This window comes from Balaenoptera musculus, chromosome 10 (assembly GCF_009873245.2).
Source record: "Balaenoptera musculus isolate JJ_BM4_2016_0621 chromosome 10, mBalMus1.pri.v3, whole genome shotgun sequence".
Taxonomy (NCBI): Eukaryota; Metazoa; Chordata; class Mammalia; order Artiodactyla; family Balaenopteridae; genus Balaenoptera; species Balaenoptera musculus.
The window spans coordinates 8,395,438-8,539,616 of NC_045794.1; the positions used below are offsets into that span (position 1 = coordinate 8,395,438).

A 144,179-nucleotide genomic window follows, 5' to 3' on the forward strand; every position below is an offset into this window, starting at 1 on the left:
TGCGGATCAAATGTCTTATGGACCGAATGTGTTATGGACATTTTGGATAGGACCAAATGTCCTGTAAGGGGGAATTCTGCCAGCTACTGAGTATATTCTAATTGTGCATTCCAAAAATGAAAAATAACCACAGAAAGGGTTTGGGGACACAGTGGGCCCACTGTGAGATGGACCTAAACTAAAACTCCATTGGTCACCGAACCTCCATAAGCTCTTACTCTGCCTGGTGGGCCACAGTGATATTTTGGGTCTCCTGGAATTAGTATAGGTTCAGAGCATTTCCTGAAAGGTCTGACTCTTTCCTTTTCTGAAATGCACAGTGACCCTAGTAGACTAGCCGATTTAGGACCTGCCAGTCTAGAAGCCCTGGTTTCCGGAGTGGGAACAATTTCCCCAGGCAGCACAGAGAGAATCTCGTTCACGTGTACGCTATGGCTACTACTCTGCACTTCTTATGCCAGGAGCCCAGCAGGAAAGAAAATGAGTCACAGTCCTGACGGGGCTAATTAAACCTGATTATCAGGAGAATGTAGGGCTGCTGCATAAGAGGGAAAGTGAAGCACGTGTTTGGCCCCAAGCTGACCCACTAGGATATCTCTTGATAGTCCCCTGTGAAATTTTGACAGCTAATAGGTAAGAAATGGTATTTTGTAGCCAGGGGCTTAGAGCCCTTAGTGATGAGTACCTTGATCACCCTACCAGGTAAAACATCTAGTCTAGGTGAGGGTGTTGTCAAGGGTGCATGGAACTGGAATGGTGGTGGAGTAGGAAGGTGATGGATATTAGCTACAACTTCAAGACAAACTGTAATGACGGGGAGTGTGGTTTGTCCCACTAATCTTTTGTGAGTTTCACCAGGAAGAGACTGAATAGAATACTGGAGGGGCTGGGCAGGGAACATTTATATACTAACCAAGCAGATCAAACAGTGTGAGAGTAGATTGCAGCAGATGCTTTGGTTTGCTGCCCAGATACTCCTGTCAGGACTGATGTACTCACTTCCCAAGCTACTGGGAATGTTAGCAACTGAATTCTCTCTGCTGAGTCTTTTTCTGGGAATTGCTCTCTGCCAAAGGGAGTCACCCCTCTCAGGGACAGCCTGCATCAAATGACTAGACAAGGTGACAAGTTGGGGGTAATAAAGGTCCAGCCTTCTGGCCTCAAGATGTGCAACTTTGAAGGATCAGCCTAGCTCCAGAGTTCCCCATAGGATTAGCTGAGGCCTCAGTGGCAACTGAGTTGTATGGATGAACTTTTCTCTTTATCCAATGTTGCTTCCCTCACCCTCTAAGCTGTTACTCACAAGGGCATTTACCATTAAAGCTTCTACACAGAAATCCCAGAGTTTTAGAGTCTATTTCCTAAGGAGTCTTACATATTAAAAAAAAACTAAAGTGATTATTTTCTTGATCCACTTTATATTTTTTAAGGGAATAAAAACATTTTGTCACATTATGACTCTGGTTGCTTCCTTTTTACTTAACTTTTATTGTACTCACTCTTACTTATTCATTATCCATCCATTCAACGAATGAGCATGCTCTAATTGCAGAAACTATTATGCCTAAGATTATACAATAAATAGTTTACTTGTGGTTTTTCGTGTGGCATGTAAGGAGGTTGGAAATTATCACTCCCATCCACGTAACAAGTAAAAAACCTAAAAGTAAACAACCCTTCTTAGATGCATCAGAGAACTGAGGTCACAGGGCAAACCACTGTGCCATAAATCGAAGAGACAGACAAGTAGAAACGGAGAATCACAGCTTCCTAGAGCAGAGGCCTAGGAGTAGAAAAATCCACAAGAGCTGGTACCAGAGCAGGAAAACCTAAACTTTAATTGACAAACTTATGATAAGGAGATTAGGGAAGGTTCTGCAAAGATAATGACAGCCCACCCAAACAACATCGATGAATAGAGTAAGTTCTGTCAATCAAAGAGTTTCAAAAACACAATTTCTGGGCTTCCCTGGTGGCGCAGTGGTTGAGAATCTGCCTGCCGATGCAGGGGACACGGGTTCGAGCCCTGGTCTGGGAAGATTCCACATGCCACGGAGCGACTAGGCCCGTGAGCCACAATTACTGAGCCTGCGCATCTGGAGCCTGTGCTCCGCAACAAGAGAGGCCGCAACAGTGAGAGGCCCGCGCACCGCGATGAAGAGTGGCCCCCGCTCGCCGCAACTGGAGAAAGCCCTCGCACAGAAACGAAGACCCAACGCAGCCATAAATAAATAAATAAATAAAATTAAAAAAAAAAACCCACAATTTCTGCATGGGATATATTCTTCAACAAATACAGTACCATTAAAAATATTCCCTCTCCCTTCTGAATTCTTTGTCAGGCAGTTTGGATATCTCCACTTCTTTAGGGTTGGTTACTGATGCTTTATTTTGTTCCTTTGGTGGTGTCATTTTTCCCTGATTCCTTGATCCTTGTAGCCTTGTGTTGATGTCTGCACATACGATGAATTAGTCCTCTCTTCCACACTTTGTAGACTGGCTCTGGCAAGGAAAGCCCTTTACCATTTAGCCCTGCCAGAGATTCTGGGAGGTCCTGGTGCCAGAATCCACAGACATGCAGGCCTGGAACCTGGGTCCAGGGGCAGTTTGGCCTAGTGCCTGGATCAATAGGCACTGGCCTAATTATTGGGTAGACTTGGAGCCTGGTTCTATGGAGGTGGGTCTGCAGCCTCAGTCTATTGGGGTGGTTCTGGAGGATGGGTCAACAGGGGCTGGCCAGGTGCCGGGGTCTGCAGGGACTAATTTGGTGCTAGGGTGGATCTAGAGCCTGAGTCTGTGGCAACAAGCCTAGAGCCCGGGTCCATGGGTTCTGGATTGGAACGGGGCTGGCCCAGCACCAGAGTTCACTGAGGCAGGCCGGGTGCCAGCGTTCATGACAAAGACAGATGTTCATTGCACTCTCTTTACCAGGTGGTGCTGCATTTCATGGGCTTGGGGAGGCATGATGCAAGTAAAGTGAAACTGTCCTTCTTACTCTCATCAGTGTGTCCTTTCTTATTTCTGTGTTCCACCTGTTGCTGTAATCTCTCCCCTGGATTCCACTGCTCTTGTGAAGGTGTTTCATATGTGAATGGTTGTCAAATCAGTGTTTCTGTGAGGGATGAGGACCCTCCTATTCCATCTTACTGATGACTCTTCCTCAATTAATCTCTTAAGGAAAGATTTTTCCTAAAATAGTTTAAGTTCACAGGTCTTGTACTTTAGACACCTGTCATAGATTGACCAGTACCGGCATGAAGCTGGAACTCAATATTGCTTCCTATATTGTTTCTCTTTCTGTCGTTACTTATCTCAAATAACAATAGGTCTCTGTTATGCTTCGCATCTACTAAGTGCCAAATGGCCTTAAAATGAAATACTCATGAGTTCTGAGAACATTTTTTTTAATATGATTGTATAATGAAATTAGCAATTGAATTATAAGCTGTTATCACGATATTCTATAAAACATTCACTGGTGTTCTCTGGTGAGGGATACATTTTCTCAATATTCTGTTTCTTTCTTAGTGGAAAAAGGCCCAGTTTCAGCTGTTGAAGATTGATCGTATGTTCCAAATGCTAACCCTTTCCTTTGGCTGGATCAGAAGAGAATAAGAAAGATAAATGAAGATATTTTGGTAGTTTTTTGGATACTTTAGTCTTTTCACATGTCTGAGGGTTTGTTTTGATAGAGAAGTTCATACTGAATTACACAGTGTATCATCATACTTTTGGAACTTTAAACTTCTTAGAGAGGAGCTTCAAGATGGCAGAGGAGTAAGATGCGGAGATCACCTTCCTCCCCACAAATACATCAGAAATACATCTACACGTGGAACTGCTCCTACAGAACACCTACTGAACGCTGGCAGAAGACCTCAGACCTCCCAAAAGGCAAGAAACTCCCCACGTACCTGGGTAGGGCAAAAGAAAAGAGAAAAAACAGAGACAAAAGAATAGGGACGGGACCCGCACCAGTGGGAGGGAGCCGTGAAGGAGGAAAGGTGTCCACACACTAGGAGCCCCTTCGCGGGCGGAGACTGTGGGTGGCGGAGGGGGGAAGCTTCGGGGCCACGGAGGAGAGCGCAGCCACAGGGGTGCGGAGGGCAAAGCGGAGAGATTCCCGCACGGAGGCTCTACGCCGAGCAGCACTCACCAGCCCGAGAGGCTTGTCTGCTCACCCGCCGGGGCGGGCGGGGCTGGGAGCTGAGGCTCGGGCTTCGGTCGGATCCCAGGGAGAGGACTGGGGTTGGCGGCGTGAACACAGCCTGAAGGGGTTAGCGCACCACAGCTAGCCGGGAGGGAGTCCAGGAAAAAGTCTGGACCTACCAGAGAGGCAAGAGACCATTGTTTCCGGGTGCGCGAGGAGAGGGGATTCAGAGCGCCGCCTAAACGAGCTCCAGAGATGGGCGCGAGCCGCAGCTATCAGCGCGGACCCCAGAGACGGGCATGAGACGCTAAGGCTGCTGCTGCCGCCCCCAAGAAGCCTGTGTGCGAGCACAGGTCACTCTCCACACCGCCCCGCCCGGGAGCCAGTGCAGCCCGCCACGGCCAGGCTCCCGCGATCCGGAGACAACTTCCCCGGGAGAACGCACGGTGCGCCTCGGGCTGGTGCAACGTCACGACGCCTCTGCCGCCGCAGGCTCGCCCCGCCTCCTCCGTGCCCCTCCCTCCCCCGGCCTGAGTGAGCCAGAGCCCCCGAAGCAGCTGCTCTTTTAACCCCGTCCTGTCTGGGCGGGAACAGACGCCCTCAGGCGACCTACACGCAGAGGCGGGTCCAAATCCAAAGCTGAAACCCAGGAGCTGTTCGAACAAAGAAGAGAAATGGAAATCTCTCCCAGCAGCCTCAGGAGCAGCGGATTAAAGCTCCACAGTCAACTTGATGTACCTGCATCTGTTGAATACCTGAATACACAACGAATCATCCCAAATTGAGGAGTGGACTTTGGGAGCAACGATATATATATATATATATATATATATATATATTTTTTTTTTTTTTTTCCCTTTTTCTCTTTTTGTGAGTGTGTATGTGTATGCTTCTGTGTGTGATTTTGTCTGTATAGCTTTGCTTTTACCATTTGTCCTAGGGTTCTGTCTGTCTTTTTTTTTCTGTAGTATAGTTTTTACCATTTGTTATCATTGGTCGATTTGTTTTTTGGTTTTGTTGCTCTCTTCTTTATTTTTTTTATTACTTAAAAAAATTTTTTTAATAATTACTTTTTATTTTTTATTTTAATAACTTTATTTTATTTTATCTTCTTCTTTCTTTCTTTCTTTTTCTTCCTTTTATTCTGAGCCATGTGGATGACAGGCTCTTGGTTCTCCAGCCAGGCATCAGGGCTGTGCCTCTGAGGTGGGAGACCCAAGTTCAGTACATTGGTCCACAAGAGGCCTCCCAGCTCCACGTAATATCAAACGGCGAAAATCTCCCAGAGAACTCCATCTCAACGCCAAGACCCAGCTCCACTCAACGACCAGCAAGCTACAGTGCTGGACACCCTATGCCAAACAACTAGCAAGACAGGAACACAGCCCCATCCATTAGCAGAGAGGCTGCCTAAAATCATAATGAGGCCACAGAAACCCCAAAACACACCACCAGACATGGACCTGCCCACCAGAAAGACAAGATCCAGCCTCATCCACCAGAACACAGGCACTAGTCCCCTCCACCAGGAAGCCTACACAACCCACTGAACCAAGTGCATATGTAACAACAAAGCAAGAAAACTCTTTTATTTGAGAGAGAGAGAGGAAAGTCAGTGAAATGAGTCTGAGATTGAATAAGAGGACCATAGAACAGCTATTCCTGTAGGTTCCCAATGAGTTCAATACTGAATAACAAGAACATCCGATCAGAAGGCATCAGACGATGAGGTGGAGACTGTCTGTGAAGCAGATTTATTCACCTGTTGCCTGATGGTTTAAGTACACAGTCACTATTTAATCTGTTTTGGGCTCGAATAGTGTAGCTCTTTCCTTCCTCACATCAGCTTATTCACAAGTCCGTTACTTCCTGGTGAATTTGAAGGAAGCATATTAATCCAAATCTTCAATCTTCACTAATGCAGCTGTCTTCTCACAAATCCAAGAAATTTCAGCACTGCAGCGGGAAATATAAATATTCCCTCTTTGAAAATAAGCACAGCCTTTGGATCCATTGACCTGGGCATATTCGTTAGTACTAAATCTGAAAAATAATCAATTTTAAATTAACTACAAATGTCATATTTGAAACTGATCACAATTCAGCGTTCTCAGGTCCCCTGACAACCAAATATCATACGTCTGAATGCGGAGAGACTTCTACGGCCACCACCCATCAAAATCCCTAAAGCTGGCATATCTGAGTTTTTTTATTTCAAATTAATCATGATCTCAGATAGAATTATTTAAGAAGGAAACTTAACTTTGGGGTTGAGAATATTTATTCTCTCCATTAACATGGTAGAAACTACCCAATGCAGATTATATTAAAAGTACTAGAATTTCTTTACTCTGGAACTTTCTGAAGAAAAACAGAAAAATAAAATCACATTCTGTGTAAAAATGTATTACGTCTTACTATGCACAAATATAATTTTGTATATGTTTATACATATGGAGGACGTGAAAAGAGAATAAGAGATTAAGAGAGAAAAATGAATGACTTCATAGATGTGTTTCTGCTATCGGCTCCTCGTTCCTCTGCTAAAGAATGGATGATAGGGCTTCCCTGGTGGCGCAGTGGTTGAGAATCTGCCTGTCAATGCAGGGGACACGGGTTCGAGCCCTGGTCTGGGAAGATCCCACATGCCGCGGAGCAACTGGGCCCGTGAGCCACAATTACTGAGCCTGCGCGTCTGGAGCCTGTGCCCCACAACGAGAGGCCACGATAGTGAGAGGCCCGCGCACCGCGATGAAGAGTGGCCCCCGCTTGCCACAACTAGAGAAAGCCCTTGCACAGAAACGAAGACCCAACGCAGCCATAAATAAATAAATAAAATAATAATTAAAAAAAAAAAAAGAATGGATGATAATTCTTAAGTAATGTCATCAGAAAATTATGCTCATCATGTCTAAATCTTCTGTGTTCCCCAGACTGCTTTTATTCAAATGATTCAAATGTTCTGCGTTACACTGCAATACTCTTTCCTTGCTTCAGGGCTGGGCTTACTACTAGATCTTACTCATAGTGTAGGCACTTTTATTTAATCTCTCTACAACAATTTTTTTAATCTATAAAATGGGAATATAACAATGTTTTTATCATAGGGATAATATTTTAAAATACTTTAAACTAGTAAGTATTACTTGTGTCTGTTAAATAAAGAAATAATTTTACTTATTTATTTATTTTAAATAATTGACTTCTTTATTTTATTCTATTTTTTGGCTGCGCAACATGTGGGATCTTAGTTCCCTGACCAGGGATTGAACCCCTGCCCCCTGCAGTGGAAGTGTGGAGTCCTAACCACTAGACTGCCAGGGAAGTCCCAAGAAATAAATTTAAACTAATAGAGTTCAGTGTCCTGCCATGAATTTATCTCATGCATGAAACGAGTTACTCCTCCTTTCCATCTCTATTAGTGAAGCTCTCTTTTCTTTGTAGGTTGTACTCTTTTTTTAATCTAGATTTACAATTCTTACAATTAACATTTATTTTCTTCGTATTTCATTTCTTCGTATCCTTAGCTTTTTTATTTCCCCAATAGTTAGAGACTTACAAGGATGGAGAGGGGCTAGAACCATCCTCCCATAGCCATCTTCTGCCAGATGGGTCCCATGATAATCCCAACCAGAAGAAAGGAAACTTGGGTAATGGCTGTGACTTCAGAAAATCCTGAAAGAGAAAACAGGAAAAATGTTCCGTGAGAGCCACATTCCAGTTTGTAGGAGTAAGAGAGATGGGAACATTCATCAAATTCGTGTATTAATTCTTATTCAAGATGTACTGAATTCCTACCATGTGAGTCAGAAATTCCATTTATTTCCTTTCCAGTATATGGATAATTTCTATAACCAGGGAAGGAGATTCAACCAGACCTTTTCCTCCAGGCTATCTATCTTCACCAGCGTGGAGTTCTTATCCTTGCAGCTTTTTCTACTGTTAGGCCAGGTTTTCTCCTCATTTGTCGCAAAATAATAGCAGCTGTTTTGGTACCATTGCCAGGTCTTAGGACAAGGATTACATTTGTGGTCTGAAAAAGAAATTACACCCAATAGCACAAACTACACAACTTTGGAGCGGCTAGGGACTGGAAAGTAAATCATGTAATTTGACAATAGAGCCTCAGAGCCAGCACCCTGAAAACATACTGCTTTAGGAGCCTCTGAAATGAAGTCACATTATAAGTCAAAATGAAGATAATGCATTGGGACAATGGTGATTGAAATACTCTTTTCAGGGCTCAGTCTTCTGGCTTCAGAATTACCAGCTATACTTTTAACTTCTTATAACAACAGGATCACCTAAAAACAGTTCACAAAATGAGGGGCTGAAGTATCCAGATTGGTATCATTCCAAGGTGCTTCCCAAATTCACCTCTGTGTTTTCAAAAAAAATAAAGGATTTCGTATCTTCCCTTGTCTTCTGTAAATTTAGTGCAGCATCATTAGAAGTCATTGGTAACACACTCTCATATTCCGAGGTGGTGCACGTAATCAGCCTTAGCCAGAGCAACAGATTTGACCTGACTGGTCAGCAGGTCCTGATTACCTGAAGCGTGAATGATTAGCTCTTGGCAGAGTTTGATGGCCATCTGTCTCTGCCTCTTCAATAGACTGGAGATCTGTGACTTGAGAAATTCCTTCTCCATGGGAAAGTTCCTGTAGTTGCGCAGCTGCTGGGATAAGTTATCCTGCTGTTGGTGGATGATTTTCTGAAGTTGACTCAGTTTCTCTGAATCTGAGTTAATTTCATTAGATGTCTGCAAAACTCCAAGAAAGAACAGGGGACAAACTCATATATCCTTCCATTCTTATTATAGCCATAGATAATTCTCTTAACATAGAAATATTGCTTGGATTGTTTAATATTTATTAGTAATTCCTAATAATCCAGGTATCATGGAAGAAACACACCTGATGCCTTTCTATTCCAAATTGTGTAGAGCTTATGCTTATAATTTTACTTATATTTTTAATTATGATTGTACTTGTATTAAAATAATAAATTAATAGTTACATATGTCTGAAAGTTCATCTAAGGTAGTGCCAGTCATTTTGTCATTCATAGTGGTGGATTTTTTTTTTCTTTTTGGAGTTGATTAATGTAATTGTTGTTTTAATAGGAACAGAATCCTTTGGGGCCACGGGTATCTCAAAGCATGGTCTGCATATTATCTGCGTCAGAATCACCTAGGATATTTGTTGTTTGTTTTTTTTTTTTAAAAAAAGTAGATTTTAATGCCACACTAGACCATTTTTGGTCCTGAATTCATAAAATCTGAATTTTTAATAAGCACTTCAACTGATTCACCAGCACAATAAACTTAATAACCATTGCACTAAAAGTACTATAGGGAAAAAAAAATGTTCACCCTTGTATGGTGAACCAATGAATATATATTGTTGCATCTTCATTCATTCATTTAAATATACATATTGTAGATCAACTGCTAATCCTCATAATGATTGGCTACTGAATATCTGTTACTGCTGCTAGAACATCATATTTCTTTCCACAAAAGCAAGCTACATCATTAGCCTCTATTTATAGGTCCAAATAAGTATAACTAAATTCCAATTATCCTTGAGATGAAAAGAAATGAAAGTAGCAAAGGAGGTGTTATTATTCAGCAAATAAACTTCCTTGGTACCAGTTCCCTGAAAGTGAATGCTGTGTCAACTCACCTACTCTGTACCTCATATACTTAACAGCATTCTACAAAATGTGTGTTCTCAGGACATTTTCCCACAAACTTTCTATTTACTGAGTAAGATATTATAAGGCAACTCTTCCTCCTTGTTTGTATCTTTTTTTTTCCTTCATAGCAGTCAAGCTGTAGCTGCTGTTTAGAAGTTTTTTCTACCCTAGAAAGGTCTTGGGTGAGAAGATTAAGCCAGTCTTGAACTAAGTCTTAGAGGTAAATGAAATGTCATGCCCTTCTTTGAATCCACTTCCCTCAACTCCCTGTTTCTCAGCATTGGAATAATAAGTGGATGTGTGTCTAGGCAGACAAGAGCCTCCTTATTCCAATCAATAACTTGAGAAATAAAAGTTGTCTTCATAGTCCAGTCAAGTTTATCAAACAAAAACCATGTATTTTGGGCAAAATCCTCCTAAGAATGAAGTATGTCCCTTGCAGGTTTATCTTGGAGACATGGAGAATGAGAGGGATAGGAGGTGCAGAAAATATTAGAGGATTCGGAATGCTAGCACCTATCATATAATCTAACCTGAATTTATATAGTTTACAGCTATGTTTCCTAACCACCTTTCTTGGGTTTGATGCAAGCACACTTACACATAATCCCCAAGGTCACCAGCCCAATCAGCAGCATCAGACAAAGAGTGAGCAGACCCAGGGCAGCCTGATGCCATATGGGGGATGGAGCTGGATACCCTGAAAAAAGCCAGCAGAGGGATTAGCAAACAGAACTGCCTTGTGATTGTCACACTTTGAGTTGATTATTTCTCCTACTTAGCAAGCTTCCAGATATTAAAATTTCTCTCTTGCTTCTTCAATACCCCTATTTAGAAAATACCTAAAATGATGCACCGTAAGGGCCCCACCATAGTTCTCCTCCATATTTTTTCTTCACCATCCTCTGTTCCTTTAAGAGTCTCCTAATTTTTAGGTTTTTGCTTTACATCACCACACACCTTTCTTCTTCAGGATTACTGAATCCATGTATGAGATGTTGTGGTAACTTGTTCTCTGGTTGATCCTGACAATGGGAGAGACCCCAAGTTTTTGAGATTGCAAACCTCCATAAGGCAGATGTTTTGTGAATTCTGTTTTCATCTATTATGTATTCTAGTTTTCACCTAGTAGATAATGAATTAATACTGAATGAAAGAATGAATGAATAGGCAACCTAATCTGCCAACAGCAGAACAGACCAGAAAGCCAGACGATAGCTCTTCAGTATTTAGCATCTTACATATATATATGTGTATGTGTGTGTATATACATGGTATGTGTACATATATATATGATTTTTATACTTGCCTCACCTTCCTATTCCCTAATTCTGGATCTAGTGGCATCTAGCTCAGTGTCTCAGATAGATTAATACAATCTCCTGATTAATACAATCTCCCTGCCAATGCACCACGTCCACAACTGCCTTTTTCTCAAGGATTAGATTTTTAAAAACAAAACAAAACAAAGATGTATAACCACCTTTACCAGACACACGCAAAGTCTATTCCCATCCTCTTTTTGGATATCATCCCCCCAAACCACATACACACATATACACACGTGCTTAAAATAAAAATCAAACTAAAGAGCCGGAGAACGTTTTAGACGATTCAGGACAACAAACTGTCCTAAACTGTCAACAGATTCTTGAAGGTAAGGGATGTTGTCTGATACATTAAATTGGATTCCTGACCATAGAGACAGATATTTCTTCCAGTTTGATACAAGGGACTGAGTGGAAGAAAAGAACTGAGTCTCAACTCTACCACATAAGAGTTGCATGAACTTGGTTAAATTATTTAATGTCTTTCAGCTCAGTTTTCTCATTAATACACTGGAGAAAGTACTATTATTCCATTTCCTTCATAGTTATGTTTTGATAAAGACATGGTATAATGTATATAAAATACTATACAGATATTAATATTGATTCAACATGACTAATTATACTGGGAATTTCAACCTACCTTTAAAAAGTTTCTAAATACTTATAAGACAGAAACCAGCTCTTATCTCTTTCTGACTCATCCTCCAGTTTTTCTCTTCAGTTATTTATACCTTCAGAAAGAAAAATTCCCTCCACCTTCTCTCTTTTAGAAGGCTCCAAACTGGCTTCTAGAAGGATATGCCCCTTGGCATCTCTCACAAGGTATAAATATCAAGGACTACAGTTATAAAAAGAAATCTCTTAGCTCCCAAACTCAATCTCTGGCATATTTAGTCAAAATGATTCACTATAACACAAGAGCTTCATGACACATAGCGATATCACACGATCTTAAAAGGTCCTGGAAGCCACATATTTCCTCCTCAATGAGGGAAGCCCCACTCTACTAAAAAATTCCCCAACTTTGTCTCCATTTTGGAGATTCCACAGTACACCTGTCTTTAGCATCAGTATCAAAGCCAGTACCTCAAGGCATCTAACACCTGTCCATCCTCCGAGATTACATCTTGCTTTCTCTGAACTCCTACCTCTTTTCCTTAGGTTATTTCTATCCCGATTATTTCTTGCTGCAACAGAATCCTGAAATGTGAGTGTCGCGTAGGTCACTTCTTCAGACATTGTAGAAGAAAGCTCTACTCTAAGGGTAATTAATGTTTCAATATCTTCAGACCAGGAACAGGATGTTCTTTTCAAGGCTGGGAGTTCTTATATCCACACCCAACCGACCCGAGACACATCCCACGTTCCCTCTGTAAAGACAGAATGAAGATCAGTTTTTCTGCAGAGAAAGTAAACTATTGCCCTTAGAAATCAGAATACTATAGATCTCAACTGTTTGCTCCTTCGGCATTGTTTCTTGCTGTGAAGCAAAGAAGGGGTACTTGCAAGCAGAGCAGGGATGATGGTTTCGTGGGGAAATTCCCATAATCCTCAGCGCAGGGGCTGCTCTGAGTGTTTTACTAAAGGCTCGGGTTGTCCTCTTCACATGTGTCAAAGGTCAGCTAATCCTGTATGGAGGCTTTAGATCTGGTTTACACTCAGCCATATCAGATATCAAGGAGATACACATACTAAAACAGCAAGAGCCCTGTAGTTATACATACTGAGACAGGAACAGCTGTATAGTTAAAAACCACCCACGCCTGGTTGCAGATTTTAAAAACCAAATGTGTGTGAGAGACAGACAGATGGTGTTGGCAATGTGCTCGGAGAAGAAATTAATAGCTATTAAAACTGGGCATGAGTGGGAGTTTCCTTCTTACATAGCTACGTTCCTAACAGAATAATGCTCCTTTAGGTAACAAGTAATAACTCAGGACAAGATTTTTAAAACGACCTCCTGCTGTTTTAGAAGAGTGAAAAAAGCAGGCAGATTCTGGAGAGAATGAGGCTGGCACATGGGAAGGTGCTTTTGTTTCTGTTTTTAATTTGTTTGCTTGCTTGGTTTTTAGCCCGAGGGAAGCCCACAGTCACGGTTGTGGCGCAGCTGAAATTCCTATAGAAAACTTACCGTCTTCCAGGTCCCAAAAATCAGAAGATAGAGTGTGGGGTAACCACAGGCACAGATGGTGCTAGATACTCATATTGAACACTGGATATGGGGAAATCTCCAAAGTGTCTTTATGCCTGAAGTCTCTTTCAGCTACAATTTATTTACATTTCATTAAAAAATAACCTGATGAACTAACCAACCTCTATCTCCTCTTAGGCCTAAAAATGCCCTGAAAAGATGTTTCCAATAAAACTGAAGTAAACTCACTGCACAAGGATTTACCCGGTGATACTGTAGGTTTCAACAACATCACATGAGCAATAAAGAGGTGACAGTTTATATAGAAAGTGTTTTGGCTGTTTATTGGAAGAACATGAGAAAAGACAGCACACTGCACATGTGGCTGGTCATTTAGTCACAACAAGCATCGGATTTACAGAGCTCTTAAAGGACTGCATCTACTGCTAATCCCACCATACTTTTCATAAAACATACTAATTTATTCAAGAAAGTAAATTGTTGTTAAGAACCTGTGTTAGGCAGAATAATAGCCCCCCAAAGATATCTGTGTCTTAATCCCCAGAACCTATGAATACGGTAGTTTACATGGCAAAAGGAACACTGCAAATGTGATTAAGATTACAGATTTTGAGATGAGGAAATTATCCTGCATTATCTGGGTGGGCACATTTTAATCACAGGAAAGTGGAGAACCATTCCTAGATGTGGTCAGAGAGAGATGTGACAACAAAGAAGGGTCAGAGAGATACAGTGTTGCTGGGTGAAGGTAGAGAAAGGGGGCCAGGAGGCAATGAATATAAACAAGCTAAAGGATGAAAAGTTGAGGAAATGGATTCTCCCACAGAGCATTCAGAAAGGAGCACAGCTCAGCCTTAACTTTACCCCAGTGAGATCCGGGTCAGACTTCTAACCTACAGAGCTGTGAGATGATGAATTTTTGTTGTTTAAGCTGCTATTTTTGTGTGATTTTGGTAAAGCAGCAAATACAGAACTCAAAAAATATTTGTGGGCAATACATGAGGAAGGAAACTGAGAAATCATTTCTAAAGGTCTCCTTTGGGGTGAGGAGGAGAAGATTAGGTAACTGTACTCAGGAAGAGAATGTGGGTTGGGTTTTTTGTTTTCAGATGGCTGGGGGAGTGATCCAGAACCTCCCAAGGTTCACCTCTGTGTGAAGATTATTTTAGTCACAGGTCTCCAGAAAGAATTGCAGCTGCTTTAGGGGTGTGAACGATTATCCAGTGGGCTACAGAAATGCAATGTAGCAATAATAATTCTTCAGAATTATTTCTGTATTTATATTTTCTGTATAAATACAGAAATGTACATATATTTCTTGTTTATTTTTTTTTCAAACTGATGGAGAGCTCAGTACAAAAAAAGAAAAAGAAAAAAGTGTGTGGAAGCTCTGGGTCATAATCAACTAAACCCCACCACCAAAAATGTGAAAATGAATAATAAATCTATGCTTATGTTTCTATTCTAGGTAAATTAGGTAAAGGCACAGACCATTGATATAAGCAAAAGTTAAATCAAATAGGTGATTACAAAAATTAGAACTTGGGAATTCCCTGGCAGTTCAGTGGTTAGGACTTGGCGCTTTCACTGCCATGGGCCCGGGTTTGATCCCTGGTTGGGGAATTAAAATCCTGCAAGCCACGTGGCCAAAAAATAAATAAATACATAAATAATAAAAAATAAATAAAAATTAGCTGCCCATTAAAAAAAAAGAGAACTCAAGGGTGTTTTTCTTTGTTTTGGTCTTTCACTTAATTTTGCAAAGACTGTGTTTTCATTTTCATTTCCCTAATTCTTTCATATGCCTTAAAGTTCCCTTAAAAAGTATTTAATTTCTTACTATCTTATATGAAATAATGCTTCGGTTAAACCATGATGAGGAATCTCATCTGGTTCCTAATTATTTCTATAGCAAAGAAGATTGATCATACTTCCTACACACTTTCTACTATTATGATCCTAAAATGCTATATTATCTGTTATTAGTTGATTTTAGAAATTACTGTCTACACTTTCCCCCTTAAAAATATCCAGCTCCTCTGTAGCACATTATATCAGATTATACTATCAAATAACACAACATGTTGCAAGCATCTACAAATTCCAGGGCATTTCTCATTTCTTTACCATTTTTTCAAATGTCTTAAATCTCCTTGTTCACCTCTATTGCTGTCATGATTATCAGTAATTTCAGTATTCTTGCAGGTGAAAATTCCAATACCCTGTGCTCCCAGGTCCTGGATTTACCTCCAGTCACCTTTGACCACACCACAAATCGATCATTCATTAAAGCTATGCTTTCCATTATTGTAGTTACTAGCCACATGTGACTATTTAAACTTCAATGAATTAAAATTAAAAATTCATTTCCTCAGTCATACTAGTCATACTTCAAGTGCTCAATAGCCACAGGTGGGGCTCTTGGCTGTGGACCTGGACAGCACAATGTATAACATTTCCATTATCACAGAAAATTCTATTGGACAGTGCTGCAGTAGATCCAGACAATTTCATTACCAATGTGAGCACCCCCTCTATTACTTCCATTTTAGAGTTCTACTCTCTAACTTCCAAGTCTTTTCTTTCCAGATCATTCCCTAGAGTGAGTCTATGGCCTACGGTACTCTGATGCCCCCGGGGGTATCAAATTCAGTGACCATGCCACCTTTTCATTGTCCTAAATCTTTCATGTCTCATTTCCTGTTTTACCTGGCTTAGACCGTTTATCAGGGTCAATTATAATGATCACTTCCTTACGTACAGCTACAAGTTCAATGCTTGTCCCTTCCTTCATTGTAGCTGTCCGGAAAATGCATCCCGGTGAATCCAACTCTACCTACTCCATACTTGTGTACGAGCAGCTAAATGTGACCGCATTCTCTGGTCTTATTTTACATTTTTGAATGATAACTTGCCAGCAGTCTTACTAATCAGTCTATTCTGTGAATCTGCTAGAAGATTACTCCCAATTTCTCTTTCTTTTTCAATTCTCAAATTTCTGTTCTCCTTTCTCAAACTCAATTAAAAACCTGGCCTCTTATCTTGAGAAAATCAAAATATCAGAAGAGCATTTCCTCTGCCCCATGAGCAAATATACAAAAAATATTTTACATCTGTATATGTAAAGCAATATCATTTTCAACCGTTTTCTGTGGTTAAATTCTACACACTCTCATCTATGGTCAATCTCCATCTACAAATTGAAATCCATTCCATCTGCTTAGTCAAATATTTTTAACTTGTAAATATCTCTCTCTCTCTGGAATCATCATTTTTTTAAATCTCTAGTGGTTTACTCACCTTAACTTGTAAACATGATATGATATAATATTTCCATTAAAAATAAGCCAAAAAATGTTTGCTTACACCCCTGCCACACACACACACACACACACACACTATCACCCCATTTCTCTAATTCTCTTAACAACAAAAGGGTTCAAAAGCTGTCTATGCCTGCTGGATCTTCCTGTTTTCCCGAACCCACTTTAATCAGGCTTTTCCCCTCACTATTTCTAGTAAGATGCTAGTAAGTCACTGTTAACCTCTACATCAACACATCTAATGGCTATTTCTCAGGATTCATTTTACTCAACCTATAAACAGCATTTGACATAACTGATTATTCCCTTTAATTTAAAATTCTTCTCCAAAATACTTTGCTCTCCAGGACACCATTATCTTGTTTTTCTTTTACTTCATTACCTAATCTTCCATCAGATTTGCTGATTCCTCCTTAGCTGACTTCAAAATACTTTTGAGCCCCAGAGTTCAGTCCTTGACCCTCTATCTTCTGTGTATTCTCATCGCTGGATGAGCTCTTCCAGATTCAGGGCTTCAAGTAACAGCCATACATAGATGACCTCCAAATGTATATCTTCATGCCAGAGTTTGATCGCCAGGTTCAGGTATCTGAATGGAGACTTGGCATATTCACTTAATATGTGATAGAATTTTCAGACTTAACACATTAAAAAAATGGACAACCCTTTTCCAATCATTTCACTCTACATTTCTCCACTTCAGTAAATGAGAACTTCACACTTACAGTTCCTCAGCCAAAAACTTAAAATCACCTTTGACTTCCCTTGCTGCCCTCACATGAATTAAATCCATCAGAAAATACTGTTCATTGAAGAAAATAAGGGAACACAGGCTTTAAATAGAGACGTATTGTTCACCTGGGATACATGAAAAGAAATAATGAGTTTACACCATGGGAAGTTGTATTCTCACTTTGTTCTTCAATGATCATTCCATTCCCACGTATTATACTTATGTCAGAGAACACTTTCAAAGAAGGACCTATATTGGATAGTACCCAGAGAATGAGCAGAATAGGAATGAATTCAAAATTATTTACAAAAAGGAATGGAGAAAATTGAAAATTAAACCTGGAGGTACCAAAAGACCTAAAGAAAAGATAAAAGCAGAAACAACAACAACAAATGACCACAAGGAGGAGCCAGAGGATGAATATAGGAAAGAATTTAGTTTTGAAATGTATCAACAGACTCATCCAATCAGGGTAATAAAATATCCTGTTTAAAATAAAGGACTATGAAGACAGACTGATTGATTCAAATCCTGGATCAACATTTACTTGTCCAGTGACTTTTGGCAAGTCACTTAGCCTCTGTGCTTTATTTTTCTTTCTAGTAAAATTGGCATAAGTATAACACCTACCACAAAGGCAATTAATACAAGCATATAAAAGCAATAATAAATGGTATCGTTGTTATTATATCAGAATTAAGCACAAATTATTTTGGATGCTCTTAAAAGTGGAAGATTTTGCACAGCAAAGGAAACCATTGACAAAATGAAAAGACAGCCTACTGAATGGGAGAAAATATTTGCAAAATATTGATGATGATAAGGGTTAATGTCCAAACTATATAAAGAGCTCACACAATTCAATATTGAAAAAACAAACAATCTGATTTAAAAATTGGCAGAAGACCTGAATAAACATTTTTCCAAAGAAGATACATGGATGGCCAACAGGCACATGAAAAGATGCTCAACATCACTAGGCATCAGAGAAAGGCAAATCAAAACCACAATGAGATATCACCTCACATCTGTCAGAATGACTATCATCGAAGAGACCACAACTAACAAATGTTGGCAAGGATGTGCAGAAAAGGGAATCCTCCTACACTGTTGGTGGGAATGTAAATTGGTGTGGTCACTATGGAAAACAGTACAAATGTTCCTCAAAAAACTAAAAATAGAACTACCATATGATCCAACAATTCCACTCTTGGGTATATATCTGAAGAAAACAAAAACACTAATTTGAAAATATACAGAACCCCGATGTTCATAGCAGCACTACTTACAATACCCAAGATATAGAAGCAATCTAAGTGTCCATCAACAGACGAATGGATAAAGAAGATGTGGTACATATATTCAGTAGAATATTACTCAGCCATAAAAAAAAGAATGAAATTCTGCCATTTGCAACAATGTGGATGGACCTGGAGAGTATTATGTTTAGTGAAATAAATCAGACAAAGACAAATATCATATGATATCACTTGTATGTGGAATCTAAAAGTTAAAATGAATGTGTGTAACAAAACAGAAACACACTCACAGATATAGAGAAGAAATTAGTGGTCACCAGTGGGTGGGGGAGGGGCAAGATAGGGGGATATTGGATTAAGAGATACAAACTGCTATGTATAAAATTAGTAAGCAACAAGGATATGTTGTACAGCACAGGAAAATATAGCCATTATTTTGTAATAACTTTCAATGGAGTGTAATCTATAAAAACATTGAATCACTATTTTGTACACTTGAAAAATAATATAATATTGTAAATCAACTATACTTCAATTTTAAAAAATGGAAGAATGGAAGAATGTGCAATTCTCCACCCCCTTCTAGTAAAGGTTAAACAAACCAGTTCAAATGAGCACAACCAGGGCTGCTCCGAGCCCCACCAATAAAGCTCTATTGTATGACTTTCTTCATAGCATTTATGATGATCTGAAATCGTCTTGCTCTTTTCTTTCTTTTCTTCTTTGCTATCTGTGTTCACCGCTCTCCACTAGAACATAAGCTCAATAAGAGTACAACTCTTGTGTGTTTCGTTCACCACTTGATCCCCAGAAAATAGGATAGTGCTTGGGACATACACAGTGATCAATAGATATATGTTCAAATAATTGATTGGTTAATTGTCCCTGAAATGTAAGTTTTACAGTGATTTTAATAGGACACCTTGTATCCCAATATACTGTGACGTGAATACTCAGTTCAAATATGCTTAATCAGTTCATGTTCCTTGATCACAGATCACACCATACTCATTCCAACTTCCCTAACTTTGTTTCAGATGCGTGCCCTCCCTGATAAATATTCCCCTTTCCTCTCTCTTATTATGCAATCTTCGCCTCTCTGTCAAATCTTAAGTCTTATCTATTCCATTTGAATATTATTTGACTTTCTTACTTACAGGGATTTTGTATGCACATGCATGATAAACGTCTCAGTGTTGTGAATGTGGTCTAACACAATTTTCCCCTTCATTTTATCTACTATTTTGTAACCAAAAGCTCTGCCACAGTTGTTGTCTGATAGTTATACATTTAGTTTATTCACTTTTAATAAAGCTCATTCCACTTTTCAGTCCACAGGTTTAAGCTTTCTGAAAATGAAAGAGAAAGTGTTAATTAGGCATTTTTTTCGTGACAGGAAATTCTAGCCTTTCCCAAAGATAAACAGTATTTGATATGTGTGTAGAAGGCTAGAAAGTCAGAAGTGAACCAACAATTTGAATTCAGAGGACTGAGAGAGGGAACAGGATATCACTGACAAATGCACCTAAGGGTTAGCTTAAAGGTGATGTACAGTAAAAGGTCTATTACTAACTGCAAAATGTTCATGTCCTTTATATTTTTTTCAGTTTAGAGACATTATTATAACACTCATACTAGTCAACATCATTTTCTTTTTGTCTTTCTTTTTTACACATCCTCTAGCCATCATTATATATTGATCAGTCTTATCCACCGTGCTATGCATTTCACTAATTTCCTTTGTTTTTGTATCTATACCTTGTCATTGTGATCCTAGTGTCTTTTACTGGTTCTTCAGCTATAAGCATAGAAAATGGAGTCTGGGTAATACCTAAATTTGAAAGACATCATAGTACAGTGGAAGGAACTTGGAAACTAGGTAGATGGTGACGCTTTTTGCAAAAAGCATGATCATAGAAAATTCCCAAGATTCCCTAAATTGCTTTCTGCATGTGTAATATTCCAATAAATGCCCATTTTACATATACTCATTCATTCATTCATTCATTCCTTCACCAAATTTCTACTGGGTGGTAACTGTATGTCAGTCACTGTTTTAGAGCCATGGAATACATTCCTGTGAATATACACGACAAAAATGTTATATATATATATATATATATATATATATATATATATATATATATGTACACACACACACACACACACACACACATATATGCAATGGAAAAGAGTGAAACAAGAAAGAGGGACAAAAATGTGGCCTGGGGTGGGGTGGAGTGGAAAATTGTTCTAAATACTAAGAGGCAAAGGTTAAGTAGCTAAAGTCTAAGACTCCGTGCTCCATAAGGACTAGTGCCATGACTTTCTCCATGAATACTCGCTATTAATTTCAGTGTCTGACACATAATTAAATTAATGAGATATTTGCTTTAAAATAAAAGAGATAACTTATGTAACACTCAACCTCTACAATATTAAACAAAGGTTTTTATTCCAAATTCAAACTCATCAGGATATTTGGAATAAAGACTTCTTCAGCTATACTTTCCTAAGCCAAGAAAAGAGGGAGCGATAAAATATGCAAGTAGAAATAAAATGTCAATTATAGGCCTTATAGGGTGATTGAGAGATAGCTGGAAAAGCCTCTGGATTTCGGAAAAGAGAAAAGAAAATTTTGTTGTATCTATTGTTTTTTCCTGCAGTTCTCTGCTTAATTTTTTTTTTTAAATTTTTTATTTATTATTTATTTATTATTTTTATTTTTGGCTGTGTTGGGTCTTCGTTTCTGTGTGAGGGCTTTCTCCAGTTGCGGTGAGCGGGGGCCACTCCTCATCGCGGTGCGCGGGCCTCTCACTATCGCGGCCTCTCTTGTTGCGGAGCACAGGCTCCAGACGCGCAGGCTCAGTAGTTGTGGCTCACGGGCCCAGTTGCTCCGCGGCATGTGGGATCTTCCCAGACCAGGGCTCGAACCCGTGTGCCCTGCATTGGCGGGCAGATTCTCAACCACTGCGCCACCAGGGAAGCCGTCTCTGCTTAAATTTTGCTGAGTAACTCAGCTTGTATTTATGGGGTACGTGGAGAGAGGAAGCAGAATTAAGACTAATGTTATCAGGGCCTCCTTTGACCCTGACAGTCTCTGTACTTACCCAGCATATTTCTAACACCACAAAGTCACGCTTGATGGATACAAATAAAGGCAAATATATTTTTATGAAGCAGAGATCCAGCCATAAGACACTCAGCTTATGGTTAAAGTTATCAGAGATCCAAAAGCCATTCCTGGAAATTTACTTTAAAGTGAAAACATTACTGAAAGGCAATATATCAAGACATTAACTTTGTATTATTTCACTTTATTAGATTGTTTTCCTTTGATGCCTAAACCTAAGCCATATAAATCCTGCCTCATGTGGAGTTCTCAAATTTTTTAAAACTTTGATTTTCAGGGGCTAAAGAGTATAATATAATTTGAATATCTTTGACTCATTACTTAAAATGTCAGCTTGTTCAGTTTTTCATTTTAATGCAATCAAATAAATGGATGGATGAATAACTCTAAAAAAAAACCTTTGATTTGCAAAACGTGCAAGAATTTGGATGAATTCTAGGTCATAACTAGACCTTCTAACACAAGACCATGAAACATCTAATATAGCTCATCTTAGATCAAATTATATTAGACTCTTACACCACAATGAGATAGACTCTATATCTGTTGATGTTTTATCCATGAGTTTTCATCAGAAATAAGTTCATTTAAACAACATGATTTGGACTCTGCCAAGGTTAAGATGAAGCATGAACTTCTGTTCTTTGAAAGGATATACACGATGGAATAGTCAGAATGGAAGTTAAGGAAACAGGAAACAAATGCCATATCTACTCGTTTACCACAAGTTATTATTTTTGTGTTTTGGTGTTCAAGGTCCATGTATATCTGAGAGGCTATTAAAGGGCTTCCTGGAAAGAAACAAAAAACAAAAAATCATGTGCCCCAACTCATACGTCTCCACCTTACCAGAGAGAGGAGGACCACAGACGGGTAGACATTGAAATCATAAGGGTGGGCGCTACATGTTGCAAAGTCATTGAATGCTGAGTTCACTTTCATTCCAAGGGAAGCCATGCAGGATGAAGATGGATACGTCACCTTAAATATTAAAACTCAAAAACCAGCTCTCACTTCAGGTAAGAATGCCCAGAGGCAGCAATTTGGAAATTAACTGTTGAAATGGATCCACCCTAGTTTCCTTTTTTCTACTAGTGATAGCATACATAGTTTTGTTTTATTTTCCTGAATGACCTTCTTTCCCTACATCATTTGAGTGGTATCTACATGGGCTACCTATGTTATTTAGAATATAAACAACAAATGATACAAGCAGGGCACGTTACATTAAGGCTTATAGATTTAAATGCTGGAGGGAATAGAAATCTAAGGTATAAGAGGAGGAAATGTTTGAAAACTCCACTTTCTAAGATGTCAGCAAGTGGGTGTGATTCCACAGTTGTGGCTTATATACACCATTATTTAGAGGAGTGAGCACAAAATAAAACAAAGACAAACACAAACACGCAAGACCTTAGCTGCTAGTTACATTTTGACTCAGAGAGAAGTCCAGTGGGAGTGGGGATGGAGTGGGTTGTGTTTACTGTTGGTGATTACCAAGGGAGCAAAGGCAAGATGGGCCAGAGAAGCTGTTTATATCACTTGGACAATCCTGAGAGGGCAGGGGATGGGGGTGAAGCAGTCCCCCAAAACTATGCCATACTGCCTGCCCCCTAACATCTTGATTGTATGCCCACAGTTGACCCTGCTTCCTCCTCTTTGTGGCGTGTGATGGCTTTGATTCTGCTGATCTTGTGCATGGGGATGGTTGTTGGGCTGGTGGCTCTGGGGATTATGTGTAAGTATTGACTTATTGCCAATGATTTGATCTGAGGAAGGCAATACGTAAGTGTCCTGGTGTATGCCATGAAGCTTAATTGTCACTATTTATTTGTCGCTACTGCAATTATCCTATACATAGCTGCCAGGATATTCTCAATAAAGGAGAACTCTGAACTTTACCTTTTGATTAAAATTACCTTTTCGGTTTTTAAAATTAATTAAAAATTATTGTTTAAGAATTTTAAGTTGGTCTTTAAGATCTTCCTCAGTATAGATCCACACTATCTTTTGAAACTTTTTATTTTTTCCTCCCTATTCTGTGCATCTTAAGATCCAGCCAACGTGGAGTTTTCTGTTTCACAAATAAATCCTATGTTCCCCTGCCTGAGATTTTGCTGATTCTATCCCCTCTTCCTAAAATGTCCTCCTTCCCATTTTTTAAGATGAATGTATTTACTTCCACTGAGACAATTCATATCCCACCTAACTTATAAATATTTTTTCTTCCTATACATCTAAAAGCCCTCCAACATCACATTATCATGTGTATAATTGTTGTTTGTTCAGATACTTGTTTATTTTTTCATAAGATATTTTAGAACTTTGCATTCACTACTTTGATTTACCTGAATATCACAGTACTTCGAGGACAACAAGAAATCAATACTTTTTTTTTTTTTTTTTGCCGCGCCGCAGGGCACGTAGGATCTTAGTTCCCCGACCAGGGATCGAACCCGTGTCCCCTGCAGTGGGAGCACGGAGTCTTAACCAGTGGACCGCCAGGGAAGTCCTCAATATGTATTTTTTAAGTGAATGGATATTCTGGTGTTACATAGAAAACATAATAGCAGAGGTCATTCACCTCTGTGAAATGTGCTTAGAAATCTGTGTTCAAGGAAAGGTCAAAATGACTGCTTTGGGCATGCGATTTGATTATGGCATGTTCTTACTTGTGGTCATCTCCTTCAAATAGTTTGCCTATTCTTTTGGAGAACTCTCGGTTGTCATTCTGCCTGGCACGTAATGTTTTCTTTATAACCCCTTTACCCTGATCCCTTTTCAGCACTCTTTTACTCATAATGTATCTAGTAAACACTTCATAGATTGACAACTCTACTGAACATAAAGTTCATTGAGAGGACCTTTTCTTTGCATCACTCCTTATTATCCTAATTACAAATTATTATCTAATTTTTACAACTAGCTGTCACGCAGCAAAACTACCTACAAGCTGAGAATGAACATCTCTCAGGAACTCTGAAACAATTAGCGAGGAAGTTCTGCCAAGATTTACTACAACAATCAGGACAAAAGGAAAGTAAGTATGATTTGGTAGTCTCTTCATCTCCCCTAACTCTGGAGTATTCTTGTGATGCTATCTGTCAGGAATCTTGAGATCTTCAGGAAACATTGAATATGAGGAAAAAGTAAGCCCATCCTTTCAGAATGAAAGGCATCCTATGCTTGGATTCTCCTTAAGGCCATAAATGCAGCCCATGTGACATACACTGGAGATATTATGGAGACAGTTGCTATGGATTCTTCAGGCACAACTTGACATGGAAAGACAGTAAGAAGTATTGTGCTGATGTAAATGCTACTCTTCTGAAGATCACCACGGAGGACATGCTGGTAAGAATATTTCTATGTCAAATATTTTGGAGTCACAAGGAGAGAAATCTCAAATGAAACACTTGACTTTTTTTTTTTTTTACATTTTTACGTCTTGCAGTTTGTGCTAATCTCAGAACCTTATCAAGCTCAGTAAAAATTACATTTGAGAGTAGAAAGTGCTGAAATAGAACTAATGAAACTTTGAGTTCTGGTCTTGTGTCTGCAACAAGAGTTAAGATCATTTCTTGGCTTCCTTAACTCTGTTTATTAATTCAAAACAGGATCTGAAAGTATAAAGAAACTCAATATGATTGTAAAATATAAATATAAGTGTTATCCCAACATTACATGCATTCTCAGTTTTTGCTAAATTATTGACACTTTGAACGAACCATGATGCAAACTCTATCTTTTCATAGGCCCTACCAGGCGTAGTTTGGGGCACAATCTTACTTGCATAACACACAGGATTTCAGTTGAAAATTTTTTATTAAACATGTCTCCTCTTCTATATTTCCCTTTTTGACAGCTTCTAACAAAAGCTCTCTTTTCAAGTAATGTACATTCACATCCACTACTGCACTCTCCTTATATTATTGAATGTAGCTTTTCTTTTTCATAAATCCTGGGAGCAAGCCAGGAACCAAGACTTGGGGTCTCCCTTCTACCCAATAACAGTTTGTCAAAACATATATTTTTAAAAAGGCAGAAATTATTTATTGTACTTATCCTACAATTTCTAATATAGTAATTATTCACATTTTTGCATATTAAAATAAATGCAAATATAAATTGTAATAGAAGATCAGGATTTGGGCTCTATGCAGACAGAAATTCAATAGAATTCAAATATTCAGGCAAGCCATTTTCTACAGAACTGCTATAGGTAATCAGCAAAATTGACTTGTACCTTACTGAGAGCTGAAGTAACCAGTAGTGGACCAGACATGAGGAAATCAGCCCAGTGATGTCCATGCTCATTTGGGTGTCCTGTTATTCTAATTTGCTGTACCATATACTATTTTTGTGGCTCAGACTCATAGAGAAGATATTCAGATAAATTAACTTCTTTCAAATCAGGCAAAATAAGAGAGTACCTGCTTTGAAATCTCAATTCTCTTACAAAGAGATTAGTTGGAGACTAAACAAGTCTTGAATCTTATTACTCTAGGCTGATATCAGGTTGGAGATGAACAACTAAAAGAAGAAGTAATGTAATTTTTGAGAAATAAAAAATAGTTAAATTTCAGGTAGACTGTATCTGTCAGGTCCTATAGTGAAGTATACAATATGGATGTACTTTAAAGAAAAAAGACCATAAATTAACAGAAAGGTGACAGGTAGCTCAAGCTTTAAGAAATAAGTGACTCTCACAAAATATCTCTTATGGAATGCCATTTTGTGTCTCACGTGTCTGCCAAGATGCTCAAGTCATTTTTTATTTGCCAAGAACATGTCCTCACCTGTTTTTTCCACGAGGTATGCGATTACGTGAACATTTGACCTCTTTTTAATTCTGTTACCCATAGATCGATTGATTGACTGATTTATTCATCCATTAATTCAACAAATATGTGCTGGAACTATTCCAGGACCTGAACCTATGCGTTAATAAAACCTACAAAAATTCCTAAATTCATTCACTTTATTCCAGTTGGAGCAATAGGCAAAGAACAAAATAAACAAGTATAGTATATAGTATAGTAAATAGTGATCATTTCAAAGTAGAAAAAAGTAGATGCACGTCATTTGTAAATCCCTTTGAGAAAGACATTGTATAACTCTCTTTTACCCAGTCAACTAAAATAAATGAATATTCCTGTATGCAAGATTTTGTAGGCAAGCTAAGCAATGAAACCAAAGCGAGTAGAGCTTAATTCTAGGGAATATAAAGTTTCATCAACAATGTATTTCTTTTCATTTTCCTTCTCTAGTTGTTTACCACTTATTTCATTTAAGAGCCATATTTGATACTTTATTTGGGATTCTAACCTTCAATTGATGGAAGATAAACACATAGGAATATTAGAATATTATCTATCTTGCTTACAGTTTTCCCTGTATCCTGCAAGCATTTTTATGCAAAAACAAGTGAACTTGGTACAATTCTAAATATCAAATATAATTAATTAGTATTAATATAGACATGTAATCTACTTTTTATGTCCAGCATCTTATCATGAAGCTTTGCCTTTATGCCGTTACAAGAACTGTAGAAACACTCTGACCATTATATTTACTTGTGTTTGCAATAGCAATACATCAGTAGCAGGACTGGATTAATTCGTTGGGTTGGATTGTCCCGCCAGAAATCCAGTGACGTCTGGATGTGGGAAGACGGCTCAGTTCCCTCCAAACATTTGTAAGTTATTGGATGCTCAGAATACAACGCACAACTAGGAATTTTGAGTCCTGAGGTCTTCTACCCTCTTGAGTACAGGTTACTTAAAAGTTGGGAGGTGGCTCTGTGCTTTACTGTGTGTTACATAAGCATTGGCTGAGTCAGTTACACCATAATCCTAACAACAGAGCACTTGTAATAAGATTCTACTTTCCTACTCTCCCATTCCTCTGCTTTTTATCTAAGTCGCAATCCACCTCTATTCCTGATACTTTTTTCCCATTCATTTCTACCCTTAACTTCACCATTGGAACATTTTATGTATGTGGTTTTTTGTTTTGTTTTGTTTTTTTAGCTTGATCTGATTCTCTTCACGTATTTTCAGAACAAAATTATCATCCTCATTATTTTATGGTTGAAGGTTATTTCTTTGAGGCTTCTTTTGACTTTTCAGTATCATTTTACCTCGTCTTTTACCTTAGGGGTATCCAAGAATCAGGCACATTATCAGTCACAAGGCGATTCTAATGTTCATGTCAAAAGGGAGCCCCAGACCTCAGCTAGAAAGAACCAGACTAGAATCGACCCCATTTTGAGTTCATGCCATTTGTCTGTAGCCTTCTACAGACAATCCAGGCAAAGGGACCAATTACATTGGGTTACGTAATATGGTTTTCCAATCTCTAATCACCTTTTGTTAATCTTGTGCAATGTCTCTCCAGTTAAAATTTAAACTTATAACCAAAAACCTATACAATCTGATCATTACTTAAAGTTTTAATTAATTTATTCAACAGATATTTATTAAGCATTTACTATGGGAAGGAGCCAAGAATATTATGAGTACAAGCAAGCTTCTTCATAGACCTGGGTTTTATTCTTATCATTTGTTGCCTCATTCACAATAGTGCAGACACGCTGGTGATCCCTCTGTTCTTTCAATGAATCAAACATGTTTTGAGGTCTTAGGGCTTTTTGCACTTGCTCTTCCCTTCTAGAAAGCTCTGCCTCCAGAACTCTATGAAGGACTCCCCCTTGTCACTCAAGTCTGTTTAATCATCACTTCCTCAGTGAGACCAGCTTTAATTACTCAAACTAAACTAGCCTCCCTCCACCACATGCACTTGAGTCTATCATATCACACTGTCTGTTTCATCATGACTCTTACCACTCTCTGAAATTTTCTATTTATCTGTTGGCTTCTTACCAACCTTCTCTCATTATAATGTAAGTTCCCCAGTAGAAAGGACCTTGTCTTTGTTTACCACTCTCTCATCAGCACATAAAACAACTTTGGCTCGTAGTAGATATCCCATAGATATTGGCAAATGAATGAATAAATATACATTCTTTGTCCTCTTGTCATAGCACTGTAGCAGGAAATATAACAAGCAATTACAATACAGTCTTGTATCCAGCTGCCCTATAACATAAATCCCCATTTCAAAAATTTTTAATCGACTTATTTTTCCTTGAGCTCATTTCCAACCTGTGCAGCTACTTGCCCTACAGGGCTCCTCTCTGTTTATCTAAATCCTACCCTTCCTTCAAGGCAGAACTAAAGTATGATCTTCCATGAAAAGATGAAAAGGTAAAGCCTTTCTCATTATTTCAGATACCCGTCCATCTTTTCCTCTGGACTCCTATTGTACATACTGTTCACTTCTGCTTAATCTTATGCCATATTAAATTGCTATTGAGCTATTCAAATGTACATACTTTATACTCCCAAGCAGATTGGAAGTTTCTCAATGATCTGAATGTTGCTTTTTAGTTTTTTGCCTCGTACTTCTTATCTCCACTTTATGCAACAAAATACTATACACAGAGTATGATTGTTGATTGTTTATTTAGCTTTCAAAGGAACTCATTCTACCTTTTCCATTCACAGGTTCAAGCTTTCTGGAACTGCAACAGAAAATATGAATTGTGCTTATTTTCATAATGGGAAAATTCACCCTACCTTCTGTGAGAACAAACATTATTTAATGTGTGAAAGGAAGGCAGGCATGGCAAAGGTGGACCAACTACTTTAATGCAAAGACATGCACAGCATGTCACAGACAAGTGCTTGATAGTACAATAAGAGATCTGGATGAAGGAATCACTAGCCATAGAATTGCTTATTTTTCCCTTTATTCCCCTTAGAGTCATCTTTACATTATCTTTCCTACCAACACCACTTAGTTCCTTCTTTATATAACCCTTTATACTGAGGAATAACTTAGTGCCTTCTTTATACATCCAGAAACCAGTCTATGAGCTGATTGTTTGTTTCCCAATGGCTCTGCTTCCATTAATTTTCATTCTTCTTGTCTTCCATTCCTAATTATCTCAACATGCTGTGATTCACTGCATCTTCAGACATAAGCATATACATTTTACATTGAAACAAGAAAGGCTAGCACTTAAATGACTTAAGCTCTGCAAAACATCTAAGTCTGAGACTATGCAAAATATCTAAGTTTGAAAGACAGCATAAGATAGTGGAAAGTACACTAAACTTGGAGTCAGTAGAATAATTTAGATGGCATGATCACTCAAGTACAACCATGGCTCAATCATGTTGCCTCTCAACTTCCATTTTCTAATATTTAAAATAGGATAACACCTGTCTTATATACCTCACAGTTCCACAACCTAAAATAAAACTTCGAAGTATTAATTATATCAGAAACTCCATGAAAGCAAACCCCATGACTTTCTTATTTTCTATTCTATGCCAGCAAGCACAGCTCCTGGCTCACAGGAAACAGAAAAAATATTTGCTTCTCTTTGTGTGAGATAGTTCATTAGAAAGCACAGCAATCAGTAAAACACTATACAGATATAATTTCTATTCCAAGTCCCCCTATGGTCAGACTCAAGAGCAGTAATTTTCTGTCCAAGAGAAGGAAAATAAAGTTTGCAAGAAAACTGATGGGGTTTGAAAATGAGTAAATGCTTTTTAACAAGTTGCACAGGCTAGTTGAACAGCAAGCAAAAATGCTTAATATAGTTCTTTTCCTGACAGCTCTATGTTTGGCTTTAGCTGAGTAACTCATGCAGTATTTATAGATATGTGGAGAGGCACCCTTTAACAGGATAATAGGCAAAAATTTCATTTCTTTTCACAGCTTCCCTGAAGGTACTCTTTCTCCTTAAATTCGTGGCAATAAAATTTATGAACATGATTCTCAAACATCTCAACTGAGGTGCTTGTTAAAACATGCAGATGTTCAAACACAAATACTTATGGTACTCAGTGGGAAGGCTGAGGAGACAGAGTCCTATGTTTTTAATAAGCACCCTGACTTGATTCTGATCCAAGTATCCTTTAATACATTTTGAGAAATGTTACTTTGGAACTTACTCCCTATCTGGCTTTTGGTAAATTGGTTAGTCTCTTTAAAACTCAGTTTCTTCACCTATGAAATGAGTTTAATATTATTACCTTACTCATAAAGTAATTGTGAGGATTATTTAATATAATTATGTAAGGCATTGAGCAGAGTACCAAGCATATAATTAATACTCGATGAATATGTATAACTTTTATAGCTTTGTGCACTGACACCCAAAGACACTTGAATCTATTTTGTTTTAGACTATCAATAAACAAGCAGGTTTGGCAGGGGAGGGGCGGCAAGAGGGGGCACAGAGGAAAAACAATAGAAATACTATAGATTCTGCTTCCACTTCAAATGTGTAGAGATCTTGGCTTTTGGGGTATAATGCCATTATTTTCCTATTTTTACTTGTTAATTTAGAGAAACCAAATTGGAACTAATAATTCAGAAAACTGTCCAAAAATCAGCCATAGCTCTGAAATTTAATGTTTTATCTCCCCCAAATGGAAAAGCATACATTTTATATCACTATTCATGACTGAATTTTAAAGAATAATATTGTAGTGGATGGCAAAAGTGCAATTAAAAAATGTAAACCAATCAAACTGTACCTACAAAGATTCTTTTTTTCTGATACTCACGTCAAAAGCATCTTATACATAAAATCAGAATAGCATAGACTTTAGTAGCACAAGTAAGTGAACTTGGGAAAATAGTTTGACTTCTCCATGCCTCAATTTGCAATTTTGTTACAACATACTAATAATAGTAACTATGTCACAGAGCTATTTTGAGAATCAAAATAATTCAAGTAAAAGGCCTTTGAAACAGTGCTTGGAATATAATGAAGAATAAATAAGATAGTATGATTAAAAATATTAAACGTCATACAAGTAACATACTAATCTTTGGCTGGGAGAGCCCAATGTTTCCCGCAAAGAAATTTATCAGAGAACATACTGTATCGGGGAAAACTAGAGCTTTCTGAGCCTGATATTTAGTGCTGATAAAATTTGAGAGCCCCTGGAAATTAATGACAACCACTGAACTTCCGTTCCTGCATTCCTCCTGACATTGCTCTTAATGCATATTTGTTGTGCTTATTGTTTCTTCCTCTTCTTCACCTCAAGATAGAAATCATTTCAATGTAAAGGCTATAGGGAGTTAAGTCACATTATTTTCTCTGTCAGAATCTGAGGTCACATAAAAATCATATGACATATTTGGAGAATTTGCTGGATATTCTCCATTTGCCTCTTGAGATCCTCTTGGCCCCATCCTATGCCTTGGGAGGCAGAACTCCAATGTACAGCAATATCTGGGCAAACTTGACCTCTGGCTTCAGTTAATTCCTCTATTGGGAGGTACTAGCAGTGATCAGGGGGGTGAAAGGGGAGAACGGTCCGGGTGTTTATGCCGCTGGCTGTCGCCTACCACACCCTGGTTTGGCAAAGCCCTCATGTTCTGTGTCTTAGGCCATGACCCTTTCAGATAGGTCACAAAGTTCCAATAATCACCCTCCTCTTAACCCTTCAGGCCTGGGTGTGATAATCGTTCCCCAATGCATATTTCACAACCCCTTTCTGGTTTCCTTAATCCTTCCCCAATCTTTATAAAACCGTCTTTGTTAAATGCCCTCAGATGCCCCCTTGAGTGCGCCATTTGTTTTCTTTTGTTACAGAGATCAATGGTTGATCCAGTGAGACACTGTGACCTAAAAGAATTTTGCAGATTGTTGGGACTTGCAGACTGTAAATTACTGAGACACTACTTTTGGCCGTAAGGACAAATGGCCAATATATGAATGATGATTAAAGTATCAAATTTCTCAATACCAATGCTGTAGTCACAGGATGTGGCAGAAACAGCCCTCTATCCACTAAATAATTCATGCTTCCCTTCTAGAGTGAAATTATTATAGAAAGTTTGCTAGCCAGGCAAAAATTAGGCTTATCAGGACCAAACTGTAGATCCAAACAGGGCATTATTAGTGGATGTGAATGTCATACATGATAATTCAAGGTTATGGCTTTTAAGAAGCAGATGTGGATATGCCATCTTCTCCTTTTCTTTCCATTGGCTAGAAGTATGACATTCCAACCACTCACAAAATAGAAGGAGTGGGGTTACATTTGGAGGAAAACTACCCACTAACCAGGATTACTGGAGCTAAAATGTTACATGAGCGAGAAATAAACTTTGTGTTAAATGACTGATATTTTGAGGTTTACTTGTTACAGCAACTGCATCACCCCAACTAATACAGTGTGTAAATTTATTTGAGGGATGAAATCCCTTCCCAGTTTTCTTGTTTAAGGATGTACAGTGATTACAATTCCTTCCACGCTGGTTGGCCCAATGTGAGCTATCCTTGTATTTTTGCTATCGAGGTCATTCCCACACTTCACATCCTATACCAAATGTAAGCTCATTCTCTGCACTTCTGGCCTTTTCATTTTAACAGTAATCCAGTGCTATCACCTTCAACATCTGCTACATTGTAGAAACCAGAGCAATAACCTATTCTATTATTGGCCATTTTGAATTCAGTTTCTTTCTCACTTCCCTCTTTACCAAGTTATGCTTTGGCTTAAACTTCTACTTTCTGGATGAAGATGCATCTATTCTATTCCTTAAACTCAAACATATTTCCCCACTGGTGTGAAAAGATAGCTAATTTCAGTTCTTCCATTAATCCGCTCCTGACTACAAAAGGAGTTATTTGTCTCAGCTTCTCATGTGGACCGCCTTACCTATCAAAGCACCTCAGACATGCAGGAGGAAGAGACATACACCTCTCTTCAGTGGGATAATCCAGCACCAAACCCTTACCAGAAACATCTGTCTTCCACCAAAAATTCAGGTAACCAGTTCTACTTATTTAGACCAAGACTTTGTGGTTTATGGGTTTTCTTTCTTTCCTGTTCTATGATGAGCCCAAGGTGAGTTTTCTAACCTGAGATAACCCACTTAAGAGTATTATAATATGCATAATATGATAATATTAAAAATGAAATGAAGTGGAGGAGGAGTAAGTAAAAGTGAAAAAGGAAAAGAGAAATGGACTTGACAAATATGTATTACACTGGTTTTCTCTCTCTCTCTCTCTCTCTCTCACTGGAAAGACAAAGAATTCCTGGATTTGGAAAATAAGTGAAAGCAATCATATATTTTGTGTAATTTTAATTCCCATGTAAAAACACCCTGCACATCATCTGATAAATACTAAGATGTAAAAGAGAAAACGTAGGTTGAAAAAACTGGCAAACACTCATCAGCCTGGATCAGTTCTGTCTTTATAATTTAATATTCGTATTAGTCTCCTATTGTTTAGGTAATATATTACCACAGACCTAGAGGCTTAATACAACACAAATTTATGTTCTTATAGTTCTAGAGATCAGAAGTCCAAAATGGGTTCCGCTGGGCTGAAACCAAGGTGTCATGGGGCTACCTTCCCTAGAGAGGCTCTAGTGGGCAACCCATGCCCTGTCTTCTCCAGTTTCTAGAGCTGCATTTCTTGCTTTCCTTAGCTTGTGGCTCCTTTTCCATCTTCAAAAGACAGTAGCACATTTTCAAATGTCTCTCTGCTTCCTCCATCATATGGCAGTCTGTCCCTCTAATCTAAATCTCACTTATAAGTGCCCAGATAAAACAGGATAATCTCCCCATCCCAAGATCCTTAATTATACCTTTAAAATCTCCTTTTCCACGTAAGGTAACACTTACTGGTTCCAGAGATTAGGACATAGACATTTCGGGCAAAGCTGTTATTCAGCCTATGACATTATCCAAAGATAAATTTTATACATTTTTCTGTAACTAGCATTAAGAATATAACAAATCACACATTCATTTTCCCTACTTGAATAGTTGCAAAATTACCTTAAAAAAATTGTCCTCATCCAAAATCGTACGTTTAAAGGGAAATACCTTTGAACCAATCATGCTCAAGTGACACTGGCAAGAGATGAGGAGATTGGAGACAGCCTCTTTGCTCTCAGAAACTAAAGCCTGCTGCCTGGCTTGCCATCATCTCTAAAAGATTGTTGGAAGAGAATACATCTAACTAGTTACTAAGTTTGTGGTGTTATATAAGGATAAGAGAAGTATATTATTAAAACTGTTCAGTTTGGCATTTTTCCAAATCCAGTGTATTCCAAGTTATGACTTGCATTTCAAAGAGTTTGGGTTCACCTTTTCCTGTTACGCACAGTTACACGGCCTTGCTGATTCTCTAGGAGGAATGTCTAATGTTAACTCCCTAGTTTACTCAGTGTCGTCCTATCCTGCCCCACCTCTTTCCTCTACTTTCTCTAATACAATTTCATTGTCTCTATTCCTTGTTCAGGAACGTGGTGTCTTGTGACAGTGGTTTTATGTATCTTCTGCAAAGGCTCATTAGCAACCTCCATTTTCTTGGGTGTCAAGCGTAAGTACAAAAGGGTATCTTCAAAATAATCTATAGATAGGTTACATATTTCATGTAGTGTTATATACAATTATATGTATGTATGTCGTGGAACTGGAACTTCATAATTTATAAATGGATAAACAAATCAGTTAGAAACATCTAAATGACATAAATGATATAAAATAATGGCTTCGTTATTTAAGTTATGGGACATTTATTTGATATAACTCTCTAAGCACTCGGATGCTAAATGATAACTTTTTTTTTTTTTTTTTGAAAGGAAGAGCCCAGATGGCCAGGCTCAGATGGTAAAGGCTTTTTTTTTTTTTTTAATTTAAATTTATTTATTTATTTATTTTTGGCTGTGTTGGGTCTTCGCTTTCTATGTGAGGGCTTCCTCTAGTTGCGGCGAGCGGGGGCCGCTCTTCATCGCGGTGCGCGGGCCTTTCATTATCGCGGCCTCTCTTGCGGAGCACAGGCTCCAGACGCGCAGGCTCAGTAGTTGTGGCTCACGGGCCTAGTTGCTCCGCGGCATGTGGGATCTTCCCAGACCAGGGCTCGAACCCGTGTCCCCTGCATTGGCAGGCAGATTCTCAACCACTGTGCCACCAGGGAAGCCCTAATGATAACTTTTAATTGTTCAATTGCATGTTGTTTAACTCAAATCTAATACCATAGGTCTGTCTGGGGAAAATGATGCAAATAATTGCTTATATCATGATTCAATTTATGAATCATGTTAGTATGCCAAAGCTTGCAATTTGTAAGTTTTCAGTATAGACTCTTCCTTTTCTAATATACATTTGTTCTAAATTTGACTTATACGATTATTTTAATATGAGTTTTTCACTTTATATTTGATGAGGTACCATTTAGTATGTTTAAGGTAAATGTGAGAACTTTGTTTGAGCCAATATTTAACCACATTTCTTTATTCCTTTCAGTCCAAACTGGAGACATGTTTCTATATCTAGCAAATGAATTTTTTATAAAATGTAACAATTACAGAACTGCAGGTTCCAGAAAAAGGACTAAGACCCTTTATTATCACTCATGCTAGCACTAAGAAATATGCTTAGCAAGACAGAGATGAAGGTTATAGTCTGGATAATTCTTATTTCTTGTATGCCTTGGCAAATCATTTTTCTGTCTAGGAAGAATTAGCTGGCAAAGGAGAATTAGGAGTTCTGAAATGAAGAAGAGAGGAGTACAAGGTTTGCTTCCACAAAGTACAGGAAACTTGACCTTGTTCATGTTAGCTATGATCTTATTTTCCTGGTGGTTCAGAGAGGAATGTTTTAGTAATTTCTAGGCTCTCAAGAAGTAATTGTTACCTTGTCTATCTCCTCAAATAAAATTTCACAGCCCAGCATAAATGTCAGAACTTCCCTTATCTCACCCTATCCTCCCTCTGTACTTTATTAAAATACACATAAATATAAATATATATAGTATATATAATATACTATATATATTTATATATATAATGCTAGTCCATTTTTAAAAGAAATTCACAATTAAATATCTGTTTATCAAACATATATACTGGAAGCAGATTTGCAGAGTTGGAAGAGAACTACCATATATCCATAAAAATCCAGTTTTTTCTGTAAAAACTGGGGACTCTCAATGAAATATTGCCAAGTTCCATTCTAACTGCAAGAATACATATTTATCTGACATTGCAAATATCAAAAGTTATGGTTCAGGTATCAATTCTGTATAACAAATTTCAGTGTTATTTTATAAATATTAACTACTTGGGGTAAAAAGATGAAAGAAACTTGAAGTACAGAGAACAGTTTCAATTCAAAGCAAAATAACTGAAGGTGCAACATCTTGAAACAATATTGTCAAGTGAATGGAATGTAGAATTTGTTTTATACATAAAAATAAATCTATAGTCTCCAATCATCAGTTATTATATAGCTAAAAAGCATATAGTACATACTAAGGATGTTGATAAAATCATACTGTACATTTTTATGTCCTCAAAAATCTTGCTCTCTGATGGGCACATAATTTTGTTTTCTTCTCTGTCTAGTTTATGAAATCTGTTAAGATCAACCATGACAATCATGTTCTTAACAAACTCTGGGTTATCTTAAACTGAATGAATTAATTTTGATCTAGAAATCCCACTTCTGGAAAGTTTTCCTATTGATAAACCTGCACATGTAGCAATAGGAAGAAAAAAAAAAAGATTGAAAAAAATGCAATTGCCTATCAGTAAGGGACCACTTAATTATAAAATGATACCTCCACACTGTGGGATACCAAGAAGCAAGAGGAGGGAGGAGAAGGAGGAAGTGGAGATGCAGGTGGCGGAGGGGGAGAGGGAGGAGGGGCAGGGGAAGGCATTAAAGGCAGGATGTGTATTACAAAAGTGTCTGGAGAGACCAGGTTCCAACAGGCACCTCTTCCTCTCCATGTAAGTGTCCTTTCACGACACAATTTCTCTCTTGGATCAGGAACCACCGATGTGTACACAAGACACCTTGGTACTTGGGAGCCCAAAATGAAGTCTTGTTTGGGAATTTATGTCTTGCTGACCACGTGACATATTCCTGAGAGGTAACTAGCCTCAACAGCAGAGCCTTCTCAGGGTCTCTTTGTAACCAGGGACAAATCGTCAATCGTATGTCATCAATAAACAATGCTGACAAGATAGTATAATCTGGCCCCCCAAATCCTCATACCCATGATAACAAAGCTACACTATTCATTTGTATGTTTCATGCCTTGTCCGGAGATCAGTGTCACGTAGGAATTTAAAAAACACTGCTCAGGCTGATTCCAGGCCAGCCCGAATTAATTCTCACGGCACAATAAGGACCACATATATAAGACTAGAAACCCAATGAAAAAAATTACAAAGGATATAATTATACACTTCATTGAAAAGAAAATACAACTGACCTTTATTTATACATGTGTGAAAAGAGTTTCAACATCAAACATAAAAACATACATGCAAATCCAAATGAAATTGAGAGAACTTTTGCATGAGATAATAGAAGACATACATTAGTGTCTCTCCCCTCTGCTCTGCTGTGACAAGGGCACTAGGAGCATCTCTTGTCCTAATATTTGGTCTTTGACCCCTTCCCTGACCCAGGGCTCCTGAAACGCTTGTAAATTCCTAAGTGAAAAGAACACTTGGAGCATCTTTTGTTCTAATGAGGTGACTCTGGGTGAGCTCCTGTGTGGGGGCTGGTCACCAGCAAGACCACACCATGATTAGAAGCTTGGAATTATCAGCTCCACCCCCCATCCTCCAGAGAGGGGAGAGGAGCTGGAAATGGCAACAACTGATCATGCATGGGACTTCCCTGGTGGCGCAGTGGTTGAGAATCTGCCTGCCAATGCAGGGGACACGGGTTCGAGCCCTGGTCTGGGAAGAGCCCACATTCCGCGAAGCACCTAAGCCCGTGCACCACAACTACTGAGCCCTCTCCCAATGTATCTCTTGACCTGGTTGTTCATATATATGCTTTATCATATCCTTTAAAAAACTGGTAATTCATTTCCCTATCAGTGAGCTGCCTTAGCAAATTAATTGAACCCAGGAGGGAGTCATGGGAACCTCCAATTTGTAGACAAATCAAACAGAAGTTGTGGAAACCTGGGGACCTACTACTTGCATTGGCATCTGAAGGGGGGAGCAATCTTTGGGACTGAGCCCTTGACCTGTGGGATTGTTACTTTCTCCAAGAAGATAGTGTCAGGTTGAATTAAATTATAGGACACTGAGCTGGTGTTGTGGAGAAGGGCAAGGGGGGTGGTGGTGGGGAAACCATACATTTGGTGACCAGAAGTGTCAGAAAAGTCAAGGTGATTCACAGGAGAAAGGCTTATAGAAGGAAAAACTGAGTTTTTCCTATACAGTTTGCATCGGCACACATGGAAGGTAATTTGGAAATATCTAATACAATTTAAATGCACAAAACTTTGACTCATCAATGTATCTTACAAATATACTTACACATGTGTGAAATTATGTATAAATAAGGTTCTTTATTGCAGTATTTCAGTAATATCAAAAGATTACAAATAGTCTAAAACAGAGAATTATTAAAATAAATCATGACATATCCATACAGTGGAATCCTATATAACAAAAGAATGAGAAAGCTCTTTATGTACTAACATAGTATTATGTCCAAAATATATTTTAAATGTTAAAATAAAAAGTGAAAAACCATGTAAAAAGATTGTTACCATTTGTGTAAAGGGGAAAGAGGGGATTTTATATTCATTTGCATGCAAAATTCAAAATATCTCTGGAAGAATAAAAAAGAAATTGGCAAACCTGACTACTCTGGGAGACTGGAATTGGGTGAATAAGGAAACAGGAATGGCAAAGAGCCTTTTTGCTGTGCATTCTTTGTAGGTTTTAATCACAAATATAATCAGTAATGTGTAGTTCTCTTTAGTCTATGTTGAAGGTTTACTTTGTTATATGTCAGTATTTTATCAGGAATGGTTGTTATTGTTTGAAGTGCTCCAGGTGTCCACTACTGCAATGAAGCAGCAAGAAAAACTCATCCAATGGGACAGAGTACTGCTCAACTTCACACAATGGAAGAGAAACCATGGCCTCCAGATGAAATATTGTCAAACGTTGATGCAGAAGTCTTTCAGTTCAGGTAATTGACACAAAATCAGTTTCCACTGCATGGATACACATGTATACACCAATTCCTCAAAACAACAACAACAACAACAAAAAACCAGTGACATACATTTTATTCTTTGTAAAATTATAGTCAGGATTTCATAATAGGAGAGACATAATTTTGATCTACTCTTCAGTTCAATCTCATATATATACATATATATATCAGTAGTATGTGGAAAATACTGAGGTTCCAAGAAATACAGATAAGGAAAATATACAGTCAAATGTCAAAATGGAATGTGTGAGATTAGTAGGTAAGATTAAACAACAAAAAACGCAACATATTATGTGTTATCCAATCATTCAAATTTATGTGTATCTTTAATTAGAGCTCCAAATGCCTCAATTTATTTAGTTTAGATCTTGCTTTAGATTCAAATTTAGATATCTCTTGAAGCAGAAAATTCATTTTGAAAATCAGGGTATTTACAAAAATTATAACAATGCAGGGTTCAGCTCTTTTTTAAAAATTCTATGAAGTGACTTTGGTTTTATCTTTTTCATCCCTTACAAGCATTTTAAACCTGTCTATTTCGACTTGTTAATAGTGTGTCAAGTACTCTGTGGTTACTTAACTAGTGTTTAATAATACTAATACATAAAATTTAGAGAATTAACTTCCCTGTAGTGGATATCATTTTAGTAATTGTCAGTAAGAGAGGTCAAAAACCTACCATAGCTCCTTCTAATTGAAATTTAGTCAAGTAAACGTTTAAAAAACTTCCATGTTTTTAAATATAACAGACTACTGAAAGCATGAGTTAGGCCCACCTCTGAGCCATCAACCTTAAATCAGTGACGATATCCATTTTGGAGACTTACAAATCCAGCATGTTCTCAACCTTTCAACTGCCACTTCAACACTACTTATGCTATGACTTTAACAATATTCAGGATACTGATTAGAGTGTATTTCAAACAAAGGATATTGAAGAGCCTTAAATAACTTGACATCTGTGCCATGGAGACTGATAATGAACTATTTTTGGTCTTAAGTGGAAGGCTTTTCTCTAATAACTAGTGTTCTGGCAGTTTCAGTGTCTTTCCCTCTATAAAACTGTGCCAGAAACAGTTGGTCAAATTCTTCCTCTTTGGTTCCCCTTTTATACATTTGAGCATCCTTCTTTTGTGAATACATTCTTTCTTAACACAGGTTCTGTAAAACTGGTTAAACACTATGGCTTACTTCTTAGTTATATCAAAGTCCTAAAATAAACATATTGGTCACTTGTGTTTTTGTTCACTTTTCCTCACCCACAAATTTTAAAATCATTCCTCAAGGTGCATTGTTCGTTCTCTCCATTCTATGCGAAAAATTTTCATGTTTAACTCTCAGAATTTAAACATCAACTTGAGGCTTATTATGCCACTCAATTAATTGGGAATGTACTTATTATTATGCTCGGTACATTCCCAATTAAATTGGGCCAATAAGATTAAAAGACATGAAACAATAAGCAAACAAATGAAGATTATAAATGATGTAAAGTTAAAAGGAGGAAAGATTTCTAAAAATAGAATAATCAGATCAATTATTATAGAGGAGGAACAATTTGGGAATAGATATTCTCAAATTAATTTTATCTTAAACTAATTCTTAGAGACCTACTGCACTTGGAAATAATTGTATAAATCTTACTGTATTCAGCCTCAGAGCAGCTGAAGTTGGTAAGTACTGCATCATATGAACCATTGGGTTAAAGGGTCCAGCTTTACTGGGAGTGACACAAGGGTTCTTTTGAGAAGATATGCTACTAATATTTTTACAATAACTTTAATAAAATGTTTATATTTGAAACCCGTAACTGCAGCCCTTGTCCAGACAACTGGATTCAGAATGGAGAAAGTTATTACCATGTCTTTGAAAACTGGACAATTTGACACACCAGTAGAGAGGATTGTTTGAAGGAGGGATCTAAGCTTCTACAAATAAGACAGCAAAGAAGAAATGGTAAACACTGTTTTATAGTTTCACATCATTCTGAAAATACCATATTACCTATTAAAAGAAAAGACTGGTTCTCATAAGACAGAATTCCTTGATACTCTATAACAATGGTAGATTTGTTGAAAAAAAGGTTTAACACACAAAGTAAGAATTAGCATGGCTTGTTTTTCTTTTAACTGGAGAAACAAAAAGCGAGATGGTTATTCAAAAATCAAGGAGAATATGTTAGTTCTATGTCCTTTGTTAATCCAAAAGGGGAAAGGGTAAGAGAAATACCGTTTTGTAACATGGTAACCCACGCCAAGATATGCATACATTATAAGTGTATGTATTAAATGTCTTATTTTCAATGCTGTAGGGAAGTATAATAAGCTATAACAATTTTGTAATTATCAAGAAAAGTAGAAGTATAAAAAGTGAGATGACATCATGAAATGGAGAGATTTATGAAAATAAGCATCTGCTAAATGAAAAATTTAATTGACCTTAAATCTAGTTTACTAACATCTTAACGAGCAAACAGCAGGAGGTTTCCCTGAAATCATTCTACCCATAAATTATGTGTGAAGTAGAAGACATAGTTACACATTTATGAATTTATTAAAAATGTATGCCTACTATATTTAGTAACTAGTCAAAGTTCATTTTTGCAAGAGTAATAGTAGAACAATTTGTTAAGGCTATACAATAAACCAAGGCAACTTGGACTAACTTATTACAATTATGGGTTCACACTATTTTTTCTGTGCAAATTTAGTGACAAAAGTTAGAAATATTTCTTCTCACAAAATATGCCTACAGTTAAGTTGCTTCTGGAATCTCCTAAACTATTTCTGACATTGAAATATCCTGGGTAAGTCATATACTATATGCCAAATTCTGAATCTGTTAAAACTATTTTGATACCAGATGCCTAATTTTTCCATAGTCCTTAACACCACATTGATCATTTAGCAATAGGGAACAAGGTATCCTTTCTTTTAAAAATCCTCTCTCTCTCTCTCTCTTTCCAGCTCTCAAATTCTAATTACTTCTGTGGAAACAAAATACCACACTTTATATTTCATGGTAATTTATTGGGGTTTTTCTGGTAGTACCACCCCCCCCCCACTCCATCCTCGGTTTACTGTTCAAGTCTTGTTTCTTATAGGACTTTATCACTGGCAGCCTGAGGTAGATCAAAAGAAGCTATGATTACTGGGTGGGACTGTCTCAGGATGGGTCCAGACAACCTTGGCTTTGGCAAGACAGCTCCTCTCCTTCCCCTGATCTGTAAGTCTCTGAGGGAAACATTCCCAGAAGAATTAGACACAGGAGGGAAATCAAAAGTTCATTTTATTTTATACCTTACATTTCCTCCAGAAGACATAACCAGCATGATAATTTCACAGGCTTCTGATTGGAATCAAAGCCAAGATAATTTAAGAATGGCTACATGACTTCTAAATTTTCTCCATCTCAGCCCCACTGCCATTACACTGTAGCACATTCACATCAAAATTTGAGAGTCTGAATGAACAATATTATGTGATTATCAAGTACATTTCCTTTGTATCATTTAAAGGCTAGAGTGCTAAGAGCAAGAGACTATAGTAGTTATTAGGCAATTTCCATAGTAAGCTTTCAGAAAGAACTGGGGAGGCTGGTCAGCAGTGCCTTCGTATTTTGAGAATTAAGAATCAGAAAAGAGATTCCAAATTAGAGCCTATCCTTTTGTATCCAAGCTTTTTTTTTTTAAAAAAAATGCTGCTTGTTGAAGTAATATTTACATACCTTATTGAGAGAAAATAGTTCTGTTATTGAAGAAGAAGGGCAAAACTACCTCAAGAGGGTGACAGATTAAAACAAAAGGAAAAACTGTACATCTCTCATTTTATTGCCCAGAGGACATTCCCATAAGCCCAACACCTAACCTCAGATACACTGACTTGCCTCTCCAGGTCACCAATACAGGGACCCCCAATCAACTAACCAGGTCTGTGGATACCTCAGAAACAACGGCCTTTCTTCCGCTAACTGCAGCATTTGGAAATATTTCATCTGTGAGAAATACGCATTAAGATCTTCTACCTGAAAGAAATTTTGCTTGAAGTGATTGCTCCATTACGGTAATACCTGCAACAGATCATTGGAAAACCTGTAACAATGAGTTTAAGAGCCAGCGCAGAAGTAAACCAGTGCAAGGGTTGTGAAACCAGCTACCTGAGACACAAAACCTATCCTGCATTTACACTTGGTAATATTCCTCAACATTTTCCAGATGTTCCTTTGACATTGTTCAAATTAATTACCAAGAATAAAATTGGTTTAGAGCAACAGAGGACAAAACCCTGAAGAGTGGAAAACAAGCTGAAGAAAAATCATTTCTATTTGTCATTTTTTTTCTTCCTCTCTCTCTCTCTCTCTCTCTTTAATTTAGAGTGACTGTGAACTCCACAGAAAAATCTATAAGTCACTGGGGAGATGATGCAGTTTTAGCTGACTGATACTCTTTTAAATAAATGAATAAATGTGATCTTTTAAACTCACTGTTTGCCAGATCTTTCTGTGCATTTGCTGGGTTTCCAGGCATTATGTTATTGGACCAGTAGGATGGGAGGATAGAGATATGGATTTTCAAATTGGAAGGAAGACAGGATGCTCTCTGCTGCCTGTAAGACAATACCATTTTTAGGACTGCAGAATTCTACTGGAGAGATGAACAACCAGAGCTACACATAAGTGGAAGGAATAGTCAGGCTGCCAATATCAGCGTGTCTCCAGTAAAGAAGAGCTGCGAGCTGCCTTCCTGCCTCTCACTGACCATCCCCACCACTCGCAAATCAAAAGACTCAAGATCTGGATTCTCAAGATTAACACTCCAGCACTTCTAACTACATGTCTCTGTGTCTCAATGTCCTCCTTGAAAAACAGTAATAGAACTTGCTTCAAAATATTGTTTGAGGACTAAATTATTAATATATGTAAACTTGCTGAGAACTCCATCTGTTCTTGCTCTTGTTACCTGGAGCATCAGTCATCTCTAGGCATCAACCTCATTTCTGTATTCCAGATAAAAATGACCCCTTTACTGCTCATGTTGTAAGAAGATTGAGAAGATAAAGTGTATGGGTTAATTGTCACCAAGTATCTGGAGAGAATATCTGTCTTAAAGTCAATAAATCTATAGACAATCCCTGTCCTAGGTCTGCGGACTCCTTGAAGCATGGACTAGCTTGTCCCCCACAGACAACGGATGTGAAAGTGTCTGATGACTTACAGAAAGGAAAATTTCACTCATTATTATTACATTACTTTTCTACCACTTGCCTACCATCCCTAGAACAACACCTTACCATTCAGCAGATTCTCATCAAATAGATGTTAAATTCAATATAATTTTACTTACTCTTTCATTTCTCACAAGGAGTAGCTGAGATACATTAGATTCTCATCTTTCTCTCCTCATAAAAAAGACACCACTTAAATAAATAAGGTGAAATAAAACCTAATTCACGGAGGCAGTAGAAATCATTTAAGTGAACCTGGAAGTCTATTGTAAAAGATGACCTCTGAAGGAGACATTCCTTTAGGGATGGGAAGGGCATGTTTTTGTGTTTTGTTTCTTTATTTACCCTTGACTTGGAGCTTAAATGGTGGGAATTTCAATAAAAGGGATTATTCTCTAGTTTTCTGCTGAACCTAGAAAAGGAAAATAGCAAAGAAAACACAGTATAAATTGTCCCCTCTGGTTTTTACAGCTGGCAGCTCAATGTAATAACCTGGAATAAAGGGGAAATAATAGCAAATTTTAGAAGCAAAGACTGTTTGTCTTCAAGATTCTTCAAAGTATTGTCATGGAGCTGTGTTTAGAGAAAGGATAGGAAGCATTTAATAACTCTTTTTAGAAGAAGTACAATGAAGCCAGAGGCAAACATCCTACAGCTGACATCATCCGCCAGCATGTGATGCAGTATTTACAAGTCCGAGTTTTATCTACAGAGCAGCTGGCATAAGCCTCTACAGATTTCCTCAGTGGTAATATTGCTTTCCACACAGATGGTATGGGTGGAAGATTTTTCCTTGCAGTTTGCTGTTGGCCCAGAAAAGCAAGGCCTTTTTCAACACAGTGGTAAAAGACTGGACCTTAACACCGGGATAATCAGTTTCATATCCTAGTCCCACCAATAATGAACTGGGTATCTGATCCATCTCACTGAGTTCCAGATTAGTTTTTAAAAAGGGAAAGGATAGAAAAAATAAAACCCTGTCCTATAAATGTAAAGAGGCTTTTTTAACATGCTCTATCCAAAGGACATTAAACGTATGAAAAGAAAAACTTTGGTAATATTGATAGAATAATAATATCATTAGATTCTAAAAATCGATTCATACAATGAAACTTGTAAAATAAGTTATGTACACTTGAAATCAGATTATGCAGCTTTTTGTATTCTTCAAAAACTGCAAGAATTCCATTAGAAAGTATTCGACTCCCAAATATTGAGGGCAACCCTGAGGCAACTTTCTAGACCTTTCTACATATTTCACCATCTGCTACTATCTCTAAAGTAAAAGCTCCCAGCACACTTCTCACATTTCCTGCTGTTACAAGGCCCCTGACCTGTTTCCTGTTGATAAATTTTAAGAGCTGGTTCAATATCCTCAGGAAAAGAAATAGCTCATTGTTTACCCTGGGGAACTCGGATCTACCAGGAAAGGCCATGTTCCTCATTTAACATTTCCCCACAGTTTCTTCAGAATTACCTAAACACACAAGAGCCTAGAAGAAAAAAAGTTTTCTCGTGTTGGAAAACCCATTCACGGGGTGCTACCCTCTCTGATTCTCAACCGAAAATTGTTCTCAGAAAGTCATATTATGATTATTGCCTATTCTTAAAATTTTTTTATAAAAACTTTGTGGAGTGAACGCTGTGCCATACTCCTTTCTGTTCTTCTGAAATATTTGCTCATGTCGTGATCAGTACTGTGGATTTTATTAGGTAGATGAGGAGGCTGAGGGCAAAGATGGAGAGGAATCAGCTCAAGAATAACAAACGTCAGATACATGCTGTTATTTTTCCTTCCTCACCATCTAAAGTGACACTTTCCCTTAGGCTGCAGATCTGGAGAGAAAACACTAATCATCACCCACTAACCAGGCAGCTAGACTTGTTTAAGCAATGACATTTAAAGAGACACCCGTCATCCAGCCCTGAACTAGTCTGCAGTCATGTAAGATGCCAGGGGTCAAAACTGAATGTGTGCCACCTCAATTTTACTTAGCTCACAAAATCATTTGACTTTCTCAGATTAACCATATTTTCTTTCTGCAGTAACAAGGCTTAAATAACACTTAATTGCTTAACTAAAGTTCTAATCCATGTCTCTCGTTATGTGCTTATTATATCAACCATGTTCATTAAATATCTGCACCCATCATGGAAAATATTTAGTAATATCCACAGGCCCCCAGTGTAGGGGCCTCTCTATTATTTGTTCACGAATATAGGTGTCTGAAGAAGGTTGTTTATGCTTGCTTTCGCTTCCCTACTTTTAAAAACTAAATCCCTCCTCTGCTTTTCTACATATTTTTTTTTTTTTTTTTTTTTTATAGCTGCTTTTATTTATTTATTTATTTATTTTTGGCTGTGTTGGGTCTTCGGTTCGTGCGAGGGCTTTCTCTAGTTGCGGCAAGTGGGGGCCACTCTTCATCGCGGTGCGGGGACCGCTCTTCATCGCGGTGCGCGGGCCTCTCACTATCGCGGCCCCTCCCGTTGCGGGGCACAGGCTCCAGACGCGCAGGCTCAGTAGTTGTGGCTCACGGGCCCAGCTGCTCCGCGGCATGTGGGATCTTCCCAGACCAGGGCTCGAACCCGCGTCCCCTGAATTAGCAGGCAGATTCTCAACCACTGCGCCACCAGGGAAGCCCTACATATTTTTAATATCCCTTACATTTTACATTGCAATGTAGATTATGAAACTAATTCCACATGTACCTCATTTCAGCCAACAATAACACCCTGAGGAAACTGTAAATATGTCTACTTTATACTTGATGAAATAAGTTTTGTGAAGTAAAGGGATTTGCCAGATACTAAATTACAATACGGGATCTAAAACTTCATTTTATGGTCACAAATGCAGTTCTTTTTGCAGGACACAATAAAACGATACAAAATTTGTTCAATGCTGAAGAAATTTCCTGACTAATTAACAGAAAATTGAAGGGAAAATTCTTAAGGAAGAAATCTACAAGCAACGATTGATAAGCGACACAGTCTTACAGGAATAAATACAAACATCTCCCCTTTATCATGTATTTGCTAATTCAATGTCATTTCACCATGAGATAGATGTTTACTGAAAATAAAACTGAAGCATCCCACTTTCCACTGTTGAAAACAAAGAATGATAATAGATTATCCTTTCTAGTGTTAAACCCCTAAAATTGATTTATCTCTTAAGTCCATGAAGTCAGTGGTTGTGATGGTGTTACTTGCAATGATTTCTGTTATGTGCGTGCATATTGTCCTGAGCTAGGGGCACCTGCACAGAAGCCAGCTGTGTATGCAGATGTCACAGTGTCTCTTTCACTTGCCATGACCTGATTGGATAACTCACCCTATCACAATTCGGTCGACTCATCTTTAGCCACACATTGATGATATAAACGTGCCTCAAAAGATTTAAAATTTAAAATGTTAAAACCATCCTCTTGAAGACAGCATGCCTCTCCAAGACTTCTTATTTTTCTCAAATCATGAAATAATCAGTACTCTTGTAGAGTCCCCACAGACTCTCAATAAGGCACACACAACCACAACACTGATTGCTCTCACATTTTGAAGAGCGTCTTTACGCTGAATTTTTCCCCAAATCACAAGTCCATTCTAAAACCACCAACACTTTCCATTATTTACATTTATTATTATCAAATCTTCAGTACCTGGAAGGTATGAACAGGGATGAAATGGAAGGAAAAGGAACGGAAACCACACTAGGCCAGGCGCACGTAAAGAGCTTGACTTTTGTTCTGCAGAGCAGAATCTTCCACTTCTCTGAAGGGAGGCTGCAGTTGCAGCTGGAGCTGGAGAACCATTGGCCTCCGTGTCCGGCTCAGAGAGGCTCATGGAGTCTCTGCAGCTTCACTGTGGCCGCAGCTCTTTCACACGCGCATCGCCTCAACTCCTTGCAGTCCTTGGAGAAAGCCTTTCCATTGAGGATGGTCACACAGTCCCTACTTCTTAGGCTGGTGAAATCTACTACAATCTCAAACCTCAAAAAAGAAAAAAAAAAGTCCATTTTATCATAGTTTACTTGTAAAATACAAAAGTACACAGAGAGTGTCCTAAGCTTGATAAAATGATAGAATAGACACCCATAATGAGTTTACTGGAAAGATGGGGTCACCAGACTCTTTCCTCAGTTTCCATAAGCATTCTTAGAAGCATCAGGTCACCCAAAACAACAAAAACTATTTCTAACTAAAATTAAAATACACGTTATGATCCAATTTATCATTCGATTTTACTGCCATCTGAAAAATTATCTACCTTCTCTGTGACTCAGTTTATTTAACTGTAAAAAATAATCATATTGAATATGTACTCTTTCCTGGAAAAATAAATCCTATATAGGTATATAGAAAGGTGTCTGCTTAAACAAGGCTTTAAACTGTAATATATTTTGATATAGATATTACGCTCACCGATCTCAAACAATATACCATACACATTCCTATCTAAATGCTCATATAAGTAAAACTAATTTTTGATAATATTACTGTTTATATTGTGAGTAAATCTATTCTCAGAGACTGTATTTTGAAAGATGTGCTCCCCATTTCACTGTACAGAAAGCCAAGAAATCTGAGGTCTTATACTTTCTCTGGGTGTTGACAAGTTGTAGAGTTGTGCGATCTTAGGCAGGTCACCCATTACAACCTGGGCTTCAGTTTATTCACCCATAAGAGAGCCCTCTCTCTCCCTCCCTCTCTCTCAGAGAATCCCGGTCTGTCTCTCTCATTGGTTTATGAGCCACTCTGAGAGTAAGTACTATGTTTTATACACCTTTGGAAGTCCTCCTACAAACACAGTATCCATACAAAGCAGATGTTCTCGCTTGTTGAACCAAATGGTTGGACTCTTGTCACTCAAGCAAAAGCTCTCTATTAAATGCCTTTCCCATGAAATGTGCTGAAGGCTTACAGTTCATGGGAGTAAGGGGCTCCGTCCATCCACAGCCAGGCCTTGCCATTGCCGTTGCGGGATAGCCCTGTCCAATAAGAGTAGAAAAACTCAGAGTAGCTCTGAGGCATGGCAAACTCCTGTGAAAGGCACACAAGAAAACCTTTAGCTTTAGAATTGTTATATACATACAGAGATGTGTAGGGCTGGCCCTCACTTTTAATATGAGAACAACACATGAGTCTTGCCCACATAGATGATAGTACCTTTAAGAAAAAGAGTGTCCATGCTGAGGTCAGTTAATTTGTCCAAGTTAAAGAATTATTTTGTCTTAATAAGCATAGACTATATGCTGATGTTCCAAAACTAAGAATCACATCAACCAAGATTTATAAATGACCCATTATTTTCAAGTCACAGGATTAAACAAGATTGATATAAAAAATATGGGATGTAGAGATGTGGAGTGATTCTGGAAACTGGAAGAATCTGGAAGGAAAAGTGCAGGAATGGGAAGTAATTTTCATGAATACATGTGAAAAGGACTGACCAGGAACGAGAAAAGAATAATGAATATACTTTAATGCAAAGAGGGGTAAAAGAAAAATTTATAAGGCTGATTTATGTCTCAGACTAAGACGGGAAAAAAGAGAAATGTTTCATATATATGCATATACATTTTTGTGTATTTACATATATGTAATTCCTTTTCTACTATCCATATTGAAAAATGTTTAAAGTTATTTATTTCCTTCTATATCATCTCACTCTTTAACACAGAAATTATCTAAATCTTTTATCATTATCCATTGTTATACCTTCCTTTTCCACGATACTATGAGTTCCTTAAGGACATATACTTTGTTTTGTTCATTTTCACATCCTCAATCCCTCGGATAATTAATGGCACATAGTGGTTCAATAAAAGATTATTGGAAATATAAATGAAACTATCACTAAGCGATAGTTACAGAATAGGCATATCAAAGAAACTGTAGTTGAAAATATTGTTTCCAACTGAATGGTGGCCCCTTCACATTAAAAGTTCTATAAATAAATCGTATGAAAGTGACTTAAATATATGCAAATACATGAAGTGCATGAGATAAAATTACTACGTAACTTTCATAATAATACTTCTAACCACTGCATCTAGTATACTTCAGTGGTATATCTGAATCCTCAGTTTGTGCTGGAGGTGGAGGAAACAGAGAATAAAAAAAATTAGGAGGTTTTATGCCAGGATACATTGGCTTAGTCAAATAAATCGCCTCTTTTTCTGCCTAAATTGAGCCATCAAGAGCCACCTGGAGGGGTGGGATAGGGAGGGGGGGAGGGAGACGCAAGAGGGAGGGGGTATAGGGATATATGTATACTTATAGCTGATTCACTTTGTTATACAGCAGAAACTAACACACCACTGTAGAGCAATTATACTCCAATAAAGATGTTAAAAAAAAAGGAAAGGATGAAAAAGATTATTTTAGAGGTTTGAGAGAGATCACAGAGTTTCATTCATCACAGATTTCAGGAAGTGGATAGGAATTAAGATGTACCTAGAAAGATGTTAAGAGTTTGCACAGTTAGCAGGGTATTAATTTCAATTAAATAACTCTGTTGATAAACTACTCTGTGCCAAGACCTCTGCTAAAACAATGATAAATAAATAATGGTCATACCACTTGAGGAATTAAATCCAAAGTCTATAGATACAGCCACTATGGAGAACAGTTTGGAGGTTCCTTAAAAAACTAAAAATAGAACTACCATACGACCCAGCAATGCCACTACTGGGCATATACCCTGAGAAAACCATAATTCAAAAAGAGTCATGTACCACAATGTTCATTGCAGCACTATTTACAATAGCCAGGACATGGAAGCAACCTAAATGTCCATCGACAGATGAATGGGTAAAGAAGATGTGGCACATATATACCATGGAATATTCCTCAGCCATAAAAAGAAACGAAATTAAACTATTTGTAGTGAGGTGGATGGACCTAGAGTCTGTCATACAGAGTGAAGTAAGTCAGAAAGAGAAAAACAAATACCGTATGCTAACGTATAGATGGAATCTTAAAAAAAAAAAATGGTTCTGAAGAACCTAGGGGCAGGACAGGAATAAAGATGCAGATGTAGAGAATGGACTTGAGGACACGGGGAGGGGGAAAGGTAAACTGGGACGAAGTGAGAGAGTGGCATGGACATATATACACTACCAAATGTAAAATAGATAGCTAGTGGGAAGCAGCCGCATAGAACAGGGAGATCAGCTCGGTGCTTTGTGACCACCTAGAGGGGTGGGAAAGGGAGGGCGGGAGGGAGACCCAAGAGGGAGGAGTTATGGGGATATATGTATATGTATAGCTGATTCACTTTGTTATAAAGCAGAAACTAACACACCATTGTAAAGCAATTATACTCCAATAAAGATGTTTAAAAAGAAAAAATCCAAAGGCAATAATAAATGTAAGAGAAAAGGGAACAATCACGTCATTTTAATAGTGAACTTTAATTGCATGTACTTACTCAATATATGCCAATTTCATTTTCATATTTGCCTTGACCAGTCTATGTTAGGGTGTAAACTTCTGGAAGGCTGGATATTTATTTGCAGATTATGGCAATGATTTAATTAAATGTTTTTCAATCAAAAGTTTTGTCACTTTCACATGGAAAGACAGGAAGTGCTATTTTCATGTCTCTGACGTGGCATCAATATTGTTCCCTTCCTCCCCAAACCAAAAGAGGTTAAGAAATTAAGACCCTCTTCATTTGATTCCTGACTGATGGGGAACTTGAAGGTCTTTCTCTCATGTTTCTAAGGGGTGGATACTTGTGGAGATCATTCCACAAATGATGACCTCAGGGGATCATTCAAACCAATAGGAATAAGACTTAGGCCTTGATTGCAATAAACAGGAGAGTCTGTGGGCTTTGACTCCTTGGAATCTTTGAAAGATTTCTTTCTGAGAGTACTTCAAACACAGACCAAGCCTCAGGACCTTACCAGTACTTCCTGTGTATTTATCTTCAGCATGGTCGAGTTCTCAGCAATGCAGAAATATTCACAACCCTGCCAACTCTTGCTTTCTTTATAGAATTGGTAGCATTTGTCCCCATGCCACTTCCATTTTTCTGGGCAAGGGCTGCATCTGTGTTCTTGAAAAGAAACCAAATTTAATGTTATTTTCTACCCAGGTCTGTTGTTTTTGTTCTCTTGAAATTACGTAATATTTGATGATGCAAGAAAGAACTGATTCCCTCGCTGTTAGATATTTAATTGCCCAATGATAATTACAAATATCTACTGAACACCCACTATATGCCAGGAATTATAATTGGGTATACAATGGGAATTAAAATAGACACTACCTGCTTTTATGGACAATGGAGTCTAGTAATGAATGATTGGAACGTCAGTGTTCCTTGCCCCATGTAATTCAGCATACAGAGAGGATATTCAATTTCATAAAGAACTTTTCATCTGTTCAAAAACTCAATATGCATTGGATTTGGGAAACCATTGAAGTTTCTATAATTTTCTTCCTCAAAATCCACTTATATAGTAGTAAAAGGATTTTTTAATGAAATATATATCAATAAGATCTGGATTATTTTTTCATTCAAAGCATAAGTGAATAAAATTTTAGAAAAAAATCACATAAATACAATACTAAGCCAAGCATGAGTTAAAATGGTAAATCTCCATGTGTCAGAAATTGAAATGGTCATCAAAGTCAGAGAAATAAGTGCACAAGTCAAGGGTAAGATGGACTGAGTGCATCGTGATTGTAAATATAGGAACTAGGCCCTGAGAACCATGGTCTTATCACCTATGTGGATACATGGCCTTGGGCCTTTGAGAGTTGGGCACCTGTATCCACATCCCTTGTCGGTGTATGGTGAGATGGGAACTCAATGATTCCACAAAAACGTCTTTATTTTAAAAGCAATCCAGTGTCAAAATGTTAACATGTGAAAATCTGAGTGGTCAATACACAAATGGATATTACATTATTGTTCGTATTTATCTGACTGTTTAAAATATTTCATAAGGTAAAATGAGGTTTTAAATAAATAATTTGGGAGATTTGCTTTGAAAGTTGGGTTATATCTCTGGCCCAGACCTTTTTCCTTATATATCAAACTGCCTACTCATATCACCACACACATCTAAGGGATATTTCAAAGTCAACATGCTCAAAACAGCATCCCTGGTTCCTAACCTCCCCCTTCATGACCACAGAATTCTTCCCCATTTCACTTGATCACATCTTTATGCTTCTAGTTGCTTTGCCCCAGAACTCTGGAGTTATCTTTGACTCCTTTATCTCCCTCACACCCCACTTTATTCCATCATGCATTCATCTCCACCAATAATATCCTAGCTTGAGGAACCATTCCCTCTTTCCTGGATTATTGCAATAGTCATCTCTTATGTGATTTCTCTGTTTCTATCCTTCCTACCCTCTCCCAGTCTATTTTCAACATATTTGTAGAATGAGCCTTTAAAAACTCATGTCAGACATGTATTTCTCCTGCTCGGGGAGAAATGAATCTTTCTTTTGCTCAAAATAGAAGCCAAACCCCTTACAATGTCCCTTAATGCCATGAATAATCTGGTAGGTGTGTTAATTATCTTGATCTTGATAATCACTGCATAATGTATGTGTATATCAACTCATCATGTAGTATACTTTAAATATATATAATTATATTTGTCAATTATTCCTCAATAAAGTTAAAGACGAATAAAGAAAATAAATAAAATTATGACCACTGAGATCATTAGTCGTGTAGGAAAGAATCACTTAGAGAAGTGGAAGTGTGCGTGTTGATGTTATTTACTGGGTAGCAATGAAATCAGGCTGTCTGGTTAGTGTGGAAACCAGTCTGTGTGTGGAAGACTAGGAGACTTCATCTTACTGTAGAGTCCCCGAAAGAAAAATCGGAGACTTGGAAATAAATGTGTCTGGCTTCCTATGCACGCATAATAAGGAGAACAGAAAAGAAGACAGACTTGAATAGAGCTGGGTGTTATGAAACCCAGAAGGATAGAAGAAAAAGAAGACAAAGAATTAAGGTGATGTTTCTAGGCTTGTCCAGTAGTATTTACCAAAGCACAGTTCATCCAACACTGGCATTGTCATCATAGGTGGTCCTTAATAAAATGCAGATTTTTGGTACCCAGACAAGTCATACTACATTAAAATAACTAGAGCTTAATTCCATTTATCTGTCTTTTTAACTCGATTCCTATGTGATTCTTAAAATCCAGGAACTATAGTTATGAGTTCATTAACTTCTTAATGAGGAAGGATTTGTGAAAACATTACGAAATGTATCCTACTCTTAGGTATTTATGTGCCAAGGTCAATTGAGAAAAAAACCTGTATTTTATTTACTTGTAGCGTTATTTTGGTTAATTGAAGTTAATTGTATTTATTATTCTAAATGTCTGAATTTGCTGAATCCCTTCACGTTCTGTAACACAGACACAGCTGAACTACATGATCCCGATAATTGGGGATGATCTGGATGTCCAAACTCTTTATTACGTTTGCCAGACAACTAGTTGAATAATACATGGTTCCCAGGTACACTGATGGGAGAATCAGCCCTATACGGACAGATATCCTGAGGGCAGAGGGGCGCTCAATGAACAGGACTCACCTCCAGTTTTGTTATAGAGCTCACGACAGAGTTTTTCAGCCACGTGATGCAGAGTTTCTGCAAGCTTCCTTTTCTGAGTTTGGAGAGATTGCAGCTGTCGGGAGAGATTCCCCAGCCTTTCTTCCTTTTGAGAAATGTTTTCTTGCTGAGTGTTGGAGAGCTGGTAGAACTGAAAAACTAACCCAAGTTACCAAGTCAGACTGGACACCTTATAGGCTTCACTTCTATTTCTATTTGTATTTTCTACATCTGGGGAAGACAACAACAGTATGTTATTTAAGATCCCAGGCTCTGGGCGCATTGCCTACACTCAGGTTTGGACTATAGTACATAATAAATTGTATTGCCTTGGGCAAATTAATTTCTGTTTCCGTATCTGAAAATATGGAGTCATAATGACAATTCCTGACTTCAGGGATAAATTCCTTAACCATATTTACTGCTCAATAAATCTTTCTGTGTACACTGTCAAACCATTACTCAACCTAAAATCATAAATCCATTTATCTATTGATCGTTATATTGAGTATTGACAATGTACCATATATTGTTATCCCATTCAGTCACTGAAAGAGTCATGTTATTGTTTCTATATTTTTATAGCTTTGCAATTGGGCTCAGTGAGAATAGGTAACCTTCTCAACATCACTTGGCTAGAAAATTTCAACACTTAGCTTTAAACTCCAGGCTTCTAAATCTAAGTAAAAAAAATTCTTCATAAATCATGAGAGTTGCTTTATACCGTTAAAAAGAATGGTGTATGCAAACCAACAGTTATATCAAAATGAAGTAAAAATTTGGGAGCCAGGGTAGAAACGCTAAGATACATGTTTTTTTAAATTTTAAAATGTAAGATTACAAACAAGTTCTAAAATTTCCTATAAAAATCCAATTTTGACATTTGAACCTGCTTTTCTATGTGATCTTTTACCTTGAACCACCTTCTTCAGCTGTTCAGGACATATTGCTGTAGGGTCCCATCTGATGAAACCCATTTATTTACTCACTCTCTTTTTAAGTTTTTTACTCTGCCCTTACTAGTTTGAAATTTAAAGACTTTATACGTGAATTCTTCCTTATTTGATTTTCATGAGTCTTTGCAAAATGATTCTATAACTTCCTGGACTTTTTGAAAAATATTACAGCGATTAAGACCTGGTCTATACTCTGTATATTGAGGGGGTGCGATATAAATGAAATCTTTTCCTCTGATTAGCCCACTGAGCCATGAATGCTAAAAGCAAAAACCACTGCCGCTGTCGTCTTTTGTGGAATGGAAGAGGGCTGAAGTATGCATTCATTAAAAATTGCTGATGTTAAATATTGATATATAAACAAACAACAAAAACCTTATCTCAGAATGTAAAAGTCTAGCTGGTAAGTGATTGCTGCATTTTAATGTTTCTTCCACTATGCTCATCATTTACAGAGTTGCATTAGAATAAGGTACATCATTTACAGAGTTGCATTAGAATAAGGACTTATACACAGGCTCCAGAATCAAAGTAAAAAAAAAAAAGAATATCATAACAAGTACTTCTCATCCCAGACAAACCTTGGAACCAGGATCTTCCCCCAAGTCAGAGTGCAGACTTACACACAAGCCCCAGAGCTGCCAGGCTAATGAGCAGCACCAAACACAGAGTCAGCAGGATCAGGGCCACTGGACGCCAAGCTGAAGAGGGACGTCGGTGCTCTGCAGGGGACAAAAGAAAAGACACTTTTTCTTCCTCCTGGATCTATGTCAGCAGCAAGCTAGTGAGAGGAGTTGGTTCCGGGAAGAAGCAAAAATTTTCAGGGCAACAGTATTCAGGGGCTAGATAACATTGCCTCTGTCCTGGGAAACGCTGTCACAAGGCTCCACGCCGAGCCTCACTTATCACGGCTGGATTCTTTCACAAGCCCCACCCACTCCTACCCTCCCCATCCACCCCGTCCTACTTTGCACTGAATCAAGTTTTATGCATTACCATCATCTCCATACGGCTATTTGTATAACCTTCTTTCTGTCAAAATGAGAGTTGTAAAAGACTCCCACGAAAATGCCTTCACAAAGAACAATTTTTCACATCATCAGAGAAGAGGCGGAATTAATTTGCTGTTACTTTTTGCAAAACGCCCCCCCTCCCATATGGTTCTTCCGAAAAAGCAAATTGCCTATCAGTAATGAGAAATGAATGTTTTACTGTTTCTTTTTGGGATTTCTTTGTCAGAAGTCTCTCTCTTGTAAGGATTTTGTTTGCTCCTTCATTTGATTTTATAGCTCCAAAAATAGATTCTAAAAGCAACATGATCATCAGTTTCTCAAGGATGGATCTAAGTGATCTCAACTTTGTACCTGTTAAGGAAAAAAAGAAAAAAAAGCTGTAGCCAGCATTCTTCCTTTGCCCACACCCGACGGGTTTGCCTTGTGGTGATTGCAGAGGCTCTGCTGGGTCAAGAGTAAGCCCATCACCTAGTGAGGTCAACTATCAATCTGAACAGCCAGCAATATCTGATCAGGAAGACCCTCATTCAGCTGCAGGTATCCTCTAGCATTGTGATTAAAATAAAATAAAGGGACAGTAAAACTCTCAAACAAACCCTGGTCTCTTTGTGACCTGTGAGTTTCGCTTCATTGGGAATTCAAGTCAGGTTCGAAAACAGAAAGATTAAAGACACAGAAATTCATTTCCTCTTTAGCAAAGTCCTCTGTGTGATAAATTTCAGGTACAGAAATTTGTGCTAAACATTACTGCCAAATGGGGAATGATAACTAGCAAAGATAGTATAGAAATAGAAAATATGATCACGATCCTCTGAGACTTACAATCTAACAGGGAAAATAAGTAAAAATCAGGATACAGACATTGATATATTTTAAAATGTGAATCTTATTTTCACTTTATAATCATATCCTTCATAAAAACTTTCAATAGTGTGCATTATTTTTAGATTAAAATCTACAGCACTTTTCCTAAGACCCAGATGGCTCTTTTTTAAAAGTGGACATTTTATTATGGTACGTTGTGACTTAAAAACTGCCTATAGTTTTACTGTACTTAGAATAAAATTCTACAAGAATCTTTTTCATCTGGACCCTGCTTAGGTTTGTTACCCATTTCTGAACTATTCTTCTCTCACTCAAATGCTCCAGTCACAGTGGGCTTCTGTTTATCCTTGATCCAAACAAGTGTGTCCATGTCTTGGTAACTTTGCATTAGCTCTTCCTATACCCTTGCATTAATCAGTCCTCAGATGGGTTATTTGTAGCCTACTTCCTGTTACCCAGCTTTCCACTTAAATGGCACATCGTTGGAAGATGTCCTTGGAAGTCCATTTCTAGCACATCACCGCATTATGTATGTTTTTTAAAAATAAGATTATTAAGTGATATTTCCATGGTTTTTCTTTGTTTTTGTCTATCACCTCCCCTTGAATGTACCTTCCATTGAAACAATGATCTTGTCTATCTTGTTCACAGTGTATTTCCAGTACTGAAAATAGTGCCTGGCATATAAGGGCTGAATACATATTTGAACGAGTGAATGAATGAAGAATGAAATTATGAAAAATTAATATTAGCTAACTGTAATTTTTACAGAGGCACAGAGCCTTGTGGTGATTGCAGAGGCTCTGCTGGGTCAAGAGTAAGCCCATCACCTAGTGAGGTCATCTAAAATAACCTAGTGAGGTTATCTAAAATTAAACTTTACAGGTTGATTTTTAAAAAAAATCTATTGACTTTTCAGCAATATTTCTGTCAGCACAGGGCGGACTCAGCTAAATTCATCTCCTGGCCAAACTGCTTTCTATACACTGACTTATGTGAGATTCTGAATCATAAACAGATATAATAGAGATTTGCTTTCTCCCCTATTTCCTTCAATTAGCTGGCTTATCTGATTTGGCCTAAATTTTTCTGGAAATTGCTAGCTTCTCACGGCATTGTCCTTAAGAATATCTCAAATCAACAGAACATAAAAGAATAAGATCACAGAGCAGAATATAGCTTAAGCTAAACATCCTCTCCAAAACCCTACGTCTCTTTAAAGTTCTATATAGCCCAAGAAAATTAACCAGGTAGATGTTTCTAGACTCCAGAAGCAAGTACATATGTAGACCCACCACCATGGTAGCTTTATTTTCTCCTTCATCTGTTATTATCATCAAATATACTCTATATCTTACTTATTTGAGGGAAGGGGGGTTATGTCTGTCTTACTCCAGGAGAAAAAAAGCTCCTTCTTGGAAAAGACTATTGTCTGTTTAGTCACTAGAACATCAGTTCTGGCACCTAGAACATCAGTTGAAATAAGTTCAATTAAAATTGAATGAATGAATGTGTTTAGTATGTATAAATATCTCTGTCATATACTTGGCTCCTCCTGCTGAAACCCATTCATATTAATACACATCTCAAAGGCATAAAATTTTAAAAGATCCTGTCCCTTTTTTACGATTAATAATTCCCCAGCCAAAATTAGAAAGGAGAAGAAGAACTACGTAAATCAACCAAATCATTTATACCTCCAGAAACCCACTTTTCCTTGTATAATATTTGGGGCAAGGGAGATGTTGATTTTCTGCCCAAAGGATCAACAAGAGTGGACTTAAATCCTTACTGTGAAATGAGGGGATGGAATTTAGGGATTAGAACATTATTTAATAATAATTATATCCATGCAAAGAATAAATACATGATCCTTCCTAAGGCTGCCTCTAGGACATAATAAGAAAGAAGTGTAGTGTGTCTCTGCTAAAGGAAACAAAGTTTTAAAAGTTCCCTCCTAAGGAGTTATCTTTCCCTGATCATTTGGAAATGTCTTTACCCGGACTCTCCTCTCTCTACCTCTTCCTTGCTCCCTGTCTCCTTCCCTCCCTGCTTCAATATTCACAATCCCTCCTGTTTTAACTAAAGACCCAGAGAAACACAACCCTAGGGAGTTTCTACAGCAGGTGTGACCATTTCCTAGGAAACCAGGCTTCCATGATGGAAAGGCTATAGTGTTGAAAGTTTTACTTTTTCCTTTTCTTTGAAGCTGTATTTCCCTCTAGGTATTTTCTTTTCTGACTGTGGGTTTACCATTCCTGAGTTTTATTCCAAGTGCTCTGATCATAATGAGGTCTCTCTCTAGGGACCACTCCCACCCTAAAATAAGAAAAAATAAGCTGCCTGGGAGGTGCTTCAGTTTGGCTTGGCTTTCTTGCGGTTTTAGTTTTTGGAAGAGAACCCCTATGCTGTCTCGAGGCATGTTTAGAAAAAGGTGTGGACAGGCCAAGGAATGATACAAAGATCCCTAGGAATAATAAGATATATATAGAAAAAAACACCCCTTTCCTGTATCCTCTTACTATAACTATACTATAAAAGGCTACAGTGCTAAGGTCAAGTTTTGAATATAAATCCCTTTGTAGTTATGCGAAACTTTGTGGATGAAGAGAGTTGTCATACTTGACCAGCTGCCCTTCATCAGTCATCAGAGGGAACACTTTGTACACCTCCACTCCCAGGCCTTCTAAGAAATGAAACAAACATTACCAAATGTAGGCTATTAATATGCCTCTGAAATAGAAAGGATCGTAAAAGCTTGAAAAGACACAAAGAATTTAAATAATTTGCACAAAGCCACATTGCAAACCAGTGGCAGAGCCAGGATTAAATTGTCACGCTTAGCACCTCAGTTTGTACCTTTCCCTGTGAACCATAGCACATCAGTTTCTACCCTTCCTGTGAACCAGCCTCACAGGGACATGGGGCTAAACAGGTGACAAGGTATATAATATTTCAGAAGTGACTTACCTCATCCTTTAGATTACTGACAACATTTTTCAATCATGAGACATTGCTGATTATATATCTGACTTTTGGATATATTTTTAAATTTTAAATATTGTCTTTTTAGCAACTTTGTTTCCTTAATCCTCCCATGTGGTACACAGTAAACCTCACGGGAAAAGGTTGGAGGTTCTGTGGTTTGAGCATATTTTTCAGCGTTCGTGAAAATGCATGTTTCCTTTCTCTTACAAATCGATTTCAGATATTTGCTATTTTCATTCTTAAAGTAAATGAGTGTTACTTCTCCTATAATTTCAACAGACTATACTTCTAAAAACATATAAGCTATTTCTAGAATATCGAGTTTCTAATTCACAGCAATTAGAAAGTCAATTGTATTTTTCCTTCTCCTTTTGAGCAAAATTTACATGAGTCCATTGTACATCCAGTCAAGGGGTTTTGTTTCTGAAACATAATTCAAAAACAACATTACTATTAATGATAATTGCTAACATTCCTTGAGTTACTGAGATAAATGCTGTATATGAATTATCTCATCCATCTTTACAAATACCTAATGAGGTAGATGCTATTATAATCCCAATGTTATAGGTAGGCAGCTGAGACCTAGAGAGCTTAGTTGCCTTACCCAAGGACACACAGCAACTGATAATAGTACTTACTGAGTGTGTTATATATGTTGTAGTATTTCATTTGAATCTCCCAATAATTATTCAAGAGGGCACTATTTTTTTTTTTTTTGAAACTTTGGAAACCATTTTAATAAATGAAAAGTCCAGCAAAGGTACATTTACCGAGAATAAAGCTGCCCAGGATAATGAAAGTGCCAGGTAGTTTGAGGTGTTTTTTTGTTGTTGATAATTGATGTTCTTTTTGCTCCACTTTTGTCTGGAATTGCAGCGGACACTGTGGTGCCTGCTCCCCCCTTGCAGAGCCAAGGTTTAGAGCAGCTGTTGTACCAGGAAGCCCTCGAACTAGTTTAACTCGGTGGGTTGAGACTCATGGGCATTCCCCAGGTGACAATTCTTCCATAATGCCCTCAAGGGCTACCCATGTTGTCATAAATGGCAAGCTTCCATTCTGTTTTATTCCATTGTATGTATTGGTGATGATTTTCTAGATGCAACACCAATGGCACAGTCCATGAAAGAAATAGTTGATAAGCTGAACTTCATTAAAATTTACAATTTCTGCTCTGTGAAAGACACTGTGGAACAGCAATTTCCTTGGCTCTGGTCCTCTCCAGGGAAAGAATTCAGATGAGAGGCATAGAGCAGTTTTAAGTAGTAAACTGCTACTTTAATTAAGTTTAATTAAGTTTAAATTAAGCAAAGGGAAAGTACACTCCCAAGAAAGGATGAGAGTGGGCTGTCTGGAAAGCAGAAGCAGCCAAGAAGGCACTATTTTTAACCTTTATTTGGATAAGAAAACTGCAGTGCCCAGGAGCTGCTTAATTTGCTTTGGGTTGCACAGCTAGTACACGATGGAGCCAGACGTTCTATCCAAGCACTCTCATTCCAGAGCTGATTGTTTTATTTTTTTAAAATTAATTAATTAATTAATTTTATTTTTGGCTGCGTTGGGTCTGTGCGGCTTTCTCTAGTTGCAGCGAGCGGGGGCTACTCATTGCGGTGGCTTTCTTGCAGAGCATGGGCTCTAGGCGTGCGGGCTTCACTAGTTGTGGCTTGCGGGCTCTAGAGCACAGGCTCAGTAGTTGTGGCGCACAGGCTTAGATGCTCCGTGGCATGTGGGATCTTCCCGGACCAGGGCTCGAACCCGTGTCCCCTGCTTTGGCAGGCGGATTCTTAACCACTGTGCCACCAGGGAAGTCCCCAGAGCCATTGTTTAAAATCATTTTCTAACCCTCCCAACAAATCCCACATTAATATTTGCCTGTATGTGGCAGTTCCATACGGAATTACAGAAACACTAGCATTTTACCACTTGCAACTTTTCACTTCTATATTGTGAATATGTTCGTAATAGTCATTTTAAATCATACATTCTCCACTCTACCACCAAGGTGAGCTTACTAAATTTACTCTCTCCCTTAAGGAGAAAATGTTCCTCAGCATGCTATAAAAGGCCCTCCACGGTAGACTCTCATCCTACTTTTTAGCCACAGCTGCCCCAAACCCCCTTATCCACCCCTTCTTTGAGGACTACCCATTCCTCAGACCAACAGTCTACCTTGCCATCCTGTTTGATTCTGCTGACGTTTCCCAAAATGATCTTATCCTGATCTAAATTCCAATCCAAAATCAGTACCTCATCTCCTCCCTCTGTACTCTCGTCTTCCTTCTTTTACCCAGGAATACACTGCACCAAGCTAGTTCTTATCTCTGTGCTTTTATCTTTGCACGTGTGTTCCTCACTCTGGAAAGGTCACCCAGTGCCTGAGTTGCTCTTCCTGGAAAACCTGGACTCAGACTTACAGACTAGGTCAAATGTCACCTCGTCCAAAAATACCCACATGACTAAACATGGTCAGTAACTTATTCATTCTTCTTTGCTTCTGTGGCCTCCTACATATGTTCAATAGCAGTGCATGACATGTTCTTCTAATTAGTGATTCAGATTATTCCTTCCACTTCTCCAAGCACCTAAAAATAGAGTCTCCCCAGTGTTACCGTAATGCTAAATATTTAGTAGGCGTGAATTAAAGATTTGTTGAATCAATTAGATGAGATTTATGCCATGACTTTTCTTTTTTTAATTTTTATTGAAGTCCAGTTGATTTACAATGTTGTGTTAGTTTCAGGTGTACAGTAAAGTGAGTCAGTTATATATATACATATATCCACTCTTTTTTTAAATTCTTTTCCCATATAGGCCATTGCAGAGTATTGAGTAGAGTTCCCTGTGCTATATAATAATCTATTTTCCTTCTTATTCCTAAAACAGTAAGCTGTTTTTTGCCTTCCTCATACTTGTACTCTCTGCCGTATTGACTGTTTATTATTTTTAAAATTCACTGTTCATTACCATTGACTTGTCCATTTCTCTTGAAGTTATTGTCTCTTGGCTTCCTCTCTCCTGTTCCACATCATCACTTCTTACCACTCATCCTTAGCAGCTCCTACTGGAGTCTCTTTCTTAGCCTGCCCCTCAACTGTATTCCCTAAGATTCTCTCTTTGGCGCTCTTCTCCAGTGTTTTGTCTTGTTTTGTTTTCATTTTCATTTTACATTCCCCAGTGATCTCACTCAGAAAGTTTAATTCCTACCTAAATGCCAACAATTCTCACATGTATACGCAGTTCAGAATCCTTACCTCTGACCCACGTGCTGTATATACAAGTGCCTTAGGGCAACTCCAATTGCATGTGCCTTCTCTTACAAGCATCTCAAACTTAAACTGAATCCATCATCTTTCCTATTCCTCCTGTAGTTTCTAGCTCACTTCATGGTAGCACCATCTACATGTCGTCAGATGGAACCTACTCCAGCTATGCTCTCCCTCTCCTTGCCTTCCCCCTTGTAACCAGTCACCGATTCTCTAAACTCTCCCTCCTCAATATCTCTTATATCTGATTCCTCCTCCTCACTTCCACACCACTTCAGTTCAGGTTCTTCTCCTCTCATCCTTAGACTAGTGCAAAATCTGGGTATTAGCTCATCCAGTTTCACACTCCTCAGGCAGCCTAGATGGTCTTCTAAAAACACAAAATTGATCATGTTATTCCCTGTTTAAATCCTACTCATTTCACCTACTGAATAGAATCAAAATACCTCCGTATGACATAATGTCTTCCGTAACTTTCCAGACTTACCTCTTGTCAACCTTCCCCCTCCAACTCTGCCCCTCAGCCATAACATATTTGTTAATGTTCTCTGAAAAACAGTTACATAAGATTGCCATGGCTCTCCTCTTATGTGTCTGCCTGCCTGTAGTGACTGCAGCCACTTAAACCTCCCATTTCTGCTCCCATATCATGGGGAACATCTTAAAGTCAAGTCCACTCAATGATCACTCCCTCTCTCAAACCTTTCCTGATCTCTACCCCTACCAGACAGAAGTGACCAAACTCTCCCTTATACCAAGCTCATGCCCCATCACGGCACTGTATCACACTTGCTGCTCAGTTGACAGTTGTATTAGACTTTGTTTCCTCATATGCAGGGATCATGTCATGTTTGACATTGTATCCTCAGTACTTTGCAACATGCTTGGCATAACATGACCCCAAGCATAAATCTAGGGAAAGGAGGTCTGAGGGTGTTGTCTTCCGTTTTTACTTTCTATCCTCTGAATGATTTGGCATTTTTTAACACAGACATAAATTTTATATCGAAAAATTGAAAACTAGAAAATAAGTGAATGTGTATCATTTATTTTTATTAATTCTAAAGAAAATATTCAAATTTTCTAGTCATAGCTGTGCCCCGATATTAAGTTGAATCTGAATCTTCTGCATTGCCAAAAAATTCCCAGAGTAGTTGTTGCTGTTATTTTTAACAGCAAAATGATGTCAGATCTGTTTTTCTAACAGATAATTAGACTTCTAGAGTGACATTCCTCTAAACACTTGCATTATCACCAGATGGAAACAAAATGTCAGACACATTGGGTAAGATAACTATTTTCAGGTGTTTGCCTCCAAGATCCTTCTTTGTAACCCCTATTCCTGCTGTTTCCATTTCCATTCTTACAGAAAGGTTGCCAGATGTTTCAGCTGGTGCTTTATCCTGCTCCACCCCCCTCTCCACCCTCAACCTCCGCCGAACTTATCTGTACACACTGTTCTTGACTATGCTGATCACTAAGCCTTGTGAGAATTCCCAGCTCTAGTCAAAGGTGAAAATGAAGTTGTACACAAACCACTTGAAACCACAGCTGGCTCTTCACAGGATTTGTTGGAGGAAAACATACCGTGTCCTGTTACACATATCCGGTGGCTACAGACACTGACATCCCAAAGTTATCACTTTGCTTCCCATCAAGGAGGCTGGAAATCCCCAGGACCGCCTCACAACTTACTAGATAGTTTAGTAAAAATTAATAAGTAAATAAAAATGTAAAAAGCAGCCACATTAGTGGGTCTCAGGTCGAGGGTCATTCAACGAATAGAAAGTGAATGGAAAAGTTTAGTAAGAAAAGGGAAGAAAACCTAAAAGTTTTTTGATAAAGGAGAAAAGGAAGAGAACGGTGAAAAAGTGAGCATCCAGATTTTAAAAGGTGAAGAATATCTGGATATGGTCAAAAAGTTAGGACATATGAAAATACAGGCACTACATGAATCTCTCTCTGATGCAGATCCACACAAAACTTTTAAACAGATCACTTTAAGAATTCTCAAGGAACGGAATATTGAAAAGGAACTCACATTTTTGATGTGTCTGCAACGTACCAAGGACTTTTATTACTTAGTTATCATTATCAACCTTAGTACTTATAGCCACCTGATAAGAGAGGTTTTGTTACTTCTATTTAACATTAGTTCAGGTTAATATGAATTAATATGTATAAGTGCTTAGAACAATATGAGACACATAATAGGCACTGTATACATGGTTACCATCATTAACATTTTATAAAAGAAGAAGCTGAGGCCACAGGATACTTAAGTTACTTGTCCAATATCACACAGTAAGTGACACCCCTGGTATTAGAACCTAGTCCTGTCTCTACTACAGTTTGATGTCTTTTTACTTGAACTTAACTCACATTTTTGCCTTAGATTGGCTGAGTTTCCTAGGAAATAAAATCCTTCTTTATGTGTGTGAATTGTCTCTTCAATGGACATAGTAATAATATATATTATTACATAGTAATAATATATATTATTACTATGTCAAAGGGTGAATTATTTGAAATAGAAGCATAAGATGTAACTAAAATTAAATACTTTCATAATTTAATCCAATCATCTCAATAATATTCTACGAGTCAACAGAACAAAAGGGAATGGGATGGGATGTAATTGCATCTGGGGCCACTATTTACATCAAGAAGTCAGGATTTCAAAGGTGAAGGGACCTTGGAAGGCATTTGATTTAATGCCCTGTCACTTCATAGATGATAAAGCAAATACTTAACGTTGGCATGACTCTCACAAGACCTCACAACTTCAAGATGCAGAACTATTATAACAAAATATCAGGGTTGGTGTGTCTGCTTGGAGAACCCCCTCTAAAGCCATGAGTTCAAAACTTGCAAAAAGGTAGCCTTTATAAATCTAAATTTCCAGATCAGATCACAGCTGGTAAGTAAAACAGCACTGGATCTGGCCTTCATGGGAACGCAGGAAGGGGAAGGGATATTGCACTCACTGTAGATACAGTCTCACGTCTCTGTGCTGAAACTGCTTGGTAAAAGCAACACACCCTCAACTGCAAACCACTCTGCCAGAGACAGAATCTTAGAAAAACATCTATGCATATACGTTTAATTTTTCACACATTCATATATGCGGCAGGCGAGTTGTAGAAAGTGCACCGTTACACATTATTGTAAATCACGAAAACATTTTCTCTCTTTCCTCCACTTGGTGCATTCCTAGGAGAGGTGGCTCATCTTGTGCATTTCTCAAGGGTCTGGCCAATTTGGACTACGGGAGACAGGGTACCTGTGTGGCCAGGCTCTGGCCGCTGGGTTGCAGTAGAGGCTCGAGAATGCAGGCTCATCGTGGTGTCCCCATCAGCGTCCAGCATGTCCCTCGTGCTGCTGTACTTGGCCTGCATCCGGATTCCTGCAGTGGTGACCGTGAGCTATGATGGTTGGATTTCCCCAAGTGAGACAGCTCAGAAACCGAGGCACTGAATGGCATTCCTAAGGTTCTTCTCTCTGAGCAAGTAGCAGAGGAAGCTTCCAACCCCAGTTCCTGTCTGGAGAGGTCCGGCCCCTCTCCTGTGAACTTGGACTCTGATTGCCAAATTGGTCAGGGGGAGGGGAAGTAGCATGTGTTTTCTATTTGGGCGGTCTCTGAACAATTACCGAAGGGGTTGCCCTTGTCAGCTCTCTTTTGCTTACTTGTTACTACTTCCTGTGTAACTGCAGTGTAAAAGGTGGCAAGAGTTTACAATTGCCGAAGATTCCTTCAGACTCTGCAGAGCAATAAGCCCAGTCAGAGGGACCTCACCCGGTTCTTACCCATCATACACTCACTGTGTCACTCAGAGTAAGTTTAACCTCTCTGTGCATTTGTGAAAAGAGAAAAGACTATAGGACAAGCCTCTTCCTTTCTCCAAGGGCACAGTGTAAAGCATCATATACACGGAATGTCAGCCTAAGAGAGCCCTTTGGGGGATATCTAATTGATACTACTCTTTCATTTTACAAAAAGGTAGATTGAAGTCCAGCTAGATGAAGTGATTGCTCTAAAGGCACATAGCTGGTTAGGGACAGAATTAGCTTTAAAAATGCTCCGTTGTAGTCAATTCAATGATCTTTCTTCGTACAGCACGTGGACTCAATTTAACATTTTGTATACAACACATTTGGTACACAATGATCATGAACAATCACATATTTTACTGGAAGTCAGGACTTTTAAGATTATTACTACCTATGACTTTAGAAAACCAGGTAACAATTTTTTGCCTAAATTTCCTAAGCTGAGAGGGAAATCAGAAGATTGTTTTAGATAATATCCAAAAATTTTTCCCAAATAAGTACAACAGAATTACATTATTCTATCAATGTTTTTCTGTATTTTGGGAGATAGCTTGGTTAAATCAAACGTACTAAACACAAAGGAATGTGGAAGATGCTTGGGCTGGAGCAACCAGGCCCTAGGAGAGATGGATCAGGAAGCATGTATTGTGAATTCACTATGTGTCTCAAGCTGCACATTGTTCATCAGATCATTTTAAATTAAACAAATCTAAAGAGACCTTTCTCCTGCATAATGCCCTATAAAAAGTAGGATATCAAAAGTAATTTGGTCATTTGCATTGGATTGATGTATTAGAAAATGTTACAGGAGAGAAGGCAGTAAAAAATTGCAAGGGAGAGAGGTAAGTGAAGCACATATGAACATGAAGTAAGAAGATAGGATAGTAGAAATTGTCACAGCTGAGGTGTTATAATTTAGGAGGTGCTGATAATTATGATTCCAATGAAATAGAACTTAGAGTTATTTCTCAAGCTTTATTCAAGTAGATCCTTGATAATTTTTACCAACCCACATTAACATTTTTAATACTTGTCCTTAAATTTTTTTTTCAACCATGACAAAAATAGTTTTTGGGGTACCTACTTTATTGCAGGCACTATTCTCAGATTCTGAGATCCATCAGTGGAAAACAAAACTCTCTGTACTTTTAGTGCCTACATTGTATGCAAGAAGGCAGATGATATACAAGAAAGGTAATAAATAAGTAAATAGTAGAATATATTATACTGTGATAAGAGTTATGGAAATATACAGAGGGTGAGGGAGGTTAAGAATGTACAGGAAGGTGGGCTGGTAATTTTAAATAAGGTAGTCAGAGTCAGCCTCATTAACACGTGATACTTGGGCAAAGACTTGAAAGAGGTAAAAGAGTAGGTCCTGCAGGTATCTAGGGTAAGAACAGTTCAGGTAAAGGGACGGGGAAGCTCAAAGACCCTGAGATGCAAGCATGCCAGCTGTGGCTGGAAACAATAGAGAAACCATCATCCTAAATGGAATGAGTCATGAGGAGAAAAGCAGCTTAGCTCGAAGGAGTAAATGGCCAGCAATTGTCTTGGTGAGTAGACAGTTGTAAAGGTCTTTTGGTTTTTGTTTCGATTTATTATTATTTTTTTTACTCAGATACGTGGGAAGTCAAGGAGAGTTTTAGTAGAGAGCTGGCATGGTTTGTTTTAAATTTAATGGAATCAGTCTGCTACGTTTGAAAATGGACTGTAGGAAGACAAGTGTAGATGCTGGGAGACTTCCTTGAAAATTATTGCAATAACTCAGGCAAGAGGAGATGGTGGCCCTTGAATAGGTAAGTGTTTCCTCTAGCATGATCATTACTCATCTTGAATTTGCCCTTTAGACATACGTCAGCTAGTAGCTATTTTCCCTTTTCTGTCTCTTGGAAAAGTGTGGATGTTTTCTGTTCATTCCCATGCACGTTCCCACTTTGGCTGTGGTATACACGTGTATTGACAAGTGAGGTGTGGTATGCCTTGGACAGCCTAGAGCATTCTGACTTTACACCATCACTTTTGTTAAAGTTGCGCTTTTATCTTTAAGTTATGGGTTATCGTTGCCTCACCTGTCTGGTCTAGATAAGTGCAGCTGGACATTCAGCATACAGAATTATTTCCCTGACTATCAAGATTTCTTCAACTCATCCACTCCATTCGGAGGATACAGGAGACCCAATTAAACCAAAAACAAAATTTAAATGCATGGCATCGCTTCGAAATCCCACTTTATGCCTTAATTTAACTCTCAACCTGAATTATCTTTGCCCTTCCACATTTCTTTTCAGACAGTGACAACACAAGTTAGTGTCTTAAAAGACAATAGTCAACCTCACCAAAAATTTCTATCTTCTTCTCTTAGGTTTTTAAATATTTAAGATCCAAAATCTATTCTTCAACACAAAACTACCTATTATACTACCTCCTCCCCAGGGCCAAATTCATCATCATTTTTGGGGAGAGGGCAAATAGAGATAGTGTTAATTACACATGGCACATAATTTAAAGGTCAAAGTTTCTTTAGTTAACATTTTTTATTAAAATGAAATTTGCATAACATTAACCATTTTAAAGTGAAAAATCCAGTGAACGTGATGCAATTTCTGTTCACATATTAATGAATACAAGAAGGCTGTAAATGCCTCTCCAGTAATATGAAAATCCCCATTGGAAATATAAATAGCACCAATGGGAAAGTTTAAAAGAAAATAAGAAAGAGACAAATCCTCATATGAGGGAACTTAGTTACGTTCCAATAATACCTTTTTACAGTAATTAATTCCTGAGGAATTGCTGAAAACTGCAAAACAGTAATCATAAAAAGTAATAAAACATGTTTTGCATTACAAAATGTTAAGACCTCTGTCAATAGGACAGGTTACTTTTTTATATTCATTATCAGATCTTTTTTTGATTGATAGTATTTAAAAAGGAGAAAGCTTTCTTATAACAGCAGATTCCCTACAATTTCACATTATACAAGATTCTCTTAGAGATATGGCAGACATATTCTCTGGGCTATTTGAGAAAAAAAGAGATGGAATTGGATGATTTTTTTATGATGCTTTTGGTCATAAACATGTTGTTTTCTGCCCTCCTTACTATCTTACATATTTCTCTCTGCTCCTCCATGGCGACATCCCCACCGTTATATTGACAGCTTCTTCTCACAAATACTGTATGAAGGCCTACTACAAAGTTGGTCGTAAATGACTGACACATGAATCCATACACAACTGTGAGATGAGTCTTGTTTGGTAACTGTTCTTCTGATTTGAAACCTGTTAAAATAAAATACAATAAGGTAATTGTATAGAACAAACATAAGGAATGTTGTCCACTGTCTCCACAGTGCTGAAATAAATTGGTAAGGATATTGGTGAAAAGAGTTTCTGAAGTGTACATATCATTGAAAAAGGAAACTTGAATTTAGATTCTATTTGTTTCCAGTGGTAACAAAATAACCTTCATTACTAAGGCATAAAAATGACTCAAAAAAATTTTAAGAAATACTACTAGTTGCATAAAATTAAATAAAACTGACAAAAAAGAAAAACTATTTAACGTTCTACAGACAGTTCTTTACTTCTCTTTTAACCTTTTACCTAGACGTATGTTTATTAAATGAAGCAACAGTTTAGCGAAAATATTATTGGGTATGTTTAGTGAGTAGACCAAGTTGAAACGTTCCTGATAAAGTTATTTAGAACTAAGTGAAGAATCATTGATATCAAAGCCATTTAAAGGCAGTTCAAACAACCCTATATTTTTAATGTATCCTGAAGTTTGCATTGTATTGCAATATAATGAGAGACGATTATGAGAACTACCATGGGTAAATAGAAGCATGGCTCTGTTCTACTTGCTCTTTAGTCTCCTAAAGGAACAGTGTTAATTATTTAGTCAAGCTCAAAGGGCATCACTGAGCCTCAATGTAAAAGCTATGGTCTGGTACTTTTCATCCTGTACATCTATCTCTTCTTGGCCCTGGAGTTGGAGGATTGAGAGAATTCTTCTATTGAAATAACTAGACTAAGGACATGAAACAACTTTGATCCAGCCTCAGAGAGAATTCTGACCAGTGATCTTCTCCAAAAAATTTTCTTGACCTCTAAGAGATTTTGGAGTATGTACAGAGCCAGATTAAATTACTGTCACCAATGAGTAGTTACATATCAAAATGTTAATTTGGACCTACTCTTATGACTTTAGAGAGTCCACTAGTCATTTTTTAAAACAGAAAAGAAAACACAAGACAAAGGGCTATAGAAAAGTAGGAGATACATTTTGTCAAGATTCTTTGTTAATAAATTCACTGTGCTTTGGCTAGTGGAAGTGAAATAGTTAAGTGGTATTAAAATCAAAATGTGATAATACTCAGTTTGTACTATTCATATCTGATGGTGCTTGCCAGAAGCAAATGAAACGCTTCTCTGTAAACTTCAAATTAATTCTACAAACATTTAAGAGATAATGTTAAGTGCATTATCAAAAAAAAAAATCAGACATATCAATATGAATAAAAATTAGAAGAAAAAGATAATAGAAACCGATACAAATGAGTATATGACACTGGTATTATCAAACACAAATGTTAAAACAACTATACAGTGTATTCTAGGAGTTAAAACACAATACTGAGAATGTTAGAAGAAAGCTAGGAATTATAAATAGTAACTGGGTAGATCTGAGAAATTGTAAAACTGAAAAATTCATCAAACAAAATTAAAAGCTTAACTGAGGCTTTCAATGGCAGTTTAGCTACAGATGAGGAAAAATAAGCACTGGAAGATAGGTGAGAAATAAATACATAGGTTACAGAAAAAAGGATAAAAATATAGGAAAAAGCAAATGAGACATATAGGATATTGTGAATGGGTCTGTAATACATTTAACTGGAATTCCAGAAGAAGGGAATAAAGTCAGGAAGGAAGCAACATCTGAAGCAAGTGTGGCTGAAAACTTTTCAAAGCTGAAAAAAAGACATCAGATTTAAAACATATATTACTTTCAAATAGCTGACTTTTCAAAAACAACAATAAAAATAGAATACATTATAATAATATCTTTGAATGCTTGAAAGAAAAAAACCTACAAATTTCTAATTTTATACTCAAAATATTTTTTAGAAAAGTTGAAATAAAGACAGTTTTAGACAAGCACAGAAAATCTGACCTTAAAACTTCAACTCTAAAGGAAATACTAAAGAGTATTCTTCAGATTTAAGAAAATGATTCAGAATGGAAGGTAGAGAGGCAGAGAGGATTAAGAAGCAATGAAAACCGTAAATATGTGGGAAAATCTAATAAACTGACTGCATAAATCTATATTGTTTTCTAGGGCTATACTTTTATTGAATCCAAGATGCCATCAACCATTGGTGTACCATTTATTTAATTCTGTGAAATAAATGCATTCAAGATGGGAATTTAACAGAAAACCCTGCAGAAGCTGGAAAACAAAGGACTATTTTGGTGCAGGAGTAAATGAAAAATAAACCTGCCAAACAAAAAAAGAGTAACAATGAAAAGTGCGTTTCTCAATCTTGCCACCAGGTGGAAGGTGGGAGGAAAAAATTATACCCCTTATGATGTTGAGCCACAAGCTGCTACTCATACAATTTTTCTGTCTGAACCCATGATAACAGTATACACACACACACACACACACACACACACATATATATATACAAAACCCCTAGTGGAGTGTTTAATTTAAGTAGTCTCAGGTTTGTGGTGCTCCTCTTTGACTGGCAGAAACAAATGCTAAGCTTTGACAGAGCTCAATTTTAGTGCAGGATGACAATGATCATAAAAGACCAGCAGTTGTAAGACATATGCCAATTTTAGAGATACTAAAATGTGGGAAAATATGGGCCAGAGTTAAAATATACAAAAATAATAGCATGTAATTTGGGGAGGGAGTACACAGAGTAAAGAAATACTCTAATATTTTATAGTGCCCAGGAAAAACATGAAAAGGCCAATTAATATTAGACTTCGATGAGTGAAGATTATATGTTGAAATCTCTAGAGTAACTGCTAAAATTAGTTAAAAAGTAAATTCTAAATTAACATAAGAAAAGGTGGAACAATTAAAAAAAAATTCAAAAAAGAGGAAAGAAAGGAAAGAAAAAGTACATTGAATGAGCCTGAGCCTGCAAGATATAACAATTCTAAACTATATGTGCCTAATAATATGGCTTCAACACATCAACAAAAATGTTTACAGGGGCTTCCCTGGTGGCGCAGTGGTTGAGAATCTGCCTGCCAATGCAGGCGACACGGGTTCAAGCCCTGGTCTGGGAAGATCCCACATGCCACGGAGCAACTACGCCCGTGAGCCACAACTACTGAGCCTGCATGCCTGGAGCCTGTGCTCCGCACTGAGAGGCCGCGATAGTGAGAGGCCCGCGCACCACGATGAAGAGTGGCCCCCACTTGCCGCAACTAGAGGAAGCCCTCGCACAGAGATGAAGACCCAACACAGCCAAAAATAAATAAATAAAATAAAATTACAAAAAAAAAAAATGTTTACAGAATTGTGAGTAGAATTACCGTGGAAGATTTTATTGTAATTCTCTCAGTATGGGAAGACGAAGCAAATAAAAACAAGAGAACTGTGAAATCCCTGGTGGTCCAGTGGTTAGGACTCAGCATTTTCACTGCTGAGGGCCTGGGTTCAATCCCTGGTCGGGGAACTAAGATCCTGCAAGCTGCACTGCATGGTGTGGCAAAAGAAACAAACAAACAAAACCCAAAAACCCAAAAACCAGAGAACTGCAATCACACTATGTTCTCTGACCACAATGGAATTAAGCTAAAACCTAAAACAAAAGGATAACTATAAACACACAGATATTTCTAAATTAAGAAATACATTTCTAAGTAACTCATTGGCCAAAGAACAACTCACAATGAAAATTAGAAAGTATTTTGAACTGAATGAAAATGGAAATACACTAAAATTATAGCCTTAAATGTACATCTTTTTTTTTTTGAGGAAAAAAAAGGATGAACTTCATGAGTCCACACAAGAAGTTAGAGGAAAAAGTAGCAAAATCAACACAAAGAAATTGAATGGAAAGAAATAATAAAGGTGATAACCAAAATTAATGGAAAAATAAGAGAGAAAAAAAGACACAGAGGGGGGCTTACCTGGTGGCGCAGTGGTTGAGAATTTGCCTGCCAGTGCAGGGCACACGGGTTCGAGCCCTGGTCCGGGAAGATCCCACATGCCACGGAGCAACTGGGCCCGTGAGCCACAATTACTGAGCCTGTGCATCTGGAGCCCGTGCTCCGCAACAAGAGAGGCCACGATAGTGAGAGGCCCGCACACCGCGATGAAGAGTGGCCCCCACTTGCCACAACTAGAGAGAGCCCTCGCACAGAAACGAAGACCCAACACAGCCAAAAATAAATAAATAAATAAATAAATTAAAAAAAAAAAAAAAGACAGAGGGAGAAAGAATCAACACAGCCACAAGTTCTTTCTTTGAAAACTACACCCAATAAGATTGATTAAAAAAAGAAAAGAAAAGAAAGAAGAAAGCACACACACACACATACGCAAATACACATACACACACCAATAATAGAAATTGAAAAGGGGAATATAATTTCATATTCTGCAGATATTAAAGAAAAAATGAATGCCAACTGCAGTGAGGAAGACTTCAACACTTTGTGAGAGCTAATTTCATGTGTCAACTTTACTAGCCACAGCCAGATCAAACATTATTTTCGAGTGTGTCATTTGAATCAGTGAACTAGACCCAGTAAACTAGACTTCACTCCCCAATGTGGTTGGGCATCATCCAATCCATTGAGGGCCTAAATAGAACAAAAAGGCAGAAGCAGAAATTTGTTCCTTTCTTCATGCCTCACTGTGTGAGTGGCGACATCTCATCTCATCTCACCCTCTCCTGCTCTGGCACTGGGTTTTACGCCATTGGCTCCCCTGGTTTTAAGCCCTTCATACTTGGACTGAAGCCCATACACTACATGATTTCCTGGTTATCCAGCTTGCAGACAGCAGATTGTCGGATTTCTCAGTCTTCAAAATCATGTGTGAGCTTATTCCTCATAATAAGTCTCCATATGTAAATTCTTCTTCATCATGTGTATATTAGTGCGTACACATACAATGAGGAAAAATTTATAATCATGCAAATGTGCATATGTCTAAAAGAGCTTTATAAAATGTGAAATGTAGTTGCTTTTCAAATTAATAACAATAGCATGTATCACACATTTACTATGTGCAAGATGCTGTGCTAAATGATTTTACTTTTATCTCAAAATCCTAAGAGGTGCGTACTATTTTTATTCTCATTTACAGATGCAGAAAGAGGGGTGCAGTTAGATTAAGGAACTCATCCCGTTTCACACAATGAGTGGGCCAGTCATTGACTCAACCTGAGAACTGACTTCAAAGCACTGCTCTTAAGCACAGTTTTACACTGAGTCACAGTGATTGCTCCTTCCTGGGGAGCTTCAAACACATGCCCTCCTAGTAAGAAAGCTGAGGGAGCACTTGTGTTGACAGCTCAAGATGGCCATTCAGCTCTTTGTGACTCTTAAGTCCTCCTCTACCCTCTTGTTTTTGTTTGTTTTTTTTTCCTGGCTCACTCTTTCTCTCTCCCCATCACTATGTATCTTTTTCTCTCTCTTTCTTATTATGGCCAACAGATCAGATTCTTAACTGCCTGACATGCTCTCACCTCTCTGAGGAAGAGTATGAAGCTTTGTCTCTCCAGATACTTACAAGTTAGACAACAACATTGAACCATCGTCCCAGAGCCATTGTTCTTCAGTCTGACGGCGAGAAAGCCCTATCCAAAATGAATGGTCAGGTTGGGAAGACACTTGCCTAGATATAAATTCCTGTAAGGAAACATAAATACAAATACAAGTCAAGGAGAGAGAGACAGTGTGATAGACAGAGATGATAGAGATAAAGAGAAGATACAGAAACAGACTCTTAGAGATTTTGAGAAACAGAGATTGAGTCACCTTGGTGGGGGTTGCACACATATACTGGCATCAACCTAGACAGAAGTGCCAATTCTTGAATGCCTTTGAGTGTCTCAAAAGTCATATCTCATTTCTTCAGAGTTGTTATTGTTTAATTTTCCCATAAAGAATAGATCCTTAATGTCAACATTGTATGGCCTGCATTCAACCTACCTGACAAAATCCAAGGGAGACAAAATATCCTAGACAATGTTCATGGATGACAGGCCACTATCTTCTCCACAATTTTAATAGAAAATATAAATTTACATGACCTTTGTCAAGAAATGCTTCTCAGAGTTAGATGACAATTTTAAAGTACTTTAGTCCCACTGCATGAGTTATGCATAAGTAATCTGGGGGTTAAAGATCATATTTGAATTGTTGACAAATATAGCACAACATAGCGGCAATTACAGGAAGGTCTAAAAGCCAGACAGACTTCCAGTCCTATGCTCTTTTTTTAATCATACATCTACTTCCATTAAATTTTATGTGAACTAGAACTGTTGGGTAAGACATAATAGAAACAAAAAAATTGAGTAGTAAAAGTAAGTATAGAAGTTATAGATTGTTTAGATTTGTAGTATAGAATGTTTCCTGACTATTAACCCCTTCTCATAGTTCATCGGAGTTCTATCCGTCATTCAAGATGCATAGTAAGTTGCACTTTTTCTGTGAAATTTTTATGTCAGCGGGGATCTCTCTCTGAATTTCTATGGCATTTGTTGCCAGTACGAGATATTTTACTTTTAATAGCTGAGTTGTTTCTATTTTCTTACAAATTATTTGAGCATTGCTAAAACAAGCCTACTTTTTAAACCTCTTTGCCTTTCCTAGTATCTTGCAAGGAGTAAATGATTTATAAATATATATTATCATAGCTGCTGTTTTTCTTGATAATTATGATAACAAGGGGAAGATTTTTCTATTTCACTCCGCCACATTTACAACCTGAAATCCAAACCCACAAAAGTGAGTAGTGGCCTGATTATTATAGTCAACTCGGAGTTGTGCTTAAAGGATTTATTTTAAAGTAAAATGTGTTCATATTTTAATTAATTAATTAAAAAGAGAAGCATATATTACGCACTTTACTCACTTAATGTATGCTATTATTATAATTATGGAGAATATGTAAAATGACTTTCTTTTAGGGAAAATCATCATTACCTGGAACCTACCTCTATTTTTCTGTTCAGTATAGACCACAGATAATTATAACTGAAATCTACACTTACCAACTCTTTTAAGCTGTCTATCTTCAGGAGATTAGAGCCCAGTTGAAAGCACTGTCTTTTACTTGTATCCCAGGAATCTAATGATGTGCTAAATAGATAACAGCTATTCTGATGTGTGATCCAGTTAGGGGGACAAGAGCTAGAAAGAACTCCTGGAAATAAAAGATAAATACAATGAGATTCATACTATACCAATTCCCTCTTTCAGTGCAAGTACCATGCATCCTAAGGACACTTAATAAATAATCAATGAATTACCATTAATAGATTTCATTTTCAATTCAAACTGTATGGATACAACCTTATAGAAGAGGCTACATTAAAACACCTTATTCATTTACAATTAAAAAATGAATTGAGTGACTATAAACAGTGTTTTAGACAGTGAACCCTCTTTTCCTTCTTGACTTGTCTTCCATTCCTTCAAAGTCAGACCAGAACTCCTTTTCTCCATGACAACTAATAAATCAATTCAAAATCAATCACTGAGACATACAGTAATTTCATGTTAACTTATTTTACAAGTGTGAGATCCATTTCAGAATGCAATTTTCCAAATAAGAAAAGTATAAGAGCAATCATTCACATTATAGAGTAATGTGATACAAATAGTGAGAAGGTAGGTGTCCATAGATGGAAAATTGCAGTCAAAATATTGTCATAGTCAATAATAATGCAATTAGAAATTGAAGTTTAGTGTATATAAAATTGTAATTAAATAAATGAACTTGCATGATTAAAGAAAAACAAATTTAACCAGAGTTTTCAGAAACATATCTATTAGGTTTATTTCTTTTGTAAATGTTTAACTCTTAGCAACACTTTCCCTTCTTTCCTTTTTCTATCTGTTTTTCTTTTCTGATGTCCTATTTCCTATTTTAACTATATCACTTTAAAATGTCAATTCCCTAAGGGATGAGAACACTTTTTGTTCCTTCACATCAAATTATACAATCTCCTATAAGCCTAAATACATAGCCTGTGATAAATTAGTTACTGATTTTACAAAAATCCAACTAAGTTGGAGATTCAACTAAGTTCATAAGGTATTTATGATATCACTTTATATATGACAGGGGACGTATTTTACTGGGACAATACTGCTGTGGGCTTTCCTTGGATGCACAATCACCACACGTAAAAGTACTTTCTTCACCCCTTGCTCCAAACCTTAGCACCAATAATTAACCCTTCTGAATCAAGGACTTTATTAATCTTTTAATTCTGCCTTGCCTGTAGTCGTGAGAGCCTTGGTAGGAGCCATATTCCTTTCTAAAGACGATTGTGTGGGTTGACTGTGGTTCTCTTTATTTCTTGATTGAAAGCTGTTATTCTTCAACAGGTTGCTCCCTGAACTGGATCTCCAGATAGCTTCATATACCAACAACAATAGTAATTACAGAAGAAAAAGTCATTTTGCTATGTTTGAGAATTAAAATCCCCAAACCCATATTTTTGTTGGAATGTAAAGGGTTACATACTTGATTAGTGATAGATAATACATTGCTGATGGAGAGGTAAAGTTAGATGATAGATAGATAGATAGATATAATAGATGATAGATTAAATATATAGAAAAAAGAAATAACTTCCATGAAGAAGGTTTAATACAAAAGAGAAAAATGAAGCAGATGGAGAACGAGTATGAGGGGAAAGTGAGAGGTAAATGGAATACAGTCAATTGGTACTATGATAGATTTGAAAGAGTAATAAGTCTTCTATCTTTCTTCTATTATTTAAAAATGAGAGTCCCTTGAGAACCTGCCTGGTGCCTATAACATAGAATGTACTCAATAAACACTTACCTATTTAAGAAATCTTTCATATAGCCTCTTTGAAGGTACAATAATACTTTATTCAATTTTGAATGTATGAACAATAAAATCTATGGAAATTTATTCATCCGTCACAAAATAACTAGTTAGTATTTGATAAGTGCCTCAGGTGTTTCCTGATATTATCCAAAGGAGTTTAGATTAAAGATCAGGTATAAAACAATTTCCTTAAATCATGAGACATTAAAAAATAGTTTATAGTCTCTTTAGAGAATTTATTTCGTTAGGAAGATAAGCACCAATTGTACTTCCTTCTTTACCTCCGCTGGTTTACTTTCATTAACTTATCCTAGGAATTCCATAGCTTTGAAACCAGCTATTCAAGGAGAGCATGCAGTTAAGAGTATGAGTTTTTAAGACAGATCACCCAAATTTCTAATCATGGTCCTACCAATAACTAGTTTATGACCCTAGAAATAAAATGAGAACTAATAGCACCAATTCAATAGGGTCAATATACAGATTCAATTAGATTATGTTACGCTCTTAAAAGAGTGCCTGGAACAGTATAAATGCTTATTAAATATCTGTTGTTAATCTCTCCCACCAATACTCACCCATGGTACACAGGACCACAGTTATCACCAGCATTACCAAGCATAAAATTCCCAAAGTCACAGCAATGGGACGCCAACGAGGGGATGCAGCACAAAATCCTGAGGCGCCATAGGGAGCAGAAATTGAATAAAGTAATTGGATGATGGATCACAGAGCACTTCAATTCTACAATTCATCAAAATCTGATACCCAGATAAGCTACTCATCTAGGATTAGTCTGAATTTTTCTCCACCTTTAGCATACCTCTTCAGGTTCTGAAACTTGATATCTATGCACTCCTAATTTCAGCTCCACATTGATGTCTATAGTTCTTGACAGTACCAGGATTCCAGAAATCCTACCTATTCTTAGAAGAGATAGCTTAATGTAGCAGAAATAATTCTGGTTACTAAGGGTAATCTTCCCCTTTCACTTATTTCTTGCACGTCCTTGGGCAAATTACTTCCTCTGTTTTTCCATTTCTCTTCGTGAAAAATTAGGTTAATAATACATCAAAGGATTATTGTGGGCATTAAGTTAACATATGTAAAAGTACCTAGTTTAGGGACTACTAACACATTATAGGTAACACAATTTGTCCACACACACATCTATAAACACACACATGCCTCCTTACCTCTTGCATCATCTAGTTTTTCCACTCTTCCCCATCAGGTTGCCCAAGAAAAGAATTGCATAAGTGACAAGAGGAAAATAATTGTGCAATGGGAATAAACAGAAAGCAGAAGAGAGTAAATTCTGCCTTCAAAACCTGTGAATAATCTCTTGATAACAGGAAACTCGCTTTATATTACTATCACCACTTAAAAACGGAGAATAAGCAATAAGAGTATTTCAGAGAATTGTCAAATAGGGGAATCATAGAGGAGATTAAATTGCTCATTCAGTGAAGAGAGAAATCTTTTAATGCCCTTCTCCAGATTTCACCTCTTTTATGTTATGTCTAAGACTCATGTCCTGATAATGGGATCTTTTTGTCTAATACATAAATATTTCTTCACTGGTATACAAAGAACTCCCTTTTGTTTAAAAAAAAAAAATTCCAAATCAATCTCATTACCACACACACACAAAAAAACAGACTCAGGATTCTAAACCCTATGACTTCTGATTTCCCTTTGGCCTTTTCCATAAAATCACAAGTTGTTTTTTCCATCTTTTCATTCTTCTCATTCTTATCTCCAATATCCTGATGTTGTTCATATACACTTCTTTGTTTCCTTGACCTCCATTCTGCAATTTACTCTTTTCTGTCAAATAAACAAGTCACTACTATTGAAATTCTTTCAGCTTTGCATTTCATCACACTTATTACCAACTCCTTATTTTTGAAGTGTCTGTCCCTATAGAACAGAGAAATTGTGAGTATTTTCTATCATCATAATAATTAAACACAGTTGACCCTTGAATGACACAGGGATTAGGGGCACCGCCCCTCCCCAAAGTCAAAAATCCCCATATAACTTAGAGTTGGCCCTCTGTATCTCAGTTCTTCCATATCCACAGTTTGGAATCCATGGATTCAACCAACAGCAGATCGTGTAGTACTGTAGTATTTACTTTTGAAAAACATCCATGTATAAGTGGACCTGTGCCATTCAAACCCATGTGTTCAAGGGTCAACTTTACTAATGATTAGTCACTGAATGGTTACCAAAAGTCTTAGTGCACATTCAAATTACCTTCAGTGACTTCTGAAAACCTTTTACAATATATTAATAAAAGCCTGACAAATCGCAAGTCTCTCCAATTTTTTCCACTTCCAGTTTTAGTTGATAAGAATGTAAATGTTGAAGTCAGAAAGAAAAAAATATACCTTTCTCTGAGACCACAGATTTCCTGATGATATTGCAAGAGCTGAAGTCTAATTGAGTATATCCATCTTCATCCAAATTTCCTATGGAAGAATGGAATTCCATTGTTCGATTGAGTTCCTGAGTTGCCTCAGCAAATGAGAGCTCTTTCTCCTCTTCTCCAAAGACAACTGCCTGTGGGCAAAAGAGGACCTATGAGTCAAGTCATGTGGGGGAGGCATTTACTAGGCTTTAACAAGTTGAGCTTAAGCAGTCCAACCAGATACCCAAAAGCAGGAAATGAAAAATATGCTCTGGTAATTTCCCATTGGTATCTTTAGATCCTGTTTTTGAGACTGATGATTCTTAAGAGAATTATAAGGTAACACAATAGATAGATCTTTGTTTCAGATCAAACATAAGAAAAATGAAACCATTAATGTCTTATGCTGCTTTCATTATTCTCACAACCGAACTGGACATCATTAATTGACTTGGCTTATGTAAACTTATTACAATTTTGGTCCCTTGAGTTCACCAACACTTTGTTACAACTGTTCATTCATTCATTTATTCATGTACTGCTCTTTCAGTAAACATGTATCAAATGCCCATCTTTTCAATTGACAGGAGGTGGGGATAAAAGGATAAATGATACCTGTGAAGAAGTTCATTGAGTAAAAGAGGAAACCCACAGATAGGTTCATGAAGGATACCATAAGGAGGTACACTGTTGTAACAACAGAGAGAGGAAACAAATCTCTTTGGGGCTTGTCAGAGATTTATAATACAAAGTAGAAAATTATTTATTCAACAATGACTATGAACTAAGTACTATCCATTGCACATGTTTTCTCATACAATCTCAGTTTTCCAACAAGTCTATGAGATAGGCACTATTACTCCTATTTTCTTTTTTAAGTATAGTTGATTTACAATGTTGTGTTAGTTTCTGGTGTACAGCAAAGTGATTCAGATATATATTTTTCATATTCTTTTCCTTATGGTTTATTATAAGATATTGAATACAGTTCCCTGTGCTAGACTGTAGGACCTTGTTGTTTAGTCCTATTTTCAAATGACAAAACTGAGACATAGAAATTTTACTCCCTTGCTCAGTTTTAAGAAACTAATAAAAATATTGAAGCAAGCAAGCAAACCAAAGTCCCCTCTTACTGCAAAACTCATGATCTCTTCTGTTATGCTACCCTGCCCCCTTCACCATTCTGTACACTTATATTGCAAGTAACAGCTTATGGAGAATTCTGGAACTGAAATACTATGTTAAATGCTTAATGTTTCCTCTTTGCCAATTTCCACAGTAATACCCAAGTTAATGAGATATGGAAAAACATTTATCGTTGCTAGAAACTAGAGAGGTACCCATCTGTTCACAAGACTTCAAAGCAAGAAGAGTGGAAGAGACAACTGGCTGTTGTAAAAGATAAAACCAGACACTCATTAAATGTAAATTGATACAGCCTCTATGGAGAACAATATGGAGGTTCCTTAAAAAACTTAAAAGAGAACTACCATATCACCCAGCAATGCCACTACTGGACATACACCCTGAGAAAACCATAATTCAAAAAGAGTCATGTACCACAATGTTCATTGCAGCATTATTTACAATGGCCAGGACATGGAAGCGACCTAAGTGTCCATAGACAGATGAATGGATAAAGAAGATGTGGCACATATATACAATGGAATATTCCTCAGCCATAAAAAGAAACTGAGTTATTTGTAGTGAGTTGGATGGACCTAGAGTCTGTCCTACAGGGTGAATTAAGTCAGAAAGAGAAAAACAAATACCATATGCTAACACATATATATGGAATCTAAAAAAAAAAAAAATGGTTCTGAAGAACCTAGGGGCAGGATAGGAATAAAGATGCAGATGTAGAGAATGGACTTGAGGACACAGGGAGGGGGAAGGGTAAGCTGAGATGAAGTGAGAGAGTGTCATGGACATATATACACTACCAAATGTAAAACAGATAGCTAGTGGGAAGCAGCCGCATAGCACAGGGAGATCAGCTCGGTGCTTTGTGACCACCTAGAGGGGTGGGAGAGGGAGGGTGGGAGGGAGACACAAGGTGGAGGGGATATGGGGATATATGTATACATATGCTGATTCACTTTGTTATACAGCAGCAAGTAACACAGCATTCTAAAGCAACTATACTCTAATAAAGATGTTAAAAAAAAAAAAAAAGCAGTGAGGACAGATTTCCTTCAGTAATACGATTACAACAGAGAAGAGGGCCCAGCATAAACTGAACTCAACTTCCCCAAAACAAAAGACTAGTGACTTTTTAAAGGCTGGGCTGTGCTAAGGGAAAGGCACTGAGTGGTATTAAGAGGGTTAATCCATGCGACTAGACCATGTGGATTTGTTCATTGGTGCTTCTCCGGAAGAAAAACAAGCTTCTTCTTCCTTTGGACCGGAGACAGTGTTGCGTATTGAAGCAAGGTTCTGCCCCATTGAAGCTAGGGCCCTACCCTCCCATGGGGACTGGGAGAGGGCAGGTTATCTCCCTAACTAATTCCCTGAGTGTTTGCTTTCAGAGAAGGCTCTCAGGACCCTGAGGAAAGTTTTAGGTGGTAGCTTTACACCTCAAAGGGCAGAGAGAGGATTTTATTTTATTTTTTTGTGTATGTGTTTTGTTTTGTTTTTTAACATCTTTATTGGAGTATAATTGCTTTACAATGGTGTGTTAGTTTCTGCTTTATAACAAAGTGAATCAGCTATACATACACATATATCCCCATATCCCCTCCCTCTTGTGTCTCCCTCCCACCCTCCCTATCCCACCCTTCTAGGTGGTCCCAAAGCACCGAGCTGATCTCCCTGTACGATGCAGCTGCTTCCCACCAGCTATCGGTTTTACATTTGGTAGTGTACATATGTCCATGCCACTCTCTCACGAACAAACAGTAAATTCTCCTGGCAGCAATGAACTTTCTCAGGCAGGCATTTTAAACGGATCTGGGATCATTCCAGGACACAGCCTTAAACTACTAGAAGCCATGTTAGAGTTTGTCAAATGTCTTAGTGCAAAGGTTTGGATGGATTTGTTCTGTTCCGAGAGTTCTACAGTTCTCATTAATACATATCAAAATGGAAGAGAGGTCAATGGAAAAAAATAAAATTCACCCTCTTACCTAGCCTGCCACAAAAGTTTTGCTAACTTTTCACAGACACAAAATAGTGGTGTGGATCTAATCTCGACCTCCATCAGACATCCAGTTCGATAATGCAGCCCTTGGGAAAGCAGAGGAGAGCTGGAAAGCAAGGGATTTTTTTCTCAGAGAGAAGAAATTGACTTAAGGAAGAAAGGTCAGTCAACTAAGTAGAACTAGAGAACAGGAATGAGGGGAGCACTTTCTAGGCAGTAATAAAAAGCTTTTTACTATTGATTCAGACCACCCACGCACAATGGGAGAATCTTTATGTAATAACTTTTATTTTCTTTGACTGCCGTCCTCTATTTAATCACAATCCTACAAAAACAACTGACTCTCTAAGTTGTCAAAGAAAATTTTCAGTGAATGTAAACTTTAGCCTTCTCTTTTGTCCAGGACTAAAACAATTAAACAGTGATTACACAAATCATTGACAAACTAGGAAAAATAATCCCTCAGCATTTTAAAAGGCAGGAGGGGGAATTCCCTGGTGGTCCAGTGGTTAGGACTCAGCACTTTCACTGAAGGAGCTGGGCTCGATCCCTGGTCGGCGAACTTAGAGCACGCAAGCAAGCCTAGAGATGCAGCAAATTAAAAAAAAAAAAAAAAAAAAGACAGCAGGAGGGGGTGGGTAAAGACAGTTTGCATATTCTGAGAAAAATACCCCTGGTTAAACAGTAATGTAAGAAACAGGTGAAAAACAAACCAATCTAACCAACCAAACAACAAACAAAACACAGCAAATAACAACGAATTCACATTCTCAGTGAGATTTAATGAAAAATTGCGTTTATACAGCAAGTTTTTTCTTCAAAGAAAAATGAGAAATCTGAGAAAAGTTCTTAGAAGTGAAAACACATTTTATAAACTAAAAATACAATAAATTGAATCGAGTTAGATTGAATATTGCACCAATAAAACAACTTAAAGAACTGCATTCAGTACAGCTGAATTAGCCTGGGCATGCTCTCATTTCTACATATGTAAAACTGTTGTTAACGGTAGTGTTTGTGCCCAGATTTCAATTTCAAAAATAATATCCTTCCCAAATAAATATCTATTTTGGTAAGTTTACCAGAATGAATGTTACACCAGGAAAGGAAACACAGGAGATCCTGAGGCATAAGTCCAATGTGACTTTTTGGAAATTTTATATAAATAAATGAATAAAGAGAAATAAATATATGAATATATAGAAATAAATGAATTAAATAGAAAACAAGATTATTAAAAACAAACTAAGCATTCACTTAAGAACCATTGTAGAAGAAGAAAATGTAAGTCTTCAGGAGATAGCAACATTTCAAATAACTTCCCCATTTATGTTCACAAATTTCAAAAAAAAAATTTCACCTCTAGTTTGAATGCTAACTTGGGTCTCTTCCCTTTCTTCCTCCATCCATCTACTAAGCAATTAGACATGAAGTGAATATTTACTACATTCTCAGAAGCCTGGATACAAAGAAGCATGAGGCCCAATCCCCATCCTAACTGATTTCACATTTTATCTGGAGGGTAAAGACCAAAAACTATTACTTAAATTATCTAAGTATGCCCAGCTTTGGGCAGACCACAAAAATCACTTAGCTTTATTCACAATACTCTTTCCAGGGTTAAATTATGCTTACTACAAAATGACATAGAATCCTTTCCTAGAGTCCCTAGAATTTTTAATTAAGTGAAAAGCTCACTTTATAATCAATAAATCCTTCATGGTGAAAATGTGCCCTTCACCATCTTTTCCCAACCCCCCACCTTCTCTTTCCTGAATCTGTTTATGGTTTCATGGTTCCAGTTCCATGAACATGGTTCATGTTCACATTCTACATGTAACCTCTGCTATCTCTCTACCTTGAGCCCCTTTCCTTCCATTTTACTGGGGGGAAGTGTGTATAGTGTATATAAACATCACTCTCATATGGCACTTGTATTTGAAATTTCCCTGTCTCCCCAAGGAAGAAATGCTATCTATGTATCATTTCCTTATTGTTAGATACTTATAACTGTTTTCCTCACTAATCCTTGAGCTCCTTGAGCAGTGGTGTACCCAAAATTTTTTGAACAGTTCATTTATTGTTATTATTTTTTCTTCCCTCTCCTCTATACAACAGAATAATTTTTAGTAATAATCATGAAATGGAATGAATGATAATAATGGTGGAAAACAAATGTTGGCAGTGAATATTTTTAATTGAACTTTGTGTATAAAATCATGCCAGTAAAAATTAAAATGTGCATATAAATATGTATATTAAAATAAAAATAAATATTGTGCAAACTACTTTTAATTATATGGATAAAATCTTTCAATGATATCAACACCTTTTTTTTTTGGAAAGGAAGAAAAAATTTATACCTACATATAGGTATGTCACAGCAATAAATAACAATGTTACAATTTCTGTTTTGGACTCTGTCCTTCTCCAAATTTGTCAATGATATTGTCAAAATTAATCTTTTTCAAGTGATCAGGTTGAGTAGACTACCTTCCCAGACACATCAATTTATTTGCTCATAATTGATTAACGACCACTTTTTGTTTATTTTAACTTTGAAAAGTTTCTTTCAATGAAGGAACAGATGCACAAAAGGGAAAAAGGTTTATACATAGGATATGTGTGCTAAAGATTTAGAAAAATCCTATTTCACAATTATTCCAGAAACTGCAAGATGGCCCTTGTCTTTGTTTCTTCAGGATCAATTTTAGAAGCTTTCAAGTGTCTCTGCAGGTTGCAAAATTGTATAAGTACAAAGAATAATTACAAATGGTCACATAGAATGACAATTGAAGTAACTCAAGTTCTATTTCTTTGACTTTATAATCACCGTGCAATCCTATGAATGTTTATTTCAAATCTACCCTTTAAATCCAGAAATGTTCCAAAATGGGGAGCTACAAATAATGCAAACCAAGTGGTGCTCTGAGTGAACTCGAGCAATTCCAAACCTTTCCAACATGTTCCCAAACTACATATGTCAGTATAACTGGAAGCTCTGTGAATTTACTTCCATGCAGAATACAATGTTTACTAAAGGAAAAGTGATACAAACTTGCTACGTGAAATATAACTGTATATTTATTTGTATTAATATAGATATAGTTTATCTTCATTATTCATGGATTCCAGAATTGCAAGTGTAGTTACTTGTTAAGATCTATTTGTCATCCTTAAATCAATACTCATGGTCATTCACAGGCATGCGCAGAGTAGTAAAAAATTTGACTTGCCCAACATGCTTGATCCCAGATGAGTCTGAACAAGGCAATATATAGTCTGCCTTCTTGTTCCAGCTCTCCTACTATAAATGAGTGTCATTTTCATGGTCTATTTAGTGCTATATTGTTCTCATTTTTTCACTTTTTGTTGGTTATTTCCCTGTTTTAAATACCCTTAAGCATAGAGTTGAAGTGCTGTCTAGTGTTGCTACCCTCAAGAAGGCAGTGATGTGCCTTATAAAGAAAATATGTGTGTTAGAGAAGCTTTATTCAGGCACGAATTATAGTGCTGTTGGCCATGACATCATTGTTCGTGAATCAACAGTATATATTAACAAAGGTGTCTCTAAAGAGAAACATATATAAAGCAAGGTTATATATCAATCTGTTGATTAAAATGTTGCGACAAGACTCTCAGAGGAAAGTAACCTTGCATTTCCCCTAGAAGCAGAGGTTGTTCAGTGTTCTCTGTGGCTCTGTAGAACGTGACTACCGTGAATTACAAGAATCGACTGTGAAGATAAATAGATAAACAGAGACTTTTAAAATTCAACAGTCACCACCATAATTGTTTAAAACTTTGGGCAGCCAAAGATATTTTCAGGGAATATTTTTTATCACTGACATTGTTAGTATTGCTGGTACATGGTGATTATAAAAAGGAAACTGACTTCTAGTAAATGTTATTATTATTTCAATTCTCTACAGACAATTCACCACCCCCTTATTGCCAGCTGAACCCTCATTGGTTTTATCTTCTCTGTCCTATAAGGATCTAAATAATCTGATGCCTATCTTTCTTTTTCTTATATATATAAATTTATTTATTTTATTTTTGGCTGCATTGGGTCTTAGTTCCTGCCTGTGGGCTTTCTCTAGTTGTGGCAAGCGGGGGCTACTCTTCGTTGCGGTGCGCGGGCTTCTCATTGCGGTGGTTTCTCTTCTTGCAGAGCACAGGCTCTAGGCATGCAGGCTCCAGTAGTTGTGGCTCGAGGGCTTAGTTGCTCCGCGGCAAGTGGGAACTTCCCGGACCGGGGCTCAAACACGTGTCCCCTGCATTGGCAGGCGGATTCTTAACCACTGCGCCACCAGGGAAGCAGTGATGCCTGACTATCTTTCTAACTTAATTTCCTAGCCATCTCTCCTTCACTGTCCATGGTCTTGAAACACTGGCCTTCTTTTATGTTTTTTTGATTTAAGTATAGTTGATGTACAATATTGTGTTAGTTTCAGGTGTACAGCAAAATGATTTGGATAGATATATACATATGCATATGTGTATATTTATATGTCTATATTCATTTTTTTGTGTTCTCAATAGTGGCTTGTCTTTAATTTTTTTAATTAATTAATTTTTTTGTAGTAGGTCCTTATTGGCTATCTATTTTAAATATTGCAGTGTGTACATGTCAATCCCAAACTCCCAATCTATCCCTCCCCACTACCCTTCCCTGCTAGTAACCATAAGTTCATTCTCTGTTTCTGTTTTGTAAATAAGTTCATTTATACCATTTTTTTTTAGATTCGGCATATAAGCAATGTCATATGATATTTGTCTTTTTCTGTCTGACTTATTTCACTTAGTATGATAATTTCCAGGTCCATCCATGTTGCTGCAAATGGCATTATTTCATTCTTTTTAACGGCTGAATAATATTCTATATATATATATATATATATATATATATATATATATATATATATATATATATATATATATATATACCACATCTTCTTTATCCATTCATCTGTTGATGGACATTTAGGTTGTTTCCATGTCTTGGCTATTGTAAAGAGTGCTGCAATGAACATTGGGGTACATGTATCCTTTCGAAACATGTTTTTCTCTGAATAAATGCCCAGGAGTGGGATTTCTGGATCATATAATAGCTCTATTTTTAGTTTTTTTAAGGAACCTACATCCAGTTCTCTATAGTGTCTGTACCAATTTACATTCCCACCAACAGTGCAAGAGCGTTCCCTTTTCTCCACACCCTCTGCAGCATTTATTGTTTGTAGATCTTTTGATGATGACCATTCTGACTGGTGTGAGGTGATATCTCATTGTAGTTTTGATTTGCATTTCTCTAATAATTAGTGGTGTTGAGCATTTTTCATGTGCCTCTTGGCCATCTGTATGTCTTCTTTGGAGAAATATTTAGGTCTTCTGCCCCTTTTTTTTGATTGGGTTGTTTGTTTTTTGGATATTGAGCTGCATGAGCTGTTTGTAATAATTTTGAAAATTAATCCCTTGTTGGTCGCATCATTTGCGAATATTTTCTGTGGGTTGTCTTTTCGTTTTGTTTGTGGTTTCCTTTGCAGTGCAAAAGCTTTTAAGTTTAATTAGGTCCCATTTGTTTATTTTTGTTTTTATTTCCATTACTCTGGGAAATGGATAGAAAAAGATATTGCTGCGATTTATGTCAAAGTGTGTTCTGCCTATGTTTTCCTCTAAGTTTTATACAGCAAAATGATTTGGATACATATATATATATCTATGTGTGTGTGTGTGTCTATATTCATTTTTTTAAAATTCTTTTCCATTATAGTTTATTACAAGATATTGAATACAGTTCCTGTGCTATACAGTAAATCCTTGCTGTTTATCTATTGTTTATCTATTTTATATATGGTAGTGTGCATCTGTTAATCTCATACTACCAATTTGTCCCTCCCCACCCTTTCCCCTTTGGTAACCATAAGTTTATTTTCTATGTCTGTGAGTCTATTTCTGTTTTGTAAATAAGTTAATTTGTACTATTTTTTAGATTCCACATATAAGTTATATAATATTCTTTTTGATCACACAAACACATCAATTTGTTCCTGTCTCAGGAATGAATTTTGCGCTTATACTTTGGCTAATATGCTTTGTCTTGAGAACTTTGCATGGTGGGGTTTTTCTTGATAACTAGTTCTTAGTTCAAATATCACTCTTTTTGGTAGGTCTTCCCTGATCATTCAGTCTGCCGCAGAATATGACCACAGCACCTGTCCGTCACACTGAATCACATCAGACAGCTTTTCTTTTTTTCTCTGAAGTACTTCACACCATTGGAATACATCTCATGTGTTTGTAGTTAGACTCGCCATGTTTCCATGTTTGTAAGCCCCATGAGTTAGGAACCTTGCTTGTTCATTCCTTGCTCATTCACATATATATCCCAAGAACCTAGACTAGTTTCTGATTCATTGTAGGTTATCAGTAAATATATGTATAAAAGATTATGAGAAGTAAGCAAAAATACTTTAAAAATAATAATACATGTACAAAATATATATAAGTGCCTACCTATATTATAGCCTAAAATTACCTAATGCTATTGTCTGGTTCAGCTTATAAACTCCAAAAGGACAAGCATTCTGTCTCTACAGGTATTCTATGTCCAATGTCTAGACCAGTGTCTTAATGGTCCTGTCTATTGGGGGAAATAGGCAAGAACACTAACAATTATACTTCTTATGAACTAAGAGCTAAACTGTTGGTAATTCCAATTTCTAGTCCCAAATCACAACCACGTTGTCTTTAAATTGACTGTGGAGAGCAGGGGAAAACAAAGAAGGGTGGGTGTTATTTTCAAGTGGGAGGTGTTTCTTGTATGTATGTTTGTTTATTTTAGGTTACCTGTGGCATTGTCCCTGTTTTTTCCACCCACTGTGGCTCTTCTTTCTCCATTGCATTTGCTTTCGTTACTGTATTGGCCAGTCATGTTTTGGTCAAATACGTTGGCTATATTTTCTTTTTTTCCTATACCTTTAAACTCTGTATCATCTTTAATAGGAAGAAAAATATAGCAAAATGTGATGCAGTACAAGCCAAACAGGAAAGTGTCTAGACTGTCCCAGTATCAATACAACCAGAGCATCCCCGATTTTACTTGTTTTATATCTGGGAATTTAGTACATAATTTTATTGAACCCATAAAATATTTGGAAGCTATTCACCTGGTATATTCTATTCATTTCTTTTTAAAAGTGGAAACAACCTGAGATAAGGCAATGAATTGCAGAGGGGGAAAAAATCTCCAAGTTATTGGCAGAATTTCTAAATTCAAAGTCCACATTCTAGCTAATGAATGAACGATGTCCCTCCTGATTCTGTCACTGGATTAACTGAGTGACTTTAGATGTATTGTTTCATTTTCTCTGCTTGTTTCCTCACCAGCCAAACGATGATGGGTCTTTAAGCCCAGCTAGTATCCTTGGATGGTGAATAAGAAAGATACAGGATAACTAAAAAAAGAAAACAGAGTCCCTGTGGGGTGTGATCTGAGTCAATACGAATTCATTAAAAAGATTTAGCAAAATCAAGCAGAAGTGAATGAGGTGATGGCGCCACCTGCTGCTTTATATTATGAATTTCAAGGCAAATTAGAGGAAGTTAATCTGTTTTATTCACTTGTGAGTAAAACTGAAGCATTTCTGCAGGGTGGACCTGACTCATAATAAAAACGTGACTTTCACTCTGCTTAAAGGCATCTGTATTACTTTATTCCTAAGAAATTGTAGTTGTTGGGAGTTATCCTATTGTGAGCAGCCGTTGGATTCCTTCAATAATAACCACATATGTTTATTGTACTTTTAATTTTCAACGTCTGCCAATGTGTCATAAGTTCCTGGAGAGCAGGAAACTTGTCTTGTTCACTACAAATTCCCAGCATCTAGAGTAGTGCTTCACATATTAAATGAATGAATAAAATTGTACATATGTAGCTATTTTTAATTTGTTTGTTTTCTTCCTACACACTAGACTGTAAGGATCCTAAGGATAGGCTCTCTGTATGTTAATTACTGCCTACTCTGTTAGGACTAAAGAAAGAAAGCATCTGAGTGAGAGCTGTTAAATAAGTGAATGTGTAACCCCAAAAAAGTGAGAAAAATTTCTAATCCACATCTCTGTCACAGCAAATTAGAATAACTTGGAGAAAGCAAAATATCCTGATACTATTATTTTGATATTTAGGTTACTGAGGTATATAAGCAGGTGTTTTAAAATTATATATTAGGCATCCTACTTCATTTCCAATATATAACCCACATGCTTAATAAGATGGGCATAATATTGAGAAAAAGTTGTCTATTTAATTTTTTTTTAATGTTTGGGGTCTGTTGTAAATAAGTAAAAGATTTAGTGCTATAGAAGCATATCCCAGAAAAGAGCTTAGCAAACACAGATGATTTGATGTTTATGAATATATTCAGGTAGATTCCTGCTGTCTGTCTTATAGGATGCTTTACTAAGCTTAAATTATGTATGTTCTCTAAGAGCAGAATTATAAATCATCTGTCAGCTGTGCTCTTAATGGGGTAAAGAACTAGGGAAGCGCTGAGGCATGTGGCTCTTCACTGGAGAGTAATGTGGACCCCTAAGTTAATGGGTTCTACAAATGTCCAATCTAATAATTTTCAAAGCCACTGAGATTTCCTTATGGTTCAGGTACAAGTCAAATACCTAATACTCCTACTTAAAATTCTATGTTTTCGCAACCGTGCAAATGCTCAGGACCATGTACTTCTCTCTCATTTTTAAAATGTGCTCCCAGGAAACGAGTGGTTCATTAACTTTCTGGTTCATGGCATCCTTCATGGGTTAATACCTTGCACATCACCGGGGTGAGGATGACTGATCATGGAGGGGATTTTGGAAATAAATATAGGTGCAAAGAAGGTACATTTGGAGACATTAAGGTATAAAGATCAGATATTTTAAATTTGCTCATTTTACTTGCTAAGATTTAAAAACTTGAACAATAGATGCAGGAAAGCATACCTATTCTGCTCATCTTTCCAAATCAGAACAGCCTAACTCTGTGAAATACTCTAAGGTAATTCAGTATTTTAAATAATATTCACTTATATACCATCTATTCTCATTGACCCAAATGCCCTGCAAGCCCTAATAAACTCAGAAAATCTCTACAAAGAAGAAACTGAAGAAATGCTGAACAATACTCTTTATGGTTCACGAAACAAGAGGCAAGTCAGGAGGTATTCCACAGGACAGTATTTCAACAACAACAACAGCAAAAAAGAATCCTAAGCAATGTTTATAAACACCATTAAACCTAAGTTAAGGAGTTATGTGGTCAATTTGCTGTATGAGATTAAGAACCTGCTACCAAAAACAGAAACACTTGTAGGACACTATAAATACAAGGAAAAAATGAACTAATAGTATAGTTAACATTTCTTGAACTCTAATCAAATCCTAGGCACTACATGAATTATTATATAAACATTATCCCATTAAATCCTCATATATCTATGACCTACTAGAAATAAAATGAAGATCTATGAGTTACTAGTGTTATTCCCATCTTTCAGTTAAGGTAATCAAGCTAATAAAGATGTTAAGTAACTTTCCTTAGATAACAGAGATGTAAAAAACTGGGATTTGAACTCAGTCCAAATTCAGAGTGCATTCCCTTCATGAGAAATAAACATGGCCTAAACAGTAAGTTATTTACATCAGGGGTCAGCAAACTCTTTCAGCAAGGGATGAGAGAATAAATATTTCAGACTCTGTGGGTCACTTACAGTCTCTGCTGCATATTTGTTTTAATAACGCTTTAAAAATGTAGAAACCAGTCTTAGCTTTCAGGGCATCCATAAATAGACTGCAGGCCAAGGCTGTAGTTGCAGCCCTCCTTTAAATAGTAACAAGCAAGAACAAGAACATTTACGTCTTTGGGATCAAGAAGCAGTCTATAAACTGAGAGATATATCCCCAAGATAGATCAGATTAAGGCAGTTTCCTCCAAATCTAAGGTTTAGGAAGACAAGTTGCCAACGTCCGGAAGAATTGAAGACAGAAATAGTAAAAGTGACTGAATAATGACTCATCGGCACTGTCAGCTTGGCTAAAGAAGATAGCTCTGTTATCAACTTTGAAATTTCTATACCAGACACAGAGGCAAGAAATTCATCTTCCAATCTGGACTAGATTTGCTTTTTCCAGGGATCCTTTCAGCCTAACATGTTTTTGTTCAGAGATATCAGTACTTCCAACAGAAAGAGAAACTAAAGTCCCTAATTACAAAATCCTTCTCTTGGACGTTTGTTCAAAGCCAAATGGAGTAATAAGGACCGTGCCACCTACAAATTGGCTCTTGCCATCTACCTCTACAGGGTTTAAATCATGAGCCGCTGCTGTTGCTGACCTTCAACACCCCTGAAAGGAGTTCAGGGTGGAGATCAGGAACGAGGCCCTCTGTGCTCTGGGAAAAATGGGCAGAACAGGTTTTTAGATAGTTAGATATTTTCAGGAGAAAATTTTATGAGCCTAATTCTTGCATCTCCTCGTACCTAGAAAAGCACTAAAATCATCAGTGGTGACATCTGCTCCTCGTGACTAGCGGCCACCCTCTGCCAAAATGTGTGCTTGACTGCACGTCCCCCCTTCACTAAAATTATATATAACACTGACCTTCCCCCTACTTTTTGGAGGCACTTTCTCAGAGCTATCTGAAATGTCGTCCCCTGGGCTATAGTCCTCATTTTGCCCCAAATAAAACTTAACTCACAACACTCACGTTGTGCAATTTTTTTTTCAGTCGACAGCTGGATTTACCTTCCATCCTGACAGATACAAACAAACAAAAACAGACAAAATGCATGAATCAGCAGTTTTCAAAACACTGGCTATCAAGCAACAAAGCAGGACAATGATCTATGAGAGATGGAAGCAAACAAGGTGAGTGCCGGGATTGCCCCTGCTTACCATGCTTGTGGAGTTTGCAGGCCACACACAGGGAAGGGGAACTGAGGAGATTACTGGAAAACCCCTGAATTGAGACAGACAAAGGCGGCAAGAGTTTAGGTGAGAGTATGAGAGAGGAGAGCTGCAAAGAGAGAGAACCCCAGAGACCTGCAGAGAATCTCCTACAGATCAGAGCATGAGTGTGAGGGAGTAACCAGAGGGTCTGGAGAAAGAACCATCAAAAATAAACAAAGGGGTTTTGTTTCCAGTAAAGTTGCTATTTTTACTTATTAATTCTTATAATTTGTAGATCTGGGGGGGATTTAACAAGCACTTAATGATGTCATCTGCAAGTGATGACAGTCTTATTTCTTCATTTCCAATCTTAATATCTTTTAATTCTTTGTCTTATCTTATTTCATGGCCTATAACAACTTTACTGGATACAAAACCCCATATTCAAATATATGTTGTATTCATATATACCAGCAAAAATAGACAATTTTTTGTCATTTACAATAGCAAGAAAACTATCAATATCCTAATAATAAATATAATAATAAATGTAATAAAAATGTGCAAGAGTGTTATATTAAAAGCTCCAAATTACTGGGCAGAGAATTTTAAATAATATCTAAATAAATGGAAAGATATATCATTAAAAAAATAAAATAAAATAAACAAAGGAAATAATGCCCAAGTTCACATGGGGCAGGAAACAGTGCCCTTTCCCAACAGCAAGACTGGACAAGAGCATAGCCCACTGAGTATTGGGTGGGATACTCAGAAAATATTTCCTTCGTAATGGAGAATCATTAACCCCAGACTGAGAACTTCTTTGGCACTGCCTGACAATCATAAAAGCAATAGTCAGGAACATCACACTGTTTCTATGTAACTTAAATTGTTCTCACAGTAAAACTCAGGAATATTTAGAGGAACAAAAAATATCTAGCATTGACCTAATATAATATTGTAAGTCAATTATACAGTAGATCCTTGAACGAGATGGGTTTGAAATGCATGGATCCACAAATATGTGGATTTTTATCACTAAATCCATACTACAGTACTACGCAATCCACATTTGGAAAGGAGGATACAGAGGGCTGACTACAAAGTTATACATAGATTTTCCGCCTCATGAAGGGCCTGGTGCCCCTAGCCCCTGCACCGTTCAAGGGTTAACTGTACTCCAATTAAAAAATAAAATTACAAAAAACAACTTAGAGGTTAGAATTAGAAGGCACAGACATTAAGATAGTTAATATGTTCTTCATATGTTCGTAGATTTAAAAAGCTACATAGAGACATGGAGGATTTGTTTTTAAAGGATACTTCTAGAGATGAGAACTACAAAGTGTGAGATGAAAAACACGCTGTATGATATTAATGATAGACACTCAGTAGAAAAGATTCATGGACTTGATTATATAGCAATAGAAGCTAACAAAAATGAAACACTGAGAGAGAATAATTTTAAAAGGAAGGAACAAGGACAGGGAGGGAGGGAGGGAAGAGAGCAGGAAAGAAAGAAGCATTAGGGCACTGTGGCAGCCCAATATTCACATAACTGGAGTCCCTCAACAGTGTGTGTGTGAATAGGGGTGGGGGGGGAGGGGTGAGAGGTGGAGCGAGGCGGGTACCGGGAGGCGGGGCAGGAAAAACATTTGAAGAGGTAATAGCCTAGCAGCTTAAATTTTTTCAAACTTGATGGAAAAGAAGAAAGATTTCCTCACAAGCAGACCTTCACTATAGGAAATGATAAAGAAAGTCCTTTAAGAAAAATTAAAATATCACATGATGTAATGTGGATCTAAAAAAGAGATGAAGAGCACCCAAAATGGTCACTACATGGGCAAATATGTAAGATTATTTTTGCTTACTGTTTAAATGTCTTTAAAAGATGATTTACTATTTAAGCAAAAATGAAAACTATGGATTGTGGTGTTTACAACATATATAAAAATAAAATGTCTGGCAACATTAGTGTGAAGGCTGGGAGAAAAGAAATGGAAGTATGCTATTCTAAGGTTCTATTCGTAGACATGAAGTTGTATAATATCCCTTCAAGGTAGACTGCAGTAAGTCGTGATGTGTATATAAATCCTGAAACAACTACTAAAATAACAAATCAAAGAGTAATAGCTAATAAGGCAACAGGAAGATAAAATGGGAGAGTAAGCAATATTTAATTAATACAAAAGAAGGCAAGAAAAGAGGAAAAGGCAACAAGGACAAGTTGAAACAAAGTGAAAGGAAATACCAAGATGGTAGACTTAAATCTAATTACATCAATATCACATTAAATGTAATGGTTTAAACACACAAACAAAAGACAGAAATTGTCAAATTATATAAAATAGCAGCACTCAACTATTTGTCACGTAAAAGAAACACACTCTAACTAAAAAGACAAAAAATAGGTTAAAAATAAAAGAATGGAAGAAGATATATCATATTTACATTAATCAGAGAAAAAATGGAGTGCCTGTATTAATTTCATTCAAATAGAGTTCAGAGCAAACGTTATAGAGCCAAACTGATTTTTTTTAAAAAGGGGAGGCATAAATTAACAACGTCAGGAATAAAAGAAGTAGCATCACTACGGACTCTAGAGATATTGAAGTAATAAGAAAATATAAAGAAAAATGTTAGGCCAAAAAAATTAAAAAATTGAGATGAAATGGACAAATTCCTTGAAAGACACCAACCACCAAAGCTCATTCAAGAATATATCATTTGAATAGCACTGCATCTATTAAAGAAACTGAACCTTTAACAGTAAATAATTAAAAATCTTGTGAAACAAAGAAAATTCCGTGCCCAGATGACTTCAATGGCAAATTGCTTCAAACATTGAATGAACAAATCATACCAATTCTACACAAAATCTTCCAGAAAATTGGCATAACGGAGTACTACTCTGAAACCTAAACCAGACAAAGCTGTTACATGAAAAGAAAATTACATATAAATATCATTCAAAAACATAGTTGCAAAAATCCTAAGCCAAATTTTTGCAGATCTAATCCACTGATATACTAAAATGATAATACATCTCGAGAATTGAAAGTTGGCTTAAACTTCTATAACTATTTAAGTTAATTCATCATGTTAAAAAACTAAAAAGAGAAAAGAAAAACTATATGATCATCTCAACAGATATAGGAAAAGTATTAGACAAATCAATACCCATTTCTGATAAAACCTCAGTATTCTAGGAACAAAAGGAAAATTTCTCAAACTGATAATATTCATCTATGAAAAACATACAGTTAACACCTTACTTAATGGTATAACATTGACTTATTCCCAAGATCAAGAACAAAATAAGAATTTGCACTCTCACCATTTTTATTCAATATTGTACTGGAGGTTCTAGTCTATGAAATCAAGCAAGGAAAAGAAATAAAAATCATCCAGAAAGGAAAAAATAAAAATATTTTTATTTGCAGATGACATGATTATGTATGAGGAAAATCCAATGAAACACACACACACACACACACACACACACACAAACACACACACAAACTTACTAGAAGAAATAAGTGAGCTTATCAAGGTTTCAAGATATAAGGTTAATATAAAAAACTATTATAATTCTATACAATAGCAAAGGACATTGGAAATAAAAACTACAATGATAACAATACCATCTACAGTAGCATAAAAAATGTGAAATACATGATGATAATCTAATAAAATATGTGAAACATCTATACAGAGAAAATTACAAAACATTGCATAAAGAAAATCCATGAGTTGAACAAATCAGTATTTTAAAGAATTCAATTTCCCCCAATTTATCTATAGATTCAGTGAAATCACATTCAAAATTTCGAAAAGTTTTTTTAGAAATTGACAAGCCAATTCAAAAATTAAGATAGACATGCAAAGACATAGATTAACCAAAACAACATTGAAGAACTACCTCCATGTGATTTCAAGGTATACTATAAAACTACAGAATCCAAAATATCACAATGGTGTTATGCACAAAGAATATACAAATAGATCGATAGAACAGAATAGAGTCCAGAAATAGACCCAGACATGTATGGATAATTGTTAACAAAAGTGCAAAGGCAACGTAGTGAAAAAAGAATAGTCTTTTCAGCAAATGTTGCAAAAACAATTGAATATCCACATGCAAAAAGGAAAAGAAAAAGAACTTCCATACATCCATACGTGACTTACAAATTATCCCCAAAAAAGGGTATAGATTTCCACGTAAAATCTGAAACTATAAAATGTCTAGAAGAAAACATAGCAGAAAAATTTTTGTGACCTTGAATTAGGCCACAAGTTCTTAGAAACAACAACAGAAACAGGAAAATGGACTTCACTGAAGACTGGCAGGGGGGTTTGGAACAAGCTAGGTGAAAAAAATATACATAGAGAATTGAAACTTTTGCTATCAAGGTGTCAAGCAGCTGGGCCCCAGTCTCTGCTAAGGAGTTCCGCACTTTAGCTAGTAACAGAAAGTTCTCAGGGCTTTTATGGTTTGCACCTAAGTGACGAAGTATAGCTTAATTTTCAGAAGAAAATTCAAAGGTCTTCTCCTCCTTTTCTTCCAGAGCCTTCACATTCACTGTACTCTCAATACGTTCGCCTTCTTCTGACATATACTGAATGCAGTTAGAATGCAGTTTTCAGCAAAAACAGTTCCCCTTTGTATATATGCACAGGTGCCTGAAGGATACATCTGGAAAGCAGCTCCCTGGAGTCTAAACCTGCAGGCAGGGGGAAAAACAAATTTAGATTTACTGCCACCTTGTGTCAGGCACTTAGCCTTGTCTGAAAGCTTCAAGTCAGCAATAAACGTGAGAAGGAAAATTTAAGAGAAGGTCTGAATGGGTAAACGGGCAAGTCCCTGTGTGAGAGAGCTGGGGAGAGAGATTCAGAAATTCCCCAAGCTTCTTTCCAGCAAGAAGAGGACATTGTGTGGAATGTGGCAGTAACTTCACTAGTAAGTTCAGCAAAGAATAGGAAACTTACAAGTGGGGCATCAAAAAGAATAGGCAACTTACAAGTGCAGCATCAAAAAGAAGAGGAAGCTTACAAGTGGGGCATCAAAGGAGAACCATCCTCCCAGAGCCATGAGTAGTTGGGTTTCTTCAGAGACAACCCCATCCAGAATGGGAAACTGGAATGGGCAATTGCTTGCTGGATGAATTCCTGTGGGAAGTAACGTTTCTGAGTTGATGGAAGAGTCGATGTGGACTTTTTAGATTAGATTCACAAAACTAAAGAACCCAAAGAGCTCTTAGACATCCTCTTGATGGCTTTACAGAAATGTCTACTGGAGCCTAGAGATACTTCATAACCTGTCCATCCAAGGTCATGCATGTAACCAGTGGCCAGCCTAGGCTAGAAAACAGGTACATATTCTGATTCTCAAGGAAGGCCTTAACCTGATCTATTTCCCTGTAAACCAATATTCCAGCCCAACACACATCCATTAAAAACTCACCAGATCATCTGAGCTATTAATCTTCAGCATGTGGGCATCCAAAGACAAGCAGTTCTCCCGGCTTTTTTCCCAATTAAATGGGCCAGAGGAAAATTGGTAACAGTTTTCTTCATGCCAGAGCCAGTCTTGGGGACAAGGACCTAGGAAATGTAATATACTTAATTAGTGAGTTATGCCTGAGTAAAAATATTGCTACAATTCTTAAATCAATTCATCTCTCAGGACTCTCACATGCTACCGCCTCTTCTTAATTAGAATTATACCCAGACTCTGCAAATACCTAAATAGCCTAGAGTCTTTATTGCTCCATTTTTTGGAGAAAAAAGAAATGAAGCAGTCTGATTTTAGAAAACTCAATTAAAAAGCAAGGCTTGAGCTGGGATGTAATTTTAGAATCTGATCTAATTTTTTTAAAATTATGTTTGGAATCATGGAAGTGAGAGTTGGGGGGATGAATATGTAATAGCTATTCTGCTACTAAAACAGATATGCTTATATATTTTAAAACTTCAGGTCTTTGAATGATGGATTTGGGCTTAGATACTGTGCCTCCTGATTCTGGACAGGTAGCCCTATGTGCCTCCTGAGTACTTGAATTACGGCTAGTCTGCATTGAGATGATGTTCCGTAAGTGTAAAATATACCCCTGATTTTGAAAACTTACTATGAAAAAAAGAATATAAAATATCCCATTAATAATATTTATACTGATTAGTGTCAAAATAATATTTCAAGTATATTGGGTTAAATGAAATATGTCACTAAAATTAATTTCATCTGTTTATTTTTCATGTTTACTGTGATTACTAGGAAATTTAATGTTGCATATGTGGCACACACTGTATTTCTTTTGGACAGAGCTGTTCTAGGGAGAACAGTATATTGATGCAAAGAGAGCATCTCAATTTAAATAAGATTTCAGAAAGTAGGGATAAGTTTTCAGCAGAAAATTCCCAGAGAGTCCAAAAAACTCAACTCAGGGCTTAGGCGATAGGCAAAATATGTGTTTTACAGATATTTTAAACGATCCCCAAATCCTCTTCCTCTTCCCCCTTCCCCTCCCCCCTCCTTCTTCTCCCCTTCATCATCGTCATCTCTTCTGTGTGTTACTAACACTTGGAATCTCTTTACTGGGGAACAAAGCCCTTTGTTCTATGCTGTGACCAAAAAAAAAAAAACCAAACCTCAAATCCTTGAGCAAGGCAACATTTTAATTTCAATTTTCATTGTGGCATAAAACCATCAGATAATTTTGTAAGAATAGGCTTTATCAGAGAGGACAAAGTAGAAGGGCACTGAACTAGGAAAGAAGAAAGTGAATGAGGAAGGGCATACATAAGGCCGGATTGAAAGCAAAGAATGCAAGCTTCCTAACTTATTAATTTGCCTAGTCCTGTCTTACTATGTCAAAGGAAAGAGTATATTGGTTTTCCTGAACTAAAAGAAAGGTCTAGGTAGGTTTTCCAAGCTATGAAAAAGTGAAAAAGATGAATGTTAAAATGTGGCATTCAAACCACCTGTATTTCCTTTAATTATTATTATTTTTTAATTTAACAAACACAATAATCACTGTGTTAACCAACGTGCCAAAAATGGTTGGCAGTAATTTTTATGTATTGGCTCATTTAATCCTCATAACCACAATATGTAAGAGTTAGGTTAATTTTCTTCATTTGAAAGATAGAGAAAATGGGAATTTGAACATGGGCAGTCTAACGCTAGCATCTGTGTGCTTAATCACTATATCACACTACCTCTCAAACTCCTGAGTTTGAATTAACTGAGGAAATATTTCTTGATGCCCCTCAAGATATTTTGATACAGGGTTTTGGGGTAAATCTGTAACTTGCCACTTTTAACAAGCTACTTAGGTGATAATTTTGTACACTAAGGGTTGAGAACCACCACTAATTCCAGTGCTAAAATGTAGTCTGTTACTTTGAAGACGCTGCATCTTTCTAGCTGGCTGACTTCAAGCAAATCACATATGCTAATTTCTCAGCGTCTTGCCCTCTTCATACATATACCGAGGACCACAGACTGGTTAGTAAGAAAGATAAAACTTGTCTCAAACTTGAGAAAACTGGCATAATTTTTTTGCATAGTATTTTATTATTAATGTTTTTGAGAATCTTCTCAAAGCTGCTTGATGAACAGCAGTGCTTTATTTGGCATCTCTACTAATTGGCCTTTATCTGACACTGCCAAGGAATGAAAACACGTTACTTGGTGTATCTACTACAAAAGACATATCACCTATTATTTTTGATTAGTTGTCCACACTTGGCATCTCTGGGATATGGTTCTGAACAATCCTGACATAATTTTACTCCCATACAACTGATAAAAACAAGACTATCTTACAGCCCCACCTGTGAAATAAACCATTTTTGGTATGTAGCTATGTCTGCTTATATAAACATTCCTGTCCTTGATATATTAGCCTCCTTCCTTTAAGCCTTCTTTGAGATGGTTTTATTTCCTAAACAGCTCTTTCCTTAAAGTGATTCAATATATGTTTGACACTTGCTAAAAAAATCAGCTTGTCTATAAACGTCTGCTAATTTTGGAAATTTAAATAACCCTGTACATACTGAAGGGATTTATAAACTGCAAAACTTTATACAAAACTACTTATCGTTATTATCATTTAACTTACCTGGGTTTCAATTTTTTCATCTATAAAATAAATGGATGGGTACCTATAAACTGTTACTTTATAATCTTTATTCAACAAAATTACGTGGTTGAGATTAAGGTGAGCTGTACAAGCAAGAAGCTGCAGAAATCTCTATCTATTAGTGGCAGCTAGTTACTAATGCCAAGAAAGCAATGTACCACTGAAAGTGACTCTATTTCACACTTTCAAATTCTCCCCATGACTAAAAGCACATACCTGATTTAATTATACATTGTAGAAAAACTATACTAACTGTACAGATGACTTCTGTAATATTGAGTTCACATTATCATCTCCATGTTAGAAATGTTTCTATCTGCCTCCTAGATTCTGAGTTCACCTAGTCAGCTGAGATCATCTCAGTCCTTCTCATATACATTGATTTCCTGGGCCTCTCATAACTTTGTCTAATTTGAAGTATCTACTTAACACTTTCAAGCCAGCTCACCTCTATTGATTCAATTTACATTGATGTAGTACACTTTATGAGAAACAGTCCCATAGAATAATGCTAATGAAGAGGAAGGGGTCCCCAGGACAAAGGAGACCCCTTAGGAAAGGAAATCAATGATTAAGATACATTGGAATGGAAAGAGAGAAGAATCTGTGCAAAGGGTAAAGGTGAGGGATTTCTTCCAGAAAAATCTCAAAACTAGAAACTTAAAAAGAAAGAGAAAAAAAAAAAAAAGAAAAAAAAAAAAAGAAAGAGAAGGCTTTTGTGAGGCAGGAAAACTTAAATCCACCAAAAAGTATGGTTAATTGAATCAGATTAACTCAAGAACTTGGCATGGGATAGGGTGAGGATGACAAAAAGAGAGGACTTCTGGTGTAGAACATGATGAACAAAAAAGGATACATATATCAATATGCCAATTTTGTGCCTAGAGATATTTCCAAAAAATGTTAAGATTTACAGAGAAGCTTCCACTGTCTCTCTTCACCCCTCCCTCCCTCATACCTGAATAGTTTGCTGCTTTTTTCAGAGCTTCTTGGAGATTCAGGTTCTGGTGATGAAGTTCCATTAGTTTCTTGGATTTTTCATCCAGCTTGTGGGCAAGGGTTTCTATCATTTCTTTGAGTTCCCATTGTGACTCCTGGGAAGATTTTTCTGTCTGGTGCTGGGCTGAAATCTGTCCCTCCAGGATATCTTCCTGGTGAGTAAGGTTTGCTTGCTGTTGCTTTAGGAGATCAGACACCTGGGATACTAAATCAGAACTGAATTAAGACTCCATTTCCGGGCTTCCCTGGTGGCGCAGTGGTTGAGAATCTGCCTGCTAATGCAGGGGACACGGGTTCGAGCCCTGGTCTGGGAAGATCCCACATGCCACGGAGCAGCTGGGCCCGTGAGCCACAACTACTGAGCCTGCGCGTCTGGAGCCTGTGCCCCGCAACGGGAGGGGCCGCGATAGTGAAAGGCCCGCGCACCGCGATGAAGAGCGGTCGCCGCACCGCGATGAAGAGTGGCCCCCACTTGCCGCAACTAGAGAAAGCCCTCGCACAGAAACGAAGACCCAACACAGCCAAAAATAAATAAATAAATAAATAAAGTAGCTATAAAATTAAAAAAAAAAAAAAAAAAGACTCCATTTCCAACCCCAGTAAAAATTCCTCCACAGGATTTTGAGCAAATCAAAGAACTGAATCAAACCATTTGTTTTGACAACAAACTGCTGCAAGATGACCCAAATTTATTCAGGAATTACAGATTTGGAAATTATTTGATATTCATGCAATATTTTTTTAATGTGAGGAACTGTCATAGATACTTGTGATTTTAAAAAATAAAGACAGGATTTTACTCGTTGTGGAGAGTTACACACAAGTTAAAAGGAATCACAAGATAAGTCTTATACGAGTGGCATAAATAAAATATAGACAATCTAAGATAGTCAGACACCAACCAGACTCAGTGACTGTTAGTAGCACTGGTCATTAATGACTTACTCTAGTTGTGTCTTAATTCCTCTGACCTTTCTCTACCCTTCCACATTTCCTGATTTTAGTTAAAAACTGTGACACTCAACCCGTTTTTGAGAAACCCTCCCATGGAATTTTTTTAAGCTGCTAACACAAGAGTCTGAAAACATATTTTTCAGTTTTAGTTTGTTATTTTCTTTGTTTGTTTTTTGGTTTTGGTTTTGGTTTTTTTTGTTTGTTTTTTTTTTTTTAGGAAGGGTGGAGATGAAAGGAAAGTTGTGAAATCAAGCAGGCAACAAATGTTAAGGGTCCAATGTCTCAGTTCTAGAAGCTTGACAGTTCAGTACAAAGTAGACCTCTTGGGTTGAAAGCCAGATTTGACCCTGTTGCAAAGTGGTCCAAGCCTCAGAGGAAGACTCTTCCAATGACCATCTCTGAGTCAAGGGCTCTTCTCCCAGATCAGTAGGAAAAGTTTTAAAGATTGAAAGTGTTCATAGATTGAAAACATAAGTTGTTTGAGACCTTACACAACCGAGAAACAAATTAGCACTTCAAAGGCCTTAGTAACCTGGATTCTAGGACTCTAGAGAGCCTAGGATTCTAGGATTCTAGAGATAAATAACTCAGATCTATGCCCTAAATACACAGGTGTATTAGATGGATGATCAGCACCATTTTCTTTCTTTCCTAGCCATTTTCATCTTTCCTTTCATTTCTTTTCCTCTCAACATCCCCTCTTTCCTAAATGGCCATATTATAAATTTGAAGAATGTTTTGTTTTAAATGTTTTATTTATGAAGACTGTATTTCTGGGCTCTTTAAATGGGTATTAAAACTCTATTAAAACTCAGCATGAACTAAATGAAGTTTCTTTTACTTTTGGGTCCCTCGGGTGACCTTGTGGATTAGTAACTTCAAATTATTTTCTTCCTTATTATTCTGGGATTTAAATAGGCTTTATCCATGAAGTTATGAAAACAAAACCAAACAAAAACCTACCATTCATAATCTTCATCCCATGCCTCAATCTAGTTGAGGGAAGAGCACAATATACCCATTCATCTTCCCACTCACTCTTAAAACAATTTGCCTAAAATGTATCTAAATCAAGGCTGTTTATAGTTGTTATGAAACCAACAAATAAACCATGTTTATAAGTTCTCATTTTTTTTTCTCCAGCTTTTCCCGGCTTCAGCACTTACATTGGATTATCAGCAATATAACGGTCACCAGTAATCCCAGACAAAGGATCCCTAGAGTCATAGCAGCAGGGTACCACCTCCGAGAGGAAAGAAAACGAAGACCTAAAGTGATAGAGGATAGATTCAGAAAGACAAAAATGATGGAGGCAAGGGATCAAACAATTCTTTGGATACTGTCTGTACCTGGTGCTTTGCATTACTTACCTCTAGTATTCCCAATGGCTTTGCAAATAATTCATTACTCACATTTACAGATGTGAACTATGTACAGTTAAAGAATTTAAGTAATTTACCTATGGTCATGCAGCTAACAACATTTAGGAGGCAGGATTCAATACCAGATATTTGACTCCAGGTATCTGATTCTAAAGCTTATGCTTTGTCTACTGTCCCCACAGTGAGTCTTCAAGAAACTCTCAGCCCAGCTTGGTTAGATTAACTTCCTCCACAGGGTAGAGAGCCTGATGTTTCTAACATGGATCATGTGTATGTACACGCACGTGTGCACACACACACATGCACACACATGCACACACACACACGCACACGCAGTTATAAGTAACATACCATAAACGAATGTCAGATATCAAGCAAATAAGCCTTTAGTCAGTTAACCGAGAAAACCTCAAAGAACAAATACATAATTTTGTGCTATTCAATTTTTATTTGGAACTGGGGTTACTGACCAAAGAAAAATAGGAATGAAATCTCAATATTCACTTGATTCATATTAACATCATGTCCACTACTCACACCAGCTCTGGCCTTCTTGTTACAAGAGAAAAATTCACCATTATTATAAAAATAAATAAATCATGTAGCTCACAGGTGTACGAATATCTTATTATGAGGTCCACCACTTAAAAAGCACAGATATTACTGGTTCAGCAGGAAAACATTTCGTGTAATGGATTTGGACTCCTCACCTTGTAAGATAAACAAATAAGGCACTGACAATGTTATCCTCTATATGCAAACAAGGAAACTGACAATTCAGTGACTTGCCTAAGATCACACAGATGTTAAGATCCAAACATAGGTCTTTAATCCAATTGTCAGTAGCTATGTGACTTAGAACGTCACATCACAAAACTTCCAGCATGAATGTATAATGATCCAAATCAATCAGTGGTCACATATATTCACAGAGTTCTCATGTGTCAAAAGCACTCCTAATAGACTCTACAGATGATCCAAACAAAATAGAAATTTTGACAGGAAGCAATATGGTTTATTCTCTGATTCAAAAGTTATTAAGCTCCTAGAAATGTGTATGGCAAGTTGGCAGAAAGGAAGTTGAAGACAGTTATGTGTCTTGCAAATAATTGCTCAATCCTAGCCTTGGAGGCAAATATCTGAGTAAATCTTTCAATCAACATTTCTCTCTGGTCAATATTCATTCCATCTTATAGATCAATCCTAGCTCTACCACTTACTAGCCACATAAAACTGGGTAAAACTCTGTAAAAGGGAGATAATATTAGTCCTAATCTCAAAGTGTGAAGATTTAGAGAAATAATGCATGTAAAGTGAATATCATAGAAAATAGCCTATAGCAAATGTTCAATAAAAGTTAGTTACCACCCTCTACTACAGCATCATTCATACCAAGTTAGTTTATTCATCAACATCATCTTCGTTATCACCATTATATCTGACTTGTTTTTCCTTTAAGTAAGTGCTATTAACTCTTTAATATTTTCCCATATTCAGGTGTTGTAGTCTTCTAATCCTATATTCAGTTAGTTTACATTTCTAACCTAATTCTGTCCCTGTACATATTTAGCCACCCCTAGTACCTTTGTCTCTCTCTCCATTTGGCTTCTGGTCAAGTTGATCCTTCATACTCTTGCTCTTGAGGTCATCAAAAGTCATTTCCAAATTTATTCCAAGAATGAGAGAGTGAAGCAGTCAAGGACTTCTACAAAGTAAAAATGTGTGAGCTCCTGCTGGAGTGTTTAAATAGCTACTGATATCTAGTAGAATGACTCAATCATTGGTAGGAGGAAGGAGAGGCTTTGCTTCATACTGGGAAGTTGGGTGACGCAAATTCTTGGGTTATGTCTATTGCAGGAGGGGAAAGTGGTGATTCTGATAGTGTTTCAGGATATTTCACTAAGTAATTTATGAAAGGGAAAAATGTATTTTCCATGAGCATTAGAGGAGAGGAATTTGTACCCAGGCTTCAGATATGGAAACTGAAATTTAAAAGGGTAATTCACAGTAAATTTGTGGAAGAGTGTGCATTAGACCAGACTACTTGATGCCAATATCCATATTTGTTTATTTCACTGTAGCAGACTATCTCTATACTGAGTCTTTCATAAGTCTCACATTTTCCTTTTTAATTTTGACTTTTTTTCATCAGCTATAGACTTAGGAATTTGGGGATTAATCACTTATGACTCATGTCTCTAGCCATGATAACCTAGGTAATTTTAGAACTTAGGAGTGTTATTTCATACAGTGGCAGTATAACATAGCAGCAGAGAGAACTTTGGAGCCAGATGGAGCTTGTTTCATATCCTTCCTTTGCTATTCCCTTGGTCTCTAATCTTGGGAAATGTCTTTGGCTATACATTAGGACATTATAATGTCCACTTGATAATGTTGATAATGTTGCTATAGGTGTTCAAATGAGATATTGGGTGAAAATGCTAAGCTTTGTACTTCAAACATAATAAGAAATCAATAAATGGTAGTTATTAATACTAGCGGTAGTAATACTCAACACAGTGGAATTGCTCATCAAAGAATACATTTTATATGTTTGCCTTGAGTCACAAAGACTTCTATGGGATCCCAATAAAGATACTATATGTATTCACTGATAGAATTCTCACCTATTTTTCCCTCACAACCTCATAACCAGAAAAAAAAAATCTTGTTGCAGTTATACATGCTTTTTAAAAAAATCCTTATCTATTAGAGATATCTATTAGAGATATAGCTAGTATTTGCTTTAAACTATACCAGGAGAAAAATAAAAAGAAGGGAATACATAAAAGATTGGAGAAAAATATGTAAATAAACAAAATCTAGGAAACTATTAGGAAAATGAATAGTTTTCACCAGTAATAATTTTTCACCAAAATGAAAGCCCAATTAGGATTCCATTTCTCTCCTCCTCCCTAAATTTTTTGTATTCGCCTTTTCTGTGCAGGGTATCTGAGGCCAAACTGAAAATAGTTGATCATTTAAAGTGCTACTCTATGAGACAGATCACAAAGGAAGCTCAGCAACTTGCAAATATATCCTAGTCCAATCAGCTTGTAACAACTCAATGTTACTTATCTTTATCCCTCAAGCCCCACTCCACCTCCCTTGATTGTGAATGCCAGTAAGCAAGGTTAGATACATCACTGCATTTGCCAAGGGGACTTTCACATAAATAGGATCTCAGGAAATTATTTTAATAATGATTAATAAATACTGAAATGATACCACAATGAAGTGGACACTTTATCATTTCCCACAGCGATGCTATTTTGGATGCCATCAATACTCTAGTGCATTAAGATGAGACATATAGGTACCCTTGTTGAGGAAATGGACATGACACATATTTCTTGTGAGCCCATCACATCCTCGTAGCTTTTTATGGGAAGAAGTATCTCAGAAGGATGCATGTGAGTATGTAGTTAAAATGCCCAAAGAAAGACACAAGACCAGAAAGAAATGCATTCCTTACAGAAGGCCTAAGATTGAGCTAGATCGCCCAGATTTCTGATATTCCCCTCCACACTTCACCCATGAGACCCAGGAGAACATAATCATCCATTGTCCTTTGGGTCAACACTCACAGGAATCTCCCTAAGCAGTCCAGGACTTGGTGGTGAGCTCTACGAGTCCTATACTTCCTTCAAAAACAATTTTTTTTTCTTTAAAAAATCCTCTCACCTTAACACCCACAGGTCGGATTGTCATCGTCAGTTTCTTTTTCTCCCCTCATTTTATATACTCTAACATGCACTGTATTGATTTTCAACTTCATTAATGTTATTCCATTTCTCCAACTAAATTATAAGCCCTTTAAAAGTAAGGATAGACCCCCTTCTATTAAGGAAATCTCATTCTTTTCTACCACCCTAGCATACCATACTAATTGTGCTAATATTCTAAAGACAGTTGACAGTTAACACGAGATTCTTAATTGTGAAGACATCACCAGCATAAACTGGATTTTTAAACTACAAAGAAATCTAAGAAAAATCTATCTCGATTCTTTTATTTTGAGAAAGTGGAACTAAAGTCCCCAAAATTTAAGTGGTTTACTGAATATCTCTTTTCTACCTGATGCTAGACAAGAACTCAGTTCACTGTTCTTTCAATTATACCAGATCATAAAAGACATAGGTGACTTCTTCTAAGTGATATTATAAACGCAGTATGAATCTCTCTCAAAGGATTCAGTGAGAGACTTTTCAGATCACCAAGGCAGAGCATATCCACTTCATAGTAGACTTTAAATGTGGTATGCAGTAGAGGATATCCACATCAGGGGCACCCTCAAATCTTTTCCTGATGTCCCTCCAACCAGAAGCTCACGCAGAAGTGCCACAACACGGACAGTATGAAAACTAGACCAGTCACCATCTTCTGGGTGATCTAGCCCCTCAACATGGCCATATTTTGCCTTTTGTTATTCAAACCTGTAGGTGTTAAGCTATTCCTCTCTCTTTTTATTGTGGTAAAACTTACACAACATAAAACTTTTACCATTTTAGCCATTTTTAGGTGTACAGTTTCATGGCATTAAACACATTCACATTGTTGTGCAGCCATCACCACTATCCATCTCCAGGACATTTTTCATCTTCTCCAACGGAAACTCTGTATCCACTAAACAATAACTCCTGTGATGGTTGATTTTATGTGTCAACTTGACTGGGTCACAGCGTGCCCAGATATTTGGTCAAACATTCTTCTGACTGTTTCTGCAGGGGCGTTTTTGGATGAGATTACCGTTTTAATCAGTAGAGTAAAGCAGATTTCTCCCCAAGTGAGTGGGTTTCATCCAATCAGTTGAAAGCCTGAACAGAACAAAAAACTACCCTTTCTCCAAAAAAGAAAAAAATTCTCCAGGAGACAGCCTTCGGACTGGAACTGCACCATTGGCTCTCCTAGGTCTTGAGTCTGCCAGCCCACACTACAGATTTGGACTTGCTAGCCTCCATAATTAAATGAGTCAATACCTTATAATAAATCCCCTTCTCTCTATATATACAAATTCTATTGTTTTCATTTCCCTGGAAAACCCTGACTAATACAACTCCCCATTCCTTTGTCCTCCCAGATCCTGGAAACCACCATCCTACTTTCTGTCTCTGTTAATTTGACTACTGCAGGGACCTCATACAAGTGAGATCATACGATATTTGTCCTTTTGTGTCTGACCTATTTCACTTAGCATAATATCCTTAAGGTTCATCCATGTTGTGGTATGTGTCAGAATTTCCTTCCTTTTTAAGGCTGAGTAATATACCACTGCATAGGTATACCACATTTTCTTTATCCATTCATTCATTGAGGGACATCTGGGTTTCTCCTGTTTTTGAAACATCCATGGGAATAATTTCTACAATTTTTATGTGGCAGATAGCTGGACAGACTTGACAGACCTTAAGTGGTTCTCATTATCCCTGCTTGTGTAATCTCCTCCTCTTGAGTGTGGGTGGGATCTGTGGCTTGGAGTGCAGCAAAGGTGATGTAATATACGTGATCACATATATGTGGTTACGTAAGGTGTAGTGCCTATCTCACTAAAGCACAGATCTCTCCCTGTGCACTCTCTCCCCCCGGCTGTATTTAAAGAAACAACTTACATGAATCTTTTTTTTTTTTTTTTTTAATTTTTATTTTTTTGGCTGTGTTGGGTCTTTGCTTCTGTGCAAGGGCTTTCTCCAGCTGTGGCAAGCGGGGGCCACTCTTCATCACAGTGAGCGGGCCTCTCACTATCGCGGCCTCTCTTGTTGTGGAGCACAGGCTCCAGACACATATGCTCAGTAGTTGTGGCTCACGGGCCTAGTTGCTCCGCGGCATGTGGGATCTTCCCAGACCAGGGCTCCAACCCGTGTCCCCTGCATTGGCAGGCAGACTCTCAACAACTGCGCCACCAGGGAAGCCCAACTTACATGAATCTTACAGCCACAGAGAAACGAATTCTGCCTAGAGAAGCTCAGAAATGAATCCTTCACCAGTTAAGCCTTTAGATGAGAATACAACCCAGCAGACACCTGGATGGTAGCCTTGTGAGACCCTAAGCAAGGGACCCAACTAAGCTGTGCCCACACTTCTGACCCACAGATACTGTGAGATAATAAATATGTGTCATTTTACATTGCTGCTTACATAATTTGTGGTAATGTGTTACATGGTATATAAAGTTAATAATTCTGTGATAATCTTAATCCTCCTGTTTTGTAAAATTCCTTAAATCTCATCCTATCACTGACTTTCAGTGCCTCTGAGGTTCCCACTCAATACTTAGGCTGCTTAAAAAAAATGAAAAAAAAAGTCGAGGACTTCCCTGGCAGTCCAGCAGTTAAGATTCTGCGCTCCCACTGCAGGGGTACAGGTTCTATCCATAGTCTGGGAGCTAAATTCCACATGTCGCGTGGTACGGCCAAAAAAAAACTTAGGCTGCAATCATGGTTCATAAAGTAGAGACACTATTATTTTATGTCTTCCTAGTGGAGCTTCCAGTAGATGCAAGATGAAATTGGTTTCTCCTGCCATATTATCTATTTTTGAAACCATGGCTGTGGTCCAACCCACTGTCAGCTCTTCATAGCTCACTCTTGGTGTCTCAGAGTAATAATAGTCCTAGCCTCTGTTTCATTGAAGCACAGAGAGGAAGGGAACCTGCAGTGAGTCACCTGACCTAGGCAAGGTCAAAAGGAGAATAATCAAAGGAGCCAGAAGAAATTCTTTAGCCCCACGTGTTATAGCTGTTGTATAACAATTCCCTGAAGCATAGGTGAAAAGGCTTTGGTACAGTACTCTCCATTTGTTCCACTCCATGTCCTTAACAACCTGGGCACAAGCTAATGATTCACAAGCGAAATGGAACCACAAGATTGTGTAGGGTTGTAATGAGTTCATTCCCCTCTACCTCAGGTACCTGCCCTTCCAATGTGGACCTCTTCAGTCTTCCCACCCGAATCCTCTTTCCTGTCTCATCGTTCCCTACATGGATGCTTTGATAGGGACTGAGCTCAGAGTTAAAACTGCCACAAGACATAATCACTTCCATTAGGATAAACCAGAAGTTCTCTTTCTCCTGGGAATAATCCAGTGGAGGGAGGGGTGGGGGGAGGGCAAGGGGCAGTAGTAATTCTAAGAAAGAAAAGTAACAAGAAGGTCATTAACAGAATTCCATTTTGTTCTAACCTGTTAGGAAGCTGGAGGGCAAAGAGATGATGGCAATCACATGGCAGGAAAGTGCAATTGGGGGGAAAAATTCATGTTAGTGGGCAAACCTGTTCATGCAGGTGAAGGCTGGCAGGGCTGGGAGAAGAGAGGGCCAGGATAGCAAGGGGAAATACTCAAGAACGGGAATGCTAGGAAAGCTAAAACAAGGTCATGGTAACAATACACATGAGAGGCAGGAGGACATCAGTTATCCAGCATATTGAAGGGAAAAGTTACGGTTAAAATTGAGTGGAAATCAAGACAATCTTAGTTAACACTCACAAAATACTTGTTATATCAGGACTAGTGTATGTATTTCATACACATTAACATAGTTAATCTCTATAAGTGTATGAAGTAACATTATTTTATCCGTTTTATATAGGATGAAACTGAGCCAACAGAGAGATGTAATAACTTGCCTAAGATCCCACATCTAATAAGTGACCAAGTAAGTATTGTATTTAATCCCAACCAAGCTGGATTCTTAGCCATGATGCTCTATTGTCTGTCTGACAAGAGAATGAGAAGGGCAAGATTAATGATGCTATATGAACATGTACATGACACTCTGACTAGAAATATTCTAATCAAAATACTTTCATGATGCAACATAAAGCAACATCTAGGGCAGGTCCAGTGGGCATTCCACTCCTATTTAATGAATGGGAACATTGAGAAGTGAAGAAATTATATAATAATTTAGTGGAGGGCCAAGATTAGAACTCTGCTCTCTTACCCTGTAAAATACCTCCTACCTGGCCAAGTTTTCTGCTGAAATTTGGAAAGTACTCTTACATTTAAAAAAATAATGTAGTGTTCATTTATTTCTGGAAATGAATGATTTTGAATCACCAGTATCATACCAGATTTTTCTCTCACTATTTGATTTCCTTAGCTAGGAAATAAAATTAAGTTTATATTCTCCATTCTCATATCACATTGTTATGCGGTGGGAGGGCTTTGAGAATCAACCCCGCCCAATGGTCTCCCCTCAACAACTCAGGAAAATCAGATTTTCAGAGTTAGTATCTGAAAGTTGTCTTTTTCCCAATGTTTATAAGATAGATCCCTGTAAACAAATGTCCAATTTTCTCATGAAAGACTTTGTGTTTAAAAAAATTTTAATACTTTGTATTAATTAAAAGATTACTGGCTTAAGCATACATCATTTATACAGCATTCATTTGTTCCTATAGAGGTGCGTCTTTACAAATTTTCTATGTCCTTACCATGTGTGCTTATTTTTGCTCTGACTTTACATAATATGAGAGAGAGCGAGAGTGAGAGAGACATATATATCTTGAATCTTGTTTTTAAAATGTCTCTTTAACTATTTCAATGGGAATTGAAGTCAGGGTGGAGGGGGATTTCATGGACAGCACCCAGAAATTCTAATCTCCCCACCTGCTTTCTCCAAAGATGCTATAGATTTCCAGTTCATTTGGCAACCTCTCAGCCCTACTCCAGTGTCTAGGAATAAATGACCCAGAACCAGGAGAGTTGATTATCAACATAGCGAAGGGGAAGCCTGCATAGCGAAGGGGAGAGCAAGAGAGGCGGGCTAATCACACGGAGAGGGGAGTGAATGGAGATTGGCAGGGTGACTTTCAACTGCCAACAGTCACCCTGGAGTGCTTGGGTGAAGGACCAAGAATATTACTCCTTTTCTGATGGAGAAGAGAACTTATGTGGTCACCCTCAACATGCCTTTGATTCTCCTTCAAGTCCAGTTTCTCACCACTGCCTAGAAAAATATCCAATTCACAGGACTGATGTGTCCTTCCTGAACGTCTTCCTTTTTGGAGGCAGTGTGAGAAAGTTAAAGACATCTAGAAAGGACTAAGAGTAGAATGGAAGAAGAGAAGACACAGGGAAGCAAATGTGGAGACCTTAAAACCAGGAATAGAAATAGAGAAGGAAGCTAGGATGAAAGGGGAGAGAAAAATCACAGAAAATAACAGCCCGAGGGAGTAAGAGAAGAGAAGGAGAGAGGAGGAAAAACCGACTTGTTGCTGAGAAGAGTTTCTCTCCTTAAGTCCTCTAGGTCAAGAAGTCAGACATGGCACAGAGCATGGAAAGGAGGCAACGGACGCCCAGTGCATGATCTGGAGAAGCAGGAGTCCAGCCCGATGGGAGTGCAATCCCGAGCCCCGATGTCTTCTGCCGTGGTGTATTTCATCCAGGTGAGTTGTGAAAATGCAGGCATAAGACTTCTGTTTGTTTCTTTGTCTCTCAGATAAATCAACTCTCAGAAAAACCTGGAGGGAAGTGAATGAGGGGGGAAGACATATACAGAACCAAAGGGATGGTAGGGAAAAGAATAACTAGAATGTTCCCTTAGTATTATAGGGTTACATATAGTGCATGTGTGACTAATGACATCGGCGTAAAGGAGGACATATATACTAGTAGGAGAGCAATGGCAATTTAGAAGTGTCTTTTCTGTATATTTCTCTCTTTTAACATCTCTTCACCTATCCCTCAAAACCCCAAGTAAGTCACTGGGAATTCCCTGGTCGTCCAGTCGTTAGGACTCCACACTTCCACTGCAGGGGGCACGGGTTCGATCCCTGGGCAGAGAACTAAGGTCCCACAGGTTGCGTGGCATGGCCAAAAAAAAAAAAAAAAATTCCAAGTAAATTATTAAAACTAAGTACATAATTCCCCTAAATGGTGTTTCCCATATCAGCAGTAATACTACTCTAGTAGTTTAGGTGCCTCTGGATCAGAGATAAGTTGAGAAAGAAAACTCTTTTAAAATACTTTGCACTTTTTATTTCTCCCCACTGAGAAGCAGAAGATTCTGAGTAACTCATTAGCTGAGAAAGAGTCATTGGACTGAGGAATTCTGGATCACTTTCAGGGGGAAATTTACACAGATATAAAATCTATTAAGAAGAAAAGCAAATGAAGAAACGGGCTGGTTTCAGATTTCTGAACAGCTCCTAACAGGGAGGGTGCTATTTTATTTCCTATATACCAGTTAATTGAATGTCTGAAACCATAGCTTTTTCTTTCTTTTTCTTGTATTTTCTTTTTACTTCTTCTTCTCCTCCTTTTCGTTCCCTTCCTTTCTTTTCTCGTTTCTTCTCTTTTTGCAACAGGCCTGAAAAGAGGCATTTTATCAGCTGAGCACTTTAGGTTTTTTTTTTTAACTTTAATCAAGAAAACAAAGCGAAGTACCAGGGGTGGGTTGAGGAAACACATACTTTGTCATCCTTAGTGGCCAATTATTTTAAATTAAAACAAACCCAGGAGTTTCTCAAATGTTTTCTGCAGAGATCAGCTGTTTGTTCTTTTACAAATCCTTTTCACCCAATGTCACATGTAGGTGTGTCCCCTGCCTGACTCCACCCTCCCCCCAAACTCCCAATAAGTACAAATTCTTGCCTCTTTTTAGAGTAACTTTGTGGCCTTTGTTGTTGATTTCCTGAAATATCAAGTCATCCAAGTTACTGGAAGAGAGAGACAGTTTCTAGAACAGAAGTTTACCTAGAGAGGTTTTTGAAGGAGAAAGTCAACTGAAATATAAGGTAAAAGAAGGAGTGGGATGTTCCTTTCCTGGGAGTAGAAGGGACCTGACAGCAGTGTCAACAGTTGTTAGAACAGACTTGTCCCTGGTTCTAGTGATTCATTCCACACGTATCCATGAGAGAGTTTGATCTGAATTCTGGCCAGATCAATAGGTGTGTGCAGTTGGTCATGTTACTTAAACCTCTCTGCCTTAGTCTCTTAACGTTTCAAAATAATGAACCCACCAGCATGGTTATTGTGATGAAATGTTATGAAATCTTAAAAATTCTTGGCAATCTGGCTGGCACAGAGTAGCTATTCAATCAATAAGTTTTTCCCCTCCCTTTCCCCCCTTCTTCTCTTGTACGGTGAGTTATTGATGTACGGAGGGCACAAAAAAGAGCAGTGGGGTTGAATTCAACTTGTAACTGATAGAGAATTAGGAGAACAAGAACAGTATCCTGAGAGACAGATCAGGAAATTTCTAGGACAAACAAATTGATATAAATCCTGCCCCTCATTCACAGAGGCGGTGATGTTCACCCACCACCAAAAAACCAAAACCGAAACAGATTAGCTATTTGCTCTTCCAGGTTTTCCCACTGCGAATTTAATAAAGATCAGGTATAGGAGAGATGAAAACGGTCCTGAACATGACTGACCCCATGACCTTGTCCTTGTATTTGCCCTGCTGTCACCAACTGACCTGACAGCGCAGTCATGAGGAGCGGCTCATAGGCTGCTGAGCAGAGCAGATGAGACCATTTCCCTGTCTGAGATTGTTTCCCTTCCTACAGCTTCCTTGGGCAAGATGTGAGGAGAACTGTGGCAATCCTGAACAGTAAGTATCTGAGAGTCCACACTGGGAGGAAAGCGAGACAGACAAAGACATCAACACCCAAAACAGGGTCAAAATGTCATGAGATATCTCTGACTTCCCTTATTTCTACTTAAATGGCATCAAGCCACTAATTTCACAGACAGGTTATCCAAAAACAGGTGTTCGTGACATCCTAAGTACTCAAGATAACACTGTTGACGGCGTTTTTCCAAAGCCAATCTTCCTGTCAAAACAGCAGACTTAATCTCAATTTATACAGTCACAGTGATTTGCAAAAGATTTTCTTTCCCAAGCCTCTCAGTGAGTCACCCGAGACAGACAGGATTCGCTACTGACACGCAGATATACTTGGGTGATTGCCAACGTAGCACCACCATTTCAAATCTGCAAAGCGTTTCCTATTTTTCAGGGCATGTTAATATTTATTGCAGACTTCATTTAGCTATCACTTTGAGGTAGTTATCCCTCAATCTAAGCCCGTCACAATTAGGTCCTGTGTAGACACAGAGGACACAAAGATAAAAAGGGAAGAGATTCATTCCTCTTGGAGGTAAACTATTTAAGAAAGCAGGGACAGTTTGAATGAAAAGACTTAACTTAGGCTGAAGGAAAACACGTATTTAGCCAAGGGAAGAGTTTCCCTACAGCCAAGTCTGTGAAACCCAAGGGAAATGGTGATGGCCTTGGTTACTTGCCACGAGCTCTCTGAGGTTTTAGACACCTACCGCCATAGGAGGGTTATTTTTAACAGAATCAGAATTGTAACATTGTAGAACTGGAAGGGGCTTTGAACAAACGGGGAATGTGAGAACACCTAGAGACACTGTTCAGTGAAAAAGAAAACTGTATGATCTACAACTGTGCAAACAGAGAGGATATAGAAGTGGATTTCAACAGATCACTAGATCATAAAGTATTAAATGTATTCATCTTCAGTGACAAACAAATATTTTCCTTCCTCTCCCCTTCACACTCCCCAGCTTATCCCACACTCTTCCCTTGCAATCCATAGTTTCTTCATTCTATAGAGAAACTTGATAATTGCCCTAGTTCATTCAGAATATTTAATTAGCTTTTGTCGTGATGAAGTTGGTTTCTACATTTTTTTCCCCCTTCTTGTTTGGCCTTAATGGATATGCTTATCTGTTTTGATCCTGGATGTGAAAATTTAAAGCCCTTTTTACGGTGGGAGTTTTTATGGTTTTATGGTGGGCCTTTTTTTTTTTCTGCTTTTTATTTTTTTATTGAAGTGTAGTTGATTTACAGTGCTGTGATGTTGTGTTAGTTTCTGATGTACAGCAAAGTGATTCAAATATATATATATATATTCTTTTTCATATTCTTTTCCATTATGGTTTATTACAGGATATTGTGTATAGTTCCCTGAGCTATATAGTAGGACCTTGCTGTTTATATGGTGGCCCTTTTTGCAACAACTTGCAAAACATAAATTACAAACTATCATGCTTATAACTGAAATTTTCTTTATGTTTAAATTTTATTGACCTCAAATATATACAAACCTTAACTTTCACATTTATTTTCACTCTTTGTAAACTTGCATTGAAAGTTCTTTCTTGGTAATTGTCATCAAAACTGTTTACAATGGTCATGGTTACATGTTCTATTAACATTATTTTCATGATCACTAGTTTAGTCTGTCTCATAATGACTTACACAGTGCCATCTATAATATAAATCACTACTGAAGGCATCCCATTTCATAATAGATTCAGCTGGTTACATCGAAGTTAATATAACCTGTGATGCTTTTATTATAACAAGGTATCATACATTGTAACTTGTATTTCTGATTCTGGAATTATAACAGGCATTGACTATATTTTTATCGCAAACAAACCTTTATTCTTTCTCCATAGTTGCCTGACCACAGATTGGGTACATCTCTGGTATATATGGTAAGTTTCAGCTATATTACCCAGAAAGATGTTTAAAAGGGAGTTTTTTCTCAGGGGGTATTACTTTTATTTATTTATTTATTTATTTTCGTTTTTAAATATATTGACAGCAGAAAAGAAACTGAGACATCCAGCCTATTTCCTAGCATCTCATGGAGTAAAGCTTCTTTACCTCATCTCTAACCTGTGTGACAATATACCAGGATTTCCTATTTCAATACCATCTCCTGGGCCAACATCAACAGATTATTGTGTACTTTCTCAGGGTCAGCTCTAGAGAAAGCCACAGAGAGGAGATTACTTCAGTAAAAAGTAGCCCCTCCAAACCACATTTAAATCTGTCATGAATTGCTCTAATGAACTGACTTAGTCTTGCTGGCAAAATAAGGAAGTATACAGGTGAAGAGAAAGACTGGGAATTAAAATCTGATAGTCATTCTATAAAATACTCAAACAAAAATCAAAATGGAGACACTGAAGACTGATTACGCCGAAGTTGGGAAAAACACCAGACCACAGAGCTCTCACTGCTTGGTGGGGCCCTTACAGGTTGCTGGTGGTCATCGGCGCGCTGCTTCTCCTGTGTGGCCTGACTTCTGTGTGCTTCCGCTGCTGTCTGGGTCACCAGCAAAATGGGGACGACGAGGGCCGGCCACCCTATGAAGTGACGGTCATCGCTTTTGACCAGGACAGCACTCTCCAGAGCACGATCACTTGTGAGTACACTAACGTAGAACATGGGAGGTGAACCCAGGTTTAAACGATCGCTTAGGACAGTGCAACGGTGTAAAAACATTGATCAAGTAGTGTTAAAGGTTCTAAAACTTAGGGCAGCTTTAATTTCCCAAAGCCTGATGGTGCAGTGACCTGGTCTCCCACGGATGCTGTATTTTCAGTTTTTGGCCAGATAATGGAGTGAAGAAAGAAATGAAATGTTGGAGACAATATTGGAAATGTCTTACCAGAAGAATTCCCAAGTTTATAAATAATTATTTTAAGTTCTGAACATATCCCTTTTTTGAAAATGTCTTAGATTTTTGTGAAAACTTACACTTTCTATTATCTATACTAATGTTTTTTTTATCTTTGGAGAAATTAGTCGTGTGTACTTTCTTTATTCACCAGGTCTTAAACCATTAGATATTAAACCCAACACTGGATGATCATAAAACACTTTCCTTTATTTCCCTCTGTTCTCTTCTTTGGATTATATTCTTTCCTAAAATTGGAGAGTGAATACAAGGCAGAACAGCAGGTGGTAATACCCTATGATATTTATTTTGAAAAGAGAGAACGCTATAACACGTTGTTCACCCATCCTGCTTTTCTTTCTCACTGTCATTTTGGGGAAAAGATAAATAGGCAGAAACAACTATTTCTAAGGAGTCTGCAACTTCAGTGTGTTGGTATAAAGGGTTCCAAATCCGTAAAGGGGAAAGGGCAGGGTTGTGAGATATGGGAGCCCACTTTAGAATTTGAGGAAGCCAGAGAAGACGGGATCTCCTAGCAAAGAGTGAAGCTGGTTTCTGAACAAACTTCACAGGATTTTCCTAATATCTGTGGCCAAGAGTGACAACGGATTTGGACACTTGTTTAAAATGCAAGGGGACTGAGTGTGCCGTAAGTCTCTGATCTCTGTGGACGTCGCGTTTACTTGAGCTCCCGTCCTTCTTTCCTCTCCAGCCCTGCAGTCAGTGTTTGGCCCTGCGGCTCGAAGAATCCTGGCCGTGGCTCACTCCCCCAGCTCCCTGAGCCCGCTGTCGTCCTCCCTGGACACCCTCCCAGGGTATGAAGAAGCTCTTCACATGACTCGCTTCACTGTTTCCAAGTGTGGCCAGAAAGCACCTGATCTACCCCCAGTGCCAGAAGAAAAGCAGCTGCCCCCAATGGCAAAGGAGTCTCCTCGAATAGAACACCGTTCTAACTGATGGGAACTCTGGTTTGATCAATGGGTTGGGGGTTTCACCAGAGTTGGTAGAGATTCACAGACAAATGGAACATTTTATTCCCCCTAACTTTCAGAAGGCTTAGGATGGCCATCTAAACGACATTCAGTGGCAAATGTGGATTCCAACCCAGACACATATATTTTCTGCTATGGCATACTCTAGTCGAGAACTCTTCTTTATCCAGTGGCCACAATTTGCAATTAACCTGTAGCAATGCTGATTACTACTGAACAGGAAAGCATCAAAGGGATCTTGGATTCCTTCAGCTATTGAGCTCCTTTCCCCATAGGATGCTGCAAGTTGCTGGTTTCTCTACCAGCAAATAGATTATGTACACTTGTAGAGAAAGACCAGCCTGCGGGCACAGCCAGAGGCGTTCATGCACTGAATTCATACATGCTTCCTCTCGAGAGAGCATTCACTTTTATGCTAAATGACAATGATAATTTTGTACGTCATGTAATGCCTCACTGGACATCCAGAATCCAGGGGTGGGATTGCAGGCCTGGGCTTAGAGGACACGGCAGAGTAATGAAGTGCCAAATATCAAGGTCTTTCTTTCACTCTGGTTCTACCCACCAGCAGGAGGGGAAACTGCATAGAATGCAGAAACAGTTCTATTCATTTTTTAGTTCCTCTGCCCTGCAAACATACGCGCACACACGGAGGCACGCAAGCATATACACACGCACACTTTTCTAACTCTGAAAGAATAGTGCCGCTTTGCTTCTTTCCTCTTTCCTGCTTTGACCAAGTGTCTCTACAGTAGCGACAAACACTTGCTTCTAGTGGTGGCCTTCACTGCCACCTAGTGGAGCCATGGCAGAAATGCATCCTCCTGTTGGAGCCCATCTGCGTAACTCTCTGGTTTTTGGAGCACTAACTGGGTGAGATACTTCCCAGGGCACGATCATACTGTGTAGTGCTAAGCTGTCCACATAACATACTACCTCCAAAATGTACTGTTATTGGAAAATTTAGGACGTGAAGTGTATTGGGGGAAATACTGCTTGCCAGTGACCTTAGAAAAGTCATTGAACTCCCTCAGGCACAGTTTTCTCATCCATAAATTAGGAGATATAACTCTTCCAAGGATTGTTGTGAAGATCAAATAAGCTATATGTAAATGTGACAAGATTTGTAAATTATTATGCACATGTATTTGTTACTCTTATTCTTGACAACTCATTTTCACCTGCCTGCTATGACTCTACTGAAAAGTATGTTCTGATTTGCCCTTTGGCAACCCAGCCTGCTATGTTATTGCCAAGTCACACCTGATGTAGCTTTATTTCATCAATAAATATTTGTTGACTGAGGTAAACAGCTGAAGACATGTGATTCCTCTTGGTATATCCTGTGTAGAGGTAAGAAATATTTGAGAAAATTTGTTTATTAGGCAAATAGGTCCATTTCTCAGGGAGCAATACAGACCCGGGGATGGCTGATTAATGCACCACCTCATTAAATACTTTCTTGGGATGTTCACTCAGCCAGGAGGGAAAATGTTCTAAGCGAGTCTAACCTGCTGGTGATCTGAATTTATTCTGAGTCACTTAAGACATGGCCTCTGGAAATTGTTAATGCATGAATTGTTAATAGCACCCGAGGGGGCCTTGTTTTGCCACTGCCAAATGAATCTCTTCATTGTTACATATTCCATGAAATATTCTAGGCCCTTTCATTCTTCAAAATACTACAGTCTTAAAGAAGTTAAAACGTCCTTGGGTATAACAAGATCTTGAAAGAAATCCTGCCTGTAAGGATCTTATTCTAAAGAGATCTCTCCGCCCCACTTTCCCCTCCCCCTTGCCCTCTCCTTAGCCACAGAGAAGTCACCTTAGCATTACATCACAAGCAATCAGCAGCCACTTGGCTTCACTTCTTTATCTACTCAGCTGAAGACATCTGTTCATCAGCTCAGTCACTTTCACCATTGGTCTCAGTTTCGTTTAACTCCTTTTAACTTTCCTCATACCCATCCTTCAAACTTCAAGCGTTGGTTCAGTGATGCTAACTGATTTCTCCCCAAAGCCTACATCCCTGAGCAGTGCTGCAGTCTGAAAGAGACATTGGGAAATAGGATCACCAGGACTTGCTGATGGATTGGGTAGGGAAATGTAGTAAGGGAAAATGATTCCTAGATCAATGACCCGAGCCAATGTGGGGAAGGCATAGCTGTTTATGAGGATGGGGAAGGCTAGCAGAGACCTGATTTAGGGGGGAATTAAATTCAGGGATTTCTAAAATGGGGGAAAGGCATTTTGTGGCAAAATATAAACCAAGTTAGTCTGAAATGAGGTCTAATACACGAAAGCAGCCAGGAAGGTTCAGGTGTGCCAACGAGAAATATCATTTTCCTCGAGATTGAATGAGGAAAGCCTCAATCTGTAAAAAAAGAAAAAGAAATTCCATATTGGATCTTGATACTTTGCAGTGTTTGTAAAATAAGCCCCTGAGAATGGTCCAGAGATTATTGGGATTTGCCAATTTGGGACTCTGGGGTCTGGACAGGAGGATATGAGTTTGGAAGCCATCAAGTTAAAATGTATATTTATAGATATGGGTGTAAATGAGATAACTCTCCCTCCCCCTTCTTCCTCTTGCTTATTTTTTAATTGTTCACTTTCTATTAGTTTCTTCCCTTTAGTATACATTAGTTTGGTATGCATTATATATTCTAAAAAGAAAGGAAAGCCTAATCTGAAAGAGAAAAGTATCACATTGTTAAGCCTGGCGCTAAGTAATTCAGACACTGCACTTGAAGACAGCCATGAAAGTTTTTTAGCAGGAGAGATCCATGGGGTCAATGTTTTAGAAAGACACTGATGAAAATGTCTGAAGTCTTAGCTGAAGTGTGAAGAAGGCAGGTCTTGCTTCCAGCCAGGAGCATATATTAAAAATCCTAGTCAAAACTGATGAGAGCCTGAAAATGAATGGGAGACTGGGCGAGAAGTGGTGGTGATGAAATGAATGATAATCATTTCTTCTTCTCAGCAGAGCTCTGAGCTGTGCTCAGATTGCAAAAACGAATAACAAAATGGTTAGGAAATATGACCTTTACACCATTGTTCTCTAGGTCTTTCCTCTAATTATAAGCAGTGGAGAATCTCTGCCACCTCTTTCTCAGTCTGAATGACACAAATATGGATTGATATAAACCTTCTGAAGCCTGGCTGTGAAGCTGCACTATTCATTCTCTACAGCTTAATTTGGGTTTTCTGGCGGTGAGGACACTAGTGAAAAAAAACTCCACATTTTAAAACATCATTTTTTACTTGCCAAAACTGAAATTCTTACAATCAGGGCTATGTCCAGCATCTGAAAGGAAGTGTTAATATCTACATAGCAAGAGGAAAAGATTCTGAGAGCATGAAGTCCCTAATCTGTGAGACACCTGGAAGATGGGCCTGGATTAGTTTACACAAGGATAATAAAGGCACTCCTTTCTGCAGGAAGATGGGTCTGAGAGAAGATTGATTGGGCTGTGATGACTGGTTTTGTCTGAGGTTTGGAGGCAAATAGAACAGTACAAGATACCTTGTAGTGGCTTGTTTCTGATCCAAGTCTAGGTCAAGAGCTAGAGCATAGAATCTGGTTGAGTTGGCCTTATGGGTCTGGCCGATGAGACCTTTATTAGACGGTCTGATTAGTTAACACATTAGGAGTGTACTTGTATATGAGAGCATAGATATAAAGCAAAAATGGAATTTATGTAACAAATATAAGAAGCAGGGGAGAAAAACTGCAAAGTCTGGGAACAGTGAGTTTTGTTTTCTTTCCATTTGTTAAGCAGATTGTCTGGAAGGCAATAAAGAAGCCAGGATAGGAAGTCCGCCCTTGAACAGGCTGACTGGGAAAAAAAATTCAGTGATTTATGGATTGTCCAAGATATATTGAGCATTCAGCTGTGGAAAATATTTTACAAGCTGTGTCTGAATAATGTTGGCCAGTGTCCTTCTGTTGGCACCTCCACCTCAGCTAAGCCAGAATTGCGCTATTTCCCACCTCAGAATTCCTCATAACTGTAGAGTTTGGAAAGGGTGTCATGAAAGTGGTCGTGTTTGAGTTGAAACCTGCAGGATCATAGAACTTTAAATGTCAAATAGACATTATAAGTGCATTTTCTGTCTATGAGCAAAGATGAGAAAGATGAGAACGTGAGTCATGGAGAATGTTAAAAATTCCAAGAGTGATAGAAAAGGAATGGATCTGAAAAGATAGGTTGACATCTGTTTATGGGAGGCATTAAATATTGTAACCAAATGCAGGTTTGGCCACTCGCTGCTCAAGAGCCAATAACGAATTGAGGGGCAAGCTTCAGTAGAGAAGAAAGGTTACCTTACTCAGAAAAACCGGCAATATGGGGAGATGGTGGACTTACGTCCAGAGACCAACTCTGAAGATTCTGCTCAGCCATGACGATTTTTAAAGGGAAAACAATCTCAGTTAATCATTAAGGCAGAAGGTCAGATTCTTCGTCATCTTTCCACTGTGTGCAAACCTGCTGACTTCTCCTGATCTATCTTGGGATGCCGTCTTGCTCATGTGGCCCACCTGCAATTGGATGTTCTCTTGCCCACGTGCTCTGCCTCTACATGTGAGGTCCATCTGCAAATTTACTAAGGGAAAGCTAGGGGTAGAAGGTCAGTCATTCTTTAACTACTTAATTCTTCATTCTTATTCCTTCTAATCCGGGAAAGGAATCAACAGGTTAGGTAAGGTGTTGTGTATGTTTAGTAAAGCAGAAATCAGGAGCTAAGTTAAATGTTGCCTAATGATCTCATCTTTATGATTAAGGTCTAAAGAAAACAGGGATGGACAAAAGAAAAGAGGCAGAGGAGCTGCTTACAATATGAGCTTAAGCAGTTTGGTCTTTATCCTGCCTTGTATGAAAGCTATTGAAAGTTTTTGAATAGGGAAAAGAGATCATGTAACTTGTAAGATGCTTCAGTTGTCACTAGAGGATGAATAAGAGAAGTGAGATGTAGAGGACAGGGACACCGTTATGGCTCTTCAGCTACCCCAAAGACAACACTCCAATTTCTTCCATAAGAGCTTAGTTATAGGCAAAGTTATGGAATAAGGCAGACTAAATTTAAAGCCTCTTCACTGTGTTTCAGCTTCCTGGTAGGACTCATCCTAAGTGTTTATGTGGCCCTTTGGTAATTACTGTCTTTGTTTCACAAATGATATCAGTGTTCTTAGTGTCTGGACTTTCTTGGGTCCCAATTTGAATATCAAACTTGCCTACATAGGATCTGTCTTGTACAACCCTCTTGCACTAGACTTAGCACCTGCTCTTCCTTCCCATGTAAATTCTAATTACTATGGGTGGTAGAATTGAGTGCCCTCTTCTCCCTCTCCCCCAAAAGAGTGTAAATCCAAACTCAGGAAATATCAAAGTAGATAAATGTAAATCCAATTCAAAGGGGACAAAAGTTCATCAGGAGTCAAACAATTGGTAAGTAATCATAACCATTTGAATGCCTTCAGTGCCCTATCTCATCCTCCAAACTATGTGCTCCCTTTTGTCAGCTTTGGAGGCTGAGTTGCAGGCAAGTGATGTAACTGGTGGAGAGCTGAGTGCCTGAGCTGGCTTTACACTCAGCTTCCGCAGACTTCAAACACCAAACTGAAAAACATTTTGCTCTTATTTTTTTCATTTAATTTTTATTCCTTTTAATCAAATGCACACCTTCATACAGATTACAAAGTCAAATAGCTCTACAAGGCTTGTGAAGAAAAGGAGTGCCTTCCCACCACACGCATACATGCACATAGAATCCCTACTTTTTAGCTGACTTTTTAAAATCTGCATTTCTTCAAATACTATACATATGTTTCTATTCCTTTTCTCTTTTTTCTTTGAAGTATAGTTGATGTACAACGTTGTGTTAGTTTCAGGTGTACAGCAAAGTGATTCAGTTATATATATATATGTGTGTGTGTATATATATATATATATATATATATATATATATATATATATATATATATATATCTTTTTCTTCACATTCTTTTCCATTATACGTTATTACAAGATATTGAATACAGTTCTCTGTGCTATATAGTAGGTCCTTGTCATATGTTTCTATTCTTGATTTTTATTTTCAGTTTGGACCATTATCTATTGACTTGCCATTATGGAAGATGAAAATATGGCCCTTTTTCGCCACCATCCCTACCGTTGCGATCAAGACACATCTGAACATTTCTTGTGCCCCCCTATTTTCTAAATATAGTTATATCATAATTTTGATTAGCTGAGTATAATGGGAAGCAGGAAAAATGACTATTAAAGATTAAGTTCCTGAAACCAGTCTTTCTGGGTTAAAATTCTGGCTCTTTCCCTTCCTCTTTGTCCAATCTTTCTGTAGTGACTTAACTGTTTTACGCTTCCATTTCTTAAGCTGTAAAATGATCATCAAATGAGTAGACATACATTACATTATTGCGTGAGGATTATGGAGGTTAATACATATATTCATACTATATATAAAGCGTGTATACATTAATAACTATCAATTACTTTTACTATCTTGAAGATTATCTTCATCTCTCTCGTGTTAAATCCTGTCTTCTATGTCCCATGTCTTTTCCTTTCTTGGTTTACTTCCTCATCTGGGGGCTGCTCCTGGAAAAAGGTACATAAGAAGTGAATTTTTGAAGAGCTTCAATGTTTATGAAATGTCTTGTGCTACCCTCATACTTAAGTAATAGTTTAGCTTTGCATAAAATTCTAGGAAGAAAATAAATCCCCTTAGGATTGTGTAGGCATAACTAGCTTTAAATAAAATCTGACCTCCCTCCCTCATTTTCTGAAATCTCCCTCTCTGAGATTCCTAGTATTTGAATGTTGGACTTCTAATTCCCCTGGCCTCCTTTTCCATCTTTCTGTTTTATTGCTTTACTTTCTAGGAAATTTCATTAACTTTCTTCTAATACTTCTATTGAATGTTTTCCTTCTCTTACTTTTAATTTTTAAGATTTTTTTATATGAATACTCTTTGGTTGTAGCTATTTTTGTTTCATGGGTGCAATATCTTCTTTTGTTTCTCCAAAGATATTAATGATAATTTTTTTGGTATTTTCATCTCCCCGAATAGTCTTTCTTATTTTCTCCAAGTTATTTTTCACTAATTGTTTACTTCATATTAGATCTTTTTTTGAAATCCTTGAGTCCTTGTTGCCTGATCATACTTAAGAACAAGGCACTAAAAAGCTCATTTGAAATTTCTGGATGTGTGCAAAAACCCAGCTGGGCTGCTAGAATTCTGGGAACAGAAGGAGGAAGAAGGTTGGGGGTTCAAGGGTCAGTATGTAAGTTCTCACCTAACCTTCCGGTTTTCAGTAGCCGTCTTCTACTAAGCCCACTTTCCCCCCTAGCTTTCCCAGTCCATAGACCTTGTTAATCATGCAAAAATAAATCTCCAGTCTCTACAGGGATGGGGAGATAATCTGGAGGTAAAGATGGCTGAGCCTTTCTAAGTTCTGTAAAGAATAATGGACTACTTTAGATCTTCCCTAGCACCAGGTTTGGACTGCCTTTTTCAGATCTCCTCTGTCGTTTATTATTTGTCAGTCTTCTTTTTAGACACCAATATTGTTTTCTGTTTTCTTCTTTTTGACTTTGTGAGTTTTTGATTCCCTTTTTCTCCTTTACAGTCTGTACTTGTTTTCTAGAGCTGAAGGATTCTTTTTTTAAATTTTTGTTGGAGTATAGTTGATTTACAGTGATGTGTTTGTTTCAGGTGTACAGCAAAGTAAATCAGTTATACATATACATATATCCACTCTTTATTTTTTTTTTAAGATGCTTTCCTCATGTAGGCCATTACAGAGTATTCAGTAGAGTTCCCTGTGCTATACAGCAGGTTATTATTATTTATCTATTTTATATATAGTAGTGTGTATGTGTCAATCCCAATCTCCCAATTTATCCCTCCCCCCCATCCCCTGGTAACCATAAATTTGTTTTCTACATCCATGACTCTACTTCTGTTTTTTAAATAAGTTCATTTGTACGCTTTTTTTTTTTTTTAGATTCCACATATAAGCGATATCATGATATTTGTCTTTCTGTGTCTGACTTACTTCACTCAGTATGACAATCTCTAGGTCCATCCATGTTGCTGCAAATGGCATTATTTTGTTCTTTTTTATTGCTGAGTAATATTCCATTGTATATATATGTACCACATTTTCTTTATCTGTTCCTCTGTTGACAGACATTTAGGTTGCTTCCATGTCCTGGCTATTGTAAATAGTGCTGCAATGAACATTGGGGTGCATGTGTCTTTTTGAATTATGGTATATACCTAAGAGTGGGATCGCTGGGTCATACGGTAGTTCTACTTTTAGTTTTTTAAGGAACCTCCATACTGTTCTCCATAGAGGCTGTACTAACTTACATTCCCACCAACAGTGTAGGAGGGTTCCCCTTTCTCCACACCCTCTCCAGCATTTATTGTTTGTAGATTTTTGATGATGGCCATTCTGACTGGTATAAGGTGATACTTCACTGTAGTTTTGATTTGCATTTCTCTAATAATCAGTGATGTTGAGCATCTTTTCATGTGCTTTTTGGCCATCTGTATGTCTAGAGCTGAAGGATTCTGATGCCAGTTCCCATGTGTGGGTTTTTTCCCCACACCAAGCAATTCTCATACACAAGCTGGATATCCTACAATTCAACTGAATTCTGACACTATCTCCCCAGATCCCACAGTTAAGGACTCAGTCTTACAGGACTACCCTCCCCCACCAACACACACACATCATTTCAGATGCCAATCACAAGTCCAAGTTGTCACGTGGGATTCTGATTGATAGACTATAGTTCAGAGGTTCCAGTGACCTCCTCTTCTCGTTTGATTAATTTGCTCCAGCGACTCACAGAACTCTTCCATAAGTAGACAAAACAGTTTACTTATGGATGAGGTGCACAGGGCAGGGTACGTGGGAAGGGGCGTGGAGCTTCTGTGCTCTTCTCCAGTGAGCCACTCATCTGGCACCTCCATGTATTCATCCACCTGAAGGTCTCAGAACCCTGTCTTTTTGGATATTAATGGAGGCTCCATCACTTTGGCAAGCTGGATTATGTCATTGACTATTGGTGATTGAACTCAATTTCCAGCCCTTTTCTCCTCCCTGGAGGTGGGGGTTGGGGGGGGACTGAATGTTCCAACTCTCCAATCACATGGTTGGTTCCTCTGGTGACCAGCCCCTATCCTTAGGTTACCTAGGGTCATTCCAGAAGTCACTCATTAATGTAACAAAAGACACGTTTATTGCTCTCAACACTTAGGAAATTCCAAGAGTTTTCAGAGCTCTGTGTCAGGGACGGGGTGAAGACCAAATATATATTTCTTTTTATAAATCACAATATCACAGGCTGCCATAAGGACTACAAATTGGATGGTTTAGACAACAGAAATTTATTCTCTCAGTTCTGGAGGCTAGAAGTCTGAAATCAAGGTATGAGCAGGGTTGGTTCCTTTTGAATGTGGTGAGGGAGACTCTGTTTCCTGGCTCTCTCCTAGCTTCTGGTAACCTTCAGCATTCTTTGACTTGCAGATTGCATTCTTCCAGTGTCTTCACATCTTCTTTCCTTTATGCATGTCTGTCTCTGTGTCCCAATTTCCTCCTTTTTAGGAGGACACCAGTCCTATTGGATTAACATCTACCCTAATGGCCTCATCTTAACTTGATCATCTGCAAAGACCCTATTTCCAAAGTCACATTCACAGATACTGGGGTTAGGACTTTAACATTTTTGGCGGGGATGTATTTCAACCCATGACACAGTTGCTTACAGCAGCGGTCTGCAACCTTTTTGGCACCAGGGACTGGTTTTGTGGAAGACAATTTTTCCATGGACGGGGTGTGAGGGGGGGATGGTTCAGGCAGTAATGCGAGTGATGGGGAGCGGCGCATGAAGCTTCACCCCCTCCTCCGCTGCTCACCTCTTGCTGTGTGGCCAGTTCCTAACAGGCCATGGACCCGTACTGGTCCGTGGCCCGGGGTATGGGGACCCCTGTTTTAGTGGAATTTCAAGAGACAGCAAAGATAAATATATCCTTTTCAATCTACCATCTTAAATCAGAAGTCTACCCTTTACTCTTTTCACTCTCACATACTGCACATTTTTTGAGTCTTTACTTTGTATCCAAAGTACTGAGAATATAAATACACATAATATGCCATCAAGTGACACAGAAGCAACTGCGAGAGACTACCTGAAACTAAGGACTTAAATGCCATTAGAATTGCCTCTAACTCTTTATCTGTCTCTATCCCTACCTATATATCTTGCCTCTCTGAATATCATCTTCTCTATCTCTTGTTGGAACCCAGAACAGGCCATCCCAAAATATGCCTCAATGGCATATTGATTATTTTTAATTCAAGTTACTTCAGAAACAGCTGATGCAAGAGGGACACTGACCCTCCTCTCTGTCTACTTGAAAGCAGGAAATAAGTCTCCCATGTGAAAGGTGCACTCCCTGCATCTAAGGTAGAAGGACACCTTTATTGCCAGATATGGGAAATTCAGGGACGAGAAACCTGTGTAAGCAAACCTTGTTACTTCTTTAATTTACCACTGCAAGCCCAAACTCTGTTTAGATTCTTCATTAATTGAGTACCCTAAACCTGTTTCTTTGCCCTGTCAGTTTCTCACAAATGTGCTGTTTCCTTGTCTAAAAAGTATAAAAGATGACTGCTTTGCGCATTTCTCAGATCTCATTTCTGAGATTTTTGTGTGCACTAATTAAACTTTGTTTCTTTTTCTCCTGTTCATCAACCTTGTGTCAATTTTTTATTAGTCCAGCCGCAAGAACTCATGAAGGGTAGAGGGGGAAATTTTCCCCTCCCAGATATTCTTTTATGTTGAACTGGTACATTTGGACTGCAGGAGACTAAAACAATCGCTCCTGTAAACCTGTGATCTTACATCATCAAAGTTCATCTCCAAAGTAGAGGCTCACTTCTCTTAGTTCACAAATGAGAAGTTCTAAGGATAGATTCTGATTAGTCTTGTGTAAAGTTACTTGGCCTTATAAATGGTCAAGGCAGTGAGGGTCTATAATTGGTGGATTCTACTAGAAGAATTATGTGGTATCAGTGAAATGAGAAATTCCCTCTAAAACCATGCATATCCCCCGCCCCTCCCCCCCAAAAAAACCCAATGAGAAGTAATAGGCATAATATTATCTAATGTACAATACATCATTACAAAATGCGTTGTGACAATGACAAGCACACAATGCTTTGGAGGCCGGTTGAAAGGATACAAAAGGATCCAGGTAAATGAAATCAAAAAGGTTTCCTGGAGAAAGTGATGCCTGTACTAAATCCTGAATGATTTATAGGAATCAGACAGAAAAAAAAAATAGGAGAAAATGTTTCCACAGGAAGAGGCTTTGAGAATATCCAATGGCCAGAAACAAGGGCAATATTAGAGAAAGAGGTAATTTAAGTGACTTAGTATGCCTGGAACAGAGAGAGCAAAATAGGAAATGGCAATATATGAGGCTAGCGAGAAAAATATCAACCAGATCCTAAGTATTCCATTTCTCTACTAAGGAATTTGAACTTTTTCCAAAGACTACACAGAATCTCTGACCACTGAAAGATATTAAGAAGAGAAATGATACAATGAAATATGGTTTTATTATAGTTATTCTGGTATCAGTGAGCTTTTTCTTTCTCTATCTCCTAGAAACGATAAAGATAAAAATTAAAGACTAAGAATGGATTTGAGTAATAATGGTGGTTTTAAAACATGTCCACAAATTCTTTAACATTCCTTCCATCTAGGTTGGAATTACCCTTCCAACCTAGGGTAATTCCTACTTGGTTCAGGACATCTTTTTCTTTTTCTTTTTTTTAAATAATTTATATTGCAGTATAGTTGATTTATAACGTGTTAGTTTCAGGTATACAGCAAAGTGAATCAGTTATACATGTACATATATCCACTCTTTTTTAGATTCTTTTCCCGTATAGGTTATTACAGAGTACTGAGTAAAGTTCCCTGTGCTATACAGTAAGTCCTTATTCGTTATCTATTTTATATAAAGTAGTGGGTATATGTCAATCCCAATTTCCTAATTTATCCCCCACCCCCATACTCCCTGGTAACCATAAGTTTGTTTTCTACATCTGTGACTCTATTTCTATTTTGTAAATAAGTTCATTCATACCATTTTTTTTAGATTCCACATATAAGCGATATCATATGATATTTGTCTTTCTCTGTCTGATTTACTTCACTCAGTATGACAATCTCTAGGTCCATCCATTGCTGCAAATGACATTATTTCATTCTTTTTTATGGCTGTGTAATATTCCATTGTGTATATGTACCACATCTTCCTTATTCACTCCTCTGTCAATGGACATTTAGGTTGCTTCCACGTCTTAGCTCTTGTAAATAGTGCTGCAGTGAACATTGGGGTACATGTATCGTTTCAAATTATGTTTTTTTCCAGATACATACCCAGGAGTGGGATTGCTGGATCATACAGTAGTTCTAGATTTAGTTTTTCAAGGAGGTTCTGGACATCTTGATTGCTTCCAAGTTTTGGCAATTATGAATAAAGCTGCTATAAACACCTGTGTGCAGGTTTTTATGTAGACAGAAGTTTTCAACTTCTTTGGCTAAATGCTAATGTCGGGGAGGAAGAAATTTCCCTCTGCCCTTCTTGGTTCTTCTGGCTGGTCTAAGAATTAAATCGACATGAGACACATTAACAGGAGAAAACCAAACGAAAGTTTAATAACACATATACACAGGAGAGACCCAGGAGAACAGAGTAACTAACTCACCAAAATGTCCGAAGCCCTTACCTTAAATACCTTCCTCAGCTAAGGACAAAAGAGGATGGATGTTTGAAGGTGGGGAGAGTCAGTTATGGGAAGTTACCAGGAAAAACACAGTAAACAAGGGTAAGGTTATTTTGCAGATTTAAGTCCTTGACTTCTCTGTTGATAAGAGTTTCTAGAGATTTGGCCACAGTCCTCTTCCAGGGGCAACAAGGGAGACACCCTTATAAAGGACATTTTCCTTACAAACACAAATGTCACTTACAAAAGGGTAACTCCTTGGTTTTCAGAGTTTTCCCCATGTGTGCTGTTTCTTAGAAAACAACCAGATTAAAATAATTAATATACCAGAGATATTTTTAGGGTGGCAAATTCTGCTCCCCCTACACTAAGGGGTTGATTGCTATATTTTATTGTAAGCATATGTTTAGTTTTCTACGAAACGACCAACCATCTTCCAAAGTGGCTGTACCGTTTTTCATTCTCATCAGCAATGAATGAAAGTTCCTGAAATGTGAAATTTTCAATATTGCCTTTGGTTAAAAGGGGGATTTGGAAATATTTTTATCTGAATGAATGTTTTAATTTATAAAATTACCTCCCATATAATATTTTAAGTGTTCTGCTACAAATAAAGGTAGAGAGCAAGCTGTGGGAGTTGAAGGATTGGGTAGTCTAAGATAAAGTATTAGCATTTAGAGAAGCCTTAAGGCAGAAAGAGTAACTGAAATTTCATCTCCAAATTATTTTTCATATATATATTGCCACTGTGGTTAGATATTTTTAAAATAAAAGTTAAAATCAGCTTTAAACTAGCTATGATTGTTTCCAGTAGATCTGATGGGAAAACAACACTCTTAAAAAATATTAATCTCCATCGTAATTACTTTTCTTAATTGGTTTTAAAGTACTCCTTTGAGAGATTTAGCTATATTTGGGTCAAAGCTCAAATGAGCTAAAATGTTCAGTTTGAGAATAAGGACTGAACATTATAAACATACAATGTGATAAAAGAATTCCTGGATTTTCATACATGAGAAGGATTGAAAAATGCCAGAGAGAAAAATAATGAGCATCAAAGGCTATGCAATTCATTTTCCTTGTTTCAATAATGAAACTTAGTTTCTTTTCTTTTGTGGGTTTGTTTTTGAAATCAGAGATAAGGAGACCTTGCTGAAAGTAGACAGGTGACTGGGGCCACTGTTGTCTCATACATTTTTCAGAACTTCTGGGCTTTGTTTAGGGCAAAGCAGCCCTTCATTCTTCATCTTTTCTTCACTCCTTTTTATCTTACAGTTTCTGCTGCTCCTCCCCTACAGGTCCCTGGAATCACTGTCGTTAGTAGTGGTTGGAAAGGCCTTTGTCCTCGGATTCTTAGCAGGGAAAGGGGAGGGCCAGAGGGAGGCGACACTGGCACCAGGTCCACCCTCCGGTCTGCCACCAGCCCTTCAGGTGGCACTTTGTATTCAGGTTAGGAGAGGAGTACTCTTCTCCGTGAATTTTTGCCTTAGGAAAAACAAAAAATGTTTGAGGACTACTGAGTTAATCACCTGAATCGCTTGATATTTTCTTTTCCGAAGACAGATCCGACTTCTGGGTTAAGAAGAGAAAGTAAATCATTTCTATATCTGAACTTGTGTGAAGCCCTTCGTGGTCGGGACTGACATCACTTCTCTGGACCTTGATTACACCTCTTGCCCTTCACCTTATACGTCTCTTCAGATCCCTTAGTCATGCTCTGTTTGTGCCGCTGCTCTAGGAGCAGCCTGCGGCCAAGACCTAAACAACATGACGCCAACGTGGTGAAGGAGGGGTCACGGTCGGAGGCAGCCAGCCCAGCACCGAAGGCGCCGGGCGAGTGCAATCCAACGAGTGAAGGGCGAAAGGCAAGCACGGGGCACCTCTGCATGGGCCAAAGGAATGCCAGGACCCCCATCCCATCTCTTCCCCGACTCCAGATCCCAACAGGCTGAAAAAAGCTGGATTTTCGCCCTCTGTATTTGTTTTGGGGCTCAACCAAGAAACTGCGAAGGAGAGGGAAGAAGACATTTTTAGAACATCTTTTTGTTTGAAAAACACCTTTAATGTCACAGTCACCATAAAATAAGAGGTGAAAATTGCTCGTGTTCCCAGTGAACTCTCTTCAGGGAAAGTTTAGATGGAAGGAGAAAACACTGAAACGGACAGAGTTCCCGCCCACCCCCATCCCGCGGACCACGGGTCGCGGGGGGCGGGCCGGGGGCGGGGCTTCGTGACGTCACAGGACCAACGCGCCGCCGTGTTGTTTTTGTGCCCCCGGGTCTCGGGAAAAGCCTCCGGCAGTTCTTTACCTGGCCCTCCCGTGCCTCTGGACCGGGGGCCCCGAGACCCCTTCTGAAAGCTCTACGGAGCCGCGTTGCGACGGGGGCTGGCCTTCCTGAAGCGGGTCTGAGACACATTGCGATTTGTTCCGAGGGAATCGAGACGGGAGAGACGCCTTCGTCCGCGAGGGAGGCAGGCCCCGTCCGGGGATCTTAGAAACCCTGCGGTCCATCATGAAGTTCCAGTATAAGGAGGACCATCCCTTTGAGTATCGGAAAAAGGAAGGAGAAAAGATCCGGAAGAAATATCCGGACCGGGTCCCTGTGAGTGGGGAGGGGGAGGAGGGGAATGAGGGGGGGGGGCGGCGGAGTCGTGATGGCTGCCAGAGGCACAGAAGGGTGGTCCCTAAAAGCACTTAACCTGGATGCCCTTCACTGCGGAGAGAGCCAGTGGAAGGAACGTTCGCACTGCGGACCCTTTAAAACCCGTACCCCCAGGGCCGCATCTTTGGAGCTGACCGCAGTTTTAGCGCGGAGCCTACGTTTGAGTGACTCAGCAGTATTCAGAGGATGTGTGAGCTGGGATGTACTCAAAATGTGGGCCTTTTTGTGCGAGAATGATTAGGTTGGGACTACCCATTTGCTGCCTTTAAGACTGCATGGGAATTGTTCTGGGAATAACAGATGCGGTGGATTTGCTCCCATCAGTTTTCTCCTTAGGTGGGTCTGCGTTAATCAAGTTGACTTTGGCCCTTAGAGCCTTGGGTTTGGGAGGGAAATGTTCGGAAGCCAGTGGATCCTTTATTTTTGTCTCTGAGGGTTAGGAAGCGGGGGTGGGGGGATGGGGGCGCCCCAAGACAGGCCTGGCCCAGAAAACAAGGTCACGTTCTCCGCGCAGCAGCCGGGTTGCCTCATCATTGTTGGCCCCGGGGCGTGTGGGGCTGCAGCCAGCCTTCCTCCGGTATTTATCCTGAACACATTGTACCTGGACACAATGAGGAAGGACCGAGACCTTTTTTCTCTCGGGTTTTTGGACTCTGGCGTATGTAATGTAAAACTAGCGCAGGCAGTGAGGAGGTACAGGGAAGAAATAGTAAGGCATCTTTCCGCATCCGGGCGCTTTTCTCCCTCTCCCCCTCTCCCCTCCCCCGCCTCCTGCCTGGTTTTTCTCTACTGTGGGCTACGCAGCCGGATGGGAAGACAGAAGGCTTTAAAGTGTGCTGGAGGGAACAGTCGCTGAGCTTTGGCGATGGGGGACTAGAGACCCTAAGACTGTGCTCTTTATCTTCGGGCAGGGACATTCGGATAAATATTACAGATAATTTGCAAGTAAAGGAATTGCCATTATCTGATGGTGAGAGGTACTCTTGAATTCCTTCCCAAACCTCATCTAACTCTGATGTTCTTAGAGCTGCCAGAAGCGACCTGGGCCGTATAAATCCCTTGCAGTCCTTTTCCTATAAGGGTAGAGGAGATATTAGAGCTGTTCCATTCCCCAGGAATTACGTACAAAAGGGTTTTCAGCTAAAAAGGAGAGCTAGCCCTATTACCCACTGACGGATTCGTGACAAATTGATTTCTTGGTCTGTGGACCTTGCATGACTGCTTTAAAAGTTTTCCCCAAATCTTGGTGATACCCATCCTACTCTCTTATAATAATATTTGAAAGTGACAACTGACTTTGATTGATAACTTACCATGTACCTGGGAGTATTCTCAGTGCCCTGTCTATATTCATTCACTTCCTCACACCGTTATAATCCCATTCTGCAGATGCAGGATCTGAAGCACAGAGAACTGAAGTAACTTCCTGAAGGGTTTCACAGGGCTGCTGTGTGGCAGAGCTGGGATTCTGACCCTGGCTGTTGGGCCCTCCATGTCGTATTGTTTCTCAATCTCTAATGCAATTCCGTTCAACAGAACTATTTAAGTGTGCGGTGTGTGCCTCGCACTGTTAGGTATTGGAAATACAGAAGTCCACTGTCGCTGCCTTCAAGAGTTCGCAGATGGTAGTAGGATGCCAGAACAGCATCCCAGTCAGCAAAATGACTACCGTGTATTCAGAACGCTAAGTATGAGGCTCTGTTCCAGTAGCTCTGTATAAGTCACAAACTCAGAATTGTACCTGTTCCTAAATCTAGTTAAAATTCTCATCCATTTCCTCAAAACAGTCTTTGCCATTTCAATCATTTACATGCATTCACCCAGAATAGTTCAGCTAATCCCCCCTATTTTTGTTCTGCTCATTGTTTGGTGTTAAATGTTTTACTTCTGTGATAGTTTGTAAGCCATTATGACTCTCCCTTAGATCTCATGATTCCTCCAGTTAGGTTTTAACCAGTGGTCAGCCTCCTAGCTGCTCCTTAGGTGCTCAGCCTGTGGCCTTCTTTCTAGTTGTGATGCAAAAGGATCTCTACCCTCTGAATCCTAAGATTTGGTGCATGTTCTGGGCAGAACCCTGAATCTTGCTGTGCTCAAGTGTCGTGTTTACGGAAAAGAGGGTTAGACTAAATGATTGCTAAAGCCCTTTCCCCCTAGACCATTGGTGTAATTAAAGCAGTCACGTACCCTGACTGCTTACGTGACTTGAGTGTAGCCTGAGCACATCTGTAGCTGCTGCCCAAAAGAATAGGCGTGCTTGGGCCTTGAGACAGAGTTTCATGGGATTTTGAAGTTACCTTTCTAGCTACAGTGTATTGAAAACCTGCAACATAGCAGGAAACTGTTAGGAAGAGATTGCCTATTTTTTGAAATTCATGAGCAGCCCTATGGAGTATTAGTCTCATTTCACAGAGGAGGAAAACTGAGACCCAAACAGGCAAAGCATCTAGGCCCAGGGCCCACTGTTAAGTGAAGGGTTCCTGGGAACTTGAATATTTTCTGGTAAACAAAGGCCTTAATGATTCCTCCTCCCCTCCTGTTCCTCCACATCCCACCCTCTCCTCCCGATGTCACAATTGCACTTGGCTTTGTCGCTGTCTTTTTCTGCTCCCTTCACGTGGTTTCCATGTCTTATTAATCCGGGCTGGAGCTGCCACGTCGTCTCAGAGTTCCTGCGTGACACAAGGCAGCCTCCTTCCCTTTGATTTTATGCGCCTGCGGCCTCCTGACCATCCTCATTGTTGGGCCATCACTGGTCTCTTCCTACTTTTTCTTTTAATTTCTGACTCACATATCATTGCTGCAGTTTTGATTTTTATTTATTTATTTTTCTTCCGGTTTTATGGAGATATAATTGCCACATGGCACTGTATAAGTTTAAAGTGTACAGCATAATGATTTGACTTACATACCTCATGGAATGATGATCACAGTAAGTTGAGTGAATATCCGTGATCTCATACACAGATACAAAATTAAAGAAGTAGAAAAAGAATTTTTTTTGTGTGATGAGAACTCTTAGGATTTACTCTCAAAGTGTAATTGACCTACAACAGTGTGTTAATTCCTGTTACACAACATAGTGATTTTTTCTATACATTTCAAAATGATCACCGTGATAAGTCTAGTTAGTTATGGTATGTCACCATATTACTTAGTTATTATTATATTCCTCACACTATACATTTTGTACTTGTGACTCATTTATTTTGCAACTGGATTTATTTTTATTGTTAAGTGTGATCACGTCCTTCTGGTCTTCCAGGTGCAGGATTCTTTTTCTGTGCAAAAATAAGTAGGTTTTTCACTTGTTATTCTCTCCCCTTAAATTTAAAAGCTTCAGATTTCTCCGAATCAATCCTTATGTTTAGATCTTTATACTTTACAAAACCTTTTCACATAAAATTTTATGGATTATTCAAGTTCATTGTCTCAGTTCCATGCCTCTGTAAAAGGTGTGTTTGAAAGTTGTCGTCTTCCTTTTACTTGTCGGAATGCTGAAGCTCAGAGAGGTTAAGTGACCTGTTGAAGGTCACACAGCTACTAAGGATACTTGTCCAGTGTGTATTTCTATTTCTTTAAATTTTCTGTACTTCCCATATCTTCTACATAGAGTGATTGTTTTCTAAACTAAAAATCTAAAGCTGATGGTTTTACAATAGATTTTAAATATTTCGAAATTACATTAAATTAAATATTATATCACATATAATATATAAATAGTAAATATATTTATATAATATTTACATTTAAGTATATTTAAATTAATATTAAAAATTTATAAGATATTTTCTATTTTATAAATCTTCATGTATAAAGAGTTTAAATTTTACATATCTTTTTTTCTTTTCGTCACAGACATATATGATCTTTCTAAAACTTGAAATATTATAGAAATATTTAATGTAGACATTGAAAATCTCTTAAAATCCTAACAGATAATCAGTATTGATTAATGGGTTAGTTATTGTACTGACATCATATTAAAGAATATAAGAACTGTTTTAATACTTACTTTTTTTCAGTTAATAGTGTCTTGAATATGTTTTTTGCAGTCGTTCTCAAAAATTCTGACAAACTATAAAATTTGAACCACATTATCTGTACCTTTAATAAATAGCATTTATAAGAAAGAATAAAACTAATAGGTACTCAGGACCATCTGAGAAAATTCAGACAATCTTCTTGGTACTTTAAACACCAGAAAGTATATATCCTATAGTATACCTTACAGGTAATTCGTAATTAAAATCAAGGTTTTAAAATCTTCACTTTTCATAACATGCCCTCCTCATCCTCTTGTTATTGCAGTAATAAAACTATAACCTTATTACGAAAGTCCATTTCCCCATACATTTTGTAAGGGGTAAGGGGGAATAAGCAATGGAAAAGCTTTATTGGCCCTAGACAAACTCACTTCAGATAGGGCAACTGTAGGATGTAGAGGGGAAAATGCTAGGTTGGATTCTGCAGTTTTTATCCCCACTCTCTACTTCTCCTCCCAGGTGATCGTGGAGAAGGCTCCCAAGGCCAGGGTGCCTGATCTGGACAAGAGGAAGTACCTAGTGCCCTCTGACCTCACTGGTAATGCTCTTTCCCTCCCCTGACAACGTCCTCCCATGGGAAAGCA

The 144,179-nt window shown here is 37.9% G+C and overlaps 9 protein-coding genes across 19 annotated transcripts in view; 4 read left to right on the top strand and 5 right to left on the bottom strand.

Annotated features, from left to right (window-relative positions):
* Positions 1 to 4,629, bottom strand: part of CLEC12A (C-type lectin domain family 12 member A) — an 18,452-nt gene extending 13,823 nt beyond the window's left edge. Inside the window, exon 1 of one of the 3 annotated variants that reach the window (XM_036865273.1) lies at positions 4,330 to 4,629. The gene's annotated coding sequence lies outside the window, so the exon portion shown is untranslated. Of the gene's footprint in view, positions 1 to 3,859; positions 3,887 to 4,156; positions 4,198 to 4,329 lie in introns of those variants that run through there. The other 2 variants (XM_036865274.1, XM_036865275.1) reach the window with 2 other exon arrangements.
* Positions 4,630 to 5,890: 1,261 nt separating this feature from the next.
* On the bottom strand, positions 5,891 to 12,676 carry CLEC12B (C-type lectin domain family 12 member B). Of its 2 annotated transcripts, none has more exons than XM_036865276.1 (6): positions 12,330 to 12,676; positions 10,452 to 10,550; positions 8,702 to 8,920; positions 8,029 to 8,183; positions 7,710 to 7,825; positions 5,891 to 6,193 (listed from the first exon to the last, which is right to left on the bottom strand). In XM_036865276.1, exons 1-6 carry the CDS (start codon positions 12,418 to 12,420, stop codon positions 6,043 to 6,045), a joined length of 831 nt encoding a protein of 276 aa, XP_036721171.1. In that variant the 5' UTR covers positions 12,421 to 12,676; the 3' UTR covers positions 5,891 to 6,042. The 2 variants fall into 2 exon arrangements, with proteins under 2 accessions (XP_036721171.1, XP_036721173.1); XM_036865278.1 differs by having other exon boundaries at positions 6,002 to 6,106; positions 12,330 to 12,420.
* Positions 12,677 to 22,735: 10,059 nt separating this feature from the next.
* LOC118901748 (C-type lectin domain family 1 member B-like) lies at positions 22,736 to 30,077 on the top strand. Of its 2 annotated transcripts, XM_036865279.1 has the most exons (6): positions 22,736 to 22,800; positions 23,421 to 23,519; positions 24,708 to 24,821; positions 24,984 to 25,135; positions 27,373 to 27,479; positions 29,350 to 30,077. In XM_036865279.1, exons 1-6 carry the CDS (start codon positions 22,737 to 22,739, stop codon positions 29,492 to 29,494), a joined length of 681 nt encoding a protein of 226 aa, XP_036721174.1. In that variant the 5' UTR covers position 22,736; the 3' UTR covers positions 29,495 to 30,077. The 2 variants fall into 2 exon arrangements, with proteins under 2 accessions (XP_036721174.1, XP_036721175.1); XM_036865280.1 differs by lacking the exon at positions 23,421 to 23,519 and having other exon boundaries at positions 22,737 to 22,800.
* Positions 30,078 to 33,559: 3,482 nt separating this feature from the next.
* CLEC9A (C-type lectin domain containing 9A) lies at positions 33,560 to 46,713 on the top strand. The gene is given in 7 exon segments (XM_036865282.1): positions 33,560 to 33,650; positions 35,139 to 35,219; positions 39,704 to 39,850; positions 41,681 to 41,814; positions 41,816 to 41,833; positions 42,981 to 43,102; positions 43,784 to 46,713. Coding segments are annotated over 7 exon segments (714 nt in total). The 3' UTR covers positions 43,905 to 46,713.
* CLEC1A (C-type lectin domain family 1 member A) lies at positions 43,572 to 68,301 on the bottom strand. Of its 2 annotated transcripts, XR_005021460.1 has the most exons (7): positions 68,024 to 68,301; positions 57,275 to 57,373; positions 55,678 to 55,854; positions 53,012 to 53,163; positions 50,020 to 50,138; positions 48,759 to 49,088; positions 43,572 to 43,945 (listed from the first exon to the last, which is right to left on the bottom strand). XR_005021460.1 is itself a non-coding variant. In XM_036865281.1 (6 exons), exons 1-6 carry the CDS (start codon positions 68,136 to 68,138, stop codon positions 48,929 to 48,931), a joined length of 822 nt encoding a protein of 273 aa, XP_036721176.1. In that variant the 5' UTR covers positions 68,139 to 68,301; the 3' UTR covers positions 47,747 to 48,928. The 2 variants fall into 2 exon arrangements, 1 of the variants encoding a protein (XP_036721176.1); XM_036865281.1 differs by lacking the exon at positions 43,572 to 43,945 and having other exon boundaries at positions 47,747 to 49,088.
* Positions 68,302 to 71,170: 2,869 nt separating this feature from the next.
* CLEC7A (C-type lectin domain containing 7A) lies at positions 71,171 to 83,220 on the bottom strand. 5 transcript variants are annotated; one of them, XM_036865283.1, is made up of 6 exons: positions 83,040 to 83,220; positions 81,222 to 81,320; positions 80,063 to 80,200; positions 78,830 to 78,981; positions 77,341 to 77,459; positions 71,171 to 71,855 (listed from the first exon to the last, which is right to left on the bottom strand). In XM_036865283.1, exons 1-6 carry the CDS (start codon positions 83,140 to 83,142, stop codon positions 71,723 to 71,725), a joined length of 744 nt encoding a protein of 247 aa, XP_036721178.1. In that variant the 5' UTR covers positions 83,143 to 83,220; the 3' UTR covers positions 71,171 to 71,722. The 5 variants fall into 5 exon arrangements, with proteins under 5 accessions (XP_036721178.1, XP_036721179.1, XP_036721182.1 ...); XM_036865284.1 differs by lacking the exon at positions 80,063 to 80,200; XM_036865287.1 differs by lacking the exon at positions 77,341 to 77,459.
* A 17,370-nt stretch (positions 83,221 to 100,590) lies between these two features.
* On the bottom strand, positions 100,591 to 110,336 carry OLR1 (oxidized low density lipoprotein receptor 1). 2 transcript variants are annotated; one of them, XM_036865289.1, is made up of 6 exons: positions 110,199 to 110,336; positions 108,400 to 108,501; positions 106,239 to 106,484; positions 102,601 to 102,740; positions 102,190 to 102,305; positions 100,591 to 101,860 (listed from the first exon to the last, which is right to left on the bottom strand). In XM_036865289.1, exons 1-6 carry the CDS (start codon positions 110,272 to 110,274, stop codon positions 101,716 to 101,718), a joined length of 825 nt encoding a protein of 274 aa, XP_036721184.1. In that variant the 5' UTR covers positions 110,275 to 110,336; the 3' UTR covers positions 100,591 to 101,715. The 2 variants fall into 2 exon arrangements, with proteins under 2 accessions (XP_036721184.1, XP_036721185.1); XM_036865290.1 differs by having other exon boundaries at positions 101,724 to 101,860; positions 102,158 to 102,305.
* Positions 110,337 to 117,362: 7,026 nt separating this feature from the next.
* TMEM52B (transmembrane protein 52B) lies at positions 117,363 to 125,350 on the top strand. Its single transcript, XM_036865291.1, has 5 exons — positions 117,363 to 117,998; positions 120,126 to 120,169; positions 122,050 to 122,088; positions 122,638 to 122,804; positions 123,772 to 125,350. Exons 1-5 carry the CDS (start codon positions 117,945 to 117,947, stop codon positions 124,014 to 124,016), a joined length of 549 nt encoding a protein of 182 aa, XP_036721186.1. The 5' UTR covers positions 117,363 to 117,944; the 3' UTR covers positions 124,017 to 125,350.
* A 13,774-nt stretch (positions 125,351 to 139,124) lies between these two features.
* The window catches only part of GABARAPL1 (GABA type A receptor associated protein like 1), an 8,667-nt gene continuing 3,612 nt past the window's right edge, over positions 139,125 to 144,179 (top strand). Inside the window, exons 1-2 of the mRNA XM_036865292.1 lie at positions 139,125 to 139,492; positions 144,055 to 144,133. Coding sequence (XP_036721187.1) covers positions 139,403 to 139,492; positions 144,055 to 144,133 — 169 coding nt within the window. The 5' untranslated portion in view covers positions 139,125 to 139,402. The remainder of the gene's footprint in view (positions 139,493 to 144,054; positions 144,134 to 144,179) is intronic.

Coding starts and splice junctions, on each gene's coding strand:
- LOC118901748 (XM_036865279.1), top strand. CDS start 22,737: ATGCAGGATGAAGATGGATACGTCACCTTAAATATTAAAACTCAAAAA. Junction 23,520..24,707: donor GGTGGCTCTGGGGATTATGT/GTAAGTATTGAC, acceptor TTTTACAACTAG/CTGTCACGCAGCAAAACTAC. Junction 27,480..29,349: donor TCAGTTCCCTCCAAACATTT/GTAAGTTATTGG, acceptor TTCCATTCACAG/GTTCAAGCTTTCTGGAACTG.
- OLR1 (XM_036865289.1), bottom strand. CDS start 110,274: ATGACTTTTGATGACCTCAAGAGCAAGAGTATGAAGGATCAACTTGAC. Junction 108,502..110,198: donor AAATGGAGAGAGAGACAAAG/GTACTAGGGGTG, acceptor CTATCACTTTAG/GTCTTCGTTTTCTTTCCTCT. Junction 106,485..108,399: donor TATATTGCTGATAATCCAAT/GTAAGTGCTGAA, acceptor GTTCTGATTTAG/TATCCCAGGTGTCTGATCTC.
- CLEC12B (XM_036865276.1), bottom strand. CDS start 12,420: ATGTCTGAAGAAGTGACCTACGCGACACTCACATTTCAGGATTCTGTT. Junction 10,551..12,329: donor AAATAACCTAAGGAAAAGAG/GTAGGAGTTCAG, acceptor GGCTTTTTTCAG/GGTATCCAGCTCCATCCCCC. Junction 8,184..8,701: donor GCTAATCATTCACGCTTCAG/GTAATCAGGACC, acceptor TTTCTTTTTCAG/ACCACAAATGTAATCCTTGT.
- CLEC1A (XM_036865281.1), bottom strand. CDS start 68,138: ATGCAGGCCAAGTACAGCAGCACGAGGGACATGCTGGACGCTGATGGG. Junction 50,139..53,011: donor TAAATACACAGGAAGTACTG/GTAAGGTCCTGA, acceptor TGCCTTTCACAG/GAGTTTGCCATGCCTCAGAG. Junction 49,089..50,019: donor GCCCCTTACTCCCATGAACT/GTAAGCCTTCAG, acceptor TTCTTTTTTGAG/GTTTGAGATTGTAGTAGATT.
- TMEM52B (XM_036865291.1), top strand. CDS start 117,945: ATGGGAGTGCAATCCCGAGCCCCGATGTCTTCTGCCGTGGTGTATTTC. Junction 122,089..122,637: donor GTACATCTCTGGTATATATG/GTAAGTTTCAGC, acceptor GGGCCCTTACAG/GTTGCTGGTGGTCATCGGCG. Junction 122,805..123,771: donor TCTCCAGAGCACGATCACTT/GTGAGTACACTA, acceptor TTTCCTCTCCAG/CCCTGCAGTCAGTGTTTGGC.
- CLEC7A (XM_036865283.1), bottom strand. CDS start 83,142: ATGGAATTCCATTCTTCCATAGGAAATTTGGATGAAGATGGATATACT. Junction 80,201..81,221: donor TGTGGTCCTGTGTACCATGG/GTGAGTATTGGT, acceptor TGGTATATGAAG/CTATCTGGAGATCCAGTTCA. Junction 78,982..80,062: donor CAAGGCTCTCACGACTACAG/GCAAGGCAGAAT, acceptor TTTTATTTCCAG/GAGTTCTTTCTAGCTCTTGT.